General features: G+C 38.3%; 82 non-coding genes across 82 annotated transcripts; all 82 read left to right on the top strand.

Moving 5' to 3' along the window:
- The first annotated feature begins 84,251 nt into the window (after positions 1 to 84,251).
- On the top strand, positions 84,252 to 84,334 carry trnal-uaa (transfer RNA leucine (anticodon UAA)). The gene has a single exon. It is a non-coding gene; the product is annotated as a tRNA-Leu (tRNA).
- Positions 84,335 to 84,635: 301 nt separating this feature from the next.
- Positions 84,636 to 84,718, top strand: trnal-uaa (transfer RNA leucine (anticodon UAA)). Its single transcript has one exon. It is a non-coding gene; the product is annotated as a tRNA-Leu (tRNA).
- Positions 84,719 to 84,944: 226 nt separating this feature from the next.
- Positions 84,945 to 85,027, top strand: trnal-uaa (transfer RNA leucine (anticodon UAA)). Its single transcript has one exon. It is a non-coding gene; the product is annotated as a tRNA-Leu (tRNA).
- A 300-nt stretch (positions 85,028 to 85,327) lies between these two features.
- Positions 85,328 to 85,410, top strand: trnal-uaa (transfer RNA leucine (anticodon UAA)). The gene has a single exon. It is a non-coding gene; the product is annotated as a tRNA-Leu (tRNA).
- Positions 85,411 to 85,636: 226 nt separating this feature from the next.
- trnal-uaa (transfer RNA leucine (anticodon UAA)) lies at positions 85,637 to 85,719 on the top strand. The gene has a single exon. It is a non-coding gene; the product is annotated as a tRNA-Leu (tRNA).
- A 231-nt stretch (positions 85,720 to 85,950) lies between these two features.
- On the top strand, positions 85,951 to 86,033 carry trnal-uaa (transfer RNA leucine (anticodon UAA)). The gene has a single exon. It is a non-coding gene; the product is annotated as a tRNA-Leu (tRNA).
- Positions 86,034 to 86,333: 300 nt separating this feature from the next.
- trnal-uaa (transfer RNA leucine (anticodon UAA)) lies at positions 86,334 to 86,416 on the top strand. The gene has a single exon. It is a non-coding gene; the product is annotated as a tRNA-Leu (tRNA).
- Positions 86,417 to 86,642: 226 nt separating this feature from the next.
- Positions 86,643 to 86,725, top strand: trnal-uaa (transfer RNA leucine (anticodon UAA)). The gene has a single exon. It is a non-coding gene; the product is annotated as a tRNA-Leu (tRNA).
- A 231-nt stretch (positions 86,726 to 86,956) lies between these two features.
- Positions 86,957 to 87,039, top strand: trnal-uaa (transfer RNA leucine (anticodon UAA)). The gene has a single exon. It is a non-coding gene; the product is annotated as a tRNA-Leu (tRNA).
- Positions 87,040 to 87,339: 300 nt separating this feature from the next.
- Positions 87,340 to 87,422, top strand: trnal-uaa (transfer RNA leucine (anticodon UAA)). Its single transcript has one exon. It is a non-coding gene; the product is annotated as a tRNA-Leu (tRNA).
- Positions 87,423 to 87,648: 226 nt separating this feature from the next.
- trnal-uaa (transfer RNA leucine (anticodon UAA)) lies at positions 87,649 to 87,731 on the top strand. The gene has a single exon. It is a non-coding gene; the product is annotated as a tRNA-Leu (tRNA).
- Positions 87,732 to 88,030: 299 nt separating this feature from the next.
- Positions 88,031 to 88,113, top strand: trnal-uaa (transfer RNA leucine (anticodon UAA)). The gene has a single exon. It is a non-coding gene; the product is annotated as a tRNA-Leu (tRNA).
- Positions 88,114 to 88,339: 226 nt separating this feature from the next.
- Positions 88,340 to 88,422, top strand: trnal-uaa (transfer RNA leucine (anticodon UAA)). Its single transcript has one exon. It is a non-coding gene; the product is annotated as a tRNA-Leu (tRNA).
- Positions 88,423 to 88,909: 487 nt separating this feature from the next.
- On the top strand, positions 88,910 to 88,992 carry trnal-uaa (transfer RNA leucine (anticodon UAA)). Its single transcript has one exon. It is a non-coding gene; the product is annotated as a tRNA-Leu (tRNA).
- Positions 88,993 to 89,223: 231 nt separating this feature from the next.
- On the top strand, positions 89,224 to 89,306 carry trnal-uaa (transfer RNA leucine (anticodon UAA)). Its single transcript has one exon. It is a non-coding gene; the product is annotated as a tRNA-Leu (tRNA).
- Positions 89,307 to 89,537: 231 nt separating this feature from the next.
- On the top strand, positions 89,538 to 89,620 carry trnal-uaa (transfer RNA leucine (anticodon UAA)). The gene has a single exon. It is a non-coding gene; the product is annotated as a tRNA-Leu (tRNA).
- Positions 89,621 to 89,921: 301 nt separating this feature from the next.
- Positions 89,922 to 90,004, top strand: trnal-uaa (transfer RNA leucine (anticodon UAA)). Its single transcript has one exon. It is a non-coding gene; the product is annotated as a tRNA-Leu (tRNA).
- A 226-nt stretch (positions 90,005 to 90,230) lies between these two features.
- Positions 90,231 to 90,313, top strand: trnal-uaa (transfer RNA leucine (anticodon UAA)). Its single transcript has one exon. It is a non-coding gene; the product is annotated as a tRNA-Leu (tRNA).
- A 231-nt stretch (positions 90,314 to 90,544) lies between these two features.
- On the top strand, positions 90,545 to 90,627 carry trnal-uaa (transfer RNA leucine (anticodon UAA)). The gene has a single exon. It is a non-coding gene; the product is annotated as a tRNA-Leu (tRNA).
- A 298-nt stretch (positions 90,628 to 90,925) lies between these two features.
- Positions 90,926 to 91,008, top strand: trnal-uaa (transfer RNA leucine (anticodon UAA)). Its single transcript has one exon. It is a non-coding gene; the product is annotated as a tRNA-Leu (tRNA).
- Positions 91,009 to 92,941: 1,933 nt separating this feature from the next.
- Positions 92,942 to 93,024, top strand: trnal-uaa (transfer RNA leucine (anticodon UAA)). Its single transcript has one exon. It is a non-coding gene; the product is annotated as a tRNA-Leu (tRNA).
- A 339-nt stretch (positions 93,025 to 93,363) lies between these two features.
- Positions 93,364 to 93,446, top strand: trnal-uaa (transfer RNA leucine (anticodon UAA)). The gene has a single exon. It is a non-coding gene; the product is annotated as a tRNA-Leu (tRNA).
- A 231-nt stretch (positions 93,447 to 93,677) lies between these two features.
- On the top strand, positions 93,678 to 93,760 carry trnal-uaa (transfer RNA leucine (anticodon UAA)). Its single transcript has one exon. It is a non-coding gene; the product is annotated as a tRNA-Leu (tRNA).
- Positions 93,761 to 94,060: 300 nt separating this feature from the next.
- trnal-uaa (transfer RNA leucine (anticodon UAA)) lies at positions 94,061 to 94,143 on the top strand. Its single transcript has one exon. It is a non-coding gene; the product is annotated as a tRNA-Leu (tRNA).
- Positions 94,144 to 94,369: 226 nt separating this feature from the next.
- trnal-uaa (transfer RNA leucine (anticodon UAA)) lies at positions 94,370 to 94,452 on the top strand. Its single transcript has one exon. It is a non-coding gene; the product is annotated as a tRNA-Leu (tRNA).
- Positions 94,453 to 94,799: 347 nt separating this feature from the next.
- On the top strand, positions 94,800 to 94,882 carry trnal-uaa (transfer RNA leucine (anticodon UAA)). The gene has a single exon. It is a non-coding gene; the product is annotated as a tRNA-Leu (tRNA).
- A 298-nt stretch (positions 94,883 to 95,180) lies between these two features.
- Positions 95,181 to 95,263, top strand: trnal-uaa (transfer RNA leucine (anticodon UAA)). The gene has a single exon. It is a non-coding gene; the product is annotated as a tRNA-Leu (tRNA).
- A 231-nt stretch (positions 95,264 to 95,494) lies between these two features.
- On the top strand, positions 95,495 to 95,577 carry trnal-uaa (transfer RNA leucine (anticodon UAA)). The gene has a single exon. It is a non-coding gene; the product is annotated as a tRNA-Leu (tRNA).
- Positions 95,578 to 95,800: 223 nt separating this feature from the next.
- Positions 95,801 to 95,883, top strand: trnal-uaa (transfer RNA leucine (anticodon UAA)). Its single transcript has one exon. It is a non-coding gene; the product is annotated as a tRNA-Leu (tRNA).
- A 299-nt stretch (positions 95,884 to 96,182) lies between these two features.
- On the top strand, positions 96,183 to 96,265 carry trnal-uaa (transfer RNA leucine (anticodon UAA)). Its single transcript has one exon. It is a non-coding gene; the product is annotated as a tRNA-Leu (tRNA).
- Positions 96,266 to 96,554: 289 nt separating this feature from the next.
- On the top strand, positions 96,555 to 96,637 carry trnal-uaa (transfer RNA leucine (anticodon UAA)). The gene has a single exon. It is a non-coding gene; the product is annotated as a tRNA-Leu (tRNA).
- A 298-nt stretch (positions 96,638 to 96,935) lies between these two features.
- Positions 96,936 to 97,018, top strand: trnal-uaa (transfer RNA leucine (anticodon UAA)). The gene has a single exon. It is a non-coding gene; the product is annotated as a tRNA-Leu (tRNA).
- Positions 97,019 to 97,249: 231 nt separating this feature from the next.
- Positions 97,250 to 97,332, top strand: trnal-uaa (transfer RNA leucine (anticodon UAA)). The gene has a single exon. It is a non-coding gene; the product is annotated as a tRNA-Leu (tRNA).
- A 223-nt stretch (positions 97,333 to 97,555) lies between these two features.
- Positions 97,556 to 97,638, top strand: trnal-uaa (transfer RNA leucine (anticodon UAA)). The gene has a single exon. It is a non-coding gene; the product is annotated as a tRNA-Leu (tRNA).
- A 299-nt stretch (positions 97,639 to 97,937) lies between these two features.
- On the top strand, positions 97,938 to 98,020 carry trnal-uaa (transfer RNA leucine (anticodon UAA)). Its single transcript has one exon. It is a non-coding gene; the product is annotated as a tRNA-Leu (tRNA).
- A 289-nt stretch (positions 98,021 to 98,309) lies between these two features.
- Positions 98,310 to 98,392, top strand: trnal-uaa (transfer RNA leucine (anticodon UAA)). Its single transcript has one exon. It is a non-coding gene; the product is annotated as a tRNA-Leu (tRNA).
- Positions 98,393 to 98,690: 298 nt separating this feature from the next.
- Positions 98,691 to 98,773, top strand: trnal-uaa (transfer RNA leucine (anticodon UAA)). The gene has a single exon. It is a non-coding gene; the product is annotated as a tRNA-Leu (tRNA).
- Positions 98,774 to 99,062: 289 nt separating this feature from the next.
- On the top strand, positions 99,063 to 99,145 carry trnal-uaa (transfer RNA leucine (anticodon UAA)). Its single transcript has one exon. It is a non-coding gene; the product is annotated as a tRNA-Leu (tRNA).
- Positions 99,146 to 99,255: 110 nt separating this feature from the next.
- On the top strand, positions 99,256 to 99,338 carry trnal-uaa (transfer RNA leucine (anticodon UAA)). Its single transcript has one exon. It is a non-coding gene; the product is annotated as a tRNA-Leu (tRNA).
- Positions 99,339 to 99,627: 289 nt separating this feature from the next.
- On the top strand, positions 99,628 to 99,710 carry trnal-uaa (transfer RNA leucine (anticodon UAA)). Its single transcript has one exon. It is a non-coding gene; the product is annotated as a tRNA-Leu (tRNA).
- A 416-nt stretch (positions 99,711 to 100,126) lies between these two features.
- Positions 100,127 to 100,209, top strand: trnal-uaa (transfer RNA leucine (anticodon UAA)). Its single transcript has one exon. It is a non-coding gene; the product is annotated as a tRNA-Leu (tRNA).
- A 298-nt stretch (positions 100,210 to 100,507) lies between these two features.
- Positions 100,508 to 100,590, top strand: trnal-uaa (transfer RNA leucine (anticodon UAA)). The gene has a single exon. It is a non-coding gene; the product is annotated as a tRNA-Leu (tRNA).
- Positions 100,591 to 101,031: 441 nt separating this feature from the next.
- On the top strand, positions 101,032 to 101,114 carry trnal-uaa (transfer RNA leucine (anticodon UAA)). Its single transcript has one exon. It is a non-coding gene; the product is annotated as a tRNA-Leu (tRNA).
- A 223-nt stretch (positions 101,115 to 101,337) lies between these two features.
- trnal-uaa (transfer RNA leucine (anticodon UAA)) lies at positions 101,338 to 101,420 on the top strand. Its single transcript has one exon. It is a non-coding gene; the product is annotated as a tRNA-Leu (tRNA).
- Positions 101,421 to 101,719: 299 nt separating this feature from the next.
- trnal-uaa (transfer RNA leucine (anticodon UAA)) lies at positions 101,720 to 101,802 on the top strand. The gene has a single exon. It is a non-coding gene; the product is annotated as a tRNA-Leu (tRNA).
- A 289-nt stretch (positions 101,803 to 102,091) lies between these two features.
- Positions 102,092 to 102,173, top strand: trnal-uaa (transfer RNA leucine (anticodon UAA)). The gene has a single exon. It is a non-coding gene; the product is annotated as a tRNA-Leu (tRNA).
- Positions 102,174 to 102,471: 298 nt separating this feature from the next.
- trnal-uaa (transfer RNA leucine (anticodon UAA)) lies at positions 102,472 to 102,554 on the top strand. The gene has a single exon. It is a non-coding gene; the product is annotated as a tRNA-Leu (tRNA).
- A 223-nt stretch (positions 102,555 to 102,777) lies between these two features.
- On the top strand, positions 102,778 to 102,860 carry trnal-uaa (transfer RNA leucine (anticodon UAA)). The gene has a single exon. It is a non-coding gene; the product is annotated as a tRNA-Leu (tRNA).
- A 298-nt stretch (positions 102,861 to 103,158) lies between these two features.
- trnal-uaa (transfer RNA leucine (anticodon UAA)) lies at positions 103,159 to 103,241 on the top strand. The gene has a single exon. It is a non-coding gene; the product is annotated as a tRNA-Leu (tRNA).
- A 231-nt stretch (positions 103,242 to 103,472) lies between these two features.
- Positions 103,473 to 103,555, top strand: trnal-uaa (transfer RNA leucine (anticodon UAA)). The gene has a single exon. It is a non-coding gene; the product is annotated as a tRNA-Leu (tRNA).
- A 290-nt stretch (positions 103,556 to 103,845) lies between these two features.
- Positions 103,846 to 103,928, top strand: trnal-uaa (transfer RNA leucine (anticodon UAA)). The gene has a single exon. It is a non-coding gene; the product is annotated as a tRNA-Leu (tRNA).
- Positions 103,929 to 104,217: 289 nt separating this feature from the next.
- On the top strand, positions 104,218 to 104,300 carry trnal-uaa (transfer RNA leucine (anticodon UAA)). The gene has a single exon. It is a non-coding gene; the product is annotated as a tRNA-Leu (tRNA).
- Positions 104,301 to 104,410: 110 nt separating this feature from the next.
- On the top strand, positions 104,411 to 104,493 carry trnal-uaa (transfer RNA leucine (anticodon UAA)). Its single transcript has one exon. It is a non-coding gene; the product is annotated as a tRNA-Leu (tRNA).
- A 289-nt stretch (positions 104,494 to 104,782) lies between these two features.
- Positions 104,783 to 104,865, top strand: trnal-uaa (transfer RNA leucine (anticodon UAA)). Its single transcript has one exon. It is a non-coding gene; the product is annotated as a tRNA-Leu (tRNA).
- A 416-nt stretch (positions 104,866 to 105,281) lies between these two features.
- On the top strand, positions 105,282 to 105,364 carry trnal-uaa (transfer RNA leucine (anticodon UAA)). The gene has a single exon. It is a non-coding gene; the product is annotated as a tRNA-Leu (tRNA).
- Positions 105,365 to 105,662: 298 nt separating this feature from the next.
- On the top strand, positions 105,663 to 105,745 carry trnal-uaa (transfer RNA leucine (anticodon UAA)). Its single transcript has one exon. It is a non-coding gene; the product is annotated as a tRNA-Leu (tRNA).
- A 441-nt stretch (positions 105,746 to 106,186) lies between these two features.
- On the top strand, positions 106,187 to 106,269 carry trnal-uaa (transfer RNA leucine (anticodon UAA)). Its single transcript has one exon. It is a non-coding gene; the product is annotated as a tRNA-Leu (tRNA).
- A 223-nt stretch (positions 106,270 to 106,492) lies between these two features.
- Positions 106,493 to 106,575, top strand: trnal-uaa (transfer RNA leucine (anticodon UAA)). The gene has a single exon. It is a non-coding gene; the product is annotated as a tRNA-Leu (tRNA).
- Positions 106,576 to 106,874: 299 nt separating this feature from the next.
- On the top strand, positions 106,875 to 106,957 carry trnal-uaa (transfer RNA leucine (anticodon UAA)). Its single transcript has one exon. It is a non-coding gene; the product is annotated as a tRNA-Leu (tRNA).
- A 289-nt stretch (positions 106,958 to 107,246) lies between these two features.
- On the top strand, positions 107,247 to 107,328 carry trnal-uaa (transfer RNA leucine (anticodon UAA)). Its single transcript has one exon. It is a non-coding gene; the product is annotated as a tRNA-Leu (tRNA).
- Positions 107,329 to 107,626: 298 nt separating this feature from the next.
- trnal-uaa (transfer RNA leucine (anticodon UAA)) lies at positions 107,627 to 107,709 on the top strand. Its single transcript has one exon. It is a non-coding gene; the product is annotated as a tRNA-Leu (tRNA).
- Positions 107,710 to 107,932: 223 nt separating this feature from the next.
- Positions 107,933 to 108,015, top strand: trnal-uaa (transfer RNA leucine (anticodon UAA)). The gene has a single exon. It is a non-coding gene; the product is annotated as a tRNA-Leu (tRNA).
- Positions 108,016 to 108,238: 223 nt separating this feature from the next.
- Positions 108,239 to 108,321, top strand: trnal-uaa (transfer RNA leucine (anticodon UAA)). Its single transcript has one exon. It is a non-coding gene; the product is annotated as a tRNA-Leu (tRNA).
- Positions 108,322 to 108,620: 299 nt separating this feature from the next.
- Positions 108,621 to 108,703, top strand: trnal-uaa (transfer RNA leucine (anticodon UAA)). Its single transcript has one exon. It is a non-coding gene; the product is annotated as a tRNA-Leu (tRNA).
- Positions 108,704 to 108,992: 289 nt separating this feature from the next.
- On the top strand, positions 108,993 to 109,074 carry trnal-uaa (transfer RNA leucine (anticodon UAA)). The gene has a single exon. It is a non-coding gene; the product is annotated as a tRNA-Leu (tRNA).
- Positions 109,075 to 109,372: 298 nt separating this feature from the next.
- trnal-uaa (transfer RNA leucine (anticodon UAA)) lies at positions 109,373 to 109,455 on the top strand. Its single transcript has one exon. It is a non-coding gene; the product is annotated as a tRNA-Leu (tRNA).
- Positions 109,456 to 109,678: 223 nt separating this feature from the next.
- On the top strand, positions 109,679 to 109,761 carry trnal-uaa (transfer RNA leucine (anticodon UAA)). The gene has a single exon. It is a non-coding gene; the product is annotated as a tRNA-Leu (tRNA).
- A 299-nt stretch (positions 109,762 to 110,060) lies between these two features.
- trnal-uaa (transfer RNA leucine (anticodon UAA)) lies at positions 110,061 to 110,143 on the top strand. The gene has a single exon. It is a non-coding gene; the product is annotated as a tRNA-Leu (tRNA).
- Positions 110,144 to 110,432: 289 nt separating this feature from the next.
- On the top strand, positions 110,433 to 110,515 carry trnal-uaa (transfer RNA leucine (anticodon UAA)). Its single transcript has one exon. It is a non-coding gene; the product is annotated as a tRNA-Leu (tRNA).
- A 298-nt stretch (positions 110,516 to 110,813) lies between these two features.
- On the top strand, positions 110,814 to 110,896 carry trnal-uaa (transfer RNA leucine (anticodon UAA)). The gene has a single exon. It is a non-coding gene; the product is annotated as a tRNA-Leu (tRNA).
- Positions 110,897 to 111,193: 297 nt separating this feature from the next.
- trnal-uaa (transfer RNA leucine (anticodon UAA)) lies at positions 111,194 to 111,276 on the top strand. Its single transcript has one exon. It is a non-coding gene; the product is annotated as a tRNA-Leu (tRNA).
- A 110-nt stretch (positions 111,277 to 111,386) lies between these two features.
- On the top strand, positions 111,387 to 111,469 carry trnal-uaa (transfer RNA leucine (anticodon UAA)). The gene has a single exon. It is a non-coding gene; the product is annotated as a tRNA-Leu (tRNA).
- Positions 111,470 to 111,758: 289 nt separating this feature from the next.
- Positions 111,759 to 111,841, top strand: trnal-uaa (transfer RNA leucine (anticodon UAA)). Its single transcript has one exon. It is a non-coding gene; the product is annotated as a tRNA-Leu (tRNA).
- Positions 111,842 to 112,257: 416 nt separating this feature from the next.
- On the top strand, positions 112,258 to 112,340 carry trnal-uaa (transfer RNA leucine (anticodon UAA)). Its single transcript has one exon. It is a non-coding gene; the product is annotated as a tRNA-Leu (tRNA).
- Positions 112,341 to 112,639: 299 nt separating this feature from the next.
- trnal-uaa (transfer RNA leucine (anticodon UAA)) lies at positions 112,640 to 112,722 on the top strand. Its single transcript has one exon. It is a non-coding gene; the product is annotated as a tRNA-Leu (tRNA).
- Positions 112,723 to 113,020: 298 nt separating this feature from the next.
- On the top strand, positions 113,021 to 113,103 carry trnal-uaa (transfer RNA leucine (anticodon UAA)). The gene has a single exon. It is a non-coding gene; the product is annotated as a tRNA-Leu (tRNA).
- Positions 113,104 to 113,326: 223 nt separating this feature from the next.
- On the top strand, positions 113,327 to 113,409 carry trnal-uaa (transfer RNA leucine (anticodon UAA)). Its single transcript has one exon. It is a non-coding gene; the product is annotated as a tRNA-Leu (tRNA).
- A 202-nt stretch (positions 113,410 to 113,611) lies between these two features.
- On the top strand, positions 113,612 to 113,694 carry trnal-uaa (transfer RNA leucine (anticodon UAA)). Its single transcript has one exon. It is a non-coding gene; the product is annotated as a tRNA-Leu (tRNA).
- A 111-nt stretch (positions 113,695 to 113,805) lies between these two features.
- trnal-uaa (transfer RNA leucine (anticodon UAA)) lies at positions 113,806 to 113,888 on the top strand. The gene has a single exon. It is a non-coding gene; the product is annotated as a tRNA-Leu (tRNA).
- Positions 113,889 to 114,177: 289 nt separating this feature from the next.
- Positions 114,178 to 114,260, top strand: trnal-uaa (transfer RNA leucine (anticodon UAA)). Its single transcript has one exon. It is a non-coding gene; the product is annotated as a tRNA-Leu (tRNA).
- Positions 114,261 to 114,462: 202 nt separating this feature from the next.
- On the top strand, positions 114,463 to 114,545 carry trnal-uaa (transfer RNA leucine (anticodon UAA)). Its single transcript has one exon. It is a non-coding gene; the product is annotated as a tRNA-Leu (tRNA).
- Positions 114,546 to 114,656: 111 nt separating this feature from the next.
- Positions 114,657 to 114,739, top strand: trnal-uaa (transfer RNA leucine (anticodon UAA)). The gene has a single exon. It is a non-coding gene; the product is annotated as a tRNA-Leu (tRNA).
- Positions 114,740 to 138,396: the final 23,657 nt, after the last annotated feature.

The following is a 138,396-nucleotide window of genomic DNA, read 5'->3' as shown; positions in this document are numbered from 1 at the left end:
TGTCAAACGCCGGCTTGGCCACCAGCTTCAGATCAAAAGCATCTGCACAAATGCATAAATGCCACACTGTGAAACATGATAGACCACCTTAAAACATCTAAGCACACCACCTTAGCCTGGTTCAAGCTGTTCACACATTTCACCTTATCTCTGCATGTCCAATAACAGCAAATGATTAAAAGGACAGGCCTACAGAGAGAGCACTCATTCATTTCTCTCTCATGATATTTTCTTCAATTAGAATGTAATCTTGTGACACGCACATTGATTGGGAGGCTTATCAAAGACTTCCTCCAGAGAACAGATGCGTCATGCTTGTAAAGTGTCAGTAATCTGCAAGGTGTCGGTGAGGATTTTAACCCCTCTTGAGTTTCTTATTCCTTTGAATCAATTTATTGCAACAAGGTCAAATTATGAGTTTTAACAGTCAAGTCACCAACCTCTCAATGTGTATTTATTTACCTGGATTTGGCATTAGTTTAAATGCACTATGGCTGGTCATCAGTGAATTAGAGATTTGAGTGATCAGTCATCGTCTGACAGACCTTCCCCTCTGTTATTCCTCCTCTGAGTCTCAAACCCTTCTGACTGACAGCAGGACCCATTACATACAATGAGGCAATTCAAGTCTCAGGAAACCAGGGCTTTCCCTCTGTGACACGGTATTGGCAGGTCGTTGATTGGGAAGCTTATCAACAACTTCCCTGTGTTGTGTCTTTTTAATAGAATTACTTAAATGTGATCATAGTATGATCGAAAGATAAAGTATATAACTTCTGCTCCACCTAAAGCTATAGCTACGTGGAGCATTATCACGTTCTCAAGTTAAAGGTTTCTGTAAAATCAACCTACGAATGTCTTACTGTTGTTTGCCACTTTAAGCTGGAATAAGAAAATAATGCACATAATATTATTTGGCTGACAACATAATACAAATGAGAACAATTATGAGATACTGTGAAAAAGACCAAAACATGAACCTCAATCTCAAATCAATTTAGGCAGTCAGAACAATTTGGAGGAATTATGACTGTTGGGATATTTAACAATTAGTTTTTGTTGTTATTTATTTTTTTTTTTTTATGAGTACTGACTCTTTCTTCTGAGACTAAAGCATCAACATCACAAAAAAAAACAGCAAGTGTTATTAAAAAAATTAAAAAATATTGTTAGTGTTAATGAAATATTAAACATGAGACTATGCAGATCAGACAGTGGCAACCTAGTTTTCTTCATCTCAAGTGCATTAAAAACTACATTGTTCATGGATTAAAAATGACATTTAAGGAATTTAAATGACAATGCCTTGGTCACATGTCTGTACTGTGATAACCGTAAAATATCAAGTCTTTTCCTCCTTTATTTGTACAAAGAAAAGTATTTGCTCTCAGAGGACTGTCACAGAGGCTGATGCTCTTACTTGTGACATTCTACACAAATTATACTAGCTAACAGAATGTTTCAAAAACATATTGAGATGCTTTTAATTACCAGAGAGTTTACTCCAGAGAATAATCAAGGATAAAGTTTCTTAATTAAAAGAATTTGAGACTGTAAATATGGGGAAAGTGCTGACAGCTAAACAAAATGGAACGTTCTGTTCTTGAATAAATAATACACGTTCAAATATTAAAATAAAGACTTTAAATAAAGGCTTACAAGACCTTGGCCCTCATTTATCAAAAGTGCGTACACCAAATTTCCAGCGTACACCTTGCGTACACTCAAAACCACGGTGAGTTTGAGATTTATCAATATGGACGTGGGCGTACGGCACGCTCGAATCCTACACCAGCTCAGGAGGTGGTCTACGCACGTTTTGAGTTAGTGAGGAAATGCGCAGAAAAATTCCTAACACCACAAAACTCACTGACAAACTAAAAGATATGATATATTATGACCTACTGTAAAACAAACAAAAAAAACAACATAGTAATTATAAACTTCAGTGTTTATTTTTGTGTAACGTGGACTTTAATGTTTAATTTGTGTGACTTTACCAAAGCATTTGATTTGTAAGTATATGTATTCCTTCAGTTGCGAGCCCGCTTTACCCTGACGTTTCAGGATTATCCTCGGCAGGTGCGCACGGACTGGGTTCGGTAGCCTAATGAAAGGCTTTCAATGACCAAAAAATAATTCAGACTGACAAAATAATAAAAAATACATTCTTTTCTTTTAAATGATAATAATAATACAAATGATAATAATTAATAGCATCATTAATGCAAATCATAATAATAAGAAGAATAGGCCTACTATTACAAATTGTCATGCAATTATTAATGTGAATGAATGGTACTTCACATCACATCATCATCATCACTATTATACATGTGACGTGATTCGAAATTGAATGCTAATTTCAAAAGACGTGCTGTAAAATAATGCATTGTGATGGGTCATTTCGTCTCCACGTCGGAGAAGTTTCTCTTCTTTGCCGTCTTCCATGTGTCCATGGCATAAAATGAGGGCGTGGGGGGAGCGGAGACTTGAATATTTAGAGTGAAGCTCTATGGAGGGAGTACAGCGAGCCCGTTGCGGCCTTTGAGAATGGCGCTTCTTTTGTGCGGTCCTGTTAAGGGCGGAGTGACAGCTTGAGGATTGAACACTCCGAGCCAAGCCCGCAGGGTCGACATCGGAAGTGTTTCGCAGAGCTCAAAACCCCCTGCGAGAGGGTGAGAGGTGCGTGTTCCTGGCCCAGGCAGAGATCCATCACATGGCGGTCTCCGTCGCTGAGCGGGGCTCTGAACGAGCCGCAGGAAGTGCGAGGCATCTTGAAGAAGATGCTTGCTGCTCTTTTAGATAGTAAGTTTGCAAGAAAGCTCGCGCTGATGGCTGAAGTTCACGAACACGGCCGGCTTCTTCAGGCGCTGTCCTATGCTGGCTTGTCACTTTCTTGACGGCGGCGGCTTCTCTCAGAGCTTCGCTGAAGAGATGAAAATCAGAGAAACAGCCTGCGAGCCCTGCCTATATTTGCTAAGCCATGCCCATACTGGTGGGCTATAACGCTGTGAAAGCGCGAGCATCCTTCATTGGATGTGATGAGACATTGGGCTCAGTGGTAGGCTGCTGCAGTGCCCGCAGGCTAGACAGCCTGCTCTAGGTTTGCTAGCTGCTGCACTGCATTGACAATGAATTCAAAATTAAGGATAATAATCGAAAAGATTGATCTTTCCCGTAGCGTAAGCTAACTTATGCAATACGAGAGAACCTCTCGTAAGAGAACCCATGTTTCAGGAAGTAAATGAAATTTGCTAATATATAATAAAATTACATCAAAAATAACAATAAAAAACAGAAATAAAATAAATGTGGCAGCATGTGACTGTAATATGCTTGTGTTCATAGCCAGGCACTTCAGATAAAATATCTTTAAATAAATGTTTGTATTCCTATGTGGAATACTGCCACTTCTCATCATTAAACATTTTATCCAGTAATATGATGATGCAATGCTTCCGTGCAAACATTCCATTATGTGGTGAATCTTGCATGCCGACTACATGCAACATTTAAATCTCAGATGCTTTAACTTCCGTCTTATACCTCTTATACCTCTGTGGCAAGCAAAAATCATTTCCATCCCATCCAGCCTCTCATGAACCATCGGGAGAGCATGAATAAGCAATGCTATGATATGAAGGAAAGATCTGTCCCCGGTAATCTTGAACACAGATCTGCTTCTGGACTCAATGTATGTGCCATCTGGTATGTGCATGTGTGTAAGACTGCATGCACAACAAAGGCTATTTTAACCAGCAAGCACAACAACAACCTACCAACATCTTTAAATCTTACAATACGTACTGTACCAAACAAGCAGCCACAATAAAGCAATCATTAACCATTTTACAGTGACCTCTATTAAATTAAAACATTGCAACCAGGTGAAGGGTTGCTGGCTCGGGACAGGGTGTTCAAGGGGGTAGGGATTTTTAATATTAGGAGCAAAGAGTTTAATTGCATTACTAAGGACACACTTGGGAAAAGAGCTAACCCACTTTTTGCTCAATGCTGAGCATGTGTAATTAAAGAATGTCTACAATAACTTTATTCATAGCAAGAAATTACTTTTTTTCCCTAATGTCACAGGACCTCCAATAAAAAGTATGTGTTAAACTAATGCATTTTTGCACTTATTGTGTAGACAAGGGTCATGATGGTCTATTGGTAAATTAGTAAGGTTGATTGTTTTATCTGCGTATATGTTAGTAATTAATAATTAATTATCATAATTAATGGCTTTAAGTATTTGCATGTTTTAATTAACATGCTGACATCATCAATCTGTGGTTGTAGTCTTTACAGTAAAACCTTCTCTGAAAGGTTACAACTTTAAATTCACTCGTTTAAAGCATTGCAACTATGTAACCATACACACTTACATTATAAAAAATCGTGTGTTGAACCCTTAAACCAGCCTCATTTTACAGGGTATAATTGAACTAAACAGCCTTAAGATCAGTTAGTAAACTACTGAAGGTAGTGAGTCAATGCCATACGTATGAGTCTAATGCCATAATTATCAGTTACTGAGGTTACCTTTCATAACTTTTAAGATTTCCATTACACGAGAGTAGATGTTAAAACTTCATGCTGATTTATACTTGGCTTTCACCAAGGTAAGCTAAGATTTAGCTTTACAGTAAACTATGCTTCTCCATCCATTTACGCTTCTTTCCATTTGGTGGTGTGACTCCCCTTCGGTCCGTCGCGTTAACGGCTGCAGTGTACTTGCCGCTTCAGCACACACGACGGCTGCAACTAAAGTGTGGTCTCCCTAGTGGACCACCACGACAACCGTCTGGATTGAGCCGAGTAGGGGACATCTCTAGGGTCTTCAAGTGGGCACCTTCCGTCCTCAGTGTTTCGTGGACTAGCCCACGACACCTCAAGAGGACTCGACAGTGACCCTTGCGTCCCAGAGTCACCTCCCTCCGTCCCCCACTCAACTCAGCCCAGCTTACTGACCTCTACAGAGACCTAACCACAATCTCGTGCAACCCAACCATCCGCGCCAACCCGTTTGATAACGGCTGTCGAGCCCCACTGGTGCTTTATAAAGCAGTTGCAAACGGTTCCGTATGGCATACTACCTACCGCAACCCACAATATCTGGCCAACCACCGTCATTCAAACAATATACACAGGAACGTAATGACTGTAAATTTCAGCGCAACCTATACAAACAGACTCTTCAAGAATTCCACGAAACTTTAGCGTGGCGACCTGTACATAGCCAGCTAGAATCTTTCCGTCTCAACCACAGCCAGTTACTGCTCGTTCCTGCTGCTTCAGATAAGTTCTTTACTGTGCGACGCAACTCTTGGCCACTGAATCCGACATCTCTGAGGAACCGGGTTGTAGAGTGTGCCACAAAACCTCAACCACCCACTTCCACTGGATAAACTTGGACTCTCCATCCTCGCTGCTCTGCCTCAGTGGCCAGATGAGCATACCGCAATTTCTTCCTCTCATATGCTTCATCTACCGCATCCTCCCATGGCACTGTTTGCTCTATCAGCTGAACAATGCGTGCTGATCCAGACCACAAAAAAATATCTGGTCGTAAGTTAGTGGTAGCAATCTCAGGTGGAAAAATAAGCCGTTGATCAAGATCAGCCAGCATCTTCCAGTCCCTAGCAGTTTCCAGTTGTCCTGTGCGAGAATTGGTGTTAACACCTTTCATTGGTGGTTGCTCGCCTGGGCGGAGGAATATTGTCTTCTGCGGGTAATGTTTTGCAGGCGGCAACTTATTGGTCATACTACGCCCGCCCTCCAATGCTAAAGACAAACATCGCAGTACTTGGTCATGGCGCCAAGAAAACCGACCTTGGCTAAGAGCCACCTTACATCGTGTCAGAATGTGCCTTACTGTGGCAGGCGATGAACACAAAGGACAAGTGGGATCCTCTCCTACCCAGAGGTTTAGGTTCTGCGGTGATGGGAGGACATCATATGTTGACCTTATAAGGAAACTGATCCTACTCTCTTACATTGACCAAAGGTCTTGCCAGCCCAACTCGCGTTGTTCCACACTCTCCCATCTCATCAACTCTCCCTGCTTGGCCTGGGAAATGGCCTTAATACACCTCATCCTCTCCTCCTGCTTTCGCACCTCGTTGACCACCAGCTTCCTCCTTTGAGCTGGGCCTGCCTTGTGCCATTTAGGAGGAGCTACACTAAGCCCAAAACCCCCTCTTCCATGCTGTACCTGTCCCACAATATCCCCAATTTGAAGGGCAGCCTTTGCCTCTACTACAGATTTCTTTCCTGACCACTTCCTACCAGTTTTTAACACAGGGGCTGCCTCCCTTACACATTTGTCATGTGACTCTACTAAGGTCATTTCCAGCCTGACCTTGGCACACTTAAACTCCTCGGTTAAAGCAGAGACTGGCAGCTGCAGTATTCCTTTACTATAAAGTCCCAGTCTGCTGAGGCAGCGTGGAACTTCCAACCATTTCCTGATGTATGAACTTATTAACGCTTCCAGCTTGTCCACTGTTGTCAAAGAAACCTCGTACACAGTCAGTGGCCACAGCAACCTCGGCAGCAGACCAAACTGAAAGCACCAGAGTTTTAGCTTGCCTGGTAGAGCACAGCTGTTTATGCTCTTCAACCCTTCCACTGCTTGCCGTCTAACTTCTCCGACTCGAACTGTGTCCCTTAGATCCCCATCGTACTATCTCCCAAGACTCTTCACTGGCTTCTCAGAAACTGTTGGTATTGCCTCACCATTAATGAAGAATGTTTTATCTACTACCTTTCCTTTAACTATCGAGATACTCCTTGATTTAGAGGGCTTAAATTCCATTCGTTCCCATTCAATATTATCTGTCAACTTCCCCAATAACAGATTACTGCAGGCTACTGTTGTAGTCATGGTTGTCATGTCATCCATGTATGCTCTGATTGGAGGTAGTCGCAGCCCAGAAGCCAAGCGCTCTCCTCCTACTACTCATTTTGATGCCCTAATGATTACTTCCATTGCGACAGTAAAAGCCAGTGGAGAAATGGTGCATCCTGCCATTATTCCGACCTCTAAGCGTTGCCATGCAGTGCTGAATTTTGGAGTTGACTTTTGAATTTTGAAAGTAGGCTTTCACTAAATTTGTTATTGACATTGGTACTCTGAAAAAATCGAATGCTGCCCACAGAAGCTCATGTGGCACTGAACCATATGCTTTAGCCAAATCCAGGAATGTCACATGGAGCTCCTTCCTCTCCTTTTTTGCTGACTGAATTTAAAATTGATATGTTCTAAGCATCCTGAGAACCTGGAATGCCCGCTTTTTGAATTGAGGTGTCAATGAAGCAATTCTTTACTAGGTAGGTGGACAATCTCTGGGCAATAATGCTGAAGAAAATCTTACCTTCAACATTTAATAGTGAAATAGGATGAAACTGACTGATGCTTGTAGCATCTTTTTCTTTAGGTATAAAGACTCCTCCTGCTCTGCGCCATGCTCTGGGCATAACCTGTTTTTCCCGTATATATCATATATCAATGTACGGTATCATTTAATAATGATATATAAATTTTGTTTTTGACATTTACATGTGTGTGTAAATCGATATTTTTGTTGCATGTATGTTTGTTGCAATACGATGATTTTGACATAGGTATTTATTTATTTATTTTATTTAACCTTTATTTAACTAGGTAAGCACGTAGAGGACGCTTTCTCAGTTGAAACGAGTATTAGGAGAGGAGGACAAAGTAATTGCTTATAAAGAATGTTAACTGTTTATTATGAATGTATGAGGCCTGTTTTAATGTAAGGCCTCAGATAACTAGTGAGTACCCCTCCTTCCATTGTCCTTTTTATCTATTTTCTGTCTCTCTCTCATGCTGCAAATTTAATCCACAAATGCAATGTGTAATTAATTATGTAAATGATTAATTACCCAGTGCAAATTACAGAGCAGGTTTAACACAGAGTCAAATTGTAGACCAATAAACGTGTAAGGTAATCTTTTAGGTCTGTTAGTCCAACTTAAGTGATTTCAGTCAGACTAAAGCAGCCATAAAATTTAAAAGTGAAAAAATAATTGCTTTGCTTGAACTGAAATTGAGATGCAAGTAAGATATCACAAGTAACACAGGGGGATCATTGCATATGTATCATTTTCACCTCTCAGTAAATGGAGAAGGGACCCAGCCGTCTGTGTGTATCACGCTATGTACAGGGCCTTCCCAAGGGCAGCCCTGAGACAGAAACCAGTTTGTCATCTGGTGTCCTTGTCCTAAAAACCACCCTGTTTCTGCCCACAGCCTCAAAGGAGCCCAGAGAACGCCGCTCCTCTCACCAAGGGTAAAAAGCTGATGATGACCTGGAAGTGAGCAACACTCACAGTGGAACATGTTCCAATTTTCACCCTGACACGTTGGCAAACACACATCATCGCCTCGCAAGCATTTGCTGAGTGCAAGCCCCACTGCCATCCCTCCATTTCCCACTGCTGCGGCACACTTTCAAACACTTAAAATGTGTCCTATTTGAGTTAAAGCACAGTCGTAGGTTTAAACTACAGTAAGAAATGTTTCTGCATTAAAAGCACTCCTCAGATTAACGTTTTATTGGCCAGAGGTTCATCTCTCAGACCTCAGGAGACATAATGGAGCTCTCAGTTATGCATCATTTAGGTATCAACTTCAGATGTTTCTCTTAAAGCACTGAGGAAGATACTTATAAACTGGACAAGCTAGAATATACTTGTATAGTAAAGTACTTAAATAAATATGCTAGACTACAAGACACTAACATAAATTACTTCAGCAACTCTGATGCCATCATTTAAAAAGACACTTAAAGAGTAGAGTATTAAATCAAAATGCAGGAGAGTCAAACTATCACGGAAATAAAGAACTAACTCAAACTGAGGGCTTATACAAACTAAGGAGCTGATTAACAAGGCACACCTGAACTAAGGAACCTAATCAAATCAGTGGCAATACGCTGATTTCACACAGCCATTATTTTGGAATTGAAAGCAATGATCCGATGGGAAGAAAACCAGGGGTCCGTTCTTCGTACGTTGCTTAAAACATCCGAGATCAAATGAGACATCCATGATAATATCATCGTGCTCATCATGATCCGGCTAATTGGGTTCTTCGAACACTCCTGCCGGTTATGATTAGTATAGCTAGATTGAGTCATCTGAGATAACTGCGCATTCTCGCGTTGGTTTAAAAGGGGATATGTATCGATAGCAGAAACAGTGATCAGCAACACTGCTATTGGCTCAGCATGGCCAAAGAACATGCCCAGTTTTTCTCCCAAGCAGAACAAGAGCTTTTAATGGAAGGTTATGCCGAATTTCAGTCTTTAATTAAAACGCCAGGAACTCACTGGACATTTCACCCATTGAGCATGTTTGGGATGTTCTGGATCGACATATATGACAGCCTGTTCCAGTTCCTGTCAATATCCAGCAACTTCGCACAGCCACTGAAGAGGAGTGGACCAACATTCCACAGGCCAAAATCAACAACCTGATCAACTCTATGTGAAGGAGATGTGTTGCACTGCATGAGGCAAATGGTGGTAACACCAGATACTGACTGGATTTCGGACCTTTTCCTTACAGACCCAAAATTATTATCCATGTTATACATGTATAGTATTGTACAAAATAAAGTACTTTTTTTTCTAATTTCACTCTGAAACATTAAATGAAGAGTAAATGGAGCATTTTATTTCAGTAACCTCAATGTCTAAGAGAAACCATTAACCTTAAAGAGATTTAATGCTTATTTGTGATTTTTCTTTCCCTTGGTGCTCAACTATTTTCTAATTAGACAGATGATGCCATAATAGGTCAAGGTAATCATTTAACACACCACAATCCTTTCATATAATCAAAGCCAAATGGCATCTTGTAGGTGTAATTTAACTTCATTATATGGTTTATATTAAAAGGATTATTTTTGCGGCTCACAAGGCAAAATTAGATAAACGGTTTAAGCTTGCTCTACTGGGCTACATCCATTTACATCCAGTTTAATCAGGTGTCCTGAATGAGGCAAAGGCTCCACATGAGGCAGGCTAGTACTGTACAGCTACAAATCAATGAGCACCGTTCCGCCGTAATTGCTCCTCAGGTTCTTCCCACAATGCACAACTCTGAGGAAGCACGGAGAAAGCCATAACAATACCTTTATAGCTAATTCACAGTGATAGATAACGTTTCATTAAAATTTCATGAAGACAAAAGATCTGAGAGAACCATCATTCGGAAAGTGATGTTTTGGTGTCTGGCTGAATTTCTGTGTAATTCAGAGTGCGTTATGGGATATGTAAATATCCACCACCATGTTGCCAGGGTTTTCTGGGTGGTTGCTACAGTAGGTGGTTATTTACTGGCCCAAGACAAAAGAGTCCATTCCCAAGTCTATAGCAATAACCTTGTTCAGACTGTCAGTCCAAATCTAAATTTTGTGCATATCCGACTGAAATTTGATTAGATTTCCCTTGTGCAAAATAATTATACCCTTATTTATTTTATTCTAAGTATACTACACTTTTACATATGAAGAGTTCAGAAGCAAAAGCCTCTAAATGCCATTTGAAATTTTCTTCTTTAATGATGATTTTTATCAAACTTGTATATTTAAGTTCAGTGATTTCACTTAAATGGCAATGATAATTACCTATTAAGTGTTATTTAAAGGTATAGCGGAGGATCTTTCTGAATTTTAGAGAAGACCCGCCCTCTCCAATTTTTTAAAAAAATGCACATGCACAAACACAACACTCTTGCTCCCGAGAGGGAACGTCTATTACGCCTTGCACAATTATGTTGCAAATTCTAAACTAACTCAAAAATATTCATAAAAAAGACAACATGTCAAATGCCCTTCCGTGTTTTATTTACTTATTATACTGATCGATTGAGTGACCGAGGACTCAAGACATGATATGTCCAACCCTGTATCACACGAAATATGTTCTGAGGAAACTATTTTGCAAATCGCAATTACGTTACATAGCAACATATAAGCAGTGCTATTACGTTGGTCCTTAACCTAATATCTCTTATTGTTAATACGTTATTTTTTATACATAGTTGCATATGGAGAAGTAGCTTGTTGCATGTGTAATAATAAACACTCAAGGTTTTAGAATATGAACACACAAGATTTTAGAATATTTCAGCGTGATACCATTTACCATTTTGGTCAAAAGGCTACTTTAGACAAATTGAGATGTTTACCGTGTCTATGCGGTGCATGACTCGTGCCAGGGCTAGCATTGTAGCTTGCATTAACTTTTACTAGTGATTTTAAATGGATTTCTCCAAATAGCGTGACAAACTTTACCTGTCTGGTAGAATCTTCGCGACTGCGGCATCAGTGAGAAGCCCAACCTGTGCTTTTAGCGCACGCCAGCGTGTGATATTCATCCAAAATCTCTCTGGTCTTGTTTCTATATTCTGCGGCCTTTCTCTTCTTATCATACACTTCGTAAACATTTTTTCTCTTTCGACCCTCAGCCATTTTCAAAGGAATGGCTGAAACCGTAACTCCGACATAATACACCTGAAAGTGAAAACTACATAGGGATGAGCACGTAGCCTACGACGGCCTTACCTAAACATATCACCAGAATGATTGACACTTAGGTGGACCAATAGTATAGACTACCCACCCGGAAAAAGAAAATCCTCCGCTATACCTTTAAGTGAAATTACTGAACTTAAATATACAAGTTTGATAAAAATCATCATTAAAGAAGAAAATTTCAAATGGCATTTAGAGGCTTTTGCATCTGAACTCTTCATATATATACTTAAAATAAATACCCTGCAATTGTACTGTTAGTATTCTAAATTGCTATACCTAAAGTCTGCTAAATTGGAACAACTAATTTTCTACTTCATTTACTTTAGTTGTCTGGAAGACGTGCTGAGCTCCAACTAAAGCTATTCTGTGGAACTAATACAAATATATACTTTAGATACACTTTACATATCTTGCATTCAAAAAGTGATATTTTACAGTGATCATACTATCCTTAATAATAGTGATATTAAAACACATTTTAGGCTTAACATTAAGAAATGTGCATTGTGTAATAAAGTCCTCCAAACAAATTTTAATTATATAATTTATACTAGTAATTATGGCAGGTTGTGGAAATGGGGGTGTGTCATTAATATTATGACTGATGTTGTTTATTGTAAGTGTTTGTTGCCTTTTTTGACTCCTTTATCTGATGGGCCTACCCTTTTCTTCATCCTCTCTGGGCCAGCATTCGCTAACCTGGCCTTTTTAGGGGGCTTTTCTCAGGACGGATGAGAGGATGCTTAATTGCTTTTTAACTTACTTCTTTGAAAGAAACATGCAATGATCAATTCATCCATGGCCAATATATAATTATAAAATATAACATGGTTTTAAAAGTCAACTATAACATCAACTATGCAATACACTTTAATTTATTTAGTGCTAATAAAATTATTAAGCTTATTTGGAGAAAGAGATGTTTATAATGCGACAATAAGTCAGCCATCGTGAGATAAGGAAAATATGACTAGACCTAGACTACTTGTCCTGAGCAGGTGTTGTCAGTGAACAGGCTGTAAAACTGTTGGCTAAGTTACAGACACTCATGAAAAACTGATACTAATTATTTGGGAATCATTCTCTAACAGTAGTCAAGTTGTGTAAGTCATTGTTTGAGTAACATTTTGTAATCGATTTGTTGTAACATTAAAACAGGAGATCATGACTTAATCTGTACTCCAAGTGATGCTTGAAGCTCCAGTGCTTTCCTCTGTGGGTAAACTAAACTTTCGGAAGATGTTGTAGCAGAATAACGTGAACAATTCCAGGATATGCTTTTTTTGTCATTGGTTGTTGCGCTAAATCTTACCCAGATACAACAGTGTTCTTTTCTGATTGGCTATTGTGAAGAATTTATTTATTTTTTTGATTGAGCAGGCTCGACTAAGCACTAAGAACTCCAGGGGATATGTGCTTGATTCCTGCCGGTTCCATAGTGAGAGCGGCAGCCAGATAAATTTTAGGCGCTGCAGGCATATTAAAGGTGCTCTAAGCGATGTCGCTTAATAACAATTTTATTTGACTATTCCTTTTCTTCCTTGTTGGCCTAATACGAGACTTCCATAGATTTCCATGACGCATGCGCAGAAGAAAGAAATGGAATAGTCGAATAAAATCGTTATTTTTGTTTGTTTTTTCGCACAAAAAGTATTCTCGTCACTTGATAAACTTATAGTTGAGCCACTGTAGTCATATGGAATATTTAAACATTTTCTTCATTGACTTTCTGGGCCGTCAAGTGTCATTCCCTTAGGAGCCTATGTGGTAGTTATACAGCTCTCAAATTTAATCAAAAATACCTTCATTTGTGTTCCGAAGATAACCGAAGGTCTTACGGGGTTGGTACAGCATGGGGGTGAGTAATTAATGACTTAATTTTACCATTTTTGGGTGAACTAACCCTTTAAAACTGAGTTACAAGGGCCAAGGGGTTGAAATATTCCCCTACGAAATGCAACAACCCTTCATGAACCCGATACGTCATCAGTCGTCGGCGATGGCTCTGCCATTACAGAGTTTGTACAGGATTTCTCCATGACAACAACTGACAATCAGCGCAGCTGCTTTTAACTTTGAATAAACATGATGATTATAACATCCCTTCCTCGAAATGTATGTCTTTTCTGATTGGAAAGGTAATTTATTACACCATTTCTTAATTTAAATGACTATAGTGTTATTATAAGAGTAAATAAATTGTGTGGTGGAATCATCTGGCGCTAAATTTAAATGTTTAACCGTTTGCGATCCATCTCGCCGGTGATTTCCGTTGCATTCCGTGAACTTTTCTCTTAGCCCTCCGTTTGGAGTGTGCCTCTGAGAAATCTCTGTTTCGAGGGCTATGTAGCCCTACCCCTTCGCCCTACCCTTCGATCTCAACAAGAATCGGGACACCCTTCACCCCTAGACGTGAACGCGCAAAATGGAGGTGTAGGGCCAAGGGGTGAATTGGGATTGAGCCTAAATCTCCAGTACCCACGCAATCGAGACGGCATTTTGAAAGTTTTGAGAAGTTTGTATTCAACACTTGTCGCCCCGGGTGACACAGACGCCAGTTAAGAACGATGTAAGATGACGTAAATGAGTGGTGTATCATTTCATAGTGATATGTTTGCACTAGCGCTTACCACTCGGTTTCGAGGGACAAGGGCTAGGGGTAAGGGGAAGGGGAAGGGGCAAGACAGTGAATTGGTATTCAGCCGATCTGAAACAGATTCATTAAGTTATTACTCCAACACATCCACAACATCATTAACCAATGTGGTTGAATGACCAATTTGAGACAATGCAGGGTAACACTTTATTTGAAGGGGTGTGCATAAGACTGACATGACACTGTCATAAACATGACATTAACACCTGTCATGAGCATGAAGGAGTATTTATGAATGTTTATGAATGTAAATTATGACACTTTTAATGCAAAGTTGACATTGTTTAAAATGTCTTTGTTATGACAACTTGACATTAACAAAGACAAAAACTGTATTTGTTATGACATGTTTTGGTGCTGAAGACCCTGCACAATGACATGGGCCATGTTGGTGCAGAGAAAGTATCTCATCTCGCCCATGAGAGGTTTTATTGGCCAAATATGCAGCAGGATATAGATGACTATGTAAATAAAAGTTGTAGCTGCATTAAACAGAAACGCCCCAATCTTCCACAGATAGCAGCCATGGGACACATATCCACGAGCAGTCCATTTGAGTTAGTATGCATCGACTATCTCTACCTGGGGCAAAGTCAGAGTGTGAGTACACCCTGGTCCTTGTTGATCACTTCAAACGCTTTGGGGATATATTGGGAAAAATAGCAGCTGATAAGATATTTCAAGACTTCATAACTTGCTATGGTTATCCTGAGAAGCTCCACCATGATCAGGGTAAGGACTTTGAGAACAGTTTGTTCAAAAGGTTACAGCAGTTGGCTAGTATTGGTCATTCAAGATCCACACCATACCATCCACAGGGAAATCCTGTGGAGAGACTGAACCGCACACCTCTGCTAGATGATGCGTACCCTGGAAGGGTAAAAAAGATCACCTACCCTATGTTGTACACGCCTACAACTGTACAAGGCATGAGGCCACCGTCTTTTCCCCATTCTTCTTGACTTACTGTTCCCACCAAAAACAGAGCCTGAGTCACCTGATTGACAGGGTTATGCATAGAAATGGGCAAAGAGAATGTGTTCTGCATATGAAATTGCTCCAAATAACAGTGAAAAAATCTTCAGCCAAAGGCAAGTGTCAGTATGACAGACCAGTCAGAGGTGTTGTTCTTCAGCCAGGCGACCGAGTGCTGGTAAAAACCTGTCTGAGAGAGGCGGGTCTGGAAAGTTGAGGGCTTACTGGGAGCAGACAGTACATGAACTCCACGTGTTGTGGAGAGAGTTGATAATAGACCAGTTTATAAAGTGCAACCAGAACTGACACTGAAGGAAACACTTCCTGCACCTGGAAAAAAGAAAAACAAAGATAAAAAAAAAAAAACAGAAACAAACCATTGAAAATACTCGGGAAGAAAACACAGACAGCTCTGATGAGGAATACAACAGGCTGAGCATCATCAAGCAGTGCACCATCCTCAGACTGAACAAAGACTAAGGGCTAAAGCTTGTGAGTTTCACCGTACTGTTAGAGAGGATACGGACACCCAAGATCATGTTCAGGATACATCACACACACAGGACGGAGCTCTTCAGGATTTCACAGTGGAGGATGAACATCAAGTGGAGGAAGAGCAACAGGTCTGTCCTGGCCTGGCCTGTTTAAATATATATATATATATATATATATATATATATATATATAAATTTGCCTCAATCTGAGAAGGCACGTGCCCAGCTGTTTGAATAGGCACCTCTGATCGGCACCTCTAATCATTTCATAATGTTTTCCTCACCTTTCTCACCTAGCCATGTTAAAAAAAGGCTAGTGCCACATAACTTTATCTGAACTTCTTTTAAAAATTGAACAGTCGTCAGACCATGAACACCTCTTCATTTTACAGTTGCAGGATGAGGAACACAAAAAAGTAATAATAAGGCTACTAATTTTATTGTTGTTCAATATTAATTTAAACCGTCTTCTGCCTTTAATTATTATTTATCACATTATAAAATGTTTTAATCATTCCACTATTGTTGACAGAAATCGTTTGGATGAAAACAGACCCCCTATCGACACAACATTTTTTTAAAAAAATAAACAGATAGTAAACATTTTAAAATTCTGCTATTGCTGCTGTTTTGCACAATGTCCCGAGCGACTTTAATGCGACTGGTTTATTTTTGCCGCGGTAGGCATTTTGGCATGCTTAAACACAAATGCTGCCGAGTAACATGGTTTAGTAGCCTAACTGCAAGCCCTGAAAATGTTTTAATTTTATGATCATTTGGTTTAATTTATTACACTTATGTTTCAGTTAATAAATAACAAATTAAATCAACACAAAGCAAAAGACAAGTAACCTATTGACATAACCTTTCCAAATTATAGAAAAACTGGGCACACAGTGTACCTACTTTGCTTAAATTTAATGGAATAATAGAGGCCTATTTTTATTTCATGTTTATTTCATTTGAATTTACTTTTTTCAGTATTGTGATTATGAATTCGTTTAACTACAATGTTAACCTTATTAATTATTAATCTGCGACATTGAGAGCTGAGAATTAATTAATCATTGATTAATCTGCGACCTCAGCTCTCAATGAGCAGTGGCAAATTATGTCGGACACTTTAAATAAATAAACCGATAATAAATTCGCTAATAAACAGCTACCTATTTAAGCTTCAAGAACGGTAAAACATAAAAGCTGTAGGCCAACAGCATGTAATGAGGTTCGATCTCGGGTCGTTTGGAGGTCCCTGAAGTCTAGGATGATGCGTTAACCACAGAGCTGGTATACCGTTACCGTTATATTACCATTATCGTCTTATACGCTTGTAATGCCTCATTGATGTAGCCTAATATGTTTCTACTGCAATGTTTTACGTTTTCATTATTTATTCAATTTACTTTCAGTATTGTGATTAATTAATTAATTTAACTACGTTTCACTTGAATTAATCTGCCACCAACTTTCAATCGCTCTGAATGAGCCACGCAGCGTGGCTGCAGGAGATTACACAAAACACGGACACTTTTCAAAGTCTGTGATTGTAGCGTCTCTTAACGGCAAAAAGCAGTAAATACACCCCAAATTTTTACCGCCGCGCATTCTGGTTGTCTGCCTACTGTACCAAATTCCAAAACATGCCTTGCCCGTTCGGGTTGTGTTGCCTCCTCCTGGGCTCTGGATTACAGGAAGAAGAATCAGAAATGACGCATATTGCGTCTTAAGGTTGTCCGTACGTGCAGGCGCTAACCGCGCGTCACCGTTTACATCGGGATATTGCCAATATATTACAAATTCCATGTATACCGGAATAACTCTTTCTGCTCACGCATGTAAACGGGTTGTTCCGAATGTTTCAGAAACCCGAATAGTGACCGTAACCCGACCATAACCTGAATATTGACAGCTTGTAAACGTAGTCAGTGTCATCTAATGTTCTCACTGAATGGGTCTTGCGGAACTGTGGCCGGGACTCCCCGCGTAAGCTTCTGCCCCTAACAGGCTTATGCAGGGCACTAGAAAGGCAACGAAGTGGCATTTTGGTAGGAATCCCGTTGTTGTCAGTTCCCTCCAGCGTACGTAGGAGTGACCAACTGAAAGGGAACGTCTCGGTTACATATGCTGACCATACCTGTCAACACTCCCGTTTTTAGCCCTAATGTAGTCAGGTATTTTATTGTGTCTGAACAAATGCAAATTCAATCTAGAAGAAAAGTAATAGCTTGCCTCTCCTTAATAAAACAGACAGTTTGAGGTATCATTCATATCTGAAGCACAAACGGTGCAGAACAAGTTATGAGGCAAAGTTTAATACTTAGTTTCAGAGGTCTGTTCAAATCACTAACGCTTAGTATGAGCAATAATAACAGAAATACGTCCCTTAGCAAGCACCACTAACCATGTTAATGATGCCCGACCGGGACTGGAATAACAAAATGAAGATGGGATGAACTCTGTGTGTATGCATGAGTGATGGAAGTGGCCTTCCACCTCCTCAGCAATAACTGCCTCTTATCAGCCCTGTCGCGGAGGAGAAATGTGGATTTCATTATTTGTTGCAGTTAATGTTTGGTTCTGGTTGTTGACAGGCACAGCTGGCTGAGAGGAGATACTCAGCCAATGTCATCCCCATTAATATCACTTTATCAAGCACACAGTTAAAAGAGAGAGAGGCGAGGAGTTGGGGAATAGTGAATGAGGAGCAGAGAAGAGAGTAAAGGGAAGGAAGAGAGAGGGCTGCCCACACTGAAACCTTGACTGATGCTTTTGACACCAACCGAGAAAATGCCTCAGAGTTAACAGCACCGTCAGCGTGTGACATTGAGGCTCGGCAGCATTTCCTGTTTCCAAAGCACTGCAGGCCATGAACTAACATAGGCAGCTATGAAGTAACATCAATGAGAAATAAATACACAATGGTTAGATATGAAGAACACAAGTTTACACCATTCATAATACTCCTAATTTTGTTCTTCCTATTCCTGTTTAATATACCGTTAACGGAACTGTTTTGTTTTTTCAAAGATTCAAGATAAGAACCCTATTACCACTGAGGTCACGGAACAAACACACACCAATCGATCACGTTAAATGCAAAAATCAGCTTGGCTGACTCATTTGCTCAAAGGAGGTTAATAGAGAAAGGGTGCTGGAGGGGAAAACGAGTGGCTGATTGTCTTGTCACTGGTGACGGTAACAGTACAATCTCACCAACTGTGTATCACACGAAATACGTTCTGAGGAAACTATTTTGCAAATCGTAAATACGTTACATGCCAACATATTTGCAGTGCTATTACGTTTTTCCTGAACATAATACATCCAAGCAGGTTTCTTTACTATTTATGCATAATCGTGGCATTAGAATTTTGACTCTTTTGCATTCAACTGTCATATCAATTAAGTTTTCCTTCGCATTTATTAATATAATAGACGGTGATTATTAATTCACATTCAAATAATGCGCCTTCAAGAAGCGTTACGACATGTTTTACGGCAGTGATATCAAACGCTCATTGGCTCTCGCCTGCTTCGTCACAGATTGCGACATGCCGTGTTTCAGTCGGTGTAGTACATTCACATTTGAAATGGAGAAGAGCGCGCGCCTTCAGACAGAGAGCGAACCGAAATCAGATTAACATTTTGGATTAACGTTAATAAGTTTAATTCTGATCTGTACCTCATACACAACTACTATAATACTGCCAGAGGACTGCGACTGCAACGCATCATCATGTGAACGACTTTTGGTAATGTTAATAATAAATAAATAAATTATTGTGAAATGTATCTGTATGTTATGTTTTTTTTCTTAATTGTGTTACCCACGTAGTTTTAAGGAATGGTTATGGTTAGGTTTAGGGAGAGGAGTGGGATTAGTGGCTCAAAATATATTTTAATGCTAAAACTCATTTAACAACACATCTCTGTCTATTACGTTTTATCCTTTTTATATTCTGTATAAAATAACTATGTTTTTTGGAGTAAGGGGTCTTGTTACATTTATCTTTAAAAGTGAAAGTATACAGATATCGTTATGATATGAAACATATGTAAATAGTTAACGTTTTGTAGCTGTAAAAACGTAATAAGGTTACGTTTAAATGTTGCAAATACGTCCATATTATACGTTTTAGCATCTATCCAAACGTACAAAAACGTACGTTACATATCTTTGAAAATAACGTATTAAATCTACGTATTAACAATGAGACATATTACGTTAAGGACCAACGTAATAGCACTGCTTATATGTTGGCATGTAACGTAATTGCGATTTGCAAAATAGTTTCCTCAGAACGTATTTTGTGTGATACAGGGTTGAATCTCACAGACAAAGCCGTGCCAGAGAGTGAGAGCGCTGGAAGAGGAGTGAGCTCTCACACCACTCATGGGGAAATACACACTGTGAGCTGGCCAGCTCTTCCTCACATCTGTCTCACAACCAAAAGTGTTCACACATTAACATGAACACCTGAGGCATTATTCAATTACCTGTTCCTCAGACCTGCACAGATTCTGAAACCAAACCTGTATAATTTTCTATATCATCTTATTTGAGAACCAATGGTGTTTGAAGTCACCGTCAGAAGATTATTGTGGAATAATGACTACAATGTTTGTTTGTTACCAGCTATTCATAAAGACTTTATAAGAAGTTATTCAAATTATATATTAATCACCAAGTATCATCTTAATTGTTATACTATAAATCTATATTAAAGTTTAATGGAATCTCATTCAATGCTTTTAGAATCTTGACATTTTTTACAAAATCCTTTTGTTTCTGTACTTTTAAAATTAGCATATTTTAATGGCAGTATATTTATTGAACAAAAATGAATAATTGTAATTATCAAAATAAACTGAAAATAGTAAAAACTTTGCTAAAGTGGTTGTTTTCAACAGTATTTTATTTTTAATTAAAAACAGTATTTTAGCTAAAGTATTTGTATAAATAATGTGTGCATTTTACTCCATCCTGGTGAGCCTTTTACCCTTACCTTGTCATCTCATACATTTATAAGATTTTTAAACAAAACAAACCACTTTTAAGATTCATTTTCAAAAATGTTGCTCCATCAATGTTCAATAAATACATGTTTGTTCTGCTATACACACTGTGGGAGTTGTGAAAAGTTTTTTTTTTTTTTTTTTTTTTAAGGGGTGCCTTTAGCTCCATTGTAACCTATATTTTTAGTTTGACTTTACAGTACTTGCACTTACGTGTACTTACAGTGTACTTGCATAAAAAGTACTGGGTAATAAAAGGTACCTTGTTATAACCCAGTTATTTGTAATAACTATAATAAGTACAGTATATATGGGAAACAGGACTGAAAAATAAAGTACAAAGTACAACCTACATTGTATTTATTTCATGATACATATAACATATATTACAATAAATAAAAATGTAATAAATTTAAATATCATTCTTTATTTTTTACATGATGGGGTAGATACGTCAAAAATTGCATTCTTTTCATTCTTTTTGTCAAAAACACCAGCACACCGGCATCCAAAACACACGTGGATGAGCAACGTTTCAGCAGGGTGCGCACACACTGTCCCGAGGACTTGAAAATGATCTCTGAATATTCTCCTGAAAATACTGAACTGCCCTCACAGCAAGTCTGTGAGCAGAAATACAATCATTTATAATGCAATTTAAGTCATTTATGCAGCATTCCAAAAACAACTGAATTAGTTTCCGCGACAGATGAGCATCTTAACTTACTGTGTCAGCTAAAACACACACATGCGCTCACACAAGTCCATGACAGCTGGTGTAAAGTAGTTTACCTGGGCCTAGAGGGCAACAGACTAATCACAACTTCTCTCTTTAGATTATTTGTGCAGGTAATAGCTCCCGGAATATTCTATGGCACAGCCCGCTGTTGTAAGGACATTGTTTCAATGAGATATTACGGTGAGGCTCAAGGTCGCTGAGGCACGGCCCCCCGCAGGGGCATTTCATGGAACTGTGGGTAATATGTTTAGTGACGAGAATTTGATCATCAGACTACAGGTTACTTGCCTTGTTAGAGGAAACCCTGGTGGGGAAAAAAGTATACTTTATTGCATTTCAAATATATTTCCTTTTCAATAGTCCATTGCAAATATACAAAAAGTACCATCTTTAAAAAGTATGCTTTGACCTATTATCACAATACAACTTTTAACACACTTTTACACAAAAATTGTAATTTAGAAAAAAATACTTAAAATGAAAGTTCCTTGTAATGTTTTAAAGTGAATTTATTTGAACGTTACTTTAAAATATACTTTAAAAAGTATATTTTAAACTGTATGCTCAAAATTGGCATTGTAACAATGCACTGTAACAAAGTACATTTTAACAATACATTATTGAATATCCTGAAGTTTTAGTAGACTTAAAGTTAAATTTGAGTATAATTTTTAATTTTACTTATTCAGGCTTGGAATTTGCTTCATTACTTTATTGCATTTTTTTTTCAGAAAGTGTTAAAATGCATGACTAGTGCATTAAAAGACGATTTTTAAATATATGCAATGTACAATTGGCTACTGTTATTGTGATTTACAGTAGATGTAAAATTTTTTAAAAAGTTTACATTGGCAGAGAAGAATAATGTTACAAACATGCACACAAATCTATATTAAACAACACACCAACAGCACTTATACTCACTCACTCACACACACTCACAATACAGGTACATGATAGAAAATTTGAGTTGATTGGTAGGTTGAGGCTTATCGTAATTCAAATGTCTCCTAAACTTGGTCTGTGACCAATCAGTTTTGGTTGCTCACTGCCTGCAGCAAATCAGAGGCAGAGCTGCTGACAGTACTTGTCTGATTCCACCTCGCTCACTCGCTCGCTCGCTGGAGGTTTGCAGATGAAGTACAATGCCACCATACATTATTAATGAAAAATTGAAAGCCGAAAGTATTGCGCATTCTTGGGAATTCGAACCAGTTCAATCAAGTGTCATCTCAGCCTGACCTTAATGGCGACTAAAACTGGCTTGGAATAAAATGATCTAGAACCAGAGAAAAAGTCCTGCTATTTGGAGGTAAGTTGTAGTCTACTAGTTATTGTATTATTCTTTTCAATCTCACAAACAAAAAACTGGCAATGTTTTGTTGTGCTTGAACAAACGGAAAACCAGGTTTAGGCCTATGGCACATGTAGGCAGCACTAAAACGTCCCATTCATCTGATTGGTCAAACTGTCCTGTTTTCTTTACGATATTAATTTTTTTTTTTTTACTAGATCTGAATGAAATGAGTTTGTAAACTTGTTTTTCCGCCTAAATAAAAGCTTGACTGCAGTTTCCGTCGAAATGCAATAATTATGTACATGCTCACGTGCATATAGAAATTTGGACAAATGTAATTTAATTTTTCGGTGCATTTTTTTTTTTTTACAATATAGGGCTATCACTTACACAAATAATAATAATAATAATTAGTATAGTATTAAGACTGAGACAATTTAAAATGGGTTCGAGTCCCCATTACAGTTCAGGTAGGCCACAAGTCAGTGCACAGATTTTTTCTATACACAGACTTTTTCTTTGTTCAGTTTGTACACCGAATAGCCAGGAGCTCTTCATTTTGAACTCTCAAAGTGTTGATCAGATTGATTAATCTGGTTATAGGTTCTTTAAAGAACCTTTGAGAAGGGTTCTTTGCAGTACTGAAAAAGGTTCTTTGTGGCACTAAGAAAAAAATAGGTTCTTCAAGGAACCTTTCAGTGAAAGGTTCTTTGGGGAACCAAAAAAGGTTCTTCTATGGCATCACTGCGAAACCCCCTTTTTGGTTCTTCCTGGCACCTTTATTTTTTAGAGTGTGTAGTACAAAATCAGTTGTTCCAAAATAGCACACTAACTAATCATTAACAAACTTGAAGTATACTAATAATTATTCTGGCTTCAAGTAAGTATACTTGGGTTGTTGTTTTTGTTTTTTTTTGTTTTTACCAGGGAAGGGTAAACTAGCACCAAAGCTGTTTAGCAGAATTTTATTTTTATTTTTTTTCAGATTTATTCAGAGGGAGACCCGCTGATATTTTGAACTAGAACTAAAAATACAGTACCAGCTTTCCTGCAAACAATCACACACATCATTACTTTTTGTTGTAATGAACTTGTTTTTAATAAAAAAAAGATTTTATTTCATCAGGGGTAACATTTAATACTTGAACTCAAGAATATCTTTGAACCATTGCAATTAATTGAGCTGGTCAAGCATTTCAGCCCTCTTTTTTATTTATTTCATTTTTTTTTTACCCAATTCAACTATTTTTCAGATGTATACCCTCCTGTGATTTGATCCCTGGATCTTTCCTCATTTTCCACTGTAATATTTCCCATGTTAATTGTTTCTTTTTATGTAATTAGTTTCCCATTGAATTCACAATGGGAGTCAGGCTGTGTAAAAAAACAAAAAAACAAAAACAAAAAAAAAACAGTCTATATATTTATGACAAATGCGAGAAGTGCATTACAGGACCTCCAAAAGTGTAGGCAAAATAATGAGGACTCAAATCTATTGATATTTATCTGGTTTGTAGTCAGAGCTTCAGGGGAGCTCACAGGGAGCCAACCGAATGCTCCTGATATAGTCAACAAGACAACAATTTCTGGCATCTCGGATATGCAGTAAGAGGGGTCTGCGCAGTGTCAAACTGTGTATCGATTCAAAGACTGAGGAGAAGCCAACTAACTGCTATCCACCTGAAAACACAAAACAGAGGTTGTTCAAGCAAACTCTTCTACCAAACATATTGAGTGAGCTGCCTTACGGCTAGTATACTGCCTAAAGAGGCAGCTGCGTTCTGCATCCGAAAGGTCATATAATCTCATAAATTTTGATAAAACATTTTTTTTTTAAACTCAAATAAAATTCTGCACAAGAGATTCGATTCCCAATTGATTTCTAACTTAATGCTGTTATTATTTTTTTTACATCAACCCTAACAAGCATAAAAACTAGCTCACACACAAATACTTATTTTAATATTTCTATTCATAATCAACAGTTCTCTAACTGCATCCTCCAACTGGCACAATGCACTCAAAAATTTCTCAGCAAATGATGCATGCACATTTGGGCCAAAATTAGTTTTTTTAGGCTCTTGCAAAAGAGGTTCAGCTCAAAATGTGTACTTGGTAAAATCAATTAAATCATTCACAAATTACAATTTACATTAAAGTATTTTAAAATGGATGAGCCATAAATTTAAGCTAATTGCATTTAGATTGTATTTAAAAATTTTCTTTTTATCTGAAGTTCAGGCTGTCCATATTTATAATTGGCTTGAACAACAGAATTGAGTTCACTGATAGTTTCATGTCAAAGAAACCTGCTTTTGCTACTCTGAAAATGTTAATATTTTTATTGGCCTTATTTAGTATGCCCATTGTGTAGTCCCAGAAATAAAATGTAATGTTAAATAAGCTTTACCAGCATAATAAAACAGAGAAATGTTGTTGTTGAGACAATTGTAGCTGTTATACTTCTTGTTTTTTTTTTTTTTTCAAATGCAATTACAAGATGAAGTTGCTGTTCCTTCATGATCTCTAAAATTAATATTTTCTGTAAAATGTCTAATGAAATCTGCTTCTCTTACTTTGCTCATGGGCCTTTGTGCATTCTAGCAAGAAAACACAATCTCAGGTCCAAATTTAACCAACGGCATATGCACATTATTTGTGGTAATATTAGTTCCCAGTGGGTTATGCACTGACAACAGATCAAATAAAGTTTAGCAAATTCGCAGAAACGATTAGGACAAAATAAAGCAATCACAAAAATGATGCTGTAGGGAATTAGAACAAATGTGCACTGGCGTTTCGGAAATATTCTGCAGTGCAGCTTAGCCTACAGCCAAGCTTGTTAATGCACATTACAGACAATGTTTGTGACAAGATAAATGTTTAATAACCATTGTGTCTTTATGGTGTGGAAAACACACATTTTAATATACATGCCAACAAGAGACATTTCCAAAATTAGACTGTCCCTGACTGAACTGGAGGATTGGATGAGTGTCAAAACAAATGAGACATCCTCTCAGAGCTGCAGTTGGCCAGTTCCCAAGACCTTTAACTGCACCTTTCCATCAGAGCTGACAACGCCGATTCAGTCTAGCAGACGGGCTTCTATAGATCACATTCCTCAAGTGCTGTCACTTTCATGTCTGACTAGACCACAGGAGAGAAGGTAAAATTTGTATAAAGGGTTTGTCCTGCTCGTCAAACAGGATGTGACATCATACTCTACATCAAACCTCTTAGACAAGAAACTAGTTGTGAAGATCTAGCCAGAGTTTGCACTGTGATTTTAAAATTACTTTGGCAGAATCACAATGTTGCGTTGGGTTGCTGTAATGAGCCCACAAAGATAAGTATAAACTAAACAGTCTTTAAAGTTGCAATGTGTAAAAAGGTTGAGTATCTATAAACAGAAATGCAATATGACATCCATAACTATGCTTTCAATGGTGTATAAAGAACTTACTTAATAAACCGTAATGCTTTTATTACCTTAGAATTAGACATTTATATCTCCATTACCGCGGGAATCCCCTTCTATGAAGGTCGCCATATTGTGACATCATGTTGTCGAACGCGAACAAACAGCGCTACAGAGTGCGTTTCATCACTACCTTGAAAGAGACGCAGCAGAAAGCTGGAAGCTAGCCATAAACTCTGTGAGTAGTGACTTTTCCCTTGTCAGTGGGGTAAAATATGTAGTTGGGATTGTTTCAAGTAACTTAGTTCTCCCTTGCTGTGTTATGGGTTTGTTATGTGGGGATAAATGTGCTGTTACATTCGTGAGACAGCTGATTAGTACTCATGTAATTGGCTGTAAAACAGTTACAGGAATCACAAACCCGTCGATCTTGTAAGAGATCTAAGTCGATCGCGGAGAGTTTTCAAAATCAAAGAAAAAAGCCTATTATGTGTAGTAAATGGTGTCTATGGGATTTGGACTCATGCGGACGCGTCGAGAAAAAACAAGGCTACGCTTTAACCAGTTCAGTACTGTCCAACAGCTCATATTAGCCAGCTAAACTTTTACTACCCTGTTAGAAAAAATATATAGCTGCATAGTTTCATGTGTTAATACAACCCCAATTCCAGAAAAGTTGGGATATTTTGTGAAATGTAATAAAATAAAGAGTCTGTGATTTGTTGATTCCCTTGAACCTTTATTTAAATGACAAAAGTGCAAAGAAAAGATTTCCAATATTTTCACTGGCCAATTTAAAGGTGCATTTCGCAAGTCTCTGAGTTTTTGCAGAACTATGCTCCCTCTGGCGACAAGCGAAACTGCAACTAGAGGTGTGCATGGACAACACGCACACGCACGCTTGCACGAGCTGTTCATAACCTAGCATCAGCCGCGCAAATCTTTTGTTACAGTCATAATGTCTTCAGGGGTAATAAAGTTATAAATCTGCAAGTCATTTTAAATATATTAAAGGAAAGGCATTTGAGTAAATTACACACTTATGTGTAAGGGGAAAATGGGGGTAGTAGAAAACTTTTCATTTTCAACTTTTCATAGATGGTTTTTGTTTCCATCTATCTCCTTGTTGAACTGTTTTATGTGCTTACAGTATCCACTTATGATTGTATTATTATGTAAACACGTTCATGATGATATGCACTCACACAGGGTTTATTGAGGCACAACACAGAAAACAACAATCCACAAGGGGGCTAAACAGAACTGACGGGCAGTATACCAAGACTAAGGCAAGAAAATAACTAGGACTAAATACTGATACTAAATAATAAATACTCACAATTCTTAGTACTAAGTACTTCACAGAGAGTAACATACAGTGATTGACAATGTACCGACAAAGGACAGCAAACACAAGGGGATTAAATAGGGAGAAACTAATGAGGGGGACAGGTGACACAGACTAGGTAATAATGACAAGACGAGGATAACAAGGGGGCGTGGTATCAAACGAGAAAACACAAGCACATGGCCCAAACAACAGGCCATGCGCTTGTACACAAAACATGGTTTCTTTGTCTTAGGTGGAATTTGCGTTGGGGTTAGGAATGAACAACAAGCCGGTCTCTTTGAATCCATCTTTTGTTAAAAGTTGACTAAAGTTTTGTCGCTCGAGTCGTCTTCGATATGGAGAATGGCGGTGAATACACAAACCTGCCAGACATAGCCAGGTGAGCATGATGTCACGCCCAGTCTCAAATTCCGTCCGGAATCCCCTAATTTATTTTAATGTTCATGATTATAGAGGCAATCGCAGTGATCCGAGAAGGGCTCATTCAGCCCATCTGGCATGTATGGATTAGAAAAAAGGGGTATTTTTAACATGAAATGTTGCGCAATGCAGCTTTAATTGTATTTTGTAAATTTTAACACATTTTGATTTTGATGGCTTCAACACACTCCAAGAAAGGTGGGACATGAACGTGAAAAGATTACAGAAAATCTAATATCTGTTTCTTAAAGTGTTTTGATACATTCAACAATAAGCAGGTGAATTGATTGAAAAATTGGGTGTAAAAGGAGCTTTTAAAGCATTGCAAGCTAAGTTGGGTCATGGCTCACCACTTTGTGCCAAGCATGAGAGAATTTTCAAACAATTAAAAAATGCAAGATTTAAAGATCAAAGTATTTAGATCTTTCATGCTCTACCATACAACATATTGCGAAAAGATTCAGGGAATCCAGAGAAATCTCTGTCCGTGTAGGGCAAGGCAGGACACCTCTATTAAATATGCGTGACCCTCAGAAGGCATTGCATGAGAAACCGTCATGCTACTCAGTTAAATATAGCCACATGGGTTTTGGAGTACTTTGGAAAACCTTTGTCACTTAACACAGTGAAATGCTGCAAGAAATACAACTCGAATCTCTGTTATGCAAGGAGAAAGCTATACAACTGTTCAATGCAGAGATGGCACCAAGTTCTCTGGGCCCGAGCTCATCTCAGATGGTCCAGAAGACAGTGGAAATGTTCAAATTCAGCTTGTTTTGAAAAACCGTCTTTGGTTCTCCCAAAGACGAAAAATCTGTCATGGTATGGGGGGTGCATCAGTGCAAACGACATGGGTGACTCGCATGTGTGTGAAGGACATGGAGGCGTATATTGGGATTATACAGTGGCATACCGTCATCAAGATGACACAAGACAATGTCAGGCCTCATTCAGTGTGTGCTACAACAGAGATGTGCCTGACTGCTTGCCTGCAGTTCAGATTTGTCTTTTATTGAAAATGCATCGCCCATTATGATAAGGAGATAGACTGTTGAGCAGCTGTCTTGTATTGGGGAAAAAATTCAAAACTGCAAATATTAGTATCCTCAACTCCTAAACTATTAAAAGTGTAATTAAAAAGGAAAGGTGAAAGAACACAGTGAAAACTAAACCAAACGGTACTGTAAATACACACACATATATATAAATTGTGATTGCTAAATATGAAAAAATAAATAAAATAAATAAATAAATGTCAACACCAATAAATTAATGTCATGGAGAAGCAAAGTAATAACTGGATCTCTCACATTCCATTAATGCACATCTCTCACCTCTGAAGCTGAAACATTATCAGTAGCACCCAGACTGTTTATTAGTCAAGTACTATGGTGTCTCTTAAAACTTAATTGACATTTTACTAACTTAATGGTTAAATTATGACACAAATTATGTGACTCCTATATTAAAGTGTAATTTATTCCCTTAATGACAAAACTGAATTTTCAGCAGCCACATTGTCACATGACCCTTAAGAAATCATTCAAACAGCACTTATTTGAAATAAAATTATTGGTTACACTTTACATGTGTGTGTGTTACAGTGTAATTACACATGTAAGTACTGAGTAAGAATAATTAACTACATGTACATACTTTAAGGTTAGGGTTAGGAATAGGTGTTAACTTGAATGTAATCAATGCATAATTGATTGTTATTATTACAGTAACTACATGTAATATTATAAAGGTCTGTCACTTTACTGCCATTTTGATCAATTTAATACATCCTTGCGGAATAAAAAAGTATAAATGTCCTTATTATGTTTTCTTTATTATAGAATTGTGCTGAAAATCAGCACTTTTGCCTGGGATATTGCTTAAGTGTCCACATTTCCAATTGCCTGTTGTGAGTTTTGAAATGCATGCCGCTAATGAGAGACATGGCAAATCACCACTAGAAATATAATCATAATTCTGTTCTAGGTGAAATGGCTGTTAATGCATGAGTATCTAAAGAAGCTCCCTGCAGAGGAAGCCGGCACCAGCTGTGCAGTGTTGAACACTGACTCTATTATGGCATTTTAATGATTAAATGCACTGCTTTAAATCCATCCAGCCATGCATAGCAAATAAGCAGAAAATACAATTAGTTTGGTATGCTTTTCTTTGATCTATGCTGCTCCTTCATGAACATCTGATTGTATCACTCAAAGGTCAAATGGGTCTTTGTTTGAAAACATTCTGCACTTTTGCAATATTCAGTAGTTTTATTTCACATTAACTCCAAGACTAGGGGACAAGAAAACCAAAGGGGAAATCCAAAGCCATCTTCAAGATAAACCCAATCACCCAAGACCCCGGGGGTCCCAATCTTAATTTGAATTGTTAGATGTTTCAAAATGTCTGAATAAGGTGCAGTAAGCTAAGAAGATAATGGCCAAATCTGCAGGATTTTTTACAATTGCTGCACTGATCTGAAGGAAAATATGAAATAATTTATGAACATATTTAGCAAAATAAGCTCTTTTGAGCAAACTAACAGTGACAAGGCACATTAAAACAGTTAGTTTAGCCTAGAAGACTGAGACTGATGGTGCACAAACAAAATCAAAAGGGAACATTACGAAATAGGTTTTTTGAAAACACATCTTGTATCATTCTGGATTAATCAATTAATTTACAGACTACTTTGATGCAGTCTTCTTTAGAAGTTTATTTTCCCAGTATCATTAGTATTTGTACATAATTATTAAAAATAAATTTGGATATAAAATGCTGAAACACAGTATTGAAAGAATCTAAAACTTAAAATATAAAGCATTTGTACTATTATTTGTAATTTGAGCAAAATAATCGGGATGTTTAACCAATATTGTGCAGCCCTAATATTAGATTTTAAAAGAACCAAATTTTGCGGGGGCAAACTAAATATCAATTAAATCATTATAAAAGTGATAAAATCCTCAAAATGAGGTAAACATGGCGTTAAATCAAACAGAAAAAGAACAAACCTTATATAATGTCAAATCGTATGTGAGTGAACATTAATGACATTGATTAATAAAATGAATAAAAACCACCGACAAACTGAATTTAATGTTTTTAACCTAAACAGATATTTTCCTATAGGATGTTCATACATAAAAATGTAAAATATATTAAAAAAAACATACATACATTTTAGAGGTTGTCAATGTGTTAATGTACGTTTTAGTGTTCGTGCAAATATGGAAATGTAAGTGAGCTTAGAACCCCATTTCGCATGCAGAACGTGTAAAACAGGATTTAGGGTTTAATGGTCTGTTTTTCTACGATGATCTTTTAGCCTTTCTCTTTCATCTAAAAGTCCAAAGAAGATCCTCAGGATGCCTCTTGTGTGTCCTTTCTCAGATCTATCCTGCTCTGTGGCACTTAAAAAAAAGCCAAAAAGAGAAACACAAGCACACTCTTCAAATTTTTACAGAAAGACTACCTCACACTGTTCCACTTAATTCCTGTTTGGTGTTGTAGATGCACAAATGCATTAGTCTGATGTGTGCTATTTTCCCAGAAAACCGGCCAAACCTAACACTCTCAGCATGAGGAAAACAGTCATGCTGAGCAATGAGCTTTTTAAGAACAAAAAAAAAAAAATAACATTTTTCAAAAGTTAAATAAGTTCCCCAGTCACTACGATTACACTTCCCCTGAATGCAAGTATTAGGCTAAATTGTCCAATTAATGGTGAATAATGAATTTTTTGGAAATTCGAAGAATCAAATCAAAGAGCATTTTTCATGGAGCGCATATCAAAATGAGGTTTTTAATTTCTAATAAAACTCTTCTAAAATAAAATGTGTTGATACTATCCTTTTTTTACAATATAATTTCAGTGTGTGCCGTCAAGTTCAGAAGGAGTCAGTAAAACACAGCTGTACATTTCTACCAATTTAACCTTGCACATTGCTTACAGTGCGCTTCAAACTTTCTCCCACAGATGTGAGGCTTGTCAGACTGTCTCAGTAACGCTCAGGGCGGGTTTCACTTCTGAGGCTAAACGTCACATGGGATATTCTTCAGACACCATTATGCCACAGCTATGGGAATCGTTCCATTCAAAAGTCTGTTACTATCTGCGTGTTATCAAAAATTGAACACGTGCGTGATGTAAGCCTCTGTCTCCTGCACGCCAGCACCCAGGGCCGTCTTTGATCAAGTATTCGAGATTCGCTAGATCCCCTTTGAATGCGGATGAGTGTGTTTGCCGGCAGCACAATGTTAACATTGTTTAATTAGCCTACTGAATTGTTTGTGTGAGAGGCACGCTCGCTGGTGCGTTTGTGTACCAAAGCGGTGTTTACACAGCTTCACCTCTGCAAAACAATTTACTAGCGAGTCATTCATCACTGATTATTTGAATGAAGTTTCTTAATGGCTTCTCATAAGGATTAGCTGCAGGATCTGCACTAAACACATTAGCTGTTTTTCCTGCCTGTTAAAAGACAAATTTGTGAAAGGACAAGGACATTTTCTTTGAGGATGACAAAAAGAAGTAATCCCAAAATGCATGCATTTTCATAATATGGATTGGTTGATACAATGTCCCAGTCATGCTAAAAAACATTATAAAACGGTTAGTTCCAATCCTGGATTCTGATTGGTCAATAGCTATGCTTTCTTCGTGATAAAAAACGGCTATGACCGCTTCACCCAACGGTTCGATTTATCACTTCACAACAGTGTGGTTCCTAAGTTGTTTGTATGTATTATTTATGTATATATTATTATGTATGTATGTATCCTATGTATTATTTGAGCTCTCATGCATATTACACATTGGAACGTTGTTGCTGTTCATGGCCAGGGACTATTTTTCCTAGCGGAAGGAAGGCTTATAGTGGTTATCTCAATTCTGCACGGTCTAACCATGCCTGGAAGTCACTGCTGTATTAAAAACTGCTCCAGTACCCCACAGGATACAAATGGGGTTACCAGGCACTCTCACTACCATCACTACTCAGTGATCCCAGTCCCCGGAGTATTAACCATCATCACATTTCACCCATTACTCACTTCATCAAGCACATCATGCACATGCCTCAATTCAGTCAGCGTCTAGCCTAGAACAAGGAAAACAGACTCACCTTACTATCTTCGAACTATTCCAGTTCTCCTACGACTATCCCCAATAAGTGCAGCTGTGTGATTTATCCTCGTGTTTCCTAGTCTGCATCTTGAAGATCCTCTTGACATCCCTAATTGTTACCAATACCTGTCTATAAATGTGTGCATCATCAGTCAGTTATACCACCTTTGCCTAGTTCACCAGTAAGAATAAAGACTTTGCAATGTCACCATTTCTCTATCTACATTCATCTACTTTAATCACTCACATGCTCTCTCCTTGCCTTCTTTGTGTTTCCAATAAAGTTGTTTTATTCCCGTAATTCCTGTCCAGTGTATATATCCAGACATACTATTGGCTGACATCATCTTTTTACCTGCTAATAAAAGGCTATGTCCCTATTTTCTTCCATGGCATCTAGCCAGCGCACACATTGATCCAACAGGTGGAGTTGGCTCATACACTGTAATGAATTGCTGTAAAAATTACAGCCATATTTTACAGCCGCTGGCTGTTTTCTAATAATACAGCATTTTGCTGTAAACTGCAATGCATTCTGGGGCCGCGTGGCGGTTTGATTCAAAATACAGAATATTGCTGTAAATTTCAAATCGACACAGAGGCATTGTGATCTTCAACGGTCGTGTCGTCGACTTTCGGATAGCGGCAAGAGGAGTGATTCTCAACTGGTAAGTGACTTATTTCAGTTTCTTATGTTTCATGTTGTGTTACTCGTAGACTATGAAGGTAATGTTATATTCGCGATTCATATTGGTTACCGAGGATCACGCATCCTCCGTACGGGGCGCGAGGGAGACTTGCGCGGGGCTTCAGCAGCCCAGACGCGGGTAGTATTTCACACATTCCCCGGGATCTATGGGCTCCTTTGTTGAGAAGAATTACATGCTTTTCTGACAACAGTCGGTATTCACACGAGCTTCGTGTTGATCAGCACACTTCGCCGTGATTATTTTATGGTGTATATCAAATCAAAATCAAGTAATCTGTTAAAATGGGCGCCGAAATGAAAAAAAAAAAAAACAGATTATGAATGTTGCTGTGTCGTAACGTTATGTTTAATATTCCGGTGTGAAAATCCCTTATATTTCAGTACGAATATAAGCTATATCCTATATATTTTAGCTATAACGTTAGCCTAAGTTACTCTCTGTGTGTAATTTGCTTATTTGTTTTCATACTTCCTTTGTTAATTTTATTTAAAAGAAAGAGTTCCTGCACTCTGAATACTAAAATATAGTTTACATATAAAATGCTGAAACATAAAAATGGTATAGTAAAAAATAAACTATTGTCACATGTGGTATTGTTTTAGGAGACACTTTGACAAGAGGACACTGGAAGGCCAAGTTGTGTGTGAGGAGAGCATTCAGCCCAGCTTCCTGTCTGGCCTTACTACTGTTCACTGCATATTATTACATATTTAATCAGGAGGAACCAGCCTGCACCTTGGAGTTCATTTAAAGGTAATTATTGCATTCTTAACAACCTCAGTACATTTTACACATGTACTCAATATCTGCCTTTTGATGTATTATCTATTGACTTAAAGGGATAGTTTACTTTGAAAGTAATTTTTGATATGTTTTAGCTTACCTCAAGGGCATCCAAGATCTAGGTGTCTTTGTTTTCACAGTATTTTTAATTTCGACATTTTTAGGTCGAACCATTCTTGTCTTCAGTCATATAATGGAGGTCTATGGTCACCACCTCAAAGAGCATGCACAGAGAAGTCCAAATTAAACATGATTTAATGACTCGTAAATGTAAGTACACATTGATGGCCTAAGACAAACGGAAGTGATCTCTCGCGCGTATACGTCACTCGTCTCGTACGTCATTCGTTTTCTCACACAAACCGCTCGTTTCGTGTCTTAGGCTATCAATGTGTACTTACATTTACGAGTCATTAAATCATGTTTAATTTGGACTTCTCTGTGCATGCTCTTTGAGGTGGTGACCATAGACCTCCATTATATGACTGAAGACAAGAATGGTTCGACTTAAAAATATCAAAATTGAAAATACTGTGGAAACAAAGACACCTACATCTTGGATGCCCTTGAGGTAAGATAAAACATATCAAAAATTAATTTCAAAGTGAACTATCCCTTCAATTAGTTAAATCAGGTGTTTTAATTTGTGGACATAGGGTTAGGGTTTGGAGGTCTTCCTGGGAGGTCCTCATGACTGGAGTTGAGAAACACTGCTCTAACAGATTTCAAAATCATGATTACAAGCATGAAAAACTTAAAACCAATCCTAATTACATATTGTCTGTTTCCTGACCCTTTATGTGCTTTGTAAGAGAGGAACAAAGAAGAAAATTGCCATCTAAAAGGACAGGGCAAATGGTACAGAAGAAACAGGTTGCAGTGAACCCACATGTTGCCACTCTTCCCTGCAAAGTGGTGTATTCAGTGGAATTTCTGAAATGTAAGTACACACACAAATATCTATTTTTCCTTTAATTGTAACCTTTTAATATTCTTTATCTGACTCTAACTGTATCTGTCATCCCTCTGTCTGTCTCTGACTGTATCATTATGTTTTGTAATATATCTAATGTAATGTCCTTTTCAATATTTCTAGCCACTCTTTGCATCCTGTGATGGAACAGCATCCGGAGCTGAATTATTCTCCATTTTTGATCATTCGTGTTTTGGACTCACTTGGGGCCTTGTTGTTTGGACATGTTTGTCTGGGAACGAAGAGGTGACAATTCATTCATGTCTGTTTTTTTTTTTTGGTTTTTTTTTTCAGAACCATTTTATTATGATCATGTTGGTCAACTTGTTGTTTTAAATGTCATTTGCGTATTTCTTCTTTGTGTGAAGGGCCCTGATGTCTTATTTGTTTTAAGTAATTTAAAAAAAATAATAATTCATGTCCATTTGTAAATAATAAAAAAAAAATAAAAAAATATACAAAATACACTGTTTTATGCTTTTTTTCCATGCATATTTTAAAGTTATAAATTAAATAAATGTTGACCTGTTTTTATAGGATGTTGAATAGTTTGTTTGTTTTGTGAAGTAATAGGGGAATTAAGTTGCGTGTTATACAACACTTACTGAATTTAAAAACAATTGTTTAAAGCTTATGCAGTTGATAAATAATTAACATTTAAAATTCAGCTGGCATTTTACATATTTCCCAGATATAGCGAATACAAAGATTCATGGAACTACTGTAAAAAATACAGTTATTTACTGTAATCAGAGAATACAGTAAAAATCTGTAAATTAAATTACAGAACTATACTGTAAAAAATACAGTAACTGGCTGGCAACCCTGCTGCCAGTATTTTACTGTAAAATTTACAGGAAAATTTTTTACAGTGTAGACAGATAACATCTATCACATATCAGGGGTCACGTATTACATTTAATAGTACTTTGCAGCATCCATTTATTGTAGCACTACACCAGTCAAATAGTGACCAAATTTCAGTGAATCAATGAACCATTTGCATCCATTCCCAGCTTAATAGTTAGTAGAGGAAAATATTATCATAATGACTAACCAGTAAATGATTGTTTGTTCATCAAGCAAAGCTTTTCGTAAGACACTGAAAATAGCCCACAAGTCATATGGACTACATTTATGGTATCAAGCTTTTAAAATTATATTGCATGTAAATTCAGTCCAAAGTGTTGTTAATGTAATTTTCTTTTCTTTTTTTTCTTATTTTTTTTCTTCTTTATTAAAGTCAATAATTCAAGAATAATATTGAATCAAATTCATTACTCTGTTGACCTTCTCCATTTGACTCACATTGTACACTCTCATCCCCATGAACAATTAATTTTAGCTTGAACAAACTGTCAAATCACTTTTGAATCATAATGTGAGAGCTGCAGGTGATGAACAGAAAGACTTCTGGTGCTAAAACACAGGTGGAATCAACGGTGCTAAAACTTTTGGTAAAAAGAAATTATATATTACCAAATATATTTTGATGTGATGGGTGGATGGATGGATGGATATAATTCTACATAAATTTTGCTTAGAATGCAATATATGTTTCCTATCTGTAAACTTAATCTGAAAATGAGACAATATGATATAATTCTCACCCAATTAAACCCCTAGTGCTTAAACATTATATAAACAGTGTCCATTGGGTAATGTGATATTCACTGTTAATGCCCTCTGCTCTAATTTTCGCAAACAACAGATCAGGCCTATGCAACAAATTACTGAATCACACCCCTAAAGCCTCTCCTCTCCCACCTAAGAGCCCAGTTGAGGCGGTTCGTTCAGCCCCCCGGGAAGTTTCAAACAGTGTATCAAGGTTGTTTTCTCCTTAATTTGAGAAGAAACACAGTAATTCGGTGAGATAATGGACAAACCAAAGGCTCTGAAGTAAATTCTGCTACATTAGCGCATCAGCGCTGCACAAATTGTTGCATTTAACTCTGAAGTTCTGTTCTACACAACCTGAATCTGTCCATTCATATTTAAACTCCCGCAGTGCATCACTCAATGACTGAGTTGTTGTGCTCGCAGAGGAGGCAGAATGGGAGGAGCTGAATAGATTACTGTAGACCTTGCTCAACCAAAAGTGTGCTCATTTCAAAGAACGTCTCATTTAAAATTTGTCAGATTGTCATCTACGGTGGCATGAGAGAGACAGAGGAGATGAGGACGATACCTGCTGGGGCCTAGATTAAAAGCATGACAGATAACCATGTGTTTAAACAGAGCTCACACTGAGAGATGTGCTGCATTCTGGTTCATCAGGTCAGTGCAAGTACAGTGGCAATCTCTCTAACAAGACCAAAACACTTCTTTGCCAGATTAATCATTGATGTGTCTCCCAGACCGAGGCCACAGTCCAGTCACTAACTGCTCGCAAAACAGTCATTTGGGGGGAAATCGAGTGGCTCTTTTTCGAAATGATGGTCTCTAACCTGTGAGATTTTAATTTAGGGATGAGATTTATTGACAGCAATAAATCATAAAAACTTCTAAATGTTTCAGATTGATCAAAATTCCATATACCTTAAACAAATGGCACTATTTTTATTCTGTGAATAGTGACATTTTCAACTGTACACATCTAATTCATCAACACTGTAGTTGCCTTTCGAGGGAACTCATGCTGCATTGGGAATCGACACATTGGGGAACATCTTTAGCCTGTATGGAACTAGTCCAAACTTGATTGGTGTTGCGTCATGACGTCAGCCGTGATGTCGCATGTGACAGTGAGTGGAAGCTATAAAAGGACACCGGAACACAACAGCTTCAGTTTTCTGTTCTTCAGCAAACGTTATATGTGAAACTCTGTGTCTTATATGGTGTTGTTTGTTCGGTAAAACAAAGGTATACGATGGAAAAGTGTAAAGAGAACCAATTCAGACAGTTTGCGACCCCTTGTCCGCATTATTTGAGCGAGATTGACACACACATGCTCTCTGTTGTTTGTCTTGGAGTGGAGCATGCACGCTATTGCTTACTCAACAATCATCAGCAAGTTCTTGCGGTCCCACTCGCGAGGTGGATGTGGGAACAGTTGTCTCCCACTTGTGTAGACACCATCTTGACCACAGTAACGAGTCTCAAATGAGGCCAGGCCATCACTGTCAAACACTTCCAAAGGGTTCTGGGTCATATGGCAGTAGCGTCCAACGTGATCCCATTTTGGCCTGCTGTACATGAGGGCCCTGCAGTAATGGCTCAGGACCAGAGGGTTTTCCCCACAGGGCAACCGTTTTTCCACGATCAAAATAACACGCAGATGCCTGGTCATGTGGAAGAAACCAGGGTTCCCGTCCTTTGGCCCTGTATTGGGGGCACCATCAGAGAAAAATTCTAACCACGGATGGTTTCCTCACATGAAGGCGTTCCCCAATGTGTCGATTCTTGACGCTACGTCAGTTAAAGTCGTAACCCGAGATGTTTATTGGCATTCGGTTTCAGGAACTTTCAGGAATTCTTGCGACCCCACGTTTGTAACAGAATTGAGCTACACAATTTAGGATTAACAACATTTAAATCTTATCCTGATTCACTATGGAAAGCCTGTTATTAGTGTAAGTATTTATTATTATACCTGTTATAAGTATTTATATTTTAGACCTGACAGGTTGGTTTTCGTGGGTAATTACATAACATAGGTCACTTACCCATATGTGTCTTTTTATATCTGTAAATAGAGAAAAGTTACTCCAGCTATTTTGAAGCATGTGGTATGGGAGTGGCATAGATTAGATGTCACAACGAGCAAGAAAGATTGACATAGAGCTCACTACATCGCAAAACTCCTGTTTTAAAAAAAATGTAGAGGGGACAGAGGAGAGTCTGCTGGCAAAAAGAGAGTTCGTAATAAACGAGAATCCACACTGGCTTGTCTTTTTTTGGGAGATGGCGAGAACTGGTGGATTTTAAATGTTTTAAAAGTGACATTAAAAACATTACTGAATTCACTATAAATTTAGCAATTTTACCAAAAACTCATCTATATTCTTTGTTAGCCATCTAGACATTATTTTAGTGATAAATCAGTAGAATTTGCAACCATGTTAAATAAAAAATAACGTAAAAACAAGTGTTTAAGTTTCCATGGTATAAAACGGATGTACAAGCACAATTATTGTAAAAATTTTCAGTAAATGAATGAATGAAGTAGGCGTTTATATAGCGCTATCATATGTACTAACTACTGTACACCCAAAGCACTTTACAATCATATCAGGGGTTCTCTACTCAAACCACCACCAGTGTGCGGCATCCACATGGATGATGCGATGGCAGCCACAGTACAACGGCGCAAGTGCGCTCACCACACACCAGCTACAGGTGGAGAGCTAAAGTGGTAATGCAGCGTTTGCCTTGAAGCTCTCACATTTTGAACTCTGCACATTAGGTCAAAATTATTGTTAAACACTAGGGCTGGGTAATAAATATCGATTTCTCAATATTAATCGATTCTCATTTTTACAAACCGATATCGATTCTTAAATCTCAAGAATCGATTAGTCATCCTGTTTCATTTGAATGAATGGGACATTGTATCGTGGCTGTGCGCATCCAAAAAAATGTAATAATCTTTGTCCTTTGTTCCTATTGATATGAAACAAAGTATCAATTTTCAAATTCCGTCCATTTTCTTTAGAAATTCAAAAACATAAATAGTGTTTTGGCGCTGTGGCGTGAGATCGCTCTGGCGCAGCTCAAGAGAAGCAGCAGCGCTGATCTCTCTTCCGGCTTAATAATACCAGTGACAGCGCCAAATAAACATGAATGAGCATCTGAAAGTGTGTTAAAGATAGAGTACAACTTATCGAAATCCGTATCATGTCACATTGATTCGCTCAATCAGCGTTTCAACCGTGGAAAGACGTCAGTTAAACAGCTTGTAATCAATGTCATGTATCATCATATTTACCTCAGAAAACCCACATCAACTCGTTAGTCAGCTAGAAAAAATAACTCTAGAGAGGTTTTGCTAAATATATACACCATATTACATGCATTACAATCTTAATGTTCTTCAATATTTAATGCTTATTTGAATAAATGGCAAGTTTTTATGACAGCCACCATTTAAATGTTTATATTTCATATAATCTTCTTATTATAAAAATAAATAAAAGTGTTATTTAAGTGTTTGTATAGCTACAAAACAGTTCATTATTACCTTGATGAAGCCTATAGGCTACAACTAGACTCCCATAGTTTACAGCATTAGTTCAGAGATTTGATTCCCTTTGAGAAAATTTGCCATTTATTGTAACTGATATCCAAAATAAACAATATTGAATCGAATCGAATCGGAATTGAAATCGAATCGAATTGCAAGCTTGTGAATCGAAATCGAATCAAATTGTGAAATTTGTGTCAATACCCAGCCCTATTAAAAAAGAATGTTCCAGGCTAAAAAAAATATTTATATTATATATGCTTCAGTCTCTAATTAATAATAAATTAAGTATTTCATATCAACAAAGAAGCCATAGGCTTCTTTCAAACGAACCTTATGGGTTCCGTTGGGAACCTTTTAGTGCTTCAAAAATTTGAAGTAAGTGACAGAAGCTTTTCTGAGTGCAGTTTTGAATAATGTGTCTTTAGACCCCTGTGTTTTGTGCCATTCTGTTGCACTCAGTAATATAAAAAGCTTGCAACTTATCTCCACTGTTATATCTTAATGCAAACTGCCTCTTGCACTAAAGTTCACCTTTGTGTCCATTGTAGACATGTCACATAATATTTTAAATATGCAGCACAAGAGAAACTGGGGGCCCTATTTTAACGATCTGAAACGCAAGTGTAAAAGCACAAAGCGCAAGTAGTGGGCAGGTTCCGGCACTGTTGCTATTTTCCAGGCGGTATAAATGCCTCTTGTGTTTATCAGAGCGCCATCCAACATACCTTTTAAGAGCAGGTGCACATGTTGCATGACGGATTGTTATTATAACGGCGGGTTTACCAGGCCAGGAGCGTTCACAGCCGATGAGACCGACGTTCTTGTCAGGGCAGTGAAAGACAGAGAAGTGACATTGTATGGGGATGGGAGAAACCCTCGCACATCATCGTCGGTTAAAACATTATATACGTATGTTTCTTGCCACTATCAAACAGGTCTGATCCTTCAGTACTACAATTAGCCTTAAAAAATGGGTAATAGGGTTTTTTTCATCTTAATGTAAACCACAATGACTTCCCTCATATGTTAATATTTTTCCTTGTTATAATGTATGATTTGCAAAAATAAAACTGCTGCATCTGTGTTGATGAGAGAATGAAAGTGTATGCTCGTTGCACCCGGTACATTATGGCCAAGCATTCGCTCTTAAAATAGCATTATGAACAACGCGCAACGCGCCACTGACTTTAGACCAGGTTTTTTCTGGTCAGTGGTGCAAATGTTTTCTGGAAGTGTAAAATAGCACCAGGGAATGTTTGCGCCGAAACACGCCTCCTTCTTGCGCCGATCCACCCAGGGAGCGCAAGTTCATTTCCTAGTTTACCGACGTGCGTCATTTGAGGGAAAAATCCCGCTTTGCGCACGTGCAAAATAGGAATGACATATGCGTTTGTGTATAAAGTCATTTGCGCCAGGTGCAAGATAGAGCCCAGGATGTTTAATACATAGGTCTAACCAGGTGATGATCTCAAGCCCCCCTATAGGTGATCTGAATGGTGATTATGTAACTGAGCATTTGTCCAGGGTTTTTCTATACACTTATGAATAAGCAAAAAATAAACGAGAACCGTCTTAACTGTTCTCGACTTTACCCCTTTTGTTCAATGCACACGTCTGCAGTGCATTGTTGCTCTGACAAGATTTTATTCTGTCCCCCATGCGGTGCTAACTCACACCATGAGCATTTCAGAAGCAAAGCGATCGATGCGCGAGGCCGTGATTTGCCTGTCCGATGTGGTTTTTCTTGATTTTGGGGTTTCTACCTTACAGTCTATGATTTCTACCAAGGATAAATTGGTGTGCAATTCAGTGGGCTATATGCACGCATAAGTTCCGCATTTGACGTAAGGATGCTCGTCCATTTCCGGTTGTGTAGATTAAAGCGGAGGAAAACCGGAGAAAACGGGATTATGGCAGAGTCTTCAATATTTACTGTCCTCCCGTCTTTGAAACGAAACGTACATACGTTTAGATGTAATTTTATATATAGTTATGTTTATTTAATATAATTTTAAAAAGAAGCATAAACACAACGAGGGGTGTCTGTTTTATCTGTTTTTGTGACTAACGTTTCATTATTATAACCATGGAGTATAAAATTCAATATAAATTCTCAGTATTGCATTGGACTCTACGATCGGCGGAAGTTATCAAGCATCCTTAATCCTTCACCGGAAATAACGCCGTGCATAGAGCCCATTAGGAGTCCTTACAGGTTGTTTATTTAAAAATGTACAGTTTTTTACTTTTATTTCGTATTTCCGGTGCGGCTTGAACGCGCCTGTCGAAAATAGACTTGGCACCTATCTTTAGTGAAGCGGTGCGTAGAGCCACTTCTAGGATGCTTCTGAAACGCCATGTCGCGGTTGGTGTAAACACGTAAGCATTGACTAGAGTGGGCGTGATGAGCTCTGGTAGCCGTGTCGCAGTTTAGTTTAACACTAAATAATTCACATTTTTTCTCACCCAACCCCCCTGCAAGCCCCCCTAACAATTGTAATCAGCAAATAATAATCTAGCATTTCGAGATTAAAGTTGAAATGTTTTGAGATTAAAGTCGAAATGTTTTGGAATTAAAGTTAGTCGAAATGTTTCGAGATTAAAGTCAAAATATTTCATAATTAAAGATGAAACATTTCGATAATACAGTCTTCCATAAAAGTGTGTGCATTCATAACAGTGCACATCCACTGGCTCAGAGTGTGCACGTGTGTGTGTGTGTGTGTGTGTGTGTTTGTGTAAAGAAATGCACTTGTGAAGTCGAACTGCCATGGATTAACCCAAAATAGTAGCTTTTTACTTTTATTTGGGCTTTCAAAAAAATTCTACACACGTGCTAGTGGCAGTGTTTCTGAGGTGTTTTTGTGCTCGTCTAGTCAACACTATCTGGGTCAAGAACACAACAGTAACCGTTCTGTCTCTTCACCGTAAATATGTTCTGGATACATTTTAAGTGCATCATTCTGTATCCAATCATTTTGCCAGATCCTGTGATTTCCTAAGATGTAATAACCACTAATGGTTGAGGAGAGATTTTCTGATATGACTGTAAAGCACTTTGAGTGTAGACCTAGTAGACATATGAAAGCGCCATATAAATGCCCCATTCATTCATTCATTCATTCATTCATTCATTCATTCATTCATTCATTCATAAAGCTGCATTTCTATTCCAGCACAGTATATTTTATAAAGTCCTATAATGGTAGCTTAATACTGGTAGATCGCTATTGGCCATTATGAATGCGTGTGTGCAGCAATATGGGACAATGGCAAGCACACACGCGCAGCTTCTATGGGAGACTGTATTCTCATACTCTCATCTCTCGAAATATTTCGACTTTAATTTCGAAAATGTTTCGACTTTAATCCCGAAAAGTTTCGACATTAATCTTGAAATTTTTCGACTTTAATCTGGAAATGCTAGATTTTTTATTTTTAGGTTGTGGTTCAGGGCTTCCGTATAAAAGTGACCTTTATCCGATTTTTGAATTTACACTATGCACTGCTGAAACTACCAAATGTACTGTAGATGTTCTGACTGGGAAAATTAAGTAAAACAGCATGAAATGCACTGGATGCAGATGTGAATAAAATTATCCAGTGTTTTTCTTTCCACAATATTTTGAAAAGTCATTAAAACTTTGGTCTTGTACGGACAACAAGGGTCTGGAAAGACACAGACACACAAAGGACTATGTAATTCTGCACATTAAAATATATATATATATATATATATATATATATATATATATATATATATATATATATATTTAAATTTACCCAGAGTACTAAAATAGGGGTCACAGAGCAAGATGTGGGCGAGTGACAGGATAGTAAAGGTTTGCATAAGTCTTAAAACAAAAGCACTTCCTCACTTCCAAGCATTTACAAAGATCTCTGTACACTAGTGGAGGCCATTTGCCTTTTAGCTTATGTTCAGATACACAATATGACAGAATCATGCTTTCTTTAAAAAAGAAAAAAAAAAGTTGCTTGACGAGTATGCTTGTGGAAGAAAAAAGAAACATGGCTAGAGACGCACTTATTGTCAAAACAATTCTTGAGTATGTCAGATCTGATAATAGTCAAAAACAATTTGTGCCTATTGGGAGGCTGTTTCTTCGGCTCAGCATCTGTGCTTGACAAAAAAAAAAATGCCAAGAACAGGGCGTTTTCCAGGAGCGCCTGAAAAATGAGGATGAGAAAATAATCAACAGTACAAAAGTAAAACGAATATTACAAGATAGGAGAATGAATAATGTGGAGCAACAGCGGCACCGACAGCGGATCAAATTTTGTCCATTTTTACATTACCAGTATATGTGAAGGCAAATGAGCATATCATAAGTAGCAGTTTTTTCTTGACTTCAAGTTCACTGCACAATTAATTTGTTTTAATGAATTTAATATTCAGCTTCCCCATAAGAGTAACGCCTTCTGTACTGCTTAGCAAGAGCCAATCCATCATTTAAAGCTGCTAAAAAGTTGGACCGTCAGCTTCATTCGACATGCAGTCAAAACTCATTCTTTATTCTGTGGAGCAGAATGCCTCTTCCTGTATTTTTTTCTTTACTAGCTGTTTTAGAGTTGTATTAGAGCTTGCTTCTGTGTGATTAATTACCCAGCAGGCCAGCTCCATTAGAACATACAGCCTTTTGACGTGTCGTGGGCTCTTAACTGCTCACGTTAAATGCAAATACTGCTCATCAATGGACTGGGAGATAATCAATTTGAACCTCTAGGGAAGGACTAAAATTACCTGCTACCTTTGCCATGTGGAGTTATAGGTGCATGGGAGGAGGATTTTGAGCGAAAGAAAAGAAAAATAGAATGGAATGGAAGAGCATTTGAATAATCGTTCAAAACTGGACAATTCAAAGTCGTTAATTAAATCTGTGTAATTGGAAAAGACCATGACTCGTAAAGCAGAAAAGCTACACCAATGTCTTGCGTTTTTCATCAGCCACCTGCAGACTCACAAATAGAAACCCATTTATAAATTATAAAATGTTGGAGGCTCCTGGAAATATTTACTATACAAAAAAGTGGCAATATAGTAAATTAGCAATCAACTGTATAGAGTGGATGCAAGATAATAAGATGTAAAAATGTACAATTTAATAAAATAGACAGTCACAATTCCAAGTCAATTATTCTAATAAATTTAGATGCTCAAATTACTGAATATTTTATATAAACTATAAAATACAATATTTAATTTAGTTTGAGATCAGTACTTTTTTTATTCAATCAAAATGCATTAAACTGCTCAAAATTCTAAAGAATGGCAGCACGGCACAGTTTCTCTTTTCCTTCTCAGGGAACCGGGGTTGCTTACATAAAGACGATCCCTTTTGAGGGAACTTCTATGCTGCGTCAGCTTCTGACTCTATGGGGACGCCATACTAACTACATCATGCTTACCAATGCCTGCTTGTGCTTCTAAAACTATCAACCTAATCACTAAGCTCGAGCCATTAAATTGTCAGCGGACAAGCAGTATCCTTGCAACACATTATTGCTCTCATAACAGTTTTAGGGTGTATTCACACCTGCCTTGTTTGGTTCGATTGAATCGAACTCTAGTTCGTTTGCCCCCTTGGTGCGGACCTTTTGGGCAGGTGTGAATGCAGCAATCGAACTCGGGTGCGGACCAAACAACCGAACCGAGACCCAGCTGAAGAGGTGGTCTCGGTACGGTTCCAAACGAACTCTGGTACGGTTCGTTTACGGTGTGAACATGAACCGACCCAATTGCAAGAAAGCACTGCGTCAAAAGAGAATATTGCACGTCTTTCTGCGCGTCTTTCTGTGCGTCGTGTGTGAATGTCTAATCGCGCAAAGATGCAAAAAAATAATAATAATAATTTGCAGTTCATAAAGCATTTGCAGTTCACCACCTTTTGGTGGTGGTTGACGAGTTTCCCCCTTAAAGCGAGTGCCGAGAAAAATTCTATATATAAATGTAATGAATTATTATTATTATTAATGTAAGGAAAGTTACAAAAAAATATCGAAAGTATCGAAAAATACTAAAACGGGAGGGTTGACAGCGGGAAAAGAGCTAAAATACGTGAGAAACCTGGAAAAAACGGGAGGGTTGACAGCTATGGTCTAGACCCCTTAAACCAGAGCCACCAGACCAAGCCTCACCTAGGCCCAATGAGACATTTTGATTGTTTATTAAAAAACAGTGTTTTCTGAGTCTGTGTCAGCTACAAAGATAAAGTTGAGGATGCTGACCTGCCATCTCCGCAGTATACTGGATACTCCTTTAGAGAGAAATGCACCTTTCATTTGGATTACATAATCAGAAAGTATTTGTTTTTGATTGTAATTGGTTCGTTTAAAACTAGACATTAAAGGCCAACAGAGAATGGTGTGCTCATCCGGGCATGTATCCAGCTCTACATTCACTGCACGACATCCACACCAGGCGATGCAGCAGGGCTTTCGAGTTCCTCAAGAACTCCACACACCCTGAAAATTCACTGGTCAACCTGCTGCAATCAGATAGATGCTCAAAAAGAAGCTTCTCCTCTCAAGCCATCAGACTCCTTAACATGGACATGAAACACACTGCACTTTAAGCTTACCTTTTATATAAAGTATTTTGCATATTTTTATTGCACAGTCCATAGAGTATGCCATCAACATTTCAACGCATGATGTACATTTATACAACTAAACTAAACTCATTTTTTAATAGTTTGATTCTTGAATTTTTGAGGATGTCAGTGGGGAAAGATAATTTCCTAAATTCCTTTCCATCCGAGGTATCCATTCGTAACCCTTCTCGTGCAGCACTTCTACATTTGCAAGTAGAGTATGTATATCCAGGTGAGCAGAGTACTGATGTCTCCATGCATATGACAACTCAGTAAGCAGGTCTGAGACAAAAGGAAGGCTCACCGGAGCTGCACACATAGAGCTCAGCAGATATCATTCATCTAAACGACCTTCTGCAGTCTCACATTTCGAGGAGGACCAGTTCAAGCTTAGTACGGCTATAGCACAAGTAATAAGCTTCACTAGCTCATGATATTCAGAATGAAGGAGGAAACAGATCCATTAGATATATCTGTCTCTACTGATACCATGTCTAATTAATCATATTACAGCCCGATCTCATGAAAGTTTGTATCTATGGCACGAATGTCATTTCTCGTGGCATTTATACGGCAAAAACAGTTTTTGCGTGTATATGGCACGCGATTTTTCGCGTACATATGATACGCACTTTTTTTGCGTATAATACGCACGAACTCCCCACCCCCTTCCCCCTAAACCTAACCCAGGGTTTTTTAGTGCGTACCATATACATTTTGGCGTATAAATGCCACGAGAAATGACACTCGTGGTATAGATACACATCTTCATGAGACTGTGTTGCATATTATAGGCAAGCAATGAGTCTTTATTTTCCGCAGAAGAAGCCACTGAGTGGGATTCCGCTTCTGGCATAAGGACAATGGAGCCGACAGGGGAGGCGAGGGGAACTCCCTCTACTAGCTCCATCTGATATTTCCACGATCACAGCCTGCTTGCTGCCTCAAGAAACACAGGGCTAGAGCCACGGGGCTCCATGAAGAGGGCCAGTCAGGAGCGATTCTTCTTCAATGGGAAATCATCGCAATGAATGCATCCAGCCATCTGCTCCCTCATGTTTTGTCTGGAGCCCCTAATGTGAACATTACATAATGACTGGTGAAACCCTACAGTAAAGTTTTCTGTTGTGGATGTGTCTAAAGAGTCAAGGGTTAAAAGAGTCAGTGTATTTCTGACGTTCATGAGAGCTCTGACCCTGTGGCTCCTTGTACCAGCATGCTGATGAGTTTCACAGCTCCTTAACTCTGATCTCTGGGAACAAAGACACCACAGTAACTGAAACAAGGAGTCTTTGAAATATACCAGCAACCCATGCATGTACAAAACAAACTTACTTGGGGACATTTGTTGCTCATATAATATTTGCTTTTCTACTTTTACCTAGCTTTTATTTACCATTGTACAATATCCAAACAGAAGGCAGATGTACAATTATTCAGCACTCAGCAAGCAATAGCCGTCATTTCACTGTCTGGTTTAACTACAGACCCGATATGACCCGGCTATGAGTAACCCACTTCTAGTAAAAACAACTTTGAATTTGGTTACATGTTGTTTTTGCCAAAATAACTTGTGAGATGAATGATATTTCATTATGTAAGCAAAGTGAACAGCGAACCCAAATTTTGCCTTGTTTAAGCCTAGACATTAAGGCTGTGTTTGGACGGCTATTAGAAGTCTATTAAATGCAAAATTGCTTGCAATTAAGGGTTCGTTTCATTGACCTTCCCTGAAACACCTTTCTTCGGTGACACAGCAGGACTGCAAATGATTGCTTTTTGCTCAGATCAGAAGCATTATAATTATTACACACATTTTCCCCACACATATTCCCATATAAAGCTCCCACTAAATGTATTCAGTTTCCTATTTATCTGCTTAATTCAGGTTGGTTGGTGTTATTTCTACCCTATCTCACGACCAATTCGTACGAATTCGTACGAGTGACTCAAAAGTGGCTAATTCGTACTAATTCATATGACCTCACTCGTACAAATTTGTACGATTTGTCTAAACCCACGTGACGGTTATGTTTAGGGGCGGGGTCAGGGGTAGGTCATTCGTACGAATTCATACGAATTGGCTAATTCGTAAAATATGTACGATTTAGCTAAATCGTACTAATTCGTACGAGTGAGCTCGTACAAATTGTTACGAATTAGCCACCTCGTAAAATTCGTACGAATTCCCGTGAGATCGGGTTGGTTATTTTGATAATCAGAGGCATCACTAGGCCCATTTTAGAAGTGATTCAGCCCCCATTTCCACCCAGTCCCCCTAAATAATTTTGAATACTGTGAAATCTGTTTACTAATTCATCACCTCAGTCCCCTTTACTCATATTACTCAAACTCGCATAAAAAAGGTGGCAGACTTTCGCTCTTCCCTGTTAAGAATGTTATTCAATCCGCAGTGGCACAGCAGCAATGTCAGAAGTAAGACAAGGTGTGTGATTTTATTGATAGATTATCATGACATCTAAATATGTGCAGTTCTTTGTCATAAATAATGGGAGCAGTACAAGAGGGTTTTTCATTCAATGTAATACATTTTCGTTGCGTTCCCCCTTGTCACACTACAATTGTTTTCCTCCAGAGAAAATTAAGCACTTCACATGAAGGCAGAAACGATAATCAAATGGTCATATAATGAAACAGGTGACTTTTACAGTTTGATAAGGTGATTTTAAAGTAATTTTTTGTAAGATTTAAACATTCTATCAGGCAAATATTTTAAGTGTTAATACATTCCACTGCACCAAATGGAATTAATGCATTTTATGCACTGTGATCAAAAATTACGGTAACGCTTTAGATAAATCCCTAAATTGCTCCCACATGTAAAATTATTGCATCATAATAGTAGAATAAGTACCCCTTAGTTCTGTATTCAGTATCTTACAGTATAAATACTTTTTAAATTCTCCTGGTTACCAGTTTATTCCCCAAAATTTGTTCTCTTATACTTACATGTAAGTACTTTATAGGTACATGTGGCGAGCAGGACGAGGTCGAGGGACGTGAGAGATACGAGACTGCTGCTTCTCACATTAATCACGCCACCGGCCTCGCACCCATCTTCTTACGTTCCTCAACCTCGCCCTGCTCGCCTCAGTACACTATAATTACCAAAAGTTATGCTGTAAATTTGTCTTAATTACGCAGTAATTTCCTGGATGTAATCTAAAGTGTTACCACAATTACTTATTTGACACTTTTTGAAGGAGAATTTAATGCTGATTATTTAAATGCATAATATCCATTTTTTAGTTATCACATATTGATATAGGGTGGCAGTGGCTCAGTGGTTCATGTTGGTTGTCTACAAACCGTAAGGTTGGTGCTTCAATCCCCGTTTCCACCAGACCAAGTGTCGAGGTGTCCATGAACAAGACACCTAACCCCAGCTGCTCCCGATGAGCTGGATGGTGCCTTGCATGGCTGACACTGCCGTTGGTGTGTGAATGGGTGAATGTGAGGCAAAATGTAAAGCATTTTGGTGGCCATTGGGTCTGTGAAAACACTATATAAATGCAGTCCATTTTTGTTTGTGGCCACATAAAAAAAGAAAAAAAACTTGTTTTGGTAAACAAGTCATCCTGTTAAATACATGTGGCACGCATTTGGTAGAATGACCCATGAAATGATCCTTCAGTGAGAGAACACTATCAACAACTGTTGTTGCTAATAAATCCAACATAGTCCCCTCTAAAAGATTTATGCAGGTCATAAACACCTATTTAAAATATATTCCTTCATCATAAAACACCTAACAGGCATTTATGAGGTCTGACTTCTCTACAGCCATAAATCAGCCCTTTCTCGATACCAAAGTGTCTTACTAGTAAACCACACTTCGAAACAATTATGCAAACATGTGTTTTAGTGTCTTGAGTAGACTCACCAGTCAAACTTTCCAGACTCAAGCTATCGTACCCTTGGGTCAGGAGAAACAGGAAGTCCTACGGCTGTTCACTGATTAATGAGGATATCAGCAGAGGTCACACAAAGCATGTGGCAGTATAATTGGTACAATAAAGCCGAGGTCTTGCTTACCTGAAACCGGCAGTTGAATTTTTGCATAATGTCCTTATACTTGGCAAGTGATGTGAATTAATTACTCATGAGGTTATCAATAAAAAGAAGGGAGGAATTACCTGCCTCTGTGTGAGTCTGTCTTCTGAGAGCTTCTCACTCAATCAATCCTCTAAACCAACAAACTGCTGAAGGGATAGTTCAACCAAAAACTTAAATAATAATTATTTACTCAATTATTTACTCAAAATAATTTATTTACTCTCATATCATTCCAAACTCATCTCTTGAATTTCAAAATGCTGTTTTCCAGTGTTCCAAAAAAAAAAAAACTATGAACAGTAGATAATTCATAGTTGTTGTGGATCAAAATTATGAAGTCCAACAAATGTAGTCTGATTAAAAAAGACAAATGACTCTTGTGAACCGATTCTGTTTAGTGAATCAAAATCATACAGAGCACCCAGAGGATTTAGAGTCAAAAACAAATGACTCTTAAGAATCGGCCATGTTTAGTGAATCAAAAACAAAGTACAACCATTATGCTCTCATTCACAAAATAAACGACCATTTTACACCAGTACCTCAATGAATCATTACAAATTATTTTCCATTAGTTCCCATTTGAATCATGTTGATGAATACTTCATTGAATTAAGTTACTGAACCAGTCAGGGGTGCGTTTCCTGTACAACGACGTAGATCGCTGCTTCACTACCATAGTACGATGCATCGTTAGAGAAATCAACTAGCTAGTCGCGGCACCACGTTGGTTTCTCACGTGGTGGAGTAATAGCTACTTTTAATGAAACCAATTCAACCAAAATTCAAATTCAACCCAAGATCCAATTAATACTAGATTTTTTAATATAAATTACAAACATGTAATCTGAAGACTATTTCTAAATATTCTTAGTTATTTTGCTTTATTACCAGACTCAATATTTGGCTCGTTCTTACATAGGCTAGAGCACGTTCGCACATGCGCACTCTTCAAAATCGGTACTTAAAATCTTTTGACAAACTAAAAGACGTAAATTCCATTTGTATTTATTCTAAATAAAAGGCACCGGTTGTACTTAATGTCAGCTTGCTTATTTTGCTCAGGATAAGGATTTATTACAATATATGTCATGTCATGCAATATAGAAATGTCATGCAATATAGAAACGATGCCTCTAACCACAGGTCGAGAGCTGTCGTTTAAACCACCCAACTTTGGGATGCTGTTTGCAAATGTTCATTGGAACGATTGTTTCGGGAAACACCGACTCGTTGAACTATGCTGATAACGATGGAACTTGCGACCATAGTTGGCTAACAATGCTTTCGGGAAACGCACCCCAACGACGTAGTTCACTGCTTTACTACCATAGTATGATGCATCGTTGGAGAAATCAACTAGCTAGTCACGACTGTTTCCCGAAACCCACTGTCGCAAATCCACCGTCGCTATCGTTCAACCACGTTGGTTTCGCACCTGGTGGAGTAAGAACTACTTTTATTGAAACTGTTTGAGATCTAATTAACACTAGAATTGTTTTATATAAATTACCGACATGTCATCTGAGGACTATTTATAATTGCTCTCAGTTGTTTTGCTTTATTACCAGACTCAATATTTGGCTCGTTCTTCCATAGTAGAGCACGTTCACACATAAACTAAAAGACATAAATTACATTTGTATGTATTCTAAATAAATGGCACCGGTTGTACTGAATGTCAGCTTGCTTATTTTGCTAAGGATTTATTACGTCCAAATGTGATGCAACATAGAAACGATGCCTCTAACCACAGGTTGAGAGCTGTTGTTCAAACCATACAACTTGCGATGTTCGTTGGAATGATGGTTTCGGGAAAGACTGACTCGTTGAACTATGCTGATAATGACGGAACTTGCAACCATAGTTGGCTAACGATACTTTCAGGAAATGCACCCCAGAGTGGTTACTATATCAACATCAAGTTATCATTATTTCAATCGATTATTTTGATCAAAAATGTAAAATGATTACAGGCTTGAGGTATATAATTTTTTACACGATGCTGTAGCTGAGACAGAATTTATCTGAAACTATGATAGTCTCATCCCAAAAAGTCATGTAACTGACGTCTTGGGGCGTATTTTGGCCATACGTCAATATCCGCCTTTTTAGGGCCCCCTTAAACGTCGGTAGATGGCGATCCCGGGCCGTCATACAACTGACGCTTTACCTTTTTAACGTCAGTTAGGTGACGGGATAGGTTTAGGTATGGGGTAGAGTTAGGATCCCATAACCTCATCTACCGACGTTTAAGGGGGCCCTAAAAAGGCGAATATTGACGTATGGTCAAAAGACGTCCCAAAACGTTAGTTATATGACGTCTTGGGATGAGACCGGGTTGCTGAAACAAGAGCTTGTGAATTTTAATCTCGTCAAACTAAGAAATGGGCATCTTCAACAAACCCTATTTAAGAAGGAATATAATTTAAGTATTTTTGAAAGTCTGAAATGTATTTAAGACTGTGTTGTTTATTGGGAAAAAATGTTGTATTCAGAACATTCTAAGACAATTCTCAGGGAAAATAAAAGCATAAAGGCTTTAGAAGGATTGGGGGGCAAGTAAATCCAATCAGAATGTTTCTAGTGTTACATTTTTGCTGATGTTCATCGTTCATGAAAAGAGCAATATAATAAAGGCTGAACGTGGTTAAGTGGCGCCCACATTTCATCTGGTGATTGACTTTCACAAAGCAGCATTCCTTGTAATGAAGAACATGTCTCTCTCAACGTTTTCATGCAAGCATGAATCTGAAAATGAAAAACAATGTGAAAAGTCCAGGATTATATTGGATAACATTAGGTGCTACAAAGTCCTGCACCTAATTTTCTCCCATGCTGCTGTGGTGGAGAAATGGAAATGCTCTCATCTTTGAATTATGTGGATGAGAGTTGTTCACTTCTCTCATGAAAAGGTATGCACACTTCAGCTCAAAGTTATCATATTTACGCGCTGAAGTGATTCTCAGGACAGAAAAGCTTGGTAATTATAGCGACTGGCTGAGTGGTGATTGCTTTCTCATTTACAGTGAATGCTGACTGCAATATCACACTTCACAACAGCTTAGGATATAACAGACAGATATTACTAAAGTATGACTTAGTATGCAAAATAAATTTGACATTATGAATAACAAGGTTCTCTTTGCTCTTAAAATAATAAACGCTTACAACTCTTACAACACAGGCTTCCTTTGCCTTGGGTAACAAAGCTACAATAAAGGTATCATTTTGGTTTCCAAAAAAAATATTGATGATAATAATAAGAAGTATTTATTGAGCACCAAACCAGCATATTAAAATTATTTCTGAAGGATCACATGTCACAGAAGACTTCAGCAATGATGCTGAAAATTCAGATTTGCCATCATAGGAAATTGCGTTTTAAAATATGTTGAAATTGTTTTTATATTGTAATAATATATATAAAAAATACTTTTTACTGTATTTCTGACTAAGTAAATGAAAATCAAACACCAAACGTTTTAACTGTAGTATATAAATCAACACAAACTGGCCTGACCTGACATCATAAACTATGCTGTTTTAGATACAGACTAATGACATTTATTTGATGCGATAACAAAAAAATAAAAACAATGCAAACATTACAAAAGTGTAGAATAAGCCAGTGTTACTCTTTTCAACTATAAAGGCCCCGTTTACACAAAGGTAAAACAGATATTTCCCAGCGGTTTGGCCTCTAATTTACAGGAAAACCCAGTTTTTATCACAGAAAACGATTATTTCTAAAATCTCCGGCCAAAGTGGAGATTTCTGAAAACGCCGGTTATGTGTTGTCGTGTCAACTGGGAGAAACTGCGTTTTAGGTTCTCTCTTGTCGATTCTGAGGATTCTGATTGGCATGCATTGCTTTGTCCTTCTCCCTACACTGCTGCCCATAGGTTTGGCATAGATATGATGGCGCTCGACGGCGTATTTATTTGGGTGTGTGCACGATGTTATTATTGAAAACGGAGAGGGGGGAAATATTCGTTTCTCTAAATACGTCTAGATGAAATTTACTACTATACAATTATTCAACACATTTTCATCCCAAGAAGTCCTCTAACTGACGCTTTTGACCATACGTTAATATCCAACATTTTAGGGTACCCTTTAACGTCAGTTAGATGACGATCCTAGGGCGTCATCCAACTGACGCTTTACCTTTAAAGTCAGTTAGATGACGCGGGTAGGTTTAGGTCTGGGGTAGGGTTAGGATTAGATAGCGTCATCTAACTGACGTTAAGTGGTACCCTAAAACGTCGGATGTTGACGTATGGTCAAAAGCGTCAGTTATATGACGCCTTGGGATGAGAACGGGCTGAATTATTAAAGCTATATAGAAAGGTATAGCTTTATAGTAATATATAGGAAAAAACTAATAATATTGACAAAGGAATATAACAAAATTACAACAAAAAAAGAAAAGTAAAAAAAATAAGAATGTAATATTACATAATACTGACATAAGAGATAATAATGTTTGTCAAGTTGTTAGTACATTGTTATTCAGTTGCTATATAGGGCATTCTGGCATTCTTGTTGCTTCGTGGTAATTTCCTTCCCATGTCAAAAGGGCTACTCCTACTTTCCATCCCATGTCAAAAGGGCAAATTCTATGCAAAAAATACAGACTGAGCTCATGAAGTAGCGTGTGTATGACACGCCAATTCGTATTTCCATTTTTGGCATGCTATCGAGACGCATAATCGCCTTTCAGCGTGTTTATGAACGCCATTGACTTAACGTTATATAAATATATGACTTACCTCAACCCCGTCCCTAAACCCAACCGTCACTGGGGTTAATGACATTTATGACTGTTCCCTTTCCATCCTAGGTAAAAAAAAAGATATGACTTACCTCAAACCTATCCGTAAACTTAACCGTCACTGGGGTTAATGGCATTTATGACTGGAGATTTGACTGCGTGTACAGACACGCGTAATGACGCGGACGTTAATGGCGTAGACATATACGCATACACGTGGATACACGCGGATAGCTCAAAATGCGTAGAGATAACACGCCACCTGACTCGAAAGTGGCGTATATGTTTACGCAAAAGTCATGATGTCATGTTGAAAAATAAGTCAATTGTAGTATCATTAATATCTTTAGTAAAACATGTAGGGTGAGGTACTCACCAAATGTAATATTTGAAATAACTTCAATAAATAGTTTTAGAACCATCCCTTATACATTTAAGTCTCTATTTGGCATTGATGAAATGCAAGAAAGAAACTGTCGTGTAGACCATTTATGATTCAGCTTTACAAAAAAAAAATAATAATAATAATAAACCTTCACACCACACATCGATCTTGTCCTCTCAATCTTTCTCGCACACAAACAAGTGCCTACAAGCCCACCCGCCCTTAATTTATGTGTCTACCCTACTGTCTCAGATGACGCAGTGAGCGGTTTGTCTTGTGCTTGTGTGAGTAGAGGAGTTGTCTGAAATGCTGATCGCTGGCCTATGAGAGTGGCACAGAGGGACCAGTGGAGGGCACAGTCAGTGGCCCCTAAAAAGAAGCACACAAAGGCTTGTGAAAAGTTACCTACAGACAAGGCTCTGTAGGGTCTGCAATCTTCATCTCGCATGCAATCGGTCAGGCAGCAGGGAAAAGACAAGACTGCCGAACCTCCCCGACTTCAAGCTGTTCTTTAACTGTCAATCATCTAGGTGTGGAGTTTAGTTGGTGAATGAATAAAGCTGTCCTGTTATATTGATGTCGGTTTACAGCGGACTGCATTGATTTCTGTTGTGCATTTGTTGCTGGTTTTATTTCTGCTTGTGATTTGACATGTTGGCAGTTTATTACAGCATGACATCTCCATCATTTTGTAGTTCAGCCTCTGTGACAGTTTGAGCACTCATAAATGAGTAAAACAGGGCCGATTTTAAGAAATGATATGAGGTGAAATATGATATTTACATCGTGTGAGTGTGATAAGGTGTCACTCTCATGCGCTTTACCTCTTTCCCACAGGGATTCTATTCGTGATGGATTCTCTTCCCTGACAAATTCAGTCATCCTTGAATTCTATTTTGCTGCATTAGAAATCCTACAAAATCGTAAACAAATAATTATTTAAATTGTTGTCACACTTGGCTGTATTGAAACTCGAATGACGGAGGAGTAGAAAACAGTATGTATTATAATCCGCAAACTAAAACTGAGGAGATCGCAGGAGATAGCAGAAACACAACCACGATAACATTCATGAGACTAGGCAATTGAACATGGGAAACTGAGTTACTAGAATGTTAATAATGCATTACTTATTTGTTTCTGTGTAGTTACTCATTATTGATGGAACAGTATTTTAGTGCCAAAATATTTATTTTAAATAGATAGATATAGATAGAACTCAAGAAATATTATAAATATCTCAATATCCTTTTATATTCCGGTTCTTAAACTTTTCTTTTGGAACGTTCATGTTTAAGGTCATGGATGGTCACCTTTAAGCTAGCTATGATAAAACTGCTTGTTAAAAAACGGCAACTTAGAATTAGTTAATTAATTCCTACAGAATTAGTTAATTACAGGCCAATCTCGAACCTGCCTTTTCTGTCAAAGATACTGGAAAAAGCAGTATCCTTACAACTGTGTTCCTTTCTTGAAAAAAATGATATCTGCGAGGACTTTCAATCAGATTTTAGACCACATCATAGTACAGGGACAGCTCTCATTAGAGTAACAAATGATCTGCTCTTATCGTCCGATCGTGGCTGTATCTCTCTATTAGTGTTACGCGATCTTAGTGCTGCATTTGACACTAGTGACAACAATATTCTTTTAAATAGACTAGAAAAAAATGTTGGTATTTATGGAACTGCATTAGCATGGTTTAAATCATACTTATCTGACCGTTATCAGTTTGTAGCAGTAAATGAAGAGATGTCTTATCGATCACAAGTTCAGTATGGCGTACCACAAGGATCAGTAGTAGGACTGCTGCTATTCACTCTGTATATGCTACCATTAGGAGATATCATTAGGAAACATGGAATTAGCTTTCACTGTTATGCTGATGATACCCAGCTGTAAATTTATTCAAAACTTAACGAAACTTACCAACTCACAAAATTAACAGAACGCATTGCTGATATAAAAAAATGGATGACTAGTAATTTCCTACTACTAAATTCTGAAAAAACAGAGATTCTAATAATTGGACAAAAAACTTCCACACGTAACAGCCTAGAATACTCCCTAACACTTGATGGCTGCTCTGTTAAGTCTTCGTCGTCGGTTAAGAACCTGGGTTTGCTCTTTGAGAGGGCATCTCTCATTTGAAATTGTCATGTGTCTAGTATCTGTAGAACCGCATTTTTCCATCTTAAAAATATATCTAAATTACGCCATATGCTCTCATTGACAAATGCGGAACAATTAGTTCATGTGTTCATGACATCAAGGCGAGATTATTGTAATGCAGCCCATTCTCACCCCCAAGGCGTCACTTAACTGACGCCTTGGGAAGCATTTGGACATTCTTCAATATCTGACGCTTTAGGCGCCCTTTAGCGTCCGTTAGATGACGCCCTAGGATCGCGTGTACCCTACCCCCACCCCACACCTAAACCTAACCGCGTCCTCTAACTGACGCATTCCTTTAGTGTCAGTTAGATGACGCCGTAGGATCGCGTCATGTAAGTGACGCTAAAGGGCGCCTAAAACGTCAAATATTGAAGCATGGTCAAAGGTGACGCCTTGGGGTGAGAACGCGTTGTGTAATGCTCTACTGGGTGGTTGCCCTGCACGCTTAATAAACAAACTTCAGATAGTCCAAACTGGAGTTCTTACCAGAACCAGGAAGTATGACCATATTAGCCCAGTTCTGTCAACCCTGCATTGGCTGCCTATTAAACATCGTATAAATTTTAAAATATTGCTGATTACTTATAAAGCACTAAATGGTTTAGCTCTGCAGTACTTGAGCGAGCTCTAACCCCTCGAATCCACTGGATCCATCTACAGCGCAGAACATCAGCGCCACGTTTTTGATGCGTCCCTAGCTCGGCGTCAAAGTCTACTGGCAAGTTTCAGTAGCGGATCGAAGCGTTGGTGACTTCTTCATTTTTCCTTTGTGCTGAATCAGAGCGTTGTTTATTTGTTGTTCATTTGTCGTCTTTTGGCTCAGGATTGTGCTACCGTATTGATTTTTTTTTTCAATTTTCCTCTTTGTGCTTCTACAATGGGTAAGTGGATTACTTAATTAAGTAAATTCTTTCTATTTGTTTTTTTCTGTTGTTATTTCCTACTTGGTAGGTATAACCTAAATTTTACACAATTAAAAAGTAAAAAAATTACACTTAAGTCGTTCCACATTTTAACAAGATAACACCTGGTATTGATAGAACAACAAATTATTTCTGTCTGTAAGGGTGTCTTTTATTTTAAAAACCGACCGGATCCTATCTGCCGTTCTGTGTCTGACTTCCTGCAAGGTGTACTTACTGGTTATGCGCATGTACAGACTGTGCTGCGGCGAAAATAGACCTGCTACGTATTCTCTGCGGAGCGGAGCGGAGAGACGCTTCTGAGACGCGCCGCGTCCGCAGCTGGTGGACTTAAGAGCATTGACTATAATGGCCGCGATTAGTTCCGGCATCCGCGGCGCTGACGTTCCGCTGGTGGTAGATCCTTTTCCTATTTAGCACCAAAACTCTGGAAAAATCTTCCAAACATTGTCCGGAAAGCAGACACAATCTGTCAGTTCAAATCTAGACTAAAAACACATCTCTTTGGTTTAGCATACACATTACACTCTATAGACTTCCTAAATTCAAATTAGGCTGCATAGTTTAGATCAGCCAGTACTGGGAACACGTCCCGTTAATCCTGATGTACTTGGTACATCAAAAGAAGGATGGCGTCTATGCTAACATCAGTTTCTCTGTTTATCCCGAGGGACCCTCTATGGTGGACCTGTGCCTGGACCCATCCCTACTCATCCTTAAGTGCCGGCCTCTTCGACACGACAGCCATCAGCAATGATCCTCAACATCTCGTCTCCAAACCGGCGTGATTACTTCGACTTCCAAACAAATGGAAATGGACAATTCTCTTAATGTTTCGATACAATTTGTTTTGGAATCACTGTTCCTTCGTTGGCCAGAGGAGAACTGGCCCCCGACTGAGCCTGGGTTCTCCCAAGGTTTTTTTCTCCATTCAATCACCTCATGGAGTTTTGGTTCCTTGCCACTGTTGCCTTGCTTTTGGCTTGCTTAGTTGGGGACATTTAATATTCAACAATATTATTGATCTGTGATCTATTACTTTCATGTTATCACTGTGAAGCTGCTTTGATACAATCTGTATTGTAAAAAGCGCTATATAAATAAAAGTGACTTGACTATGGTTTATTCCCAGAGAAATGGAGATCTCCATATGGCTCTGTGTGCAGTTTTTTCCAATGGACGAAAACCAAATTTGCATACAGCTACTGCACTGAAAGAGGAATGTCAAGAAGAAAGAAAGAAGAAAGGTCCGTTAAGAATCAAAATCTATATTAGGATGTCTTTACTAAAACCAGCCATAATGTAAGACCATTCTTTTCTACTCTTAAGAGTTAAATTGTTTGAAATATCTTTATTTTGTGACGATTGCTACCACTAAAATAAGGGTATGGTCACCGAATACTGTATAACCGTTGATTATAAATGTGCAGTTATGCTTTGAATGGTTTGGATAGATTAGTGAGGGATATTTTTTTTAAAACATTAATGCCTTTATATTAAATTCTGAGGAAAGTTCTTTTTTGGTACTCAGACTGGTATGTTCTATACCAGTTCTATAAAGCTATGGGAACATAGCTTTTTTTGTTTGAGCCGGTTTACGGTCCCACTGGACCTCAAGCCTGCAGGGACGTACTCTGCAGGGGTAGTGCTATACCAGTAATGCCCAGCGGGGCCCCCACAGACCACGCTTCACGTGCGCTGTCTGCTACCATTACCCTTAATGACGCTCTCAGTGACTTTTTATACTCTCAGCAGTATAATTAACTTACTCCTTCACTCGCCTCATCCGAGTGAAGACTCTCCCACTCTCCTTCAAAATCTCTTCCAGTCAGAGCAGTATTAAAGCAATTAAAGCAGTACCGTAAAAACAGTCGGACTAACAGTGGCACAGTACTCATTCAGTAAATGCATAGCTAAACAGAAGTGTTTTGAGTCTGGATTTGAATGTGACTACTGTAGGAGGACACCTGATCTCTTCTTGAAGCTGGTTCCAGCTGCGGCTGGCATAATAGCTAAAAACAGACTCTCCATGCTTAGAGTGAATCCTTGGTATTTCTAGCTGATGCGATCCTAATGATCTGAGTGCTCTGTTTGTATTCAGTGAGCATATCTGCAATATATTGAGGTAACTCATGAGTGATTATGAATGATTAATATACCAGTAATAATACTTTAAAATCAATCCTAAGTGTAACGGGGCCAGTGTAAAGACCTGAGGACAGGTCAGAATCCTGGTAGCAGCGTTCTGTGTGAGCTGCAACTGTCTTGTGGTCTTTTTAGGAAGGCCAGTGAGGAGGCCATTACAATAATCCACCCTGCTGGTGATAAAAGCATGAGCAAGTTTCTCTAAGTCTTGACTGGAAACAAAGTATATAATTCTTGAAATATTTTTCAGATGATACTGTAGTATGCTGATTTGGTTATTGCTTTGACATGACTATTGAAACTAAGGTTTGACTCTAGAGACAGACCAAGATTCCTTACTTGATTTTTAGTTGTTAGACCCCAAATGTCAAGGTATGCATTTACCTTAAGAACTTCATCTTTGTTTCCAAATGCAATGACTTCAGTTTTGTCTTTGTTTAACTGCAGAAAGTTTTGACACATCCAACTGTTTACTTCATCAATGCATTGGCACAATGAGTCAAAGGGGCTGCAGTCGTTAGGCGATAGGGCTAAGTAGAGTTGTGTGTCGTCTGCATACTGTAGCTGTGATAAGCAATTTTGTTCTTTCTCATTATTTGGCTCATTGGGAAGCATATACAGGTTGAATAGGATTGGAGCAAGAATTGAACCTTGAGGGACTCCGACCGCAAGTCATGGATGTCCACTCAGACTTATGGTCTCCTATACTTACATAACAACCTCTCTCTTCTAACACAGTGTCCCAACTACACGCAACACGAAGCCGCAACACGTGATAAAAGGCATCTTTTCCATGTTAATCAGAGTTTTTGTCCTAACCAGACGCGACGGCGACACGTGAAGTTTCAAATTTAGAAACGGTTCCTATTTCTGCGATGTCATGGCTGACAGATCCGCCCACACAGATATCTCATTGGATGGAAGTTTGCGTGTCATGAATATTTGACACGCAAACTTCCATTCCTTCCGTCGTCCATATATCCAACATGGACAACGAGGAACTGATTGTCGAAGTTCAAAGGCATTAGGTCACTGTGCCACAAGAGATAATGGATAATTTACCTCAGATTTTGAAAACATATAATATAGCGTTCAATATGAATTCTATATAAACATACAACTGTACTTCATAGCAAAATTAGTTAGTGAGTATATTTTGTTAATGTTTTGATTTTTAATAATGGTATTTCTTGATTTGATTATGTCCTTACCCATTTCCAACGCGAGTGCGGGCCAGCAGTGCGCTTTCACAGAGAGACTCCACCCACACGCTGTTCTGAATAGCTGTGAATTTTGATTGACATGTGGCGTCTCACAGTCTCGTCACGTCTAGTGTGGACAAACACACTTGCTGTCGCTGGAATTTTATCGTTTCGCGTGCAGTTAGGACACGGTGTAAGTATGACCTGAACCATTTTAGGACTTTTCCAGAAAGCCCCACCCAGTTTTCCAGCCTGTCAAGAAGTATCTTGTGATTGATAGTGTCAAATGCAGCACTGAGGTTGAGTAGTACTAGTACTAATAATTTGTATCAGTATTTAAGCGAATATCGTTTATTATCTTTATGAGTGCTGTCTCTGTGCTGTGATGCGATCAGAAACCAGATAGAAAATTGTTTTAAGTATCCATTCAAGCTTAAGAATTTGTTCAGCTGATAGAACACTCAAACCACTACATTCCCACCGATATGCTGACTTGAGTGTCAAGAACTTTTCTTGGTGAGAATCTTATTCTAACCCCACAACCCAAAACATTTCTAAACTGGTCATCAATTTTGGAAATAGCACAATGTCAGAGGAAAGGAGCTTTGGAAATCATGTGTTTTTGTCTTTGTCACTTGAGCTGTCTTTCATTTTTCAACACAGACATGCAGGCATCAGAACGAAGTGATGCCATTGTTTATTTATTTGGCAGCTGAATGGAAAGTTAAATTTAAGTTAAGTTTCTCCCCAGATGACTGTCTGAGACGGCCACATCTGACCCAAAAAAGTATTTGGACACTTCAGCCACACCTAAAAATGTATGTCAATGCATTATAAAACCAAATATCAAACCATTCTGGCTGTTCTGTGAGAAACTGATTTAATGCAGACCCCCTGTGCTTAAGGAAGAGATATTATTAAAATTTCAACCAATTAGGCAGCATTTCCAACCATGCAACTGCATACAGCATAGACGCAAACTAGCACAAACTTCTCAAAAAAATAAATGCATCAAAAATATTCTTGTCCTCAAGAAAAGCTCATCATCCAAACACTAGTTCAAAAATGCCATCGGTCATTATAGGATCTGGTGATATCTGTAATTCTGCTCAAATATGTAAAGATATAAAACACAGAAAAAACTGTGATATCAAAAAGAAATCAAACATTATCAGTTAAATTGTTTTATCCGACTGAACTGTTTTTTTTTTCTTTTTTAGTAATTTTAAAGTGAATTTTAAAGTAATATCAACATATTAAATTATTAAACTGTGAATATTACACATTTGATCCAAAATTCTAAGGCCACTACTAGTAAAATACTTATGTTGTCTATATTTTTCACATTTTTCAAAAAAAAAAAAATGCCAATGCTATTTGTATTATCAGAACAACAATGCAAGTGACAAATCTCAGTATTTTGTTTGTCTCTTTTTTCTTTAATGACAGCAGAACTAGAACGAACATGAATAAAACCTGTTTATTTCAATCTTAAAGTTAAAAAAAAATAAGATTTTCTATGTGTTCTCAGAGCTATGGACTCCACTGTATCATAATCTAACATTGCCACAGTGTCATTCATTGCAGGTGAGATATATAATACAAGAAGGTCTTAAACCTATGTCTAAAATTAGAATGAAAAAGGACTAAAAGCTGATTTTTTTCAGATTTTAAGATGAAATCTCAACAAATTTTATTACTAGAGATTTTTTTTTCTGGTTGTAAATTGCTGATCTGAAATTTCTTTTGACACAAAAAAGTGAGCTACCAGTTATTTGCAGAGTTATTAAATGCAGACTCTTTGCTAAAGGATATCATAAATCAGATATTAAATAAGTTGAACAAGGTTAATTAGGTGTCCAACCTGAACATCAGATTTCATATTTTAAAGTAAACTCTCATGGCTAGTTTAAAGGTGCACTCAAAAGTTATTTGTGCCTTATTAAAACTGTTTTAGTATTTAAAATACAAAAAATGAATAGCACTATTGAAAAATGTTACACATTCACATGAATGCCCAAATGCGTATGATCTACTGACGATGCTCAGATCAGCAGCAGAATCATTTCCATAATGGCCAACGCAATCTACAAGTGCAGGGAAAATTAGCATCTGGTTTAAGATATGCTGTTAATAATACCCCTAACTAAATGCAGTCCTATAGCAAAAAAAAAAAAACTGCTTTTATTTTCCTCAACATAAATAAATCATACAAAAAACACCATTAAAGTTGGTTTACCACACCACTAATATCCTTTAAACATACACTATAGGCCGAGACTGACTCATTTATCTACCAAATACAGCTGTACTCTGCAATTTATATGTTGTCTCCCAGAAATGTCTGCATTAGATATCACCTCCTAATAACCTTGTTCCATCCTGTTTCCACCACATACTGTATCTCCAAATTTCTCATAACACATTGTGAAGGTTAGCAGGTTGTTGGAATGGCAGACAGGCTAATAGAGAATTTGGGCCATTACAAATTGAGCTTTACGGATGTTAGGCTCATTACAGCCTGGTGAAAGACAGACATTCAGGACGTTAAATGCCTTTAGGAAGAATGTCACCATTTTCCACAAGTTCTCATTACCAGTCATGCGAATCTATTCCTATCACAAATTTCCCATGCAACGATCGTGTCCCATCTGTGTGCGTGTTTACAGTCCTTTCTCTAAAGATGGCGTTATTAGCTTTGTATGATCTATTTCCGCTATCTGTCAGTAATTTTATTCATATAGACAGACAGGTGCCATATTAATAAAAGCTTTTACTAATAATTTTATAGCTAATTTGTGTGTGCATTTTGTATGTAATTTGACCCAGAAAGCCACTCTACTCTGTTTACCCTATGTTTTGTTACTGGCTCCATAAAGAGCATGAACTTCGTAAGTTACTGAACTGCGCTTTAAGGTCCCGTACTGTTCCTCCTCAATTTTCTACAGGTAACTCATATTTTTTTCAAAGGCGTAGAGGTTATCAATTGCTCGTACTTCATGTTAGATTGTTGGTAAAAGCTCCTGGGGAAAAACTGATGATGCCAGAGGCTCTCAGAAGTAGATGTCGCTGGTGGTCTCAGGGGACAAGTAATCAGCCTGGAAGCGATTAGAGGCCTCATGTGAACAGGGCAGTAGGTGAGAGCAATCATCTGCTAGGTTACAGGCTGCCTGAACACTTCTAGATACCAGCACTGAATCACTTTTACCTGACAGGTATGAGGTTTGGGTAGAGTTATTAATGTTGTAAATAAGACCATTTAACTGGAAGGCAGAACTTTTAAAAGTTCACATCAGTAAAACGAGGAAAATAAAACTTTCTGGTTCGTAAATGCAATAAAGGGCCTATATTCTTAACTTTTGGAAAAAAAAAATAATCCCCAAAGTCCACTCATAGGTTTCTTGCACCAGAAATATCCATGATTTAGTTTTGCACTTCTATTTTCCACCTTCTCTTTGACCCTTAAACAAGCTTGCACCTTTAAGTTGTTTGCTGTAAAGGGTAGAGACTTTTTTTCAGCTTGATACTGGTTGCCATTCACTGCCATTATATGATTTTTTTTTTTTCAAATTTTCCTTCTGTGGCTTATAAAAAAAGGCATACGACAATAGAACAACACCAGGGTCAGTACCCTAAGGGCCCTTTCACACCTACCTTGTTTGGTCTGGACTTTCGAACTTTTCAGTTTGTTCCGAATCAAAATTATAGTTTTCTTACGAGAGGTTCTCTCGTAATGTGTAAGCTAGCTTATGCTACAGGAAAGATTAATCTTTTCTGAGATATTGAAGATAAAAAATTATCCTTAATTTTGTAGCCATTGTCAACGCAGTGAAGTGGCTGCCAGATCTAGAGCGGGCTATCTAGCGAGCACACTGGCTGTTCTGCAGCAACTGCAGCAGCCTATCGATGAACCTGTGTGAACTTGCGTCCAATGAGAGGCGCTCGCCCTTTCTGGATCATAGCCCTCCGGAAAGGGCATGGCTAGAGTGTATATAAGCGAGGTTCGGAGGCTGATTCCCTGATTTTTATCTCTTCAACGAAGCTCTTCGCATCGTTGGACTTCAGATGCCGCGTAGCCGTCAAGAGGGGCAACTAGCAAGCTCAGGACAGGGCTTGAAGAAGCCGGCCGCCTTCGCCACCTTCAGCCATCCGTGCGAGATATGCCATACGGCAACGTATCCTTTTTCGCATTGTGTTCGGATCTTTACTAGGTGTAAACGCAATCTGGTTGTTGAAACCACATATGTATATTTTACTCCTCCCAAAAATGCTAAAAAAAATAAATGAGTGAGAGCGTATTATATAGGCTATATCTCATGTTATAGAGATACGCCATACGGCAACGTATCCTTTTTTCTAGCACGTTTGCACAAACTATAACAAAAGAGCATCGAACGTCTTTTTAAAGATGCCTCGCACCACCTGCGGCTCATGCCGAGCCCCTCTAAGCGCCGGAAACCGCCACCTGATCTGTGCTCTCTGGACAAGAACGCACAGCACTCGCTCTTGCCGACGGCGGATGCGACCTCTGGGAGGACCTTCCCATGTCGACTCTGCAGGATCGACTGGAAGTCTTCTACTCCGAAGCCACCGTGCCGTCATTTTTTACACCGCACAATAAGAAGCGGCGTTCACAAAGGCCACTGGAACCCGCTATGGAAGTGACTGTGGCCCCGGAGCCTCTCCCTTGAGCCTCGCCTTCACCTTACCCGCCCCCTCCGGACACGCAGTTGCCGCAGAGTGGACGCATTGCCGCCCTGTTGGGCGACAAGGTGGAGGATAATGCTTGCTGTTCTCTTCTGGCTTCGGACAGCGAGGAGTGGTCAGGCTCCCACACCTCCTCCTTGGCTCAGGAATCCAACAAGATCTGCGCTGGAGTCGAAGACGAGCTTATGCGCCTCCTCACACAGGCCGTCGACCTTGGGCTCGAGTGGTCACCGCCTGCTGAGTCAGCACCTAACAGACTCGACGGCTGCTTCCTTCAGAGCCGCCGCCGCCCAACGCCCACGGCTCCCTTCCTGCTGGAACTCCACGCGGAGCTTTCTAAGTCGTGGAAAGCGCCTCTTTTGGCCAGGATCCGGTCCCATGTCTCCGCTTCGCTCTCCACTGTGGACAGCGCCACCTAGAAGGGCTATGCCTCCACCCCCCCTGTCAAGGACTCGGTAGCAGCACACCTTTGTCCGCCCTCTGCGAGATGGTGGTCGAAGCCTGTGCTCCCTTCTAAGGCCTGCAGAAATACCTCCGCTTGCCAAGCTCCTTCCGCTTTGCACTCTTTGGCCGTCCCCACGAGCCTGTGCGCACGCCTTCTCTCTGCCCGCTCTGTCACACGGCCAGTAACCTCTCTGTATGTAAGTCCCATGCACCCCTCCGAGCGCGCACGCTTACTGATAAACGCTTCTCTCAAAGCGTTGCCTATACTTCACAAGGCCATCACTGCACACTCCCCACTCCCCATCTATGAAGATCGGGTCGTCACACACACAAACGTAAATTTTGTGCCCACTCCCAAGCGCTCACGTTTACAGAAAGGCACTCCGCCCATGACGATGCTCACGCACCACAACACAGACATAATAAGTTCCCCATTCACCGCAATCGGAACGTCATTAAAAGAGTAGCCTGTCACTGCTGTCTGCGAGCCGCCGTGCACAAATACCGTAAGCGCGCACATCGCGCACACACCTCTACAGCCTGTGGAGCAATTCAGACCAATTCTAGATCTCAGATTTTTGAACAGAGAGCTTGTGAAAAGACCGTTCAAAATGTTAACAATCAGGAAACTCCTCGCACACATGCGCCCGGTCTGAAAGATGCCTACTTTCAGATTCAGATAAAAAGGGCTCCAGACTAACTTTTTTTACTAGGAGCGCTGTTGCCCCTGACTGAAAATTTTAGGAGCGCAAGCAGAAAATGTAGGGGCACACCTTAAATCAGCTCGCAATGCAATTATTCAAATTTCCCCCAAAATAACTGTAATACTGACAAATTCTTTAATAATAAATAGACTTAACATTATAATATGCTGTTTTATTTTAATTTCACAGGGCTCCAGACTCAAATTTGAGGGCAGCACCACCTCAAATTGAGTTCCACCACCTCGGAACTCACACCGAGTTATACAAAAAACAAAACAAAACAAAAAAACTGGTAGCACTGGGGCTGACAATAAATCACTTAGATTAATTTAGCCTATTCAGCAGAGCGGAAGTCGACCTCTTTGCGTCAGAGGAGTTGGATTTGAAGTACCTTTCACTCAAAACCGTTTTTCTGACAGCCTTGTTTAACCCCCAGTTAAACATGTGGGAGACGTCCACGTGTGAGAGACCTCCACTGTCTGTCAGTGCCACGTGTCTTGAGTTTGGACCAAATGACTCCAAGGTCATTCTAAAACCTAAACACAGTTATGTTCCAAAAGTGAGTGGTACTCCCTTCAGAGCACAGGTCATCTCTCTTTATCGGCTCTGCCAGGATACGATAGCGAATGTGACGCCAATCTGCTCTGCCCAGTTAGAGCACTGGGATTTTACACTGCACGCTCCGCCTCTTTCAGTTGCACAGAGCAGCTTTTTGTTTCGTTCGTAGGGTGCGCTAAAGGTCTCGCCGCCTCAAAACAGACACTGTCCAGATGGATAGTGGACGCTATTGCAACCGTGTACGCATCTAAAGACCTGCAATGCCTGTTGGGTGTTAGGGCTCACTCCACTAGAGGCATGGCCTGATCTTGGGCGTGGTCCGGTGGGATTTCCATTCATGACATATGTGTGGCAGTGGGCTGGGCTTCCCCCTCCACCTTTGTCAGATTTTACAATCTGGAAGTGCCAAGGTTACGTTAGGGAACCGATACGTTTTTTAACCTCCACCGGACCACGGTCCAGACCAAACAGATGAAATTTAGTCTGACAAAATGAGGTAGTCTTGGTCCGGATCAAACTGAACAAAGGTTTGGTTCGTTTCTAGTGTGAAAGCATTTCTGTATGGTTCGGACTTTCAGACCTTTTACAGGAAATTTTGGTGGTTCCCGCATAGCCGAAAAACAGAGGTGGCAGGAAAAATTAACCGTGGTAGCACATGGTTTAATCTGATGACATAAGTCAACTGGAAATCCAAATATTTTTTTCCGTTGAGACGATTCGTTGCTATGATACAGAATATCCACAGCACAGTTTACTTGTACCTTGTTCGCAGATAATTTGTTTCATACTAAAAATGTATTGATTAGCTTTGCTGGTTGATATTGTTGTACAGAAAGAATGTTGTGAAGTTTGGTCGGTGTGGTATTAGTCCCGCCCCTCCTCCACTGTGATTGTACAGTTGGGTAAAAAGTGACAGTGATGAGTGCTATGTTTTATCCAAAGTTGAACATTTTCACACACACCTAACTCTCGCAACCAGTAAAAAACGCTGGCAGGCCTTGTTACGCTCATGACTTTTAAAACCGCAGCGCTCGTATTGAAAACTATTGAAAGCATACACCAGGCACGTGGAAAAACGCTTTGATGGACAGACGGCCGAAGACTTAATTTTCATTTTAGGTGAACTGTCCCTGTGTAAATCACAGGTTAAATTTTTCACGAAGATAATGCAATGTGCTCACTAAACATAAAGATAAGAATCGCCCACAATTGTTTTTTATATTTTTTATACCAAAATGCTGCATATGATGTAAAAAGTTGGTACGTTTTACGGTGGTTTTAAGAACGTCCCCTCCCTTCCACTTGGCTGGGCGTGATGTCATAAAAAGGCTCCAAGCTTTTACTGTCTATGCCTGGTCTATGCTCCAAGCCTAGAGTTACCATTAGTCTAAATGGCAAGTAGGCTAGCATTTATATTTGAGACATAGCTTGCAAAAAAGTTTAACTATTGTGCTTGTGTGGGATGTACGAATACATCAAAAACGGGGGAGAGGCTCCTCAAGTTCCCCAAAGACAAACAACTGATTCGTGCCTGTAAGTGTTAGCATACCCAAGGTAGATCTCGGGTATGCAAGCCTGACACTACCCAAGTAGATTGTGTCCGAGCCCAGCGCGGCCTGACACATGTAATTATGAGCCCAAGCCCAATTTAAACCCAAACATTTTTTTAATATGTGGGAATTACTATAACTGACGTTCTCAACTACTTTCTATGTAGCTTTCTCCCGCCCACAACATTTATGTTTTGTCCCGCTCCCGTACAATTTTTTTTTTCTTTATCTCCAAATAGCTCAGACTGTCCAGAGACAATGTTCCCCCAGGGGAATGGTCCCTGCACCCTCAAACAGTCCAGAAGTTATGGCGCGTATTCAGCAGAGCGGAAGTCGACCTCTTTGCGTCAGAGGAGAACGCTTTAGCGGAGCTAAAAAATAGCTTTAGCTACTTGGTGTTCAAAATATTTTTAAACAAAAAGACCCTGTTATTAACATGTTGGCTCAGCATTTCCTATAATCTTCTTCTGCTTTCTCTGACATTGCAAATGGCAAAAATGTATATAAAAACACTCATGAAACTTAATCACTTGATATAGACAACCTCTAGGAAGCTTTTAACCAAAAGTACCTTCCTCTCATCGACCCCAGGTCTCAATTCAACATGTTCTTAATGATGCCTCATCCTCCTATTAATTAATTTTTTACTGTGTGGACTTTGTCTCCACTGCCCCAGTAATTGTGCTCTGGGTTGGAGTTAATCTTCAGAAAATTACCTGCCAGGGACGGACAAGGTGGGAAAAGTCATTATTTCATCTCATATTATCATTTTCCACAAGACTGGCACGGCCCTGGTCGTCGAAGGCCTTTCTCTCTCTGAGTGGCGGTACATTGCCATTATGGACAGCTTTTTCTTTAATCATGACTGGACATTACCAGCACTGGGATGAGAATATGATTTATGGCTGCCACTAGGAGAAAGGTTACAAAATAGACTGGCAAAAGTAACCGTTCATAATGAGGTAGTGCTGATTCGCAAAATCAGCATTTTTGGATTGTGAGCTAGAGGTCTAGATATGTTTGCAAACAGCTGTAGTACAGTTGCAAGCAGTACAATGATATTAAACTTAACTCAAAATTAAACCTTAAAAATAAGTCTTATGGTGAAAAACAATTCAGTATTTGTTATTGTCTGAAAGATGATTTCATTATTGTGATAAAAAACAGTTATAAGTTGATCAATTAAAAATTATGATCTAAATTGATAATCTGCAATAAATTCATTGAATTTGAACCACATACTGTAAATCAATTCAAAAGCATTACACTATTGTTCCAAAGCCAGGGACATTTCTTATTATTGTTTTATTAAATTTATTTTTTGTCAGGTATTTATTAAATGTCACCACACTAAATGCAGCATTTTATCTAACAAATAAATCTTCTCATGTACTTTAGTGGGAGGATTTGTCCAGCTCATGGTGCATTTAATACATTTTCCACAGACTTCCAAACCTGCATTAAAAAAAAATAAAAAATAATAATAAAAATATCCACCATAATAGTACTAGTGATCTAGGCTAAGTTATTTTTTTTAAAGGACAGCAACCATGACATCACATGATCAGTCAAATACTTCTCACTAAATCTTTGTATTTTCCCTACATTTTTATTCCACATAGGGTAAATATAAAATGGAATAATAATCAAAAACATTTGCTTTGTGTCATAAACAAATAAAACAGTTGAAACCCCATTTTTTGCAGTTAGTTAACTGCACAGCTTATGGGTTTCTTGATGAATATTTCACCAGAACAATCATGCATTCATTGTCAAGTACATTCAATGAAAGCTGAGGGCCCTTAAGAGAGTATTTTGCAAGCTGGGCTCCCCCTAGGCCCCTCTGAGATGACTAGCATTAGTCATCTAGGAGCCTATCACAAATAAGGTCATTCACATACGTTTTAAAGGTACAGCAGTAAAAATAGCCTCTGTAATTTTAAAGGTCATGAACAGGGTGGAAAATGGAATTTTGAAATGAAACAACCACTTTTCTAAAACAAAAGGTAAAAGCCTTGCCTAACATTATCAGTGAATTGAAAATAATATAAAATAAAAATACATTAATGAATGAAATATATAAAAATAATTCTTATTTTATTTTTTTTATTATTTAATTGAAAGGTTTTACAAATTTAAAATTGAATTTGCACACAAAATGTCTGTATTCTTGTTGTGCATATGACTGTAATGCTATGTACTCTCTGTGCAAATACAAAACCTCATTTGTGACCTACTCCATTTTGAATTTCATGAGCTACTGGTGTTGAACAGGGAGAGTGAGAGCCTCTGTGATAAAAATGGATTTACATGGGCACGCCAATCCTTACAGAGTTACAGCTTGTACAATTTTTCCCCCACAAACGTGAGTCTTGGGAACGCACCAGCTTATGGAAACTTGTACACGCTAAGTCAGAGATTAACTGTCTTTCATATTGTGTTTGTGTGTAGGCTTTACTTTGCCTGACAAGCTATTTTTATTTTTTTTCCAAAACTAGAACAGCAAGAAATCTAAAGTGCAGCCAGGGTTATTCTTGCACACTAAAACTAAAGACAAAACTAAACTAAACTAAATATCAAAACATTTTTTTTTGCAACTGAAACATTTAATGCAAGATCTTGACATTGGTGGCAGTGACGTCACCACTGGTGCGACCGTAAGTGTAAAAAGGGAACCTGTGAAATATGTCATCCACTTCTTGTCTGAAGGAGACGTGTGCAGGAATACCAGAAGTATGGCAAAGGGACACAGCATCTCGTTCCCCTTCTCATGGAACCATGGTTTCATGCATAGCCTGAGACGTTCCCTTTCAAAAGGGAACTTGTGCTGCGACCCCCTAAAGGGTAATATAGGGAACGGAATACCCATGCCACCATGCTGAAGGGATGAGTGCCCTATTGGCTGAGCTAAGTCAAAGGACTCAAAGGAGTCCTCATCCCTAAGGTGAACATCAGCAATCCGATAATAGACCGGAGCTTCTCAAGAATAGAGGCCTTAACAGAATGACTATAAATTGAGCGTTAGCGTTAGTCCTGGCAGGCCAGGTAGTCAAGATGCTGCTAACGCTAACGGCCGTCAACACGGCCTCATCAGTGTTCTGCTCAGCTAAGCTGCATCAGCGCATCTGCTGTTCATCTCCCCTCGCTGCTGATGACCATGCTCAAATCAGGGCTCCCTATTTAAAGGGGTCATGAACTGGCTTTTTAAATTTTATTATATTGTTGTCTGAGGTCAACTTATGACATTCGCTTGGTTTTTGCATTCAAAAACATCAAAATTAATAAGTAACACCGTGTCCTAACTACACGCGACGCGATAAAATTCCAGCGCCAGCAAGTGTGTCTGCCCACACTAGACGTGACGCGACTGTGAGACGCCACACTCAAAAATCACAGCCATGCAGAACAGTGTGTGGGTGAAAGCGCACTGCTGGCCCGCACTCGCATTGGAAATGGGTAAGGACATAATCAAATCAAGAAATAACATTATTAAAAATCAAAACATTAACAAAATTTACTCATTGACTAATTTTGTGATGAAGTACAGTTGTATGTTTGCATAGAATTCATTTTGAACGCTATATTATCTGCTTTCAAAATCTGAGGTAAATCATCTGTTATCTTGTGGCACAGTGACCTATTTTTAACTAAAAATAAATAATGTGTACTCATAACCAGTGTAATTTCTTCATTCTGTCAGCCCCGACGTTGCAGAAACAGGAACCGTTTCTAAATTAGAAACTTTGCGTGTCGCCGTCGCATCTGGTTAGAACAAAAAACTCTGATTAACATGGAAAAGATACCTTTTATCGCGTGTCGCGTCAAGCTCTAGGAACCAAAGTCTCAGTATGACGACTCTCTAAATTGAGAGGAGACCTATAACTATGCCCCATGCTCAAGACATCATGCAAGCAGGTTCACAGAGAGCCTACAACTCACAATTGCTATCCTGGCAGAGCTCTGGGGAGCGGAGGCCTCAGTAAGATAACTCTCTCTAGCGAGAGGAGACCTAACAACAGTCGCAGTAGCCAAGGAGCTCAGGGGAGCAATCAAACAATGGTTCAAAGTACTCCTAACCTAGATGCACTATGATTTCCATTACACGAGAGTAGATGTTAAAAATTCATGCTGATTTGTACTCGGCTTTAGCCAAGATAAGCACAAACTAAGACGTAGCTTTACAGTAACCTATGCTTCTCCATCCATTTGCGCTTCTTTTCATATGGTGATGTGAATCTCCTTCTGTCCTGCGTTAATGGCTGAAGTGTACTTGGCGCATCAGCACACACAACGGTTGCAACTACAGTGTGGGCTCCCTAGTGGACCAGCATGACAACCATCTGGATTGAGTGGGGGACATCTCTAGGGTCTTCAAGCGAGCACCTTCTGTCCTCAGTGTTTCGTCGACTAGCCCACGACACCTCAAGAGGGCTCAACAGTAACTCTGGCGTCCCAGAGCCAGAGTCACCCCCCTCTGTCCCTCACTCAACTCAGCCCAGCTTACTGACCTTTACAATCCTCTTGCTGCTGAGTTTGCTCCTTCCTCACAGTTTACATGTGACCTAACCAAAATCTCACAATCTCTCTGCAAACCAACCATAAGCACCAACTCATTTGACTAAGGCTGTCAAGCCCCACTATCTTCATTAAAGTAGGTTCAGTGGCAACTGTACCGTATGGCATACTACCTACCGCAAAACGCAATATCTGCCCAAACATCAACCCTCATTCACGCAATATACACAGGAACATAATAACTGTAATTAAACTATACAAATAAACCAACAGGCTCTTCAAGTTTTTCAAGAATTGTAATATAACCGTAGCGTGGCGGCCTGTACACCGCCAGCCAGAATATTTTCGTCTCAACCACAGCCAGTTGTCTTTACCACAGATTTCTTTGCCGACCACTTTCTACCAGTTTTTAACACAGGTGTTGCCTTACTTACACATTTGTCAAGTGACTATACTAAGGTAATTTCCAGTCTGACCTTGGCGCACTTAAACTCCTCGGTTAAAGCAGAGACTGGGAGCTGCAGTATTCCTTTACTGTAAAGTCCCACTCGGCTGAGGCAGCGTGAACTCCCTACCATTTCCTTATGTATGAACTTATTAATGCTTCCAGCTTATCCACTGTTGTTAAAGAAACCTCGTACACAGTCAGTGGCCACAGCAACCTCGGCAGTAGACCAAACTGAAAGCACCAGAGTTTTAGTTTGCCTGGTAGAGCACAGCTGTTTATGCTCTTCAAACCTTCCACTGCCTGTCGTCTAAAAACCTTCCCCACTCGAACTGTGTCCTTTAGATCCCCATCTTGCCATCTCCCAAGACTCTTCACTGGCTTCTCAGAAACTGTTGTTATTGCCTCACCATTAATGAAGAATGTTTTATCTACCACCTGTCTTTTAACTATTGAGATGCTCCTTGATTTAGAGGGCTTAAATTGCATCCATACCCATTCAATATTATCGTTTAACTTACCCAATAACCGATTAGTGCAGTCCACTTTTATCAATTTCCACAGAATTACAAGATAATCCACTCATGTACACTCTGTACAGAACTCCATTAGGTCCTGAAGATGATGAAGAAGTTTCTCACAGCCTGCTTTACCTCTTTCCATTTAGGTGCATGGACATCCATTAGGTATTTTGGAGGATTGATAGGTGGGATGTCTGATGGAATTGACAGAGTCTCATGCCTTTTTGCAACTCCCAGATGCTTTTAAAATTCCATTCTTCTCACTGGGGAATAACTTCTTTACGAATTTGAATGGGTCTTTATAGAAATTAGCCCTCGCACGTTCCTTCTTTTTGTAGCGTTTCTGTAGGCACTCAGCTCTGCGTAATGTTGCCAATTTATCTTTTAAGGCCCTTTGTAAAGCCCCTTTCACACAGCGAGTTGATCCCAGGAAATTGCCGGCAAATTGCCAGAACGCCTTCTGTGTGAACACAAACACGACCTGGGATTGATTCTGGGAGTGATCCCAGGTTGGGAACCTAGTAACATTGCCGTAATCAGTCCCGGAACGAGTGCTGTGTGAACAAAAGCCAGGACCAATGCCGTAAAGGGTGTGTCATAGTGATGACGCTTGTGCCATCGCGCGACTCTGTTGCTCTAGAAGAAAGTTTGTGTTCGTCATCAACAAAGAAAGGACGAACAAATACCTGCAAACTAGGGCTGCACGTTTTCAAGGTTTTCATTAACCGATCCCTTATCGGTTAATACTCGGTTATAGTGTGCGCGCTGCAACCTCGAGATACAGAGTTAATTTTTAACACCTTTAATAACTGGTTGGACCCCATTTGAAACGAAATTAATTTATAGAAAACGCAGTGGTAAGTTCAGAGCAGTTAAAGTAGGCGCGTTTCCATCACCCTTCAAACTGAAATTGCCAATTGAAAATACGCACATTGGCAACACATCCATTTCGCAAAAACTCTGTGTCCGCAAATAATAATAATAATTATCATTATTGTAACATTGTATTGGCTGCATATGTAGAAGACGCTTTTATCCAAAAAAGGAACAAAGCACAAATAAACACAATATTTTGACGCATATCCAGTGTGTGTGCTTATGTGGAGGCTGCGAGACGCCCATGTGAACACTTGCAGTTTCATTGCAGTTCTTTAAGTGGAAAGAACTTAAAATACTCTTTCATTTCTGGTCATACAGAAAATAATAATACATTATTCGCAAATACATTTATTTGCGTAAACTCACAATAACAAGAAAACGTTGTGCTTTAACAAACAGGCGCGCTTCATGATCTCCGTGAACTGAAGCGCGAGAACTGAAACAGCCACCGCATTCGAATTTGTTCAACAAATTTGAATCAAAAGCCAATTTCTTTTATGTAATTATTAGGGGTGTAACGGTACATGTATTCGTATTGAACCGTTTCGGTTCGAGGCTTCCGGTTCGGTACGCATACAAACCGAACGGTTGCTTGGACCATTTTTCTTGCCGGCAAAATTCGTGCTGACGCGGCCAACACAACGTTGCGCAACATCCAAATGGCAAGGGTAATGAAAGCAGAACGAAACTGCGCTCCTCGTTATGTGCTTCACGGATCGTTTATCAGTTCGGACCAGCAACATCTGTGCAGCGCGAGCCGATCTCGATCAAGTAACACTGTTACCACACCGCGCTAAGAGATCCGGTAAAGAAAACATTTGAATTCGCCACTGAGGTAATAACATCGCTGCGAGATCTAGTGAGATGCATTCACATTTCTCCGTTATTAACCGTAGATCTCTATTAGATCAAACAGCGCTGTCATGGAAACCAGGAGAAACATTGTGCCGTGAATGAACTAGTAGCCTACTTTACGTCCACAGACCAGCAACATTCACCATGGATTTAATATATTAACACTAACTGTAACCAGTTTGGCTGGAATGGTGAAATGCTTTCAAGTACTTCACACATCTTTTTTCCAGCACTTCAAAATTCAAATATTATATAAATAAATATATATTTAAATGTTATTTTTAATGTGATGACCAAAACATTATTTGTTCATCCTTCAAAGATGACCCCTATTTATAAACCTGAAAGTTTCAAGATCTAGGAAAACTCACACTTATTTAAAAATATTTTTTCTTTAAACAAATAGGAAATTTCTCTGGCATTTCTTTCTTTTTGCTGTATCGAAAACGTACCGAACCGTGACTTTAAAACCGAGGTACGTACCGAACCGTGATTTCTGTGTACCGTTACACCCCTAGTAATTATGTAGCCTAGCTAATTATGTATTTCTCTCTCATGGTGCATCCGGGGATGGAGATTTGTTTTTAGCAGAAACTGATTTAAAAAACAATAGTTTATTAATAAACAATTAATGCCTCGTTATTTTATATTATTTTATTATCAGACACATTTATTAGGCTATATCTTATAAATCATCTATAAATCGCCTTTCTGTAGGCTCTGGTTACGGCTCTTCTCATTCAGCACTGCGGGGGAAATCATTTCCAGGTTCTAATTTGGGCTCAGAAAACCAGTAAAATCTTTTTTTTTTTTTTTTTTTTTTGCATATTCATTTGACAAATATTTTAAATGTTTAAAGGGGCAAATAAATCAAACAAATATCTGAAAATTCGTCAATAGCTATATATTTTTGGGCAGCATTTCGTGAGCTTAGAATTATAAGGTTCTATCTCCGTTTAGGGTAGTTCTGAGATATTGAGCATCAAAGTTTTTACATCCCACCTGGCAAAACTGTAATGTAGTAAAATTTTCTATTATAGCTTTATCTATTAATCTTTTTTTTACAAAAATAACACAACACAGGCATTAATAAACACCTAATGGATCAGATTATGTCAAAAACTCAATTTCGACCAAAAGTGGAGATAGAACCTTATAATTCTAAGCTCACGATTTGACGTAGTCCTACAGTTCAAATGAACATTTTGGTGTTCAACTCTGCGTTTTACAAAATACAACAACCGTTCATTTTTCGTTTTGCAATTAGGCCTACGGATTAAATAAGGGGAAACGAATGAACACAAAAGTAGGCTACACTGACCGTTTGGACATATACGAGGCAGAGTTCTTTTTTAAAATTCATAAAAGATACAAGGAATACCCTTCTAGACAAAACCTCAAACAAATGCCACAATCAAGACCGCGGAGCAGAAATTAGGGAGAAATACACAGAAACTCTGCAACTTTCCCTGCCATTAATGCTTGGATGACACACCACGTCTCCTTCCATAAATAAAATAATAATGTAGTGCGGTGGCTGTGATATACCAACATCCGTTGCCATTATTTTTGGAATGGTTTATCGCGAAAGGAAAAAAATGTTTTAGTCGCATAACACCGTTAATAGAAACGCGCTGTCATTTCACAATATTTTTTTATCGACAATCAGAAAAAAAACGCAAAAGTTTTGTGCAAATATGTTTTGACGCCACTTAACCGAGCAAAAAGGTTTCACTCGGTTATGCAATTTTAAACGGTTACTGCTAATCGGTTAACCAGTTAACCATGGACACCCCTACTGCAAACTGGAGCGAAGCAGAGACCAGGAGCTCCTCTCTATCCGTACTGAAGCTGAGTTCACCAGCGCGTGTACGGTATGCGCGTTTACATGTTTTCGACGCGTCCGTCATACGTCTCATCCTGACGTCATGTGTCTTCCCGGGATTTTTACGGGTTGTGTGTGAACACACTCACAGATCCCGGCAAATCACTGGCAGTGTCAATGAACCAAAATCAGACAATTCCGGGACAAATGCTGGGTCACATTATCCGTGTATTTTCTGGAATCTCTGTGTGAAAGGGGCTTTGAGATTGAGTCCCTCCTTCTGACTTTGTTCTGTTCTTTTCCATCGCTTCCTCAGCTATCTCCTTTCTCTAACTAACCCTTCAATTTTCTGCTGCCGTCTAGATATTCAGGAGTAGTTTGTACTTTTTCCTTCCTTTTTTCCACAACAAATCTCTCCCTTCCGTATGCGTAAAAGATGTCCCCATACGGTGTATAAATCGCACGATAAACACACTGCGTGCGAGACGCATTTAGTTGATGTATCTATGGCAACCAAACGTCACTTTTGAGACAAACGTGCAACGAACCGACGGTAAGATTACGTTTTGGCAGGGGAAAAACTGATCAGAAAATGTAATGAAAAAGTAACAGAAGTTGTAGAAATGTAGTGGAGTAGAAAGTAGAATAATTGCTGCAAAATGTAACTAAGTAAAAGTAAAAAGTATGCACTATTTATTCTACTTAAGTAAAGTAAAGATACGTGAAAAATGTACTTAAGTAAAGTAACAAAGTATTGGTACTTCGTTACATTCCACCACTGCTTACGATGCAGAGTTCAAGCTCAAGGCTGTCGGTCACGCAGTAGAATATGGGAATAGAGCAGCAGCGAGAGAATTCAACGTTAATGAATCAATGGTACGGAAGTAGAGGAAGCAAGAAAATGACCTGCGCCAGGTAAAAAAGACTAAACAGAGTTTCAGAGGGAACAAAGCGAGATGGCCACAGTTAGAGGACGAACTCGAACGCTGGGTTGTTGAACAGAGAGCAGCAAGTAGAAGCGTCTCTACAGTCACTATTCGAATGAAGGCAACATCGCTAGCACAGGACATGAACATCGATGACTTTAGAGGCAGTCCTTCTTGGTGCTTTCGTTTTATGAAAAGACACAATCTCTCCATCCGCACACGAACTACCGTCTCGCAGCAACAACCAAAAGATTACCAAGAAAAGCTGGTCACTTTCCGTGCATACTGCAAAAAGAAGATCACTGAAAAGAAGATCCTGCCAGAGCACATCACCAACATGGACGAGGTTCCACTCACCTTTGATATTCCCGTGCCGTGAACCACACTGTGGAGAAAACGGGGACCAGTAGGGTATCTGTACGCACCACAGGGAATGAGAAGTCATCTTTTATTGTAGTTCTCGCCTGCCAGGCTAATGGCCAGAAACTTCTACCCATGGTTATTTTCAAGAGGAAGATCTTGCCAAAAGAAAACTTTCCAGCCGGTGTCCTCATCAAAGTTAACCCGAAAGGATGGATAGATGAGGAAAAGATGAGTGAGTGGTTGAGAGAAATTTACGTCAAGAGACCGGGTGGCTTTTTCCACACAGCTCCGTCCCTTTTGATATACTACTCCATGCGCGCCCATATCACAGATGCTGTCAAAAAACAAGTGAAGTAAACTAATTCGGAGCTTGCCGTCATTCCGGGTGGATTAACTAAAGAACTCCAGCCACTAGATATTGGTGTCAACAGGGCGTTCAAAGCTAGACTGCGAGCTGCGTGGGAGCAGTGGATGACAGAAGGTGAACACACTTTCACCAAGACGGGGTGAAAAGTTGGGCGACTTACGCCACTATCTGCCAATGGATCGTGGATGCCTGGGCCGATATATCAGTCTCAACTGTGATCCGAGCTTTCGCGAAGGCGGGAATAATATCTTGAACTACCAGGCAACAGCAGCGACACTGACTCGGATAATGACGAGAGGGAGCGGGGCAGGTTGGATGCTGTAATCGCCCAACTATTTAATTCGGACACTGAAGAAGTAGAATTTCAGGGATTCGTAGACGGGGAATGAACTGGAAAAAAGTGAGCTTTACGTGTTATACGCTTTTTTTATAGTCTATGGTTATACGAACAAGTATGTTGAACATGTTGAATACTGTATGCAGTATGCACTAACGTTTGATTGAGTGTTATCAGACTGTTTCTTTTACTACGAGGGGCATACGTGCTACTTGCTACGTGTTTAATGAATTAGGGAAAAGTTCACCTCCACTTTTGGGAGAAAAGCCGTAATAAGTGAGCATTTTATGTTCTGAGTACCGGTAACTGAACAATGTTGAGTATCGTATGCATTAACGTTTGATTTAATGGTGTTTACGTGTCTAACGTTACGTGTTTGAATAAGGGAAAAGTTCCCCTCCACGTTTGGCAGATTGAGCAAGGCTGTGTGTAATATTGTTAATATGCATATTAACGTTTGAACAACATTAAGTATAAGCAGTGCAACATGTCCATGCATTTCCGAAAGCCTTAAATCGCAGTGGTAAACTATCCCAATCAAATAAGCAGGAAGCTGTCCATTTCTGCAGGTGCCCACATGTATCAATCAATAAAACTGTGGTATTTAAATAATTATCATGTCCTTGAGAATCTCAGCATCGACATTGAGAGCTGTAATATTGATTATGCAGAACATTATATTGAAAGACAGGGTTGTGAAGCGTGTTCAGGGCCATGTACAAGTCAGTTCTCTGGGGAGGTACATGATCCGGACGTGGGAAAATTAAACCCAGTGAAATCCTTTGCTCTCTCCTACTCAGCATTTCTAATGAATGTAACTTGAGGATTCTCAAGAACTTCTTGGGCCAGGGGAATTATCTATATCACTGCTGACACAATCTAAAACTCCACTGGCTTTTAATGGTGACTTGAGCGTTATCCACAATTATAAAACGTCAATCATCAGGAGCCCAACTGCTGGTCAGCAGCCTTTAAATACATTTGCTGGCTTATTGCCATCATTAAATCAGGAACAACAGGATGTTAGAAAGAAGGTGCACTTCATGAAATTATTATCCTTCTCTTCACTCCACTTCTCAGTCTCTGAGATTTACACAAAAAAATTGTAGCCTTTTGTGCTGTATTCAAATGTCAGAAATAGGATATCACAGTCACACCCCAGGGCATTACATTTAATGGACTCTTTTCTGTCTGAAAAAGTTTACTTTCGACCTAAACTCGAATCACCTGATGTATTTCTCTGTATATCCTTCCCTGCCTGTCATTTCAGTTTCTTCCCATGTAAAATAAGAACTTGGTCTGTACAAGGAAGATTGGCCTTGCAGATGTGTCAAGACTCCAAAAGTCTCCAAAACTATCTTTCACACTCAGTTTATATTTGCAGCTTCCTGGTAGGTAACAGGGCTAGTATTTCATGTGGGCAGGATGTGGGTTGAGAACAGATAGATCAAAATAGAATAAAAATTGTGATATGGATGTGTGCAATTATTAAACTGCAAAAGATTGATATTAAATATGTAGCTGTAGTGAAAGTAAGACACTCTATACTGTCTGTTACTACACTGTTACATAGATCTACTGTATGTGGGGGAGCATGGGGGGGAAGTACCATATTTAAAAAAAATGCGGTAACACTTTCCTTGAAGGATGTGCATAAGACTGACATGACACCTTTATAATCAAATATGAAGTTTCATGGGTGTTTATGACAACTGCCTATTAGATCAGTTATGACATTTTAATGCAAATGACATTATTTGAGATGTCTTGGTGATGACACCTTGACAAAAACTAATACATCATAACCTGTTAGTGTCTTTCAGTTTTTCAAATTAAGCAGGTTTCCCAGGATGGCCCAGTGGTTAAGGTGTTGGACTTAAGATCCAATGGACAAATGTCCTTGTGGGTTCAAACTTCAAACCCCACTCAGCTGGTACCAAAAAAAAATGGTTTTCAAATTGAAGATTAAGGAGAAATCCAATGGACAAAATGTCATTGTGGCATTGGGCTTAAGATCCAATGAAAAAAATGTCCTTGTGGGTTCAAACCCCAGCCTGGTAATAAAATACTTGGTTTTCAATTTGAAGTTTAAGAAGAATTTAAGAGGTTGGAGTACAGAGGGTCAATTCCAGTGTGGAGTATGTTGCAGTAAAAACAATTCTGGTTTCAACCCCACACCTTAAAGTGATAAATTCAATAGCGGAGGTCTGCTGCAGTAATAATTAACCAGTTTTCCCACCAGGATCGCCGAGTGGTTAAGGCGTTGGACTTAAGTTCCAATGGACAAATGTCTTTGTGGGTTGAAACCCCACTCCTGGTAATAAAATAATTGGTTTTCAATTTGTAGTTTAAGCAGAAATCCAATGGACAAAATGTCTTTGTTGCGTTGGACTTCAGATCAAATGGAAAATGTCCTTGTGGGTTCAAACCCCAGCCTGGTAATAAAATAATTGGTTTTCAATTTGAAGTTTAAGAAGAATTTAAGAGGTTGAAGTACAGAGGGTAAAATTCCAATGTGGAGTGTTTTGCAGTAAAAACAATTCTGGTTTCAACCCCACACCTTAAAGTGTTAAATTCAATAGTGGTGGGTCTGCTGCAGAAAAAAATTAACCAGATTTCCCACCAGGGTGGCCGAGTGGTTAAGGCGTTGGACTTAAGATCCAATGGACAAATGTCCTCGTGGGTTCAAACCCCACTCCTGGTAATAAAATAATGGTTTTCAATTTGTAGTTTAAAAAGAAATCCAATGGACAAAATGTCTTTGTTGCGTTGGACTTAAGATCAAATGGAAAAATGTCCTTGTGGGTTCAAACCCCAGCCTGGTACTAAAATAATTGGTTTTGAAGTTTAAGAAGAATTTAAGAGGTTGAAGTACAGAGGGTCAAATTCCAATGTGGAGTCTTTTGCAGTAAAAATTATCCAGGTTTCCCACCAGGATGGCCGAGTGGTTAAGGCGTTGGACTTAAGATCCAATGGATAAATGTCCTCGTGGGTTCAAACCCCACTCCTGGTAATAAAATAATGGTTTTCAATTTGTAGTTTAAAAAGAAATCCAATGGACAAAATGTCTTTGTTGCGTTGGACTTAAGATCAAATGGAAAATGTCCTTGTGGGTTCAAACCCCAGCCTGGTAATAAATTAATTGGTGTTCAATTTGAAGTTTAAGAAGAATTTAAGAGGTTGAAGTACAGAGGGTGAAATTCCAATGTGGAGTGTTTTGCAGTAAAAACAATTCTGGTTTCAACCCCACACCTTAAAGTGTTAAATTCAATAGTGGTGGGTCTGCTGCAGAAAAAAATTAACCAGATTTCCCGCCAGGGTGGCCGAGTGGTTAAGGCGTTGGACTTAAGATCCAATGGACAAATGTCCTCGTGGGTTCAAACCCCACTCCTGGTAATAAAATAATGGTTTTCAATTTGTAGTTTAAAAAGAAATCCAATGGACAAAATGTCTTTGTTGCGTTGGACTTAAGATAAAATGGAAAAATGTCCTTGTGGGTTCAAACCCCAGCCTGGTACTAAAATAATTGGTTTTGAAGTTTAAGAAGAATTTAAGAGGTTGAAGTACAGAGGGTCAAATTCCAATGTGGAGTCTTTTGCAGTAAAAATTACCCAGGTTTCCCACCAGGATGGCCGAGTGGTTAAGGCGTTGGACTTAAGATCCAATGGATAAATGTCCTCGTGGGTTCAAACCCCACTCCTGGTAATAAAATAATGGTTTTCAATTTGTAGTTTAAAAAGAAATCCAATGGACAAAATGTCTTTGTTGCGTTGGACTTAAGATCAAATGGAAAATGTTCTTGTGGGTTCAAACCCCAGCCTGGTAATAAAATAATTGGTGTTCAATTTGAACTTTAAGAAGAATTTAAGAGGTTGAAGTACAGAGGGTGAAATTCCAATGTGGAGTCTGTTGCAGTAAAAATTATCCAGGTTTCCCACCAGGATGGCCGAGTGGTTAAGGCGTTGGACTTAAGATCCAATGGATAAATGTCCTCGTGGGTTCAAACCCCACTCCTGGTAATAAAATAATGGTTTTCAATTTGTAGTTTAAAAAGAAATCCAATGGACAAAATGTCTTTGTTGCGTTGGACTTAAGATCAAATGGAAAATGTCCTTGTGGGTTCAAACCCCAGCCTGGTAATAAATTAATTGGTGTTCAATTTGAAGTTTAAGAAGAATTTAAGAGGTTGAAGTACAGAGGGTGAAATTCCAATGTGGAGTGTTTTGCAGTAAAAACAATTCTGGTTTCAACCCCACACCTTAAAGTGTTAAATTCAATAGTGGTGGGTCTGCTGCAGAAAAAAATTAACCAGATTTCCCGCCAGGGTGGCCGAGTGGTTAAGGCGTTGGACTTAAGATCCAATGGACAAATGTCCTCGTGGGTTCAAACCCCACTCCTGGTAATAAAATAATGGTTTTCAATTTGTAGTTTAAAAAGAAATCCAATGGACAAAATGTCTTTGTTGCGTTGGACTTAAGATAAAATGGAAAAATGTCCTTGTGGGTTCAAACCCCAGCCTGGTACTAAAATAATTGGTTTTGAAGTTTAAGAAGAATTTAAGAGGTTGAAGTACAGAGGGTCAAATTCCAATGTGGAGTCTTTTGCAGTAAAAATTATCCAGGTTTCCCACCAGGATGGCCGAGTGGTTAAGGCGTTGGACTTAAGATCCAATGGATAAATGTCCTCGTGGGTTCAAACCCCACTCCTGGTAATAAAATAATGGTTTTCAATTTGTAGTTTAAAAAGAAATCCAATGGACAAAATGTCTTTGTTGCGTTGGACTTAAGATCAAATGGAAAATGTTCTTGTGGGTTCAAACCCCAGCCTGGTAATAAAATAATTGGTGTTCAATTTGAACTTTAAGAAGAATTTAAGAGGTTGAAGTACAGAGGGTGAAATTCCAATGTGGAGTCTGTTGCAGTAAAAATTAACCAGGTTTCCCACCAGGATGGCCGAGTGGTTAAGGCGTTGGACTTAAGATCCAGTGGATAAATGTCCTCGTGGGTTCAAACCCCACTCCTGGTAATAAAATAATGGTTTTCAATTTGTAGTTTAAAAAGAAATCCAATGGACAAAATGTCTTTGTTGCGTTGGACTTAAGATCAAATGGAAAATGTCCTTGTGGGTTCAAACCCCAGCCTGGTAATAAAATAATTGGTGTTCAATTTGAAGTTTAAGAAGAATTTAAGAGGTTGAAGTACAGAGGGTGAAATTCCAATGTGGAGTGTTTTGCAGTAAAAACAATTCTGGTTTCAACCCCACACCTTAAAGTGTTAAATTCAATAGTGGTGGGTCTGCTGCAGAAAAAAATTAACCAGATTTCCCGCCAGGGTGGCCGAGTGGTTAAGGCGTTGGACTTAAGATCCAATGGACAAATGTCCTCGTGGGTTCAAACCCCACTCCTGGTAATAAAATAATGGTTTTCAATTTGTAGTTTAAAAAGAAATCCAATGGACAAAATGTCTTTGTTGCGTTGGACTTAAGATCAAATGGAAAAATGTCCTTGTGGGTTCAAACCCCAGCCTGGTACTAAAATAATTGGTTTTGAAGTTTAAGAAGAATTTAAGAGGTTGAAGTACAGAGGGTCAAATTCCAATGTGGAGTCTTTTGCAGTAAAAATTATCCAGGTTTCCCACCAGGATGGCCGAGTGGTTAAGGCGTTGGACTTAAGATCCAATGGATAAATGTCCTCGTGGGTTCGAACCCCACTCCTGGTAATAAAATAATGGTTTTCAATTTGTAGTTTAAAAAGAAATCCAATGGACAAAATGTCTTTGTTGCGTTGGACTTAAGATCAAATGGAAAATGTTCTTGTGGGTTCAAACCCCAGCCTGGTAATAAAATAATTGGTGTTCAATTTGAACTTTAAGAAGAATTTAAGAGGTTGAAGTACAGAGGGTAAAATTCCAATGTGGAGTGTTTTGCAGTAAAACAATTCTGGTTTCAACCCCACACCTTAAAGGGTTAAATTCAATAGTGGTGGGTCTGCTGCAGAAAAAAATTAACCAGATTTCCCGCCAGGGTGGCCGAGTGGTTAAGGCGTTGGACTTAAGATCCAATGGACAAATGTCCTCGTGGGTTCAAACCCCACTCCTGGTAATAAAATAATGGTTTTCAATTTGTAGTTTAAAAAGAAATCCAATGGACAAAATGTCTTTGTTGCGTTGGACTTAAGATAAAATGGAAAAATGTCCTTGTGGGTTCAAACCCCAGCCTGGTACTAAAATAATTGGTTTTGAAGTTTAAGAAGAATTTAAGAGGTTGAAGTACAGAGGGTCAAATTCCAATGTCGAGTCTTTTGCAGTAAAAATTATCCAGGTTTCCCACCAGGATGGCCGAGTGGTTAAGGCGTTGGACTTAAGATCCAATGGATAAATGTCCTCGTGGGTTCAAACCCCACTCCTGGTAATAAAATAATGGTTTTCAATTTGTAGTTTAAAAAGAAATCCAATGGACAAAATGTCTTTGTTGCGTTGGACTTAAGATCAAATGGAAAATGTCCTTGTGGGTTCAAACCCCAGCCTGGTAATAAATTAATTGGTGTTCAATTTGAAGTTTAAGAAGAATTTAAGAGGTTGAAGTACAGAGGGTGAAATTCCAATGTGGAGTGTTTTGCAGTAAAAACAATTCTGGTTTCAACCCCACACCTTAAAGTGTTAAATTCAATAGTGGTGGGTCTGCTGCAGAAAAAAATTAACCAGATTTCCCGCCAGGGTGGCCGAGTGGTTAAGGCGTTGGACTTAAGATAAAATGGAAAAATGTCCTTGTGGGTTCAAACCCCAGCCTGGTACTAAAATAATTGGTTTTGAAGTTTAAGAAGAATTTAAGAGGTTGAAGTACAGAGGGTCAAATTCCAATGTGGAGTCTTTTGCAGTAAAAATTATCCAGGTTTCCCACCAGGATGGCCGAGTGGTTAAGGCGTTGGACTTAAGATCCAATGGATAAATGTCCTCGTGGGTTCGAACCCCACTCCTGGTAATAAAATAATGGTTTTCAATTTGTAGTTTAAAAAGAAATCCAATGGACAAAATGTCTTTGTTGCGTTGGACTTAAGATCAAATGGAAAATGTTCTTGTGGGTTCAAACCCCAGCCTGGTAATAAAATAATTGGTGTTCAATTTGAACTTTAAGAAGAATTTAAGAGGTTGAAGTACAGAGGGTGAAATTCCAATGTGGAGTCTGTTGCAGTAAAAATTAACCAGGTTTCCCACCAGGATGGCCGAGTGGTTAAGGCGTTGGACTTAAGATCCAGTGGATAAATGTCCTCGTGGGTTCAAACCCCACTCCTGGTAATAAAATAATGGTTTTCAATTTGTAGTTTAAAAAGAAATCCAATGGACAAAATGTCTTTGTTGCGTTGGACTTAAGATCAAATGGAAAATGTCCTTGTGGGTTCAAACCCCAGCCTGGTAATAAAATAATTGGTGTTCAATTTGAAGTTTAAGAAGAATTTAAGAGGTTGAAGTACAGAGGGTGAAATTCCAATGTGGAGTCTGTTGCAGTAAAAATTAACCAGGTTTCCCACCAGGATGGCCGAGTGGTTAAGGCGTTGGACTTAAGATCCAGTGGATAAATGTCCTCGTGGGTTCAAACCCCACTCCTGGTAATAAAATAATGGTTTTCAATTTGTAGTTTAAAAAGAAATCCAATGGACAAAATGTCTTTGTTGCGTTGGACTTAAGATCAAATGGAAAATGTCCTTGTGGGTTCAAACCCCAGCCTGGTAATAAAATAATTGGTGTTCAATTTGAAGTTTAAGAAGAATTTAAGAGGTTGAAGTACAGAGGGTGAAATTCCAATGTGGAGTGTTTTGCAGTAAAAACAAATTCTGGTTTCAACCCCACACCTTAAAGTGTTAAATTCAATAGTGGTGGGTCTGCTGCAGAAAAAAATTAACCAGATTTCCCGCCAGGGTGGCCGAGTGGTTAAGGCGTTGGACTTAAGATCCAATGGACAAATGTCCTCGTGGGTTCAAACCCCACTCCTGGTAATAAAATAATGGTTTTCAATTTGTAGTTTAAAAAGAAATCCAATGGACAAAATGTCTTTGTTGCGTTGGACTTAAGATAAAATGGAAAAATGTCCTTGTGGGTTCAAACCCCAGCCTGGTACTAAAATAATTGGTTTTGAAGTTTAAGAAGAATTTAAGAGGTTGAAGTACAGAGGGTCAAATTCCAATGTGGAGTCTTTTGCAGTAAAAATTATCCAGGTTTCCCACCAGGATGGCCGAGTGGTTAAGGCGTTGGACTTAAGATCCAATGGATAAATGTCCTCGTGGGTTCAAACCCCACTCCTGGTAATAAAATAATGGTTTTCAATTTGTAGTTTAAAAAGAAATCCAATGGACAAAATGTCTTTGTTGCGTTGGACTTAAGATCAAATGGAAAATGTTCTTGTGGGTTCAAACCCCAGCCTGGTAATAAAATAATTGGTGTTCAATTTGAAGTTTAAGAAGAATTTAAGAGGTTGAAGTACAGAGGGTGAAATTCCAATGTGGAGTATGTTGCAGTAAAAATTAACCAGGTTTCCCACCAGGATGGCCGAGTGGTTAAGGCGTTGGACTTAAGATCCAGTGGATAAATGTCCTCGTGGGTTCAAACCCCACTCCTGGTAATAAAATAATGGTTTTCAATTTGTAGTTTAAAAAGAAATCCAATGGACAAAATGTCTTTGTTGCGTTGGACTTAAGATCAAATGGAAAATGTCCTTGTGGGTTCAAACCCCAGCCTGGTAATAAAATAATTGGTGTTCAATTTGAAGTTTAAGAAGAATTTAAGAGGTTGAAATACAGAGGGTCAAATTCCAATGTGGAGTATTTTGCAGTAAAAACAATTCTGGTTTCAACCCAACACCTTAAAGTGTTAAATTCAATAGTGGGAGTCTGTTGCAGTAAAAATTAACCAGGTTTCCCACCAGGATGGCCGAGTGGTTAAGGCGTTGGACTTAAGATCCAATGGACGAATGTCCTCGTGGGTTCAAACCCCGCTCCTGGTAATAAAATAATGGTTTTCAATTTGTAGTTTTAGCAGAAATCCAATGGACAAAATGTCTTTGTTGCGTTGGACTTAAGATCAAATGGAAAATGTCCTTGTGGGTTCAAACCCCAGCCTGATAATAAAATAATTGGTTTTCAATTTGAAGTTAAAGGTGCAATACCTAAGATTTTTGCATTAAAATATCCCAAAATCACAAGGCCAGTGTTATATATTTAGTAAAGATGATAACTCACAATATTCCAAATGTTTCAAACAATGTTTAAATCGCGAGAAAATTGAGATTTTAACCAAGGAAACGGCACGTGTCAGCAGGGGTGAGCTGGGAGTCGCGAGTCAATCGCGTCATATCCGCTTACCTCGGTTTCCGCTCTTACTACGTGTAGTCCTGGACAAATGCGGTAGTTGTAGTTGTGCGTTAGCGTCTATCAAACGACAGCTTGTTTCGCGCATTTGTTATGGAATGGAGCACATATATTCTTTTCATTTATTCTCGGAATGTGAACTGTTGGCTGTAAAGGGGGTCGCACACCGGACGAGAAGCGCCGCGTCACGTTTAGGACAACTCCAGTAACGTTATCGAACACCGGACGTGCACTTTCTCATCAGTGTATGGCCAGCAATATTGTTATGTTTAATGACAGAAAATGAAGATAATGTCTGTTCTATGTTATTGTACTGTACAATTAAATACAATCGTTGCTGAGTCTGCATTCTGAAAACTTTACCTCAGATCATCCGTTCACAGAATGAATTGAGAATCTCACGTGAAAAATCTAATAATAATCAGTAATTGTCATTCAAGCAGCTGATTTCTGTAAATGACTGCAAAACTAAATGCATAGATATTGCAGCATAGGGCAAAGTCAGGATCCATTAGCAACGGTTTGAGGCAAAAATAATTACAATTTTATATAAAACTATGTAAATGGCGCTCTGTGGCGCAGCAGGGTTTTGAACACGGTCCTGAAACGTTGCTGGGCGCCGCGGACAGACGCCGAATGGCGCCGCCGGTATGTGTACACTTATAGATAATAATGTGTTCAAATAATTATGTGGTGCAACACGGCGCTGCAGCTTCTCGTCCGGAGTGCGACCCCCTTAACGTTAATTTTGTGAAACTGTAGCTGTGGTTGAATACTTACACGACATGAAAAGATGTGTCAAATGTACATTGCAGACATCCCAAGTCTCCCGGATCTCCCGCATATTGATAGCGTTTCCCTGATGCCCGCAAATTAGTTCAAATCTCCCGGGATATAATGTTAGAGCGAGGCATACTGCGCGCATAACATACAGTGCGCTGCGCGTGCACTGTACAGAGGGAGAGACTTTGCGTTTGTGCCTCGCGAACGCGAAAGTTAGCCTTCCCTCCCACCCCCACAATCTTGTTATCGAAATATACCTCCCGGAAATGAATTCTTGCAGGTTGGGATAACTGACATTAAATTGATTTTTTATTTTTATAAAGTTACCAAGGAGGGCCAACCACGTCAACTCCTTGCGAGAGACCTGCCCCTTCAAACCCTCTCCACCATAGCTTCGTCCAGTGACTCGTACAGTAACATCTGTGATAACTAATTTACTTTTAAACCTGACTTTTCTTGCACGGTTATTTCAGTTTAATGAAATACAAGCATATCATTAAACGCAACGTTTATAGAAATCGAACTTTACCTCATCCATGACAACTAATTTTCGATTCCCGTCTGACTGATTTATCCACGGTGGAGTTGAAAACAACAGTTCCCATCATTCCGCGTTCCTCCACGGCGTCATCAAGCAAAGCCGTTGTTGTTGTTTTGAATGTAGCGCCCTCTAGCGGCATCTAGATCTTAGGTATTGCACCTTTAAAGAAGAATTTAAGACGTTGAAGTACAGAGGGTGAAATTCCAGTGTGGAGTCTGTTGCAGTAAAAATTAACCAGTTTTCCCACCAGGATGGCCGAGTGGTTAAGGCGTTGGACTTAAGATCCAATGGACAAATGTCCTCGTGGGTTCAAAACCCACTCCTGGTAATAAAATAATGTTTTTCAATTTGTAGTAAATCCAATGGACAAAATGTCTTTGTTGCGTTGGACTTAAGATCAAATGGAAAATGTCCTCGTGGGTTCAAACCCCACTCCTGGTAATAAAATAATGGTTTTCAATTTGTAGTTTAAAAAGAAATCCAATGGACAAAATGTCTTTGTTGCGTTGGACTTAAGATAAAATGGAAAAATGTCCTTGTGGGTTCAAACCCCAGCCTGGTACTAAAATAATTGGTTTTGAAGTTTAAGAAGAATTTAAGAGGTTGAAGTACAGAGGGTCAAATTCCAATGTGGAGTCTTTTGCAGTAAAAATTATCCAGGTTTCCCACCAGGATGGCCGAGTGGTTAAGGCGTTGGACTTAAGATCCAATGGATAAATGTCCTCGTGGGTTCAAACCCCACTCCTGGTAATAAAATAATGGTTTTCAATTTGTAGTTTAAAAAGAAATCCAATGGACAAAATGTCTTTGTTGCGTTGGACTTAAGATCAAATGGAAAATGTTCTTGTGGGTTCAAACCCCAGCCTGGTAATAAAATAATTGGTGTTCAATTTGAACTTTAAGAAGAATTTGAGAGGTTGAAGTACAGAGGGTGAAATTCCAATGTGGAGTCTGTTGCAGTAAAAATTAACCAGGTTTCCCACCAGGATGGCCGAGTGGTTAAGGCGTTGGACTTAAGATCCAGTGGATAAATGTCCTCGTGGGTTCAAACCCCACTCCTGGTAATAAAATAATGGTTTTCAATTTGTAGTTTAAAAAGAAATCCAATGGACAAAATGTCTTTGTTGCGTTGGACTTAAGATCAAATGGAAAATGTCCTTGTGGGTTCAAACCCCAGCCTGGTAATAAAATAATTGGTGTTCAATTTGAAGTTTAAGAAGAATTTAAGAGGTTGAAGTACAGAGGGTGAAATTCCAATGTGGAGTGTTTTGCAGTAAAAACAATTCTGGTTTCAACCCCACACCTTAAAGTGTTAAATTCAATAGTGGTGGGTCTGCTGCAGAAAAAAATTAACCAGATTTCCCGCCAGGGTGGCCGAGTGGTTAAGGCGTTGGACTTAAGATCCAATGGACAAATGTCCTCGGGGGTTCAAACCCCACTCCTGGTAATAAAATAATGGTTTTCAATTTGTAGTTTAAAAAGAAATCCAATGGACAAAATGTCTTTGTTGCGTTGGACTTAAGATCAAATGGAAAAATGTCCTTGTGGGTTCAAACCCCAGCCTGGTACTAAAATAATTGGTTTTGAAGTTTAAGAAGAATTTAAGAGGTTGAAGTACAGAGGGTCAAATTCCAATGTGGAGTCTTTTGCAGTAAAAATTAACCAGGTTTCCCACCAGGATGGCCGAGTGGTTAAGGCGTTGGACTTAAGATCCAGTGGATAAATGTCCTCGTGGGTTCAAACCCCACTCCTGGTAATAAAATAATGGTTTTCAATTTGTAGTTTAAAAAGAAATCCAATGGACAAAATGTCTTTGTTGCGTTGGACTTAAGATCAAATGGAAAATGTCCTTGTGGGTTCAAACCCCACTCCTGGTAATAAAATAATGGTTTTCAATTTGTAGTTTAAAAAGAAATCCAATGGACAAAATGTCTTTGTTGCGTTGGACTTAAGATAAAATGGAAAAATGTCCTTGTGGGTTCAAACCCCAGCCTGGTACTAAAATAATTGGTTTTGAAGTTTAAGAAGAATTTAAGAGGTTGAAGTACAGAGGGTCAAATTCCAATGTGGAGTCTTTTGCAGTAAAAATTAACCAGGTTTCCCACCAGGATGGCCGAGTGGTTAAGGCGTTGGACTTAAGATCCAGTGGATAAATGTCCTCGTGGGTTCAAACCCCACTCCTGGTAATAAAATAATGGTTTTCAATTTGTAGTTTAAAAAGAAATCCAATGGACAAAATGTCTTTGTTGCGTTGGACTTAAGATCAAATGGAAAATGTCCTTGTGGGTTCAAACCCCAGCCTGGTAATAAAATAATTGGTGTTCAATTTGAAGTTTAAGAAGAATTTAAGAGGTTGAAATACAGAGGGTCAAATTCCAATGTGGAGTATTTTGCAGTAAAAACAATTCTGGTTTCAACCCAACACCTTAAAGTGTTAAATTCAATAGTGGGAGTCTGTTGCAGTAAAAATTAACCAGGTTTCCCACCAGGATGGCCGAGTGGTTAAGGCGTTGGACTTAAGATCCAATGGACGAATGTCCTCGTGGGTTCAAACCCCGCTCCTGGTAATAAAATAATGGTTTTCAATTTGTAGTTTTAGCAGAAATCCAATGGACAAAATGTCTTTGTTGCGTTGGACTTAAGATCAAATGGAAAATGTCCTTGTGGGTTCAAACCCCAGCCTGATAATAAAATAATTGGTTTTCAATTTGAAGTTAAAGAAGAATTTAAGACGTTGAAGTACAGAGGGTGAAATTCCAATGTGGAGTCTGTTGCAGTAAAAATTAACCAGGTTTCCCACCAGGATGGCCGAGTGGTTAAGGCGTTGGACTTAAGATCCAATGGACAAATGTCCTCGTGGGTTCAAACCCCACTCCTGGTAATAAAATAATGTTTTTCAATTTGTAGTAAATCCAATGGACAAAATGTCTTTGTTGCGTTGGACTTAAGATCAAATGGAAAATGTCCTTGTGGGTTCAAACCCCAGCCTGATAATAAAATAATTGGTTTTCAATTTGAAGTTAAAGAAGAATTTAAGACGTTGAAGTACAGAGGGTGAAATTCCAATGTGGAGTCTGTTGCAGTAAAAATTAACCAGGTTTCCGACCAGGATGGCCGAGTGGTTAAGGCGTTGGACTTAAGATCCAATGGACAAATGTCCTCGTGGGTTCAAACCCCACTCCTGGTAATAAAATATTGGTATTCAATTTGTAGTTTAAGCAGAAATCCAATGGACAAAATGTCTTTGTTGCGTTGGACTTAAGATCAAATGGAAAAATGTCCTTGTGGGTTCAAACCCCAGCCTGGTACTAAAATAATTGGTTTTCAATTTGAAGTTTAAGAAGAATTTAAGAGGTTGAAATACAGAGGGTCAAATTCCAATGTGGAGTATTTTGCAGTAAAAACAATTCTGGTTTCAACCCAACACCTTAAAGTGTTAAATTCAATAGTGGGAGTCTGTTGCAGTAAAAATTAACCAGGTTTCCCACCAGGATGGCCGAGTGGTTAAGGCGTTGGACTTAAGATCCAATGGACAAATGTCTTCGTGGGTTCAAACCCCACTCCTGGTAATAAAATAATGGTTTTCAAGTTGTAGTAAATCCAATGGACAAAATGTCTTTGTTGTGTTGGACTTAAGATCAAATGGAAAATGTCCTTGTGGGTTCAAACCCCAGCCTGGTAATGCAATGATTGGTTTTCAATTTTAAGTTAAGAAGAATTTAAGAGGTTGAAGTACAGAGGGTGAAATTCCAATGTGGAGTGTTTTGCAGTAAGAACAATTCTGGTTTCAACCCCACACCTTAAAGTGTTAAATTCAATAGTGGGGGTCTGCTGCAGAATAAACTAACCAGGTTTACCACCAGGATGGCCGAGTGGTTAAGGCGTTGGACTTAAGATCCAATGGACAAATGTCCTCGTGGGTTCAAACCCCACTCCTGGTAATAAAATAATGGTTTTCAATTTGTAGTTTAAAAAGAAATCCAATGGACAAAATGTCTTTGTTGCGTTGGACTTAAGATCAAATGGAAAATGTCCTTGTGGGTTCAAACCCCAGCCTGGTAATAAAATAATTGGTGTTCAATTTGAAGTTTAAGAAGAATTTAAGAGGTTGAAATACAGAGGGTCAAATTCCAATGTGGAGTATTTTGCAGTAAAAACAATTCTGGTTTCAACCCAACACCTTAAAGTGTTAAATTCAATAGTGGGAGTCTGTTGCAGTAAAAATTAACCAGGTTTCCCACCAGGATGGCCGAGTGGTTAAGGCGTTGGACTTAAGATCCAATGGACGAATGTCCTCGTGGGTTCAAACCCCGCTCCTGGTAATAAAATAATGGTTTTCAATTTGTAGTTTTAGCAGAAATCCAATGGACAAAATGTCTTTGTTGCGTTGGACTTAAGATCAAATGGAAAATGTCCTTGTGGGTTCAAACCCCAGCCTGATAATAAAATAATTGGTTTTCAATTTGAAGTTAAAGAAGAATTTAAGACGTTGAAGTACAGAGGGTGAAATTCCAATGTGGAGTCTGTTGCAGTAAAAATTAACCAGGTTTCCCACCAGGATGGCCGAGTGGTTAAGGCGTTGGACTTAAGATCCAATGGACAAATGTCCTCGTGGGTTCAAACCCCACTCCTGGTAATAAAATAATGTTTTTCAATTTGTAGTAAATCCAATGGACAAAATGTCTTTGTTGCGTTGGACTTAAGATCAAATGGAAAATGTCCTTGTGGGTTCAAACCCCAGCCTGATAATAAAATAATTGGTTTTCAATTTGAAGTTAAAGAAGAATTTAAGACGTTGAAGTACAGAGGGTGAAATTCCAATGTGGAGTCTGTTGCAGTAAAAATTAACCAGGTTTCCGACCAGGATGGCCGAGTGGTTAAGGCGTTGGACTTAAGATCCAATGGACAAATGTCCTCGTGGGTTCAAACCCCACTCCTGGTAATAAAATATTGGTATTCAATTTGTAGTTTAAGCAGAAATCCAATGGACAAAATGTCTTTGTTGCGTTGGACTTAAGATCAAATGGAAAAATGTCCTTGTGGGTTCAAACCCCAGCCTGGTACTAAAATAATTGGTTTTCAATTTGAAGTTTAAGAAGAATTTAAGAGGTTGAAATACAGAGGGTCAAATTCCAATGTGGAGTATTTTGCAGTAAAAACAATTCTGGTTTCAACCCAACACCTTAAAGTGTTAAATTCAATAGTGGGAGTCTGTTGCAGTAAAAATTAACCAGGTTTCCCACCAGGATGGCCAAATGGTTAAGGCGTTGGACTTAAGATCCAATGGACAAATGTCTTCGTGGGTTCAAACCCCACTCCTGGTAATAAAATAATGGTTTTCAATTTGTAGTAAATCCAATGGACAAAATGTCTTTGTTGCGTTGGACTTAAGATCAAATGGAAAATGTCCTTGTGGGTTCAAACCCCAGCCTGGTAATGCAATAATTGGTTTTCAATTTTAAGTTAAGAAGAATTTAAGAGGTTGAAGTACAGAGGGTGAAATTCCAATGTGGAGTGTTTTGCAGTAAGAACAAATCTGGTTTCAACCCCACACCTTAAAGTGTTAAATTCAATAGTGGGGGTCTGCTGCAGAATAAACTAACCAGGTTTACCACCAGGATGGCTGAGTGGTTAAGGCGTTGGACTTAAGATCCAATGGACAAATGTCCTCGTGGGTTCAAACCCCACTCCTGGTAATAAAATAATGGTTTTCAATTTGTAGTTTAAGAAGAAATCCAATGGACAAAATGTCTTTGTTGCATTGGACGTAAGATCAAATGGAAAATGTCCTTGTAGGTTCAAACCCCAGCCTGGTAATAAAATAATTGGTTTTCAATTTGAAGTTTAAGAAGAATTTAAGAGGTTGAAATACAGAGGGTAAAATTCCAATGTGGAGTATTTTGCAGTAAAAACAATTCTGGTTTCAACCCAACACCTTAAAGTGTTAAATTCAATAGTGGGAGTCTGTTGCAGTAAAAATTAACCAGGTTTCCCACCAGGATGGCCGAGTGGTTAAGGCGTTGGACTTAAGATCCAATGGACAAATGTCCTCGTGGGTTCAAACCCCACTCCTGGTAATAAAATAATGGTTTTCAATTTGTAGTAAATCCAATGGACAAAATGTCTTTGTTGCGTTGGACTTAAGATCAAATGGAAAATGTCCTTGTAGGTTCAAACCCCAACCTGATAATAAAATAATTGGTGTTCAATTTGAAGTTAAGAAGAATTTAAGAGGTTGAAGTACAGAGGGTGAAATTCCAATGTGGATTTTTTTGCAGTAAGAACAATTCTGGTTTCAACCCCACACCTTAAAGTGTTAAATTCAATAGAGGGGGTCTGCTGCAGAATAAACTAACCAGGTTTACCACCAGGATGGCCGAGTGGTTAAGGCGTTGGACTTAAGATCCAATGGACAAATGTCCTCGTGGGTTCAAACCCCACTCCTGGTAATAAAATATTGGTTTTCAATTTGAAGTTTAAGAAGAATTTAAGACGTTGAAGTACAGAGGGTGAAATTCCAGTGTGGAGTCTGTTGCAGTAAAAATTAACCTGGTTTCCCACCAGGATGGCCGAGTGGTTAAGGCGTTGGACTTAAGATCCAATGGACAAATGTCTTCGTGGGTTCAAACCCCACTCCTGGTAATAAAATAATGGTTCTCAATTTGTAGTAAATCCAATGGACAAAATGTCTTTGTTGCGTTGGACTTAAGATCAAATGGAAAATGTCCTTGTGGGTTCAAACCCCAGCCTGGTAATACAATAATTGGTTTTCAATTTTAAGTTAAGAAGAATTTAAGAGGTTGAAGTACAGAGGGTGAAATTCCAATGTGGAGTGTTTTGCAGTAAGAACAATTCTGGTTTCAACCCCACACCTTAAAGTGTTAAATTCAATAGTGGGGGTCTGCTGCAGAATAAACTAACCAGGTTTACCACCAGGATGGCAGAGTGGTTAAGGCGTTGGACTTAAGATCCAATGGACAAATGTCCTCGTGGGTTCAAACCCCACTCCTGGTAATAAAATATTGGTTTTCAATTTGTAGTTTAAGCAGAAATCCAATGGACAAAAATGTCTTTGTTGCGTTGGACTTAAGATCCAATGGACAAATGTCCTCGTGGGTTCAAACCCCACTCCTGGTAATAAAATATTGGTTTTCAATTTGTAGTTTAAGCAGAAATCCAATGGACAAAATGTCTTTGTTGCGTTGGACTTAAGATCAAATGGAAAAATGTCCTTGTGGGTTCAAACCCCAGCCTGGTACTAAAATAATTGGTTTTGAAGTTTAAGAAGAATTTAAGAGGTTGAAGTACAGAGGGTGAAATTCCAATGTGGAGTGTTTTGCAGTAAGAACAATTCTGGCTTCAACCCCACACCTTAAAGTGTTAAATTCAATAGTGGGGGTCTGCTGCAGAATAAACTAACCAGGTTTACCACCAGGATGGCCGAGTGGTTAAGGCGTTGGACTTAAGATCCAATGGACAAATGTTCTCGTGGGTTCAAACCCCACTCCTGGTAATAAAATAATGGTTTTCAATTTGTAGTTTAAGAAGAAATCCAATGGACAAAATGTCTTTGTTGCATTGGACGTAAGATCAAATGGAAAATGTCCTTGTAGGTTCAAACCCCAGCCTGGTAATAAAATAATTGGTTTTCAATTTGAAGTTTAAGAAGAATTTAAGAGGTTGAAATACAGAGGGTAAAATTCCAATGTGGAGTATTTTGCAGTAAAAACAATTCTGGTTTCAACCCAACACCTTAAAGTGTTAAATTCAATAGTGGGAGTCTGTTGCAGTAAAAATTAACCAGGCTTCCCACCAGGATGGCCGAGTGGTTAAGGCGTTGGACTTAAGATCCAATGGACAAATGTCCTCGTGGGTTTAAACCCCACTCCTGGTAATAAAATAATGGTTTTCAATTTGTAGTAAATCCAATGGACAAAATGTCTTTGTTGCGTTGGACTTAAGATCAAATGGAAAATGTCCTTGTGGGTTCAAACCACAACCTGATAATAAAATAATTGGTTTTCAATTTGAAGTTTAAGAAGAATTTAAGAGGTTGAAGTACAGAGGGTGAAATTCCAATGTGGAGTCTGTTGCAGTAAAAATTAACCAGTTTTAAAATAATGGTTTTCAATTTGTAGTAAATCCAATGGACAAAATGTCTTTGTTGCGGTGGACTTAAGATCAAATGGAAAATGTCATTGTGGGTTCAAACCCCAGCCTGGTAATAAAATAATTGGTTTTCAATTTGAAGTTTAAGAAGAATTTAAGAGGTTGAAGTACTGAGGGTGAAATTCCAATGTGGAGTCTGTTGCAGTAAAAATTAACCAGGTTTCCCACCAGGATGGCCGAGTGGTTAAGGCGTTGGACTTAAGATCCAATGGACAAATGTCCTTGTGGGTTCAAACCCCACTCCTGGTAATAAAATAATGTTTTTCAATTTGTAGTAAATCCAATGGACAAAATGTCTTTGTTGCGTTGGACTTAAGATCAAATGGAAAATGTCCTTGTGGGTTCAAACCCCAGCCTGATAATAAAATAATTGGTTTTCAATTTGAAGTTAAAGAAGAATTTAAGACGTTGAAGTACAGAGGGTGAAATTCCAATGTGGAGTCTGTTGCAGTAAAAATTAACCAGGTTTCCGACCAGGATGGCCGAGTGGTAAAGGCGTTGGACTTAAGATCCAATGGACAAATGTCCTCGTGGGTTCAAACCCCACTCCTGGTAATAAAATATTGGTATTCAATTTGTAGTTTAAGCAGAAATCCAATGGACAAAATGTCTTTGTTGCGTTGGACTTAAGATCAAATGGAAAAATGTCCTTGTGGGTTCAAACCCCAGCCTGGTACTAAAATAATTGGTTTTCAATTTGAAGTTTAAGAAGAATTTAAGAGGTTGAAATACAGAGGGTCAAATTCCAATGTGGAGTATTTTGCAGTAAAAACAATTCTGGTTTCAACCCAACACCTTAAAGTGTTAAATTCAATAGTGGGAGTCTGTTGCAGTAAAAATTAACCAGGTTTCCCACCAGGATGGCCGAGTGGTTAAGGCGTTGGACTTAAGATCCAATGGACAAATGTCTTCGTGGGTTCAAACCCCACTCCTGGTAATAAAATAATGGTTTTCAATTTGTAGTAAATCCAATGGACAAAATGTCTTTGTTGCGTTGGACTTAAGATCAAATGGAAAATGTCCTTCTGGGTTCAAACCCCAGCCTGGTAATACAATAATTGGTTTTCAATTTTAAGTTAAGAAGAATTTAAGAGGTTGAAGTACAGAGGGTGAAATTCCAATGTGGAGTGTTTTGCAGTAAGAACAATTCTGGTTTCAACCCCACACCTTAAAGTGTTGAATTCAATAGTGGGGGTCTGCTGCAGAATAAACTAACCAGGTTTACCACCAGGATGGCCGAGTGGTTAAGGCGTTGGACTTAAGATCAAATGGAAAATGTCCTTGTGGGTTCAAACCCCACTCCTGGTAATAAAATAATGGTTTTCAATTTGTAGTTTAAGAAGAAATCCAATGGACAAAATGTCTTTGTTGCATTGGACTTAAGATCAAATGGAAAATGTCCTTGAAGGTTCAAACCCCAGCCTGGTAATAAAATAATTGGTTTTCAATTTGAAGTTTAAGAAGAATTTAAGAGGTTGAAATACAGAGGGTCAAATTCCAATGTGGAGTATTTTGCAGTAAAAACAATTCTGGTTTCAACCCAACACCTTAAAGTGTTAAATTCAATAGTGGGAGTCTGTTGCAGTAAAAATTAACCAGGTTTCCCACCAGGATGGCCGAGTGGTTAAGGCGTTGGACTTAAGATCCAATGGACAAATGTCCTCGTGGGTTCAAACCCCACTCCTGGTAATAAAATAATGTTTTTCAATTTGTAGTAAATCCAATGGACAAAATGTCTTTGTTGCGTTGGACTTAAGATCAAATGGAAAATGTCCTTGTGGGTTCAAACCCCAGCCTGATAATAAAATAATTGGTTTTCAATTTGAAGTTAAAGAAGAATTTAAGACGTTGAAGTACAGAGGGTGAAATTCCAATGTGGAGTCTGTTGCAGTAAAAATTAACCAGGTTTCCGACCAGGATGGCCGAGTGGTTAAGGCGTTGGACTTAAGATCCAATGGACAAATGTCCTCGTGGGTTCAAACCCCACTCCTGGTAATAAAATAATGGTTTTCAATTTGTAGTTTAAAAAGAAATCCAATGGACAAAATGTCTTTGTTGCGTTGGACTTACGATCAAATGGAAAATGTCCTTGTGGGTTCAAACCCCAGCCTGGTAATAAAATAATTGGTGTTCAATTTGAAGTTTAAGAAGAATTTAAGAGGTTGAAATACAGAGGGTCAAATTCCAATGTGGAGTATTTTGCAGTAAAAACAATTCTGGTTTCAACCCAACACCTTAAAGTGTTAAATTCAATAGTGGGAGTCTGTTGCAGTAAAAATTAACCAGGTTTCCCACCAGGATGGCCGAGTGGTTAAGGCGTTGGACTTAAGATCCAATGGACGAATGTCCTCGTGGGTTCAAACCCCGCTCCTGGTAATAAAATAATGGTTTTCAATTTGTAGTTTTAGCAGAAATCCAATGGACAAAATGTCTTTGTTGCGTTGGACTTAAGATCAAATGGAAAATGTCCTTGTGGGTTCAAACCCCAGCCTGATAATAAAATAATTGGTTTTCAATTTGAAGTTAAAGAAGAATTTAAGACGTTGAAGTACAGAGGGTGAAATTCCAATGTGGAGTCTGTTGCAGTAAAAATTAACCAGGTTTCCCACCAGGATGGCCGAGTGGTTAAGGCGTTGGACTTAAGATCCAATGGACAAATGTCCTCGTGGGTTCAAACCCCACTCCTGGTAATAAAATAATGTTTTTCAATTTGTAGTAAATCCAATGGACAAAATGTCTTTGTTGCGTTGGACTTAAGATCAAATGGAAAATGTCCTTGTGGGTTCAAACCCCAGCCTGATAATAAAATAATTGGTTTTCAATTTGAAGTTAAAGAAGAATTTAAGAGGTTGAAATACAGAGGGTAAAATTCCAATGTGGAGTATTTTGCAGTAAAAACAATTCTGGTTTCAACCCAACACCTTAAAGTGTTAAATTCAATAGTGGGAGTCTGTTGCAGTAAAAATTAACCAGGTTTCCCACCAGGATGGCCGAGTGGTTAAGGCGTTGGACTTAAGATCCAATGGACAAATGTCCTCGTGGGTTCAAACCCCACTCCTGGTAATAAAATAATGGTTTTCAATTTGTAGTAAATCCAATGGACAAAATGTCTTTGTTGCTTTGGACTTAAGATCAAATGGAAAATGTCCTTGTAGGTTCAAACCCCAACCTGATAATAAAATAATTGGTGTTCAATTTGAAGTTAAGAAGAATTTAAGAGGTTGAAGTACAGAGGGTGAAATTCCAATGTGGATTTTTTTGCAGTAAGAACAATTCTGGTTTCAACCCCACACCTTAAAGTGTTAAATTCAATAGAGGGGGTCTGCTGCAGAATAAACTAACCAGGTTTACCACCAGGATGGCCGAGTGGTTAAGGCGTTGGACTTAAGATCCAATGGACAAATGTCCTCGTGGGTTCAAACCCCACTCCTGGTAATAAAATATTGGTTTTCAATTTGAAGTTTAAGAAGAATTTAAGACGTTGAAGTACAGAGGGTGAAATTCCAGTGTGGAGTCTGTTGCAGTAAAAATTAACCTGGTTTCCCACCAGGATGGCCGAGTGGTTAAGGCGTTGGACTTAAGATCCAATGGACAAATGTCTTCGTGGGTTCAAACCCCACTCCTGGTAATAAAATAATGGTTCTCAATTTGTAGTAAATCCAATGGACAAAATGTCTTTGTTGCGTTGGACTTAAGATCAAATGGAAAATGTCCTTGTGGGTTCAAACCCCAGCCTGGTAATACAATAATTGGTTTTCAATTTTAAGTTAAGAAGAATTTAAGAGGTTGAAGTACAGAGGGTGAAATTCCAATGTGGAGTGTTTTGCAGTAAGAACAATTCTGGTTTCAACCCCACACCTTAAAGTGTTAAATTCAATAGTGGGGGTCTGCTGCAGAATAAACTAACCAGGTTTACCACCAGGATGGCAGAGTGGTTAAGGCGTTGGACTTAAGATCCAATGGACAAATGTCCTCGTGGGTTCAAACCCCACTCCTGGTAATAAAATATTGGTTTTCAATTTGTAGTTTAAGCAGAAATCCAATGGACAAAAATGTCTTTGTTGCGTTGGACTTAAGATCCAATGGACAAATGTCCTCGTGGGTTCAAACCCCACTCCTGGTAATAAAATATTGGTTTTCAATTTGTAGTTTAAGCAGAAATCCAATGGACAAAATGTCTTTGTTGCGTTGGACTTAAGATCAAATGGAAAAATGTCCTTGTGGGTTCAAACCCCAGCCTGGTACTAAAATAATTGGTTTTGAAGTTTAAGAAGAATTTAAGAGGTTGAAGTACAGAGGGTGAAATTCCAATGTGGAGTGTTTTGCAGTAAGAACAATTCTGGCTTCAACCCCACACCTTAAAGTGTTAAATTCAATAGTGGGGGTCTGCTGCAGAATAAACTAACCAGGTTTACCACCAGGATGGCCGAGTGGTTAAGGCGTTGGACTTAAGATCCAATGGACAAATGTTCTCGTGGGTTCAAACCCCACTCCTGGTAATAAAATAATGGTTTTCAATTTGTAGTTTAAGAAGAAATCCAATGGACAAAATGTCTTTGTTGCATTGGACGTAAGATCAAATGGAAAATGTCCTTGTAGGTTCAAACCCCAGCCTGGTAATAAAATAATTGGTTTTCAATTTGAAGTTTAAGAAGAATTTAAGAGGTTGAAATACAGAGGGTAAAATTCCAATGTGGAGTATTTTGCAGTAAAAACAATTCTGGTTTCAACCCAACACCTTAAAGTGTTAAATTCAATAGTGGGAGTCTGTTGCAGTAAAAATTAACCAGGCTTCCCACCAGGATGGCCGAGTGGTTAAGGCGTTGGACTTAAGATCCAATGGACAAATGTCCTCGTGGGTTTAAACCCCACTCCTGGTAATAAAATAATGGTTTTCAATTTGTAGTAAATCCAATGGACAAAATGTCTTTGTTGCGTTGGACTTAAGATCAAATGGAAAATGTCCTTGTGGGTTCAAACCACAACCTGATAATAAAATAATTGGTTTTCAATTTGAAGTTTAAGAAGAATTTAAGAGGTTGAAGTACAGAGGGTGAAATTCCAATGTGGAGTCTGTTGCAGTAAAAATTAACCAGTTTTAAAATAATGGTTTTCAATTTGTAGTAAATCCAATGGACAAAATGTCTTTGTTGCGGTGGACTTAAGATCAAATGGAAAATGTCATTGTGGGTTCAAACCCCAGCCTGGTAATAAAATAATTGGTTTTCAATTTGAAGTTTAAGAAGAATTTAAGAGGTTGAAGTACTGAGGGTGAAATTCCAATGTGGAGTCTGTTGCAGTAAAAATTAACCAGGTTTCCCACCAGGATGGCCGAGTGGTTAAGGCGTTGGACTTAAGATCCAATGGACAAATGTCCTTGTGGGTTCAAACCCCACTCCTGGTAATAAAATAATGTTTTTCAATTTGTAGTAAATCCAATGGACAAAATGTCTTTGTTGCGTTGGACTTAAGATCAAATGGAAAATGTCCTTGTGGGTTCAAACCCCAGCCTGATAATAAAATAATTGGTTTTCAATTTGAAGTTAAAGAAGAATTTAAGACGTTGAAGTACAGAGGGTGAAATTCCAATGTGGAGTCTGTTGCAGTAAAAATTAACCAGGTTTCCGACCAGGATGGCCGAGTGGTAAAGGCGTTGGACTTAAGATCCAATGGACAAATGTCCTCGTGGGTTCAAACCCCACTCCTGGTAATAAAATATTGGTATTCAATTTGTAGTTTAAGCAGAAATCCAATGGACAAAATGTCTTTGTTGCGTTGGACTTAAGATCAAATGGAAAAATGTCCTTGTGGGTTCAAACCCCAGCCTGGTACTAAAATAATTGGTTTTCAATTTGAAGTTTAAGAAGAATTTAAGAGGTTGAAATACAGAGGGTCAAATTCCAATGTGGAGTATTTTGCAGTAAAAACAATTCTGGTTTCAACCCAACACCTTAAAGTGTTAAATTCAATAGTGGGAGTCTGTTGCAGTAAAAATTAACCAGGTTTCCCACCAGGATGGCCGAGTGGTTAAGGCGTTGGACTTAAGATCCAATGGACAAATGTCTTCGTGGGTTCAAACCCCACTCCTGGTAATAAAATAATGGTTTTCAATTTGTAGTAAATCCAATGGACAAAATGTCTTTGTTGCGTTGGACTTAAGATCAAATGGAAAATGTCCTTCTGGGTTCAAACCCCAGCCTGGTAATACAATAATTGGTTTTCAATTTTAAGTTAAGAAGAATTTAAGAGGTTGAAGTACAGAGGGTGAAATTCCAATGTGGAGTGTTTTGCAGTAAGAATAATTCTGGTTTCAACCCCACACCTTAAAGTGTTGAATTCAATAGTGGGGGTCTGCTGCAGAATAAACTAACCAGGTTTACCACCAGGATGGCCGAGTGGTTAAGGCGTTGGACTTAAGATCAAATGGAAAATGTCCTTGTGGGTTCAAACCCCACTCCTGGTAATAAAATAATGGTTTTCAATTTGTAGTTTAAGAAGAAATCCAATGGACAAAATGTCTTTGTTGCATTGGACTTAAGATCAAATGGAAAATGTCCTTGAAGGTTCAAACCCCAGCCTGGTAATAAAATAATTGGTTTTCAATTTGAAGTTTAAGAAGAATTTAAGAGGTTGAAATACAGAGGGTCAAATTCCAATGTGGAGTATTTTGCAGTAAAAACAATTCTGGTTTCAACCCAACACCTTAAAGTGTTAAATTCAATAGTGGGAGTCTGTTGCAGTAAAAATTAACCAGGTTTCCCACCAGGATGGCCGAGTGGTTAAGGCGTTGGACTTAAGATCCAATGGACAAATGTCCTCGTGGGTTCAAACCCCACTCCTGGTAATAAAATAATGTTTTTCAATTTGTAGTAAATCCAATGGACAAAATGTCTTTGTTGCGTTGGACTTAAGATCAAATGGAAAATGTCCTTGTGGGTTCAAACCCCAGCCTGATAATAAAATAATTGGTTTTCAATTTGAAGTTTAAGAAGAATTTAAGAGGTTGAAGTACTGAGGGTGAAATTCCAATGTGGGGTCTGTTGCAGTAAAAATTAACCAGGTTTCCCACCAGGATGGCCGAGTGGTTAAGGCGTTGGACTTAAGATCCAATGGACAAATGTCCTTGTGGGTTCAAACCCCACTCCTGGTAATAAAATAATGTTTTTCAATTTGTAGTAAATCCAATGGACAAAATGTCTTTGTTGCGTTGGACTTAAGATCAAATGGAAAATGTCCTTGTGGGTTCAAACCCCAGCCTGATAATAAAATAATTGGTTTTCAATTTGAAGTTAAAGAAGAATTTAAGACGTTGAAGTACAGAGGGTGAAATTCCAATGCGGAGTCTGTTGCAGTAAAAATTAACCAGGTTTCCGACCAGGATGGCCGAGTGGTAAAGGCGTTGGACTTAAGATCCAATGGACAAATGTCCTCGTGGGTTCAAACCCCACTCCTGGTAATAAAATATTGGTATTCAATTTGTAGTTTAAGCAGAAATCCAATGGACAAAATGTCTTTGTTGCGTTGGACTTAAGATCAAATGGAAAAATGTCCTTGTGGGTTCAAACCCCAGCCTGGTACTAAAATAATTGGTTTTCAATTTGAAGTTTAAGAAGAATTTAAGAGGTTGAAATACAGAGGGTCAAATTCCAATGTGGAGTATTTTGCAGTAAAAACAATTCTGGTTTCAACCCAACACCTTAAAGTGTTAAATTCAATAGTGGGAGTCTGTTGCAGTAAAAATTAACCAGGTTTCCCACCAGGATGGCCGAGTGGTTAAGGCGTTGGACTTAAGATCCAATGGACAAATGTCTTCGTGGGTTCAAACCCCACTCCTGGTAATAAAATAATGGTTTTCAATTTGTAGTAAATCCAATGGACAAAATGTCTTTGTTGCGTTGGACTTAAGATCAAATGGAAAATGTCCTTCTGGGTTCAAACCCCAGCCTGGTAATACAATAATTGGTTTTCAATTTTAAGTTAAGAAGAATTTAAGAGGTTGAAGTACAGAGGGTGAAATTCCAATGTGGAGTGTTTTGCAGTAAGAATAATTCTGGTTTCAACCCCACACCTTAAAGTGTTGAATTCAATAGTGGGGGTCTGCTGCAGAATAAACTAACCAGGTTTACCACCAGGATGGCCGAGTGGTTAAGGCGTTGGACTTAAGATCAAATGGAAAATGTCCTTGTGGGTTCAAACCCCACTCCTGGTAATAAAATAATGGTTTTCAATTTGTAGTTTAAGAAGAAATCCAATGGACAAAATGTCTTTGTTGCATTGGACTTAAGATCAAATGGAAAATGTCCTTGAAGGTTCAAACCCCAGCCTGGTAATAAAATAATTGGTTTTCAATTTGAAGTTTAAGAAGAATTTAAGAGGTTGAAATACAGAGGGTCAAATTCCAATGTGGAGTATTTTGCAGTAAAAACAATTCTGGTTTCAACCCAACACCTTAAAGTGTTAAATTCAATAGTGGGAGTCTGTTGCAGTAAAAATTAACCAGGTTTCCCACCAGGATGGCCGAGTGGTTAAGGCGTTGGACTTAAGATCCAATGGACAAATGTCCTCGTGGGTTCAAACCCCACTCCTGGTAATAAAATAATGTTTTTCAATTTGTAGTAAATCCAATGGACAAAATGTCTTTGTTGCGTTGGACTTAAGATCAAATGGAAAATGTCCTTGTGGGTTCAAACCCCAGCCTGATAATAAAATAATTGGTTTTCAATTTGAAGTTAAAGAAGAATTTAAGACGTTGAAGTACAGAGGGTGAAATTCCAATGTGGAGTCTGTTGCAGTAAAAATTAACCAGGTTTCCGACCAGGATGGCCAAGTGGTTAAGGCGTTGGACTTAAGATCCAATGGACAAATGTCCTCGTGGGTTCAAACCCCACTCCTGGTAATAAAATATTGGTATTCAATTTGTAGTTTAAGCAGAAATCCAATGGACAAAATGTCTTTGTTGCGTTGGACTTAAGATCAAATGGAAAAATGTCCTTGTGGGTTCAAACCCCAGCCTGGTACTAAAATAATTGGTTTTCAATTTGAAGTTTAAGAAGAATTTAAGAGGTTGAAATACAGAGGGTCAAATTCCAATGTGGAGTATTTTGCAGTAAAAACAATTCTGGTTTCAACCCAACACCTTAAAGTGTTAAATTCAATAGTGGGAGTCTGTTGCAGTAAAAATTAACCAGGTTTCCCACCAGGATGGCCGAGTGGTTAAGGCGTTGGACTTAAGATCCAATGGACAAATGTCTTCGTGGGTTCAAACCCCACTCCTGGTAATAAAATAATGGTTTTCAATTTGTAGTAAATCCAATGGACAAAATGTCTTTGTTGCGTTGGACTTAAGATCAAATGGAAAATGTCCTTGTGGGTTCAAACCCCAGCCTGGTAATGCAATAATTGGTTTTCAATTTTAAGTTAAGAAGAATTTAAGAGGTTGAAGTACAGAGGGTGAAATTCCAATGTGGAGTGTTTTGCAGTAAGAACAATTCTGGTTTCAACCCCACACCTTAAAGTGTTAAATTCAATAGTGGGGGTCTGCTGCAGAATAAACTAACCAGGTTTACCACCAGGATGGCCGAGTGGTTAAGGCGTTGGACTTAAGATCCAATGGACAAATGTCCTCGTGGGTTCAAACCCCACTCCTGGTAATAAAATAATGGTTTTCAATTTGTAGTTTAAGAAGAAATCCAATGGACAAAATGTCTTTGTTGCATTGGACGTAAGATCAAATGGAAAATGTCCTTGTAGGTTCAAACCCCAGCCTGGTAATAAAATAATTGGTTTTCAATTTGAAGTTTAAGAAGAATTTAAGAGGTTGAAATACAGAGGGTAAAATTCCAATGTGGAGTATTTTGCAGTAAAAACAATTCTGGTTTCAACCCAACACCTTAAAGTGTTAAATTCAATAGTGGGAGTCTGTTGCAGTAAAAATTAACCAGGTTTCCCACCAGGATGGCCGAGTGGTTAAGGCGTTGGACTTAAGATCCAATGGATAAAAGTCCTCGTGGGTTCAAACCCCACTCCTGGTAATAAAATAATGGTTTTCAATTTGTAGTTTAAAAAGAAATCCAATGGACAAAATGTCTTTGTTGCGTTGGACTTAAGATCAAATGGAAAATGTCCTTGTGGGTTCAAACCCCAACCTGATAATAAAATAATTGGTGTTCAATTTGAAGTTAAGAAGAATTTAAGAGGTTGAAGTACAGAGGGTGAAATTCCAATGTGGATTTTTTTGCAGTAAGAACAATTCTGGTTTCAACCCCACACCTTAAAGTGTTAAATTCAATAGAGGGGGTCTGCTGCAGAATAAACTAACCAGGTTTACCACCAGGATGGCCGAGTGGTTAAGGCGTTGGACTTAAGATCCAATGGACAAATGTCCTTGTGGGTTCAAACCCCACTCCTGGTAATAAAATATTGGTTTTCAATTTGAAGTTTAAGAAGAATTTAAGACGTTGAAGTACAGAGGGTGAAATTCCAGTGTGGAGTCTGTTGCAGTAAAAATTAACCAGGTTTCCCACCAGGATGGCCGAGTGGTTAAGGCGTTGGACTTAAGATCCAATGGACAAATGTCTTCGTGGGTTCAAACCCCACTCCTGGTAATAAAATAATGGTTTTCAATTTGTAGTAAATCCAATGGACAAAATGTCTTTGTTGCGTTGGACTTAAGATCAAATGGAAAATGTCCTTGTGGGTTCAAACCCCAGCCTGGTAATACAATAATTGGTTTTCAATTTTAAGTTAAGAAGAATTTAAGAGGTTGAAGTACAGAGGGTGAAATTCCAATGTGGAGTGTTTTGCAGTAAGAACAATTCTGGTTTCAACCCCACACCTTAAAGTGTTAAATTCAATAGTGGGGGTCTGCTGCAGAATAAACTAACCAGGTTTACCACCAGGATGGCAGAGTGGTTAAGGCGTTGGACTTAAGATCCAATGGACAAATGTCCTCGTGGGTTCAAACCCCACTCCTGGTAATAAAATATTGGTTTTCAATTTGTAGTTTAAGCAGAAATCCAATGGACAAAAATGTCTTTGTTGCGTTGGACTTAAGATCCAATGGACAAATGTCCTCGTGGGTTCAAACCCCACTCCTGGTAATAAAATATTGGTTTTCAATTTGTAGTTTAAGCAGAAATCCAATGGACAAAATGTCTTTGTTGCGTTGGACTTAAGATCAAATGGAAAAATGTCCTTGTGGGTTCAAACCCCAGCCTGGTACTAAAATAATTGGTTTTGAAGTTTAAGAAGAATTTAAGAGGTTGAAGTACAGAGGGTGAAATTCCAATGTGGAGTGTTTTGCAGTAAGAACAATTCTGGCTTCAACCCCACACCTTAAAGTGTTAAATTCAATAGTGGGGGTCTGCTGCAGAATAAACTAACCAGGTTTACCACCAGGATGGCCGAGTGGTTAAGGCGTTGGACTTAAGATCCAATGGACAAATGTCCTCGTGGGTTCAAACCCCACTCCTGGTAATAAAATATTGGTATTCAATTTGTAGTTTAAGCAGAAATCCAATGGACAAAATGTCTTTGTTGCGTTGGACTTAAGATCAAATGGAAAAATGTCCTTGTGGGTTCAAACCCCAGCCTGGTACTAAAATAATTGGTTTTCAATTTGAAGTTTAAGAAGAATTTAAGAGGTTGAAATACAGAGGGTCAAATTCCAATGTGGAGTATTTTGCAGTAAAAACAATTCTGGTTTCAACCCAACACCTTAAAGTGTTAAATTCAATAGTGGGAGTCTGTTGCAGTAAAAATTAACCAGGTTTACCACCAGGATGGCCGAGTGGTTAAGGCGTTGGACTTAAGATCCAATGGACAAATGTTCTCGTGGGTTCAAACCCCACTCCTGGTAATAAAATGATGGTTTTCAATTTGTAGTTTAAGAAGAAATCCAATGGACAAAATGTCTTTGTTGCATTGGACGTAAGATCAAATGGAAAATGTCCTTGTAGGTTCAAACCCCAGCCTGGTAATAAAATAATTGGTTTTCAATTTGAAGTTTAAGAAGAATTTAAGAGGTTGAAATACAGAGGGTGAAATTCCAATGTGGAGTGTTTTGCAGTAAGAACAATTCTGGTTTCAACCCCACACCTTAAAGTGTTAAATTCAATAGTGGGGGTCTGCTGCAGAATAAACTAACCAGGTTTACCACCAGGATGGCCGAGTGGTTAAGGCGTTGGACTTAAGATCCAATGGACAAATGTCCTTGTGGGTTCAAACCCCACTCCTGGTAATAAAATAATGTTTTTCAATTTGTAGTAAATCCAATGGACAAAATGTCTTTGTTGCGTTGGACTTAAGATCAAATGGAAAATGTCCTTGTGGGTTCAAACCCCAGCCTGATAATAAAATAATTGGTTTTCAATTTGAAGTTAAAGAAGAATTTAAGACGTTGAAGTACAGAGGGTGAAATTCCAATGTGGAGTCTGTTGCAGTAAAAATTAACCAGGTTTCCCACCAGGATGGCCGAGTGGTTAAGGCGTTGGACTTAAGATCCAATGGACAAATGTCCTCGTGGGTTCAAACCCCACTCCTGGTAAAAAAATATTGGTTTTCAATTTGTAGTTTAAGCAGAAATCCAATGGACAAAATGTCTTTGTTGCGTTGGACTTAAGATCAAATGGAAAATGTTTTAATAATTGGTTTTCAATTTTAAGTTAAAGAAGAATTTAAGACGTTGAAGTACAGAGGGTGAAATTCCAATGTGGAGTCTGTTGCAGTAAAAGTTAACCAGGTTTCCCACCAGGATGGCCGAGTGGTTAAGGCGTTGGACTTAAGATCCAATGGACAAATGTCCTCGTGGGTTCAAACCCCACTCCTGGTAATAAAATAATTGGTTTTCAATTTGAAGTTTAAGAAGAATTTAAGAGGTTGAAGTACAGAGGGTGAAATTCCAATGTGGAGTCTGTTACAGTAAAAATTAACCAGGTTTCCCACCAGGATGGCCGAGTGGTTAAGGCGTTGGACTTAAGATCCAACGGACAAATTTCCTCGTGGGTTCAAACCTTACTCCTGGTAATAAAATAATGGTTTTCAATTTGTAGTAAATCCAATGGACAAAATGTCTTTGTTGCGTTGGACTTAAGATCACATGGAAAATGTCCTTGTGGGTTCAAACCCCAGCCTGGTAATAAAATAATTGGTTTTCAATTTTAAGTTAAGAAGAATTTAAGAGGTTGAAGTACAGAGGGTGAAATTCCAATGTGGAGTGTTTTGCAGTAAGAACAATTCTGGTTTCAACCCCACACCTTAAAGTGTTAAATTCAATAGTGGGGGTCTGCTGCAGAATAAACTAACCAGGTTTACCACCAGGATGGCCGAGTGGTTAAGGCGTTGGACTTAAGATCCAATTGACAAATGTCCTCGTGGGTTCAAACCCCACTCCTGGTAATAAAATATTGGTTTTCAATTTGTAGTTTAAGCAGAAATCCAATGGACAAAATGTCTTTGTTGCGTTGGACTTAAGATCAAATGGAAAATGTTTTAATAATTGGTTTTCAATTTTAAGTTAAAGAAGAATTTAAGACGTTGAAGTACAGAGGGTGAAATTCCAATGTGGAGTCTGTTGCAGTAAAAGTTAACCAGGTTTCCCACCAGGATGGCCGAGTGGTTAAGGCGTTGGACTTAAGATCCAATGGACAAATGTCCTCGTGGGTTCAAACCCCACTCCTGGTAATAAAATAATTGGTTTTCAATTTGAAGTTTAAGAAGAATTTAAGAGGTTGAAGTACAGAGGGTGAAATTCCAATGTGGAGTCTGTTACAGTAAAAATTAACCAGGTTTCCCACCAGGATGGCCGAGTGGTTAAGGCGTTGGACTTAAGATCCAACGGACAAATTTCCTCGTGGGTTCAAACCTTACTCCTGGTAATAAAATAATTGGTTTTCAATTTGTAGTTTAAGCAGAAATCCAATGGACAAAATGTCTTTGTTGCGTTGGACTTAAAATTAAATCCTTAAGTCTCCTAGGTTTACCGTTTTTGAATGCTTTCAGCCGATCTCCGGTTTTCGCGGTACCACTTTTAGCATAGCTTAGCATACATCATTGAAGTGCACAAGACCATTAGCATTTCTCAAAAAAAAAATTACCAAAGTGTTTAGATATTTTTCCTATTTAAAACTTGACTCTTCTGTAGTTACATCGTGTGCTCAACAGTTTAACTCTGGGGGAGTAGTAAAATTAGCCTATTTCAAAAAAAAATGTGGATTATCCCTTTAAGATCAAATTGAAAAATGTCCTTGTGGGTTCAAACCCCACTCCTGGTAATAAAATAATTGGTTTTCAATTTGAAGTTTAAGAAGAATTTAAGAAGTTGAATTACAGAGGGTCAAATTCCAATCTGCAGTATTTTGCAGTAAAACAATTCTGGTTTCAACCCCACTCCTTGTAATAAAATTGAGTTTTTCAAGCTTTTTAAGCACTAATTGTGCATTTAAAAAGTTCAAATGTGAGGGTCTCTTGCAGTAAATAAAATAGTTGTGTCCCAACCAGTGGACAAATATCATCATGGGTGTCATTAGTCCAACATCTTGAAGTGGAAATAGCAGTTGCACGGTTTTGACTGGGTGGGATTAGATAAAATTCCTGTGAGAATTAAACTGTCCATCGGTCAATTGCATGAAACTGGCGGTTTGCTTAGCTTCTTATCTAACCACATTAGTGTTTCTGAAGGGCAGTATTGGAACAGGCTGGACAAAGAGCAATCATATCCTCTCCATCTCACAGTATCTCAAAGATGCATTTCTAATTGGCACAGACTCCAGATCCGTATCATAGTGTTGGCCTTGGTGTTCAGTACACTTTGTCTCAGGCTGTGCAACCTTCGGACACTATACAGTAGCTAGGCCACAATCCAGCCCTGACAGGATTCATACAGATTAATTGCTGAAAATACAGATTCATGCAGTCTTGACATAAGCCTTCAGTTGAATTTTAGCCATTACCAAAACACTATTACCTCTCAGAACATGGGAGCTATATAAAATGCAATATAAATAAAATATTTTATTTATTTTATTTTATTAATGGACTTTTTAGGAAAAAGCTTGCTATCTTTAAATCTATTGTTTATTATTAAAATAATGTTGTGAAACCTGTGGAATTGTAATTATTATGATTTATAAACATTGTTATTTAATAATATTGAAATAGTTTTTAAACCCCTAATGTAATTCTAATTATTAAAATGAAATATATTTTGACATGTAACATTCACATTACATGTACAAGGCACAAGCTAACAAGAACAATTAGGCAAATTCATCCTAAAACAATGTTGACAAATTGACATCCTCTGTGGATTTACTAAATTTGAGGGGGCAGGACAGCGTGGGCGATATTAAATCAGTGTTTGCCCTTCAAAATCAACAGTGACATGAAGATAAACGCTCCAGGAGTGGAACGTCCTAAATTCAAGTTCATTTCATATTAAACTGCATTCTAGGTTTTTATTAAGTTATATGTATCTTCATTGTTTCTCTTAGACAGCAATGAGATTAAACAGAGACTTTTGTGTATATCTCTATTTTCTCTCACATAGTCAGCATATTCATATATTTCTTCAAATTTTCTTCACCTTTGCAAGTTTTTTTTTTTTCAGTGTCACTTCATGATGTAAATTTCTATAAAACAAGTTAGATTAACGAATGCCTGGCAACACTTTACTAAAAGGGGTGTGCATAAGACTGACATGACACCACAATCAGGACACATATCATGAATATGAAGGAGGTTTATGACAACTGTCATTAAGTGTCATTCACTCAATTATGACATTTTTAATGCAAATATGACAATGCTTGAGATGTATTTGTTATGACAACTGGACATGAAAATTTCCTATCATGATAATGAAGGTGTCATGTCAGTCTTATGGACATCCCTTCAAGTAAAGTGTTATCAAATGGCGTTGTCGTTTCTTTTTATATAAATTAAACAAAATGTAAATTTCACATGGACGTAAATTTGACATCAGCAGCCTACCTAAAAATTATTGCAGACCAGGAAGGTACAACCCTTTATGACAATGATGTTCTCTTGTGGATGATGTGATCACTTTTGGCAGGATAATGCACCCTGTCGCACAGCACACATTCTTCAGGAATGGTTTGAGGAGCATGATGAAGTGTTCAAGGTGTTACCCTGGCCTCCAAATTCCAAATCAGCATTTGTGGGATATGCTGGACCAACAAGTTTGATCCATGGCAGCTCAACCTCGCAACCTACAGGACTTGAAGGATCTGCGGCTAACATCATGGTGTCAGATACCACAGGAAATCTTCAGGAGTCTTGTGGAGTTCATGCCTTGGTTGGCACAGTTTTTGGCAGCATACGGCAGACCAACAGCACATTATGCAGGTGGTCATGATGTTTTTGCTCATTTGAAATTAATATACAGTTCACAAGTTCACACATAAAAATAATCAGATAGACTAAAAGATAATGTGTATTTTGTGTGCTGTCCAAGGAGATCAGTATTTTGAACCAAACCCAGAGTACTTACCCCGTCTCCTTGACTGTGATAGAAACCAGCCAAGTCGGGGTGGGGAGCGATGCTGAAAACTGTTGATGTTCATTGAACCTTGTTAATAAAGCATCATTAGATGGCAAAATAATTTAGTCTTGGAAAATATGCTATCTATATAATGCTATATTAGTTTTACAGATCGTAATGTACTTTAAAATTAGTTTCATTATTTCCCTTTAGTTATTTTAGCAGAAAGATTAGAGACAAAACTGATTTCTAAATTCTAAAACTGATTAAGTAAACTGTGAACTCAATGTATGGAATGAGATCTCAAGAGGAGAGACAGTGAATGTGACTATGAGTCCTCAAATGCCTTACTGACCTGTGGTAAAACCTGGAAGCAAGCAAACCATCCATGTGTCCATGATTCAGTGACAAGCCAAACAGCTCTTGTTCTTCAAAGGACACTGAGGGCCGTCAAACCCATGATCTTTACGAGACTTTGAGTCCACTACAAGACAGAATGAGGAAATACAAAGTGACGTGGAGACATCTGTCTTGACAAACACAAAGACATAGACATGAACACACGCAGACCAATACTTGCATGCACAGACCCACACTGGCCACAGATGGGTTCTATCATACCAGATGTGGGAGGTTGCCAAGACAGATGGACAGCAATTTGCAGTGAAGAGCATACTGGGACACAGAGAGCCAGTCTTTTCTCATCTTTTAAAAGCGGGATAAGAGATTGTCTGCATATGGACATCTCAGTCTGACGTGCTGTCTTTCTACCATCAGGCTTACTGATCTCAAGGGTTTCGCTCCATCTCGTAGCAGAGCCAAATATCAAGCACTGTTTGCCGGAGCTGCTCTCCTTGACGTGTCCACACAAGGAAACATAATTGATTCAGCCTCTTTTGTGACAGCAATTTTCAACTGGTTGTTAAGTTCATGAAAATTAAAGACAGACTTTAATTTCAGTGCCTTTACACCACCATGTCCTCATCTGCTGAAGAGGAAAGCTTCATATAATGCTTTGATTAAACAGCTGACAAGCTGTCATTGGCCAACATTTGATATCTGCTACATGGACTCCAGCTCACTGCTGTTTTTGTAACCAGGATGAGAAAATTAGAATAGTTTAACATCAACTTAAACTTGTTGGATGTTTAAGGTAGAATTTAGAAGACACTATAGTGATTTGGCCCAGGTTCTCTAAAAAAATGATTTGTCAAAAACACATCTTAGTAGTACCATAAATGTAAAACTAGATGTTTTTTGTTTTGTTTTGTTTTTGTCAAGACAAACTTTGATGTTGGCTTGGGAAAGCCTGACCATAACATTTGAAGAAGTAGTAAAAGCTGTAAGTTAGAAGGTTTTGTAAGCAATGCTATCAGATAAAAAATACAGAATTGACAGATTGCTAGCATGATTTAGCATGTTTCAAACATGTTTTAGTATATTGCTAGCATGAATTATCATGTTTCTAACATATTTTAGCACATTGCTAGCATGAATTAGCATGTTTTAGCACGTTGCTGGCATGAAGTACCATGTGAAGTAGCATCAAGTACATAGTTTTCTGAAGAGTGTTTTTGAAGCCTAAAGTGGGTGGGGCCGTTTAGGCTTACAGTATATACAGTTTATACTGCATATAACAGGCACAATAACAGTATAAACAGCACATAACAGTTTATACTGCATATAACAGGCACAATAACAGTATAAACATGAAAATCTTTCTGTATAATATGCATTTGAAAATTCAAATGTATACTTTGGAGAACTTTTTAAAAAAGCTTTGTTTTCGTTAATAAAAATGCCATATCTCAGTGTGGACGGAAGGCCAAAATGGAGAGAAAAATATGTGTTTTCAAACAAAACCATATTAGTGTGGACAAGGCCTATGTTCTTTAATGTACACATCACCAACCAATCTCCAGTTTCATCTTTAACTGTAAGCCAATGGCTACAAGGGGCTGGATTGAGGGGTTGTGTAACGAAACCATTTATTAGTTTTAACTACTGCAAAAAAAAAAAAACTTGCATTTTCCAAAGAACATAAGCATTGGAGTATGGAAGATTGGAACTGCATTGGGTGTGAGGTGGTATGTTCGTAAAAGTGTTTTAATACCAAATGCCTGCCTGCTGGTGCCATTAAGCACGGCAGGGGTAACATAATTGTACTGAGGATGCATGTCTGCAGCAGGTGTTGGAAGGATCTACAACAGGGATGGGCAACTTTGGTCCTGGAAGGCCACTGTCCTGCAGAGTTTAGCTCCAACCTTGATAAAAACTCAACTGCCAGTAGCTTTATAGTAATCCTGAAGACATTGATTAGCTGGTTCAGGTATGTTTGATTTGGAATGGAGCTAAGATCTACAGGACAGTGACCTTTCAAGACCGAATTTACCCATCGCTGAAAAAGCAACTCCGGAAATGGACCAATACTTGGGAATCCTGCTGAATCCTGCTGAATCTGTTTGGAGATCAAACGTATATTTCCCAACATAATAATGATTCTAAACACTGCGCATGCAACAAAGTTGTGCATTTTGTCTCCTGACCTTAAAGCCATTGAAAACCTTTGGGAAATGATAAACCTGATTTGTAATAAGTCATGTCAGGTCAGGTCTTCCAATGAAGCTCAACATTGGGAAGAACTTAAAGATTGGAAAGAAGTTAAATATGACACGGGCAAAGTTTAGTTGCAAAGTCAATGTCCAGGAGAATGGCTGCTGTAATCAAAAACAAGGGAGGACCAATAACATATTATTAACTGATTACATTGTAGTCGGTGTTTGCTTTATTTTCTGTGAGCTTTTTGTTTGTACCTTTTTTGCATAAAAACAATAAAACCCATATGTAATTATATGCTGGAGTTTACCTTTCTTGCCAATTAATACCTTATCTAAGTTTAGTGTATTCTTCTTCCCAATATAACATAATCTTCATATTTTGATTGTTTAATAGATTCTGAAATGTGCAAATACCCGCTCAAGACATCATTTTTGGCCACTACTGTGTATATCCGACTACATCCTCTCTCTTCTCTATCCTATGTGTGCACACAATTACTAAGATTTAGTAGTATCTCCACAGTACCAAATGCTAATCATCAGTCTCCAGTGGAAGTCTCTCCTATTATTCAGATTGATTTTCCATGCTGAAATGGCGAAATTTCCTGCATGGACTGCACTAACTTGGAAAGTAGGAAAAGCACAGGGGTTTAATCGTCATCTTCTGAGAACCGTTGGGTCAAAGTGAATTGCAGAAAGTTGGTAAGACTGCGGTGGGTAATTATATCAAATGAATCTTTTCACTTGGTTAACAATCAGCCACTTGTGGGAACTGCAGAAGCCGCCTGCAACTCTCCAAGCATGACTGAAGTAAATAGGTTTCTACACTTTAAAAAACTGAAGAAGATTAAAATCTACTTGGTGCATTTGAAAAAAATATTAGTATGCTAGTCAACCTTGGAAGATATCACCCACCAGAAATGTTAGAGCAGCGTTAGTGTTTCTCTCCAGAAGATCTCTCCTGTCATCAGACATCGCCAGGAGGTTGGCTGGAACTTCTGAGCCACAGTCACCAGAGTCAAAGACTTCAGGTCTGGCATACTAATCCAAATGGTAAGAGTGACCTTGAACTGGCCATGGTTCATGTCGCACACAGTGTCCCACCTAGAAAGCCTTAGAGCAGGAGAGTGACAGATAGTGGCTTCTTGTCAAGCATTATCATCCAGAAGCATCCATAAGGCCCACTTAGCATAGTCACAGGTGGCCTGGAAAATCAGAACTCATGAGATTCCAGGCATGGACGTCTGGGGTTGCCAGAGCTACGGCTCTTTTTCTAAGCACTTAGCTGCCCAGACATCTGTGTCACAATTTAGCAGGTGAGCTACTCAGGGGAGGAAATTGGGCTTTTCCCAATGTACCACTTCAGCATTTTACACCTGCTCAAATTGATCATATTCAGGTTCTGTTGGTCTTATTAATATTTTTCAAATTTCAAATCCTTTCAAAACTAATTTACATCGACAACTTTGCACCCAATTTTTTTTTTTTTTCAATTATGATTTTAAGGACTTACTGGTCACACAGTGCTTTTCCAAGTGATGAATTTGAATGTGTTTGTTCAGACAGTCAACATTCAGTATGTTTACATTCATTTGGAAGATGCATTTATCATAAAAAAAACTACTTGAAATTCCTGGGAATCAAACCCATGATCTTGGTGGTGCTCGGGGTGTACACTAGCATTTGAGCAACAGATTGTTTTTATGCTCACTGGAGAAAATATATTTGGAAATGTAATCTATTCCTGTGATGGCAAAGCTCAGGGCCGTGCACCGACATTTTGAGGGGCAGTGGCCTTAGCCAAAAAAAGGAGCACTAAGGGGGTAGTTGCTTGTTAACACAAATTATTCAGTTATTACAAAATAATTCTAAGCTAATTCTAAGAACGTGAATATGTTGTACAAGTTGTTAGCATTAAGACCAAGAGCAAAACATTACCGACATAAATGCAAAAAACAAACAAAAAAATAATGAATAATTTCGCATATTCAACCACTGTCTTGCATGGAAGCTTGTTTCCGCCACTGAATAAAAATAAATAAATAAATAATTGCGACTTTTTATCTCAAAATTGCGAGATATGAAGTCAGAATTGCATGATATAAAGTCGCAATTGCGAGATATAAAGTCAGAATTGTGAGAAATAAAGTCGCAATTGCGAGATATAAAGTTAGAATTGCATGATATAAAGTCGCAGTTGCGAGATATAAAGTCAGAATTGCATGATATAAAGTCGCAATTGCGAGATATGAAGTCAGAATTGTGAGAAATAAAGTCGCAATTGCGAGATATAAAGTTAGAATTGCATGATATAAAGTCGCAGTTGCGAGATATAAAGTCAGAATTGCATGATATAAAGTCGCAGTTGCGAGATATGAAGTCAGAATTGTGAGAAATAAAGTCGCAATTGCGAGATATAAAGTCAGAATTGCATGATATAAAGTCGCAATTGCGAGATATGAAGTCAGAATTGTGAGAAATAAAGTCGCAATTGCGAGATATAAAGTCAGAATTGCATGATATAAAGTCACAATTGCGAGATATAAAGTCAGAATTGGGTGTTCTAAAGTCGCAATTGCGAGATATAAAGTCAGAATTGGGTGTTAAAAAGTCGCAATTGCGAGCTATAAAGTCAGAATTGCGACTTTTTTCTCTCACAACTGCGAGTTTACATCTCGCAATTCTGACTTTATAACACATAATTGCGAGTTTATATGTCGAATTTCTGACATCGTTTCTCAAAATTGTGAGATAAAAACTTGCAATTGCGAGTAGCCTAATCAAGTCAATTCTAAGGGGGAAAAATACTAACTTTTTTTCCCTAAAAATAGTTTATATCTCGCAATTCTGACTTTATATCTCGCAATTCTGACTTTGTAACACGCAATTGTGACTTTATAACACCCCATTCTTTATATCTCACAATTCTGACTTCATATCTCACAATTCTGAGAAATAAAGTCAAAGTCAATCCCCCCAAAAACCTGGAGGGGATTAGCGGAATCAAAGGAATGCTTTGAGCGAAGCGGAGCAGGTGGGCAGGAGGGGCACCTCAGTCAATGAGGGCAGAGGGGCAGTGGCTCTAGCCACCGGGCCACCCCCCTGTGCACGGCCCTGGCAAAGCTGAATTTTCAGCATTTCTCCAGTCTTCAGTGTCACATGATCCTTCAAAAATCATTCTAATATGCTGATTTGATGCTCAAGAAACATTTATGATTATTATCAATGTTCAAAACAGAAACAGAAGTTTGTTTTGACAACATGCAAGTACATTTTTTCATCATAGTTTTTTTTTTTGTTTTGTTTTTTTTTTTGTTTTTTTTTTGTTTCTGAGTTGGGTGTGTACGTCACCAAATCTAAATTTATATTACCTTAATCACTGTCTTATTGGCTAAAACATAGCACCGTTTTAAAACATGTCAGAAACTCCTAGCAACTGTTAGCTAGGCTTAAAATATCTTTTACACAGTGAGGTTAGCTTTAGCACAGTGTTACAAATAAGCCGCCAAGTGTACTATGATAATCAAATGAAAACAGGGCTACACAACTTTTCAGGTTTGAGTATTTATTTATATATTTAACTTTGTTTATTTATATATTTAACTATATGTTCAACTTTCAAAAACAATGTTGTAGTTTTATTTTTATTTTTAATTTTGATCACTTGTTTCTTTATTAAAAATATAGTCTGTTTTTAATGCAGTTAACCATTTAAAATTTTACTTTAAAGGGTCATGAAACCCCCCTCTTTCAGCTCAAGTCTAGTTCAAAATCTTTTTGAAAAATGCAACTGAATTGGGCGTGGCTAGCTGTGAGAAGAAGGGTGGGAGTGGGTGTTGTATGACGGACCATCACTATCACTGTCCCATGCATTTCGACTGTCACTAAAAAGCAATGGTAAAACGTGAGGAAATGCTAGATTTTTATATAGCTGGCAAAGTTAAAGTCTTATGAAGTACACTGACACTTACATCGTCCTTTCAAAAGTAACTGAATGTCCTACTACAAATATTAGCCTAATCGTAATTCTAATTAAAACATATTAATGTAGGCTGCATGTATATTTATAATGTCATTATAAAATATATAGTGGTTTATATAGACACTATAAATACATTACAAAAAAAATTATAAATTTTCCGCTTAAAAAAATCGTTCCGTGCAGTCATAGACAGTAAATGAAAGTGCATAGTATACGCACCCTCTGAACCCTCATAATAAATTTTACACACACACACACACACACACACACCTCTGAAGGGATAGAAAGTCCTCGGGATACCGCATCACTCGCAAGACGCGACTTGGATTAGTTGTCAACAAGGCGAAGTCCATCATTCTCCACTTGTCGCAGCTCTCTCGCGAAAATGTTTGATGCACACACTTTAGTTTGGATCAGGTTTAGACGTGTCCGTGTTTGATGGCAAACCAACCGTCCAGAGCAAGAGTCTAGCCCTGCATGCAGCATTGCGGGGAACGCACTTGGACTTTGCACCATGAAAACAAATAGTTTGCGTCCCATCATTGCCTCTCTCATCTAACGTTACTACGCGATATCACAGTTTGTCATGTCTGTCGTCGGAAAGATCCACGTGGTGTCATGAATAATTAAGAGGCCGTGTCTTCTCATAGGATAACACCGATGAGTCATCAACGCACATGTGCAGTGCACTGCCACGTCACCCGCTACAATGAAGATTTTAAACCCGGAAGACGAAAAAAGCGGGAAAAAAACTCAAATTTAACCATTTTAACCTTATTATTAAATCTAACAGATGCTAACATTGTCTTCAATGGTGTTCAACACACTGTTATAATCTCAGAAAATTTGTTTTGGGGTTTCATGCTCGTTTTAATTATTATTACTGTTATTATCATCATCAATAATAATTTTACATGCAGCTGCCACACACAAATGTAATTCAATTGCAATTACAAAATTTGATGATTTAATTTATTTATTTATATATTGCTTGCAAAACTGTGCAGCCCTTTCACATCTCTATCCATGATATTGGTCCATAATAAAAGGATGATTGGATGAGGAATTGATGTATGGATAGAGATGCACAAACAATATCAAACTACAGATAAAATAGTACTGAATTATGTGTTACACACAAGTGATACAACTAACACCTCTGTCTGTTACAATTAACACCGCATAGGGTAGGTTGTAACATTTGCACTTCTGTCACTTTCAGTGTAACTGTATGAAAATGGTAAGTCCTATAAAAAAAAAAAAACTTCGGTAACAGTTTATTTTACGGTGTTCGTGATACAGAGTAATTACTTAATTAATTACTTAGTAGTAAACATTGTAATAACATTTTACAAAATGTAATTAACATGTAACTAAGTTATGGAACCACCTGTACGGTTACCAACTTGGTACAATGTAATAATATAAAAATTACTTTGTACTACTCAATGTAACAAGTACTTAATATGTTACTGAAAATGTTAAAAGCCTGCAGTTTCACATGATCATTTTGTACCTTCTAAAATAGTGTATCAAGATTGTACTTAAGTGTATTTCATGTGCATAAAGTATGTAGATACACATGAAGTACAATCTTGATACACTTTATTTAACGTATAGTTATCCCTGTGTAATATTATGTAATTGCAATGTAATTAGGAAGCTACCGCATCCATTTATGCTGTGAACAAGGGAGTTAGGCTTGATTCAAACTAAAGTATATATAGGTAAGGTTTAGTGATACACATGAATTACACTTAAGTACAATCTTGATTCACTTTATTTTACGTAGCTTATACCTGTATAATATTTTGTAAATTGAATGTAACTAAGAAGCTACTGCATATATTTAAGCTGTAAAGGGTTAATTCAGATGGATAAGGTATGTAGATACACATGAAATGCACTTAAGTACAACCTTGATACACTTTATTTTAGAAGGTACAAAATGATCATGTGTAACTGCAGGCTATTTACCTTAGTAACATATTTAAGTACTTGTTACATTGTACCAAGTCGGTAACATGTATGTAACCGACTCGGCCTGTTACATATGTGTAACAGTAGATGCCTCATTACATGAGTGTAATTACAATGTGTAAGTACCATAGACTGTAAAAAAAGATGGACGACGCCCCTTCGCTCTTTTCCATCAGAGAGAACTGAAGCCACCAATGTCCCGATATGGCGCTGACATCTTGGAACTTGAGTCTGCACACTTGCGTTTTCGGGACCAGACATGCACAGTTGTGAGCAGGAAGTAAAGCCACGAAATCAAGGCCGCGCCCTCATTCTCGCTGAATCAAACGCAAGCACATGCCCCGCACTTTTATTAAGTGGCCTCTGTCTGCTTCGTTCTTCTCCAATGATGTCTGGTGATTGCAGAACCTCGTTAAAATAAGGTAAATACAACTACTAACCACATAGTGAACATTAAAAAACATAAAAAAGTCTGCTGGTGCTTCAGTGACTACTTCGCACAGAGAACCTGTCAATCACAGCTGTTAATCATGATGTCACAGCACCATTGTTATACCATCACATAACTAACTAAAAACAAACTTATTTTAAAAACAAACTCTTGAAATTAAATCTAAGTGATAGAAACTAGAATAAATGACAGAAACTATCTTTGGATAAAGGATATATGAAGTGTAATTTAATTGTTTAGTTGGTCTCACGTCCCGTTGAATAACATGGGGAGGCGGGGTTTATAAACCTATACTAGGACCGGTCACGGGGGGGGGGGGGGGGTGGGGGGCGATCGAGACGTTTTGGCTTCACTTTTGAGACCTTGTGCGGCACACCTTGTGGTAAGTACAGACTGTTCCATTACGTAGTTACATGTTAATTACATTTTGTATGTTATTACAATGTCTACTACTAAGTAATTAATTAAGTAACTACACTGTATCACGGACACCATAAAAAAAGTGTTACTAAAACTTAAATGTTACTAATGTTGCTTGTGTAAAAAAAAAAAAAAAAAAAAAAAAATGAATCTAACCGAATTTTTTTTTTTTAATAATTGAGCCAAAACCAAAATGTATACCATGTATACCCATACCATGCAGCTAACAAACTCTATAAAACCTTCATCTAAACACTTATAGTTCAATGTCCATAGAGGCTCAATTACAGTGTTTTTAGCCTTGGGTCAGAAATTATTTTCTGTTGGGCAAGCACCTCTGCCAATAAATAGTCATAGTAAAGTCTGAAATAAGGGCTGGAAGGGCTAATTACCATAAATTGCTCAGGCAGACCATCTTTGGCATGTTGCGTTTTCAATCAAGAGGATTAACTACTCAAAAATGCTCTTTAAGAGGTAAAATAGTGAAAGAACAGAATGCTAGCCGTCCTAATGAAGCTAGCGCCCCTCCTCCTCCTCTTAGGACTTTGATCTCATTCACAAAGGTTTGGGAAAATGCTAATATGGTCTCTTATTAGTTTTCTTTGATGTTCATATTGCATATTTTCAGACCCTCGTTTAGCTCTTCTTTCGAATATGTTCTTGTAAATTGGTTTGGGAATTAAGGGCTTGGTTTTCTACCTTTGTAATAAGCCCCGTCTCGTCCTCATTCACACCTTTGTGTTTAAAATTTCGGTCCCACTTTATATTAAGTGGCTTTAAGTACTGTTTACTTACATTGAAATTAATAATTTGATACAATGTACTTATTGTGTACATACAAGGTTTTACACTGTACTTACATTTTAAAATTCCAGCATGTAATTACAGCTATAATTAATTTATGTAATTACATTTGTAATTACACAGTTGACCCTCCCCTCACACCTTAACCTACCCTTAAACCGACCCATACCACCACACCTGTCCCTAACCATAACCATATCACACCTCAATAGCAGCAAAAGTGTTTTACAATACAACAGGAACACAATAATACATTGTACTTATTGTTCAATGTAAGTACATAGTACTTAAAGCCACTTAATATAAAGTGGGACCAAAATTTCTTGCATGAAAAGTCATGATGAAGGTTCAGTCTGTGCAGCAAGCAACCAATTAAAAACATATTATGGCGACAGTACATTATTGTCACGCAGTCAACGCAACCATCGATCCAACCATCAGCAACAGATCACTACACTCCGCCCACTCGATCACTATCACCTGAATTTTGATCACCTGCACCTCAACGTCAGAGACCCTTTATCTTCCACCGATCCCTTCTCCTCAGTGTCTGGTTTCGTCTCTGACGCCACAGACTACTCACCTGTGAGTCCTTCAGTATATTGTACTTACCTGAGGTCTCGTTCTTCCCGTCATTGCCTTCTTCATCTTCATCACCCTGGCTCTTCCCATCATCATCTGCCCACAAAGAAACATGTCTTTAATGTCAGCTAAGTCTTCATCAGTCCAACAATCTCTATCCATCGCATCTGCATTCCTTACCTGCATTGCTCTTTCCTCTGCACATCCTAATAAACTTGTTATACTCATTAAACCTTGTCTGTCCTCTTCTGATTGAGACAATTATCTACAACGAGGCAGCCAATCTCATCCCTTCCTGACATTTAAAGGTATAGTTCCACCCAACATTATTACATTATTTACTTCATGCAATGGGCAGCGCAGTCTCATCCCAAGACGTCATACAGCTGACGCCATACGTCAAGATCCGTCGTTTTAGGGTACCCTTTAACGTCGGTTAGATGACGTTATCTAATCCTAACCCTACCCCAGACCTAAACCTACCCCGTCACCTATCTGACGTTAAATGTAAAGCGTCAGTTGGATGACGCCCCAGGATCATCACTTAACTGACATTAAATGGTACCCTAAAACGGCGGATGTTGACGTATGGTCAAAAGCGTCAGTTGTATGACGTCTTGGGATGAGAATGTGTTATAATAGGAAACATAAAAGTAGTCCAGAGGGAAAGATTTCAAGTGAAGACTTACATTCTCACTTAAAGCTATCATGTAATTCCAGAGGACTTAAATTGAGACCACCAGTGTTTTGGAGCCTTTTGGGGGGAATGAAAGTATTTTCGTGTTATTTATTTATTTATTTATTTATTTATTTATTTTCTTTCATATATATACACACTGAAAAGAGCTGAAAAGATTATGTGAAGTTTCTCCTTATCAAAGAAAAACAGCATACAAATTTGGAGCTACAAGAGGTTGAGTTATTGGCAGAAATATTATTTTTGACTGCTTCTCTATATTTATTTAAACATGATACAACATTGACAAAGTATTCTTTGAAAAACAGCTAGCAAAAGCCAATTTTAGGTGTTTTAATGGGTAGATGATTATTAGAAAAGTGAAAAAAAAGAAAAGTTGAAAATTTATATATATATTTTTTCTTGTAATTCAGCAAGGATGCATTAAATGGATAGAAAGAGACTAAAGACACTTATTCTAATCCTAATCCTATACAGTCTACTAATACTCCACTCTAATTAAGAGTAAGCAGACATGTAGGTGCAACGTTACTTAATCAAGAATGCATTGTTGTAGGACATTAGGCTTGTGTAGGGTAAGCTGACAGTTGCTAACATTGCTCCATTCTAAATTTGCACTCTGTCATCAGGACCCATGGGGGTGATAATGAGAGAGAGAGAGAACAATAGCACCATGCTGTCAGATGCAGAAGGTAAATAAGTGGTGTGTGTGTGTGTGTGTGTGTGAGAGAGAGAGAGAGAGAGAGAGAGAGAGAGAGAGAGAGAGAGAGAGAGAGAGAGAGAGAGCGTGTTCGGGGGGCTGGCCACCTATGCTGTGATGGATAGTCATGGTCCTTACAGAAAATACACCGCCTATGGGTCTTCTCCCTGTGTTTTAACCCCTTCACTGGCACATCTGCAAAGGATGGCCCATCACCTCTTACCATGATCTCCACTATTTTCCCAGTACCATAAGTCTCCTTGTGTTTGTCTCTGAGGAGGATGGTTCTGAATCTAATTACAAGGTCTTTTTGTAATTAATTTGCAGTAAACACCTCACTCCATTAGGCAGGGAGTCTAATTCTCCCCTTACACAGGAGGTGCCGCACTCTCACCGGCAGAGCCGTTCTATTTTCAGTGCTGTGAATTTATTTCAAATTCAAACATTGCCAGATCTCTCGTCATGAGTCCTTTCGCTGTGTGGCTTTCTGAGGCCTCGAAACTTAATGCGCTGTGATTAAAAAGGTCTTTACCCAGTAGAAATAGTTTTAATGCATGTGCATCAACCACTACAGAGCATTAATCCACATTACTGTGCCGCTAATCCAGCCTTATAATTTTATAATGATATAATCAAGACAATGCTTTCAATCGTATTAATCTTATTATTCGCCAAAATAGTTTTCAGTTTACATCTAATACTTAAAAACTAGCAATAACTTGTTTTTAAATTTGAACATTTAATCATCTAATATAACATGAATATAATATAATATAATATAACATAATATAATATAATAATGATAAAATATTAATTTGTTTGCATTATACCTCCCAAAAAAGTACTTGGACAAATATCAAATTATTACAAACACAGTGCACACTTTTTATCAAAAACTTTATTTAATGTAATGATACAATAAATATATAATAAAAAATCTTCACAATAAAGTAATGAATATACACTAATAAAGTATGTAATAACTTGACAGTTATTTTTTAAGTTATTTTTGAGAAAATCTCTCTAGCATTATTGTTTTACAGTTAAAATATCTGTGAAAACTCAATAATAATTCCTTCACATAATTTGATAATTTCGATAAAAACCACTGCGCTAGTCTCCTTAGTCTCCAAATTGTTGTCTACCCAATGTATTACCTTGATTCAGATGTTGGCTGACTACAGTATGACTATTTGCATAACAAAACATTCAAACAACAAACGCAATACAGTCTTTAACAGCTGTACCTCTAAGCTTCTAGACACTGTTAAAAGAACAAAGTGTGCCCCTCCAAATTGTGTAAACGCCTTTTTTGCTTATAGATATTTAACTTGCTTTGGTGTTCTGTCTCCGAAGCCCTTTTGGAAAGGGGCCCCAGTGGGATAAATTATAGATGAAGTAAATGAGGGTGTTTTCATTAGAAAGCAGTGCTGTCAGCAGTACAGTACAGTAAGTACACCAGACAATGAAACAAAAACACACAAGGCTGAAAGAAACTTCAACAGACTCGAATGATTCTTCACTGTGTCCGTATCTCATTGGCAATTAAATAAAACTTCTTCACATCATCCGAAATGCGATGTAAACATGGGCCAAATGCAAGATTTATTGCACAATTGACCTTTCAAGCATGGTGAAACCCATGGTGCGCCCACAGCCGATAGATTGTCTGGAGAACCCCGAGAAATACCCCAATAGATTGTCTGGAGGGGTTGTGTTCTTTCCGTTTCCAAAGCCGAAAACACAACATGAGTGGTGCCTACAATGGATAAAACAGTGTGGACGGCCCCACTCCCAGTTAAATGTGACGAACATTGTTCACTCGTGTGCAGTGTGCGTGAGACTGGGACACTGAGATTAGTCAAAGAAACACGGAGAAAGCAGATCAAGAGGATCCACAAAGGAATTACGTTTTCTAAAGGGTTGTTGTTAACATGATATTCTCGGGGAAATGAGCAGCAGTCAGCTAGCAGTGCAGCAGCCGTAGTTAGAGGAGTGCACGTTCGCAATGGGGAAAGCATGAAGCTTACTTGACAACATCAGTTCATATACATCAATATTGTATAGAAATAACCTTAAATAATGTATGGTTATCTGCATCTTTCCGTCTCTTATAGTTACTTTTAAACACGAAAATCACATTCAGCATGACACGCAAGCGTTTGCCATGGTAATGAACAACCTGCTTGTTAAAGTGAATGTATAACCCGGGGTAACACTTTAGAATACGGTTCCTTCGTTAATGAATAACTACACAAGAACTCATGAGTAACAAAATATTAACAATCTAGTAACTATTATTAACTAACAAGAAACTCTGAATAACGAACTAGTAAGTAATAGCGCACAGACGAAAGTGGTAGTTCACTATTAAGTAATCAATAACTACTATTTTTTTAATACTTCCCAGAGAACTACTGAAAAAGTTTATTAACAATCTAGTAACTACTATTAACTAAAAGAAATTCTTATTAACGAATTAGTAAGTAATAGCTCACAGATGAAAGTGTTACTAGATACTTCTGTGGGAATTACTAATTATTTGGATTCGTATTATAAAGTGAAGATCATTGGAACTAACTAGTAATTACTCAAGTGTTACTAAAGACATTTTCTAAAAGTTACTAAAGTTCACCAAAAATCTCAAACGTTTGCACAAATCATGACTAGATCATGTAGTAACACTTCAGTAATTACTAGTTAGTTCCAATGATCTTCACTTTATAATACGGATCCAAATAATTAGTAATTCCCACAGAAGTATCTAGTAACACTTTCATCTGTGAGCTATTAATTACTAATTATTTGGATCCGTATTATAAAGTGAAGATCATTGGAACTAACTAGTAATGACTCAAGATCTAGTCATGATTTGTGCAAACGTTTGAGATTTTTGGTGAACTTTAGTATACTTTTAGAAAATGTCTTTAGTAACACTTGAGTAATTACTAGTTAGTTCCAATGATCTTCACTTTATAATACGGATCCAAATAATTAGTAATTCCCACAGAAGTATCTAGTAACACTTTCATCTGTGAGCTATTACTTACTAATTCGTTAATAAGAATTTCTTTTAGTTAATAGTAGTTACTAGATTGTTAATAAACTTTTTCAGTAGTTCTCTGGGAAGTATTTAAAAAATAGTAGTTATTGATTACTTAATAGTGAACTACCACTTTCGTCTGTGCGCTATTACTTACTAGTTCGTTAATCAGAGTTTCTTGTTAGTTAATAATAGTTACTAGATTGTTAATATTGTGTTACTCATTAGTTCTTGTGTAGTTATTCATTAACGAAGGAACCGTATTCTAAAGTGTTACCTAACCCGGTATCTGAGGCAAAATTACTATATATGCAGTCACAGTGCAAGTTATATATTTCTAACTCCATACAATTAATGTTAGTCACAGAACCAGCTTATCAAATCTTCTTCAAGGCTGGTTACATTTGAGGTAAAGGTCATAGGGTTTCTCAGATTTCGCTTGAGAACAGTATAAGCATTCGCCTCGAAAGTAGTCGTGTCTCATTCATTGAATATTTTTATATTTTGAATGTATCCCTCCGCTGCATATTTCAACCCCTTGTGCCTCGATCTGGGGGATATCACGGAGGTAATGCTCCAAAAAAGGTCACTGACACGCATAGTATACCTCCTCCCGTCATGGCAATCTGTCGCGCTGGGGTGCGTTTACCGAAAGCATCGTTAGCCAACTATGGTCGCAAGTTCCGTCGTTATCAGCACAGTTCAACGATTCGATGTTTCCCGAAACCATCGTTCCGACGAACATTCGCAAACAGCATCGCAAATTTGTGTGGTTTGAACGACAGCTCTCGACCTATGCCTAGAAGCACTGTTTCTATATTGCATGACATTTGGAGGTAATAAATCCTTATCTTAAGCAAAATAAGCAAGCTGACAATCAGTACAACCGGTGCCTTTTATTTAGAATACGTAAATGTAATTTACGTCTTTTAGCTTTTCAAAAGATTTGAAGTAACGTGTTTGAAGAGTGCGCATGTGCGAACGTGCTCTACTATGTAAGAACGAGCCAAATATTGAGTCTGGTAATAAAGCAAAATAACTGAGAACAATTTGAAATAGTCCTAAGATGACATGTCTGTAATTTATATTAACAAATCTAGCGATTTCTAAATTAAGCGGATCTCAAACAGTTTAATTAAAAGTAGTTATTACTCCACCACAAATGCGAAACCAACGTGGTTGAACGATACTTTGCAACAATGGGTTTCGGGAAACAGTAGTGACTAGCTAGTTGATTTCTCCAACGATGCATCGTACTATGATAGTGAAGCAGCGATTTACATCATTGTACGGGAAACGCACCCCAGGTCGTGTTTGACCATTTGTTTGATGGGACTTTTGCGAACAGTCAATTCCCTTTCAATTGAGGCAATGAAATGTTGCAATGATTGTTTAAGTGCTTTCTGTCTCATTTGAGTTTTGCTATATATAACGAATTACACCAAATTAACATGCTAAATTGACAGCCCAAATCATTAGCGTTAGGATAAGGGATGGGGCGCAGAGGGAATACAAAGCGTGAGCAAAAAGAGAGAGACTGTCACAGGCCTAAATGCATTAATCACAATGATACACCTCTCGCTTCTCTGCATATGGTCCCTTCCATATTAAACAAAGGAGACAAATCAGTCGACACATTCACCTGGAGCCCTTTTCATCAATCTGAAAAGCACAAGTGGATTTAGTTGTGCTTCCAGCGCAGGGCTGTGCGGGTCAAAGATTCCTCATCATTTGTCCTGCGAGACAAAAGTTTTGTAGTTCAGTGATATTTTGCCGCTTATCGCTTTATTTGTGAAGTTTATGGATGTAGGCTTTTGCTTACAGATTAAGAGTAATCCAGGCTGTTTGTGTGGCCCTGGTGGGAGTTAATGAAAATTCAACTGCTATAAAAGCAGACAGCAGCTCTTTACAACATTTACTGTCATGCAAAATTAAACTTAATCAAACTTGGATTCTCATTTAGAGTGTAAATGATACCATTATGATCCTTTTTCCAGTTTTGTAATGATATTCATTCTGATCATTTATACAGCCACTGAATCAGAATGTGTTTGTGGCAAAATTAAGCTGAGGTTTATTTATTTATTTATTTATGCTATTTATTTTCGGGGAGAATATTTAAAAATGTCCATTAGATATATCACTTTGCCTCTGACATTAATGTAAATATGATTGTTATTATAATTATGCATGATTTATATGTTTTCTGTGCTTAATTAGGTAACATTTTCAAAAGGGTGTGATGTTTGAATGCAAAACTAGCCTATGAAGTCATCCTAATATGCTGAATTGATGCTTAAGAAAAAAATCTTATTCCTATCAGCCGAACCCGTGATGTTTTCAGGATTCTCGGATGAATAGAAAGCTATTTGGTAATGACTACCGTAGATGGTAAGCTGTTTGGTAATGACTACCGGCATCTACGGTAGTCATTGTACGGTAGTCGTATTGTATAATGACTACCGTAGATGCAACGCTCATTTAAAAAAAGCGAGGCGCTGGGGAGCACTATTCGTTTTAATGCAAACCATATTTTCACCGCTACATGGGAGAAATTCCTATTCATTGTCCCTTTAAGAACTGACCCCAAATTTTTGAACAATTAGTGTATAAGTGGTTTTAGTCCTTTTTATTGACCACAAGCCATAATTTATTATTTTTTATGGCACAAACATGGCTGAACAAGCCACAGTTAAGTTGGGACTTTATTCAAATCCTTAACCCTAAGTATTATGAATAATATAGCAACGACATAACATGCTGTTCTGTGTTCCTGGTTGTATGGCAATACAATTCTAGATTCGAAACTCTTAAACTCTGGTTGGGTGAAGCTGTAAAACGCCACATTAATTGGCAAAGACATCTCACATGCTTCCTAAACAGGATAAAGATTGGGTTTAAAGTTAATATGCAGGCATACTGAACTTTCAACAAGACATAATGCATAAAATATGGAGCCTATACGCCATGTTCTTCTTTTATAGTGCATAACATTTCATCTTTCTTTCCCATTTAACCATTAACTACGTAAATCACCTTGAGAGTGGTGCAGTCAAAAGCCTACACAGTCTTTGAAGTGAAGATTTTCTTCTTTCAGTTGCTCTCATCTATCCCGTAGAGTATTTGTTTGCCCTGCATGTTAACCAGTGTACTCGGGGGTACAATGAGAGGACAACTTTACCCAAGAGGATCCCGTGCCTTGGCATTTTCTAGCTTCTTTTGTCTGCTCGTTTTTATTTACCCAAGAACCGCTCTAGCCCTGTGACAATTCTCAAAATCAACCCCAACCCACAATATCCATTTATTCTTATTAGCCACACAACGGAAAGTGTGTTATCTTACCTGGCCAGACACACCAGAAAAAAACAATGCTGGTAAAAAGTCACAAATTGGGTTTAGGGCTGAATAAAAGTGCTTTTTCAATTGTTTGCCAATTGCCATGCAGGTCATTTTCTCATGCACAAAAAGTTTATAGAGTTAAGTTTCTGTTTTTGATGAGCTGTTTCTGATGCAACTTCTCAAAAAAAAAAAAACTGCATGAAAAAAGAAGACACCAGCAAAAAGTCATAGAATTGCAATACAATCAACACAATTACTGACTGACTTGTTTTATTCCAACAATAGCAAATACAAGATTTATTTATCCAATCTAGCCAATCCTGTAAAAGTACAGTTGGTCCGACTATGTCTCCGTTCTCTCCTTCAGCGAACGATGGTTAGTAACCAAGACGATATTTTCTCCAATTACTATTTTATTTTCAAATAAAAGATTTCTTGTATGATAAATCGATGAACTTCTGCTCAGAAACAATGAAAAACACCCCATTTCCTCGAAGTTTAAAAAAAAGGTCACCACAGAGAAAAAATGGAACAACTGTATTACTGCTTATAAGTAGCACTTCCTAAACATTTCTAGAACTGTTGAGAACTTTCTGGAATTTTCTAGAAAAATCCAAATCTTGGTATACGTACATTCTGTATAAGAGAGCTAATGAGCAAAGAACTCAACTTGATAGTTTTTCTTTATTTGTTTCAATAGCAATATATAATGTCGCACAAGATAAGTGATCCTACCCTACAGAGGACCAATGCTATCTGGACAAATAATAAAGAGATTTCAGCAATCACATTAGTTCGGTAGACTGAAATGTCCTTATTCCTTTATCCGTAGGACTCACGTTGCGTGTGGCGCTGGTATGCGTCTCTCATTAGCGATTGGTGCCCTGCTTCAAACTAGTCATGTTAAAAACATCACTGCATTCACTCATCCATAAAAGATCCATCAGCTTGACGACAAGATCCGTAATAGAGAGCCGAAGTCCCTCCCCTTCCGGCCAACCACCATGGGACCTTATTTCGGAAAAATATTGTATAAAAGTCAATGGAGAGAGACAACACATATTTTGATCTTGTTTGAATTTTGCCCTGAATTACACATATGATGTTTGTCAATTTAAAAGATACATTTTAAAGTAAAGAAAGTTGCAGTTTGATGTAAAACCACTGAGGTATAAGACTGTGAAAATACGTAATTACAAAGACTACAAACCCCATAGGCGCACTTTTTCTCTCAATGAATGAAGCTAACTTTACTGAGGCTAATGTCTGACATTGTTTCTATAGTCTTACGTTATAATCGTAACGTTACGCCGTTATGCCTGAGTGTTTTGTACCAGACTGCACACAAATGAGCAGCGGATCTCATACGTTGTTTCGCTTCCCGGGAGATGTAGTTCATTGAGCGATTTTCACATAAAACTAAATGTTACTCTTCTGTTTTATGACAAACTGACTGTGATGTTTTTGACTTTCAGAATTATCTTTTAAATTGACAAACATCATATGTGTAATTCAGGGCACAGTTCAGGCGGAATAAAATGATAAGTTGTCTCTCGCCATTGACTACCACACATATTTTTTCCGAAATAAGGTCCCATGAGCCGGAAGCGGAGGGGCGGGACTTAGGCTCTCTATTCCGCTTGATGCTTTGCATCATCGATATACGCCTCTGTTATTGTAAGAGATTAGCGACCCCTGGTGGCCAAAAATTACATACTGTATGTTTAATATAATACACTGGTAAGACTATACTTTAAAAAAAAAAAAAAACTCAAATCAATGTCATGTCCACTTATATTCGTTTATTTATTTATTTAGTGGAAGCTGTTCCGCCTTACTATGCAATTTAACCATATTTGTGATGAAAAATGGCAGATCAAATTCTTTGCAATGTCACAATTTATTCAAGCCTGTGTTATAATATCAATAAACTGTTACAACTTTATGAGTACATTTTACTTAACATTGCACTGTTCATGGAAATGGCCAGTTTGGTAAAGCTTAGCTTATAAGAGTTGCAACAGAAAAAAGCTTATATTCCCATTTTCCAAATTAGGTTTAACTTTGCTCATTTTCAGCAACTAAAATTACACGTTATTTCAGAGTCAGAGTAAAAAAAGTTGACAAAAGACATTTTTGAAAAAAATTAACCACATGAATGACAAAAAAAAAATAAACAATGAACAATGAATCTCCCTCAAATTTAATCAGAGCAGTGATTTTTGTTATGTTATGCAATCTTTAGTCCTTCAACTTTTTGTTAGTAAAACACAAATGTTCTGTACACACTTCACTACTGCTGCATTCACACACTATGTTGTAATGAAAGGAAATAAAGCTCTGAACGGTTTCGAATCGCTCTCATGGTACTTTGATATCACACCGATCGAACTGCACAGCACCACCAAGTCGAACACACCTTAAATCTGCAGTGGTCAGGTGGTACAAGTCATAGCTCTCTGAATATTATGAGTTTA

This window comes from Pimephales promelas, chromosome 15, assembly GCF_988280905.1.
Source record: "Pimephales promelas chromosome 15, fPimPro1.hap1.1, whole genome shotgun sequence".
NCBI lineage: Eukaryota > Metazoa > Chordata > Actinopteri > Cypriniformes > Leuciscidae > Pimephales > Pimephales promelas.
Note: the sequence above shows the minus strand (reverse complement) of the source record. Positions and strands in the feature narration are given on the sequence as shown.